Raw genomic sequence first — 144,179 nt, 5'->3', positions numbered from 1 at the left:
TGATTGGCAACACTAAATGGTCACTAGTATATGAATGTTGTCTGTCTATCTGTGTTGGCCCTGCGATGAAGTGGCGACTTGTCCAGGGTGTACTCCGCCTACCGCCTAAATACAACTGAGATAGGCTCACGCACCCCCCGCGACCCCAAAAGTGACAAGCGGTAGGAAATGGATGGATGGATGGACATTTGGTAGAATGGCCCATCCCCCTGAGCCATTGCTACTCCAAATATGGACCAAATATAACCACTGCCCAACAAATCTGACACATTTTTGTACTAAGTATTACAAGCGCTGGGAATATTTCACAGATTTGAATAGCAAAAACGGACGCACTAAAATACTCTTTGAGGGACAGTTTTTTGATGAAAATGCATTCGGACTTGCCCTTCTTTTGATGCAGATTCCTGTCTGAGATTACAAATCATGAATAATGGATAGATCCCGGCCGACACGCAACCTGACGATAAACATATAATGACTTTTCAACTGCGGTGATTTTTAACAAGCTGCAATGCAATCCAGGCCGCCGGTGCCTTCTAATGATATCGCCGCTTACCTCTGCTCACCCCTGCCGCTAGACGGTGAGTAAGCACGTAGCCGCCTGCTGGTTATACTATTAGCGGCGCTGATGAGAGATGTCTGAAAGTCTGTAAAGTCAACCTGTAATTACCGCGGCTGCGTATCCCCGGGCAAGAAATGCAGTCAGATTTATAGATTTATTCCGTCTTCAAATTAGCATCGTGCTTCAGATTCCAACATTTCATCTCTGCCTGAGTGTTTGGGGAGGGCTTGCAAATCACAAATGCACGTCCACTAACCGCGAGCTGTAAGATAATGCTGGGGCGCCCGAGATATGTTTAAAGCTCACATTCGACACACACACACACAAGTATTAGACATCTCAGTTGACTACACAAGTATCTCTTTCTTTTTTGGAAAATGTGAGTGCGTAAAGGCATCAGGATTCATGAATGACTTTTGTTTGCTCGCAGCGCTTAAAAAGTGCTGTCACCACAAAACGCAGCATCCTTGTTTAGAAGTGACTCACACTTTCCACATTTTGGGATGAGTCTGAGAAGTTACGGTTCATTAATTCCCAGTCCAGGACAGTGGAAAGACATAAAGCATTTCGATTGATGGCCCTGTGCTCGAGCGAGTTGGCTACGGCCGTAATTCAATTAGGATATCGTCGGCATGGTGCAGTTTGTAGGTTATAATTAAATGAACCGGAGTTAATTACATTAATGCACTTTCGCTTCTGTGCTTCATCATAACACAGTGTGTATTTGCCATTCATGCGCAAACATTTTAGAGAAAAAAATTTAAACCGCAAAGCACTCAAGTTTGTTGTTAGTTATGTCCCAGGACATCATGGGAATAAGCACCAAGGTTCAAGACCATTGAAGACCAACCCTTTCGTGCTTATAAAATGGCCAAAATGCCAACGTACAGTATGTCACCACTTCCATTTTTATCTTGTTTAATTACAAGATAATTATTGTTAAAATGTCCTTGTGAGAACCAGCATCCTCTGCAATGGATATTTGTTTTTGCTCTATTTTCATTGTGTGTGTCAGATACACATTTTTATGGGTAAAACTATGTAAAGCACACATGTCCACTACAAAGGACACTGGCTCTAAGACTGCCAGGGAAGCTCAGCTTCCCCTAAAATGTAAAAAAAAAAAAATGAGTGGTCGAATATGGACTTTTGTGTTTACATATCACAGCCTACTCATTGACTAAATGTGCGCTAGAATGTGTTCAGCTTTTGTTAAAAATCCCCTGCTTTAAGATGAGTGCCCATTGACTTCAGTGGGAGGAGAATAGAATGGGTTGTTCCAATGCAGCCAAACTAGACAGTCATTGAAAACATGCTTTGTCCCGCCGATCAGACGACGAGCGTCTATGAAAGTGATGTTTGGATAATCTTTCTGAGGCTGAATCCTTTTTTGATTAGTAGCAAAATAAGCGATCTTGAAATATAAACCACAGCCAAAGCATTTTTCAAGTTGTGTTTCGTTGTTCCGAGTTGATACGATTTACAGTCATCTCATTGATGTCTTATATTTATTGTAAAGTATATATTCTTATATACCCCCAATAGTATCTTCTGTTATTGAAGACTATGCTTGTGTTCGTTTAAAGAGTAGCTGAAAAATAATAATAAAATAAAATAAAGAGTAGCTGAATAAAAAGTTTCCCCTAAGCCACTGCTGTGACTAGTATTTACAGGTGTAACGGTACATGTAGTAATCAGATTTTTTTGGTGCAGAATCATACTCAATTTACTTCCGATATGATACCGATGTTAGAGCTTTGTCTATTGGTGGATACCGATATTGACCTCAAACGATAGCAGGAATCATACTTACTTACTCATACATACATATATATATATATATATATATATATATTAGGGGTGTTGGAAAAAATCAATTCGAATACGAATCGAATGCGTTGTGCGATTCAGAATCGATTCTCATTTTTTAAAAAATCGATTTTTTTTTTTATTTATTTATTTATTTACAGCAACACCATAACAATGCAATCCAATTCCAAACCCAAACCTGACCCAGCAACACTCAGAACTGCAATAAACAGAGCAATTGAGGAGACACAAACACGACACAAAACAGACCAAAAGTAGTGAAACAAAAATGAATATTATCAACAACAGTATCAATATTAGTTATAATTTCAGCATAGCAGTGATTAAAAATCCCTCATTGACATTATCATTAGACATTTATAAATAAAATAAAAGAACAATAGTGTCACAGTGGTTTACACTTGCATCGCATCTCATAAGCTTGACAACACACTGTGTCCAATGTTTTCACAAAGATAAAATAAGTCATATTTTTGGTTTGTTTAATAGTTAAAAAAAATACATTATTGCAATCAGTTGATAAAACATTGTCCTTTACATTTATAAAAGCTTTTTTAAAAAAATCAACTACTCTGCTTTCATGTCAGCAGAATGGGGTAGATACTGCTGAAATCCTATGTAATTGTCACGCCTTTTAAGTTTATGTTTTGGTTTTGGTCATGTTATGTTTAGTTTTTTTAACATTTAAGTTCTGTCTTGGCACTTACTGGTTTGTTTTCGTCTCCATGCCAACTCATTAGTTTTCACCTGTCATGTCACGTAACTGTCCTCAGCCTCAAACCTGTTTTCACTTATTATCATAGCTACTTAAGTGACTCTTTTTCTTGTCTTCATTCTGGGATCTTCACACACGCTACCCATGCTGCACCTCCTTTACGCCCTCGTTTATCTGCTTCATGCCTTGCTACGCTGTTCATTTTGTCCAAATAAGTCTTTGTTTATAGTTCAGAGCCAATTGTTTTTGTGCGAAGTCCTTTAGTTTATGTCCATCATTTCATGCCATCGAGTAGGTGTTTTTGTTTCATGTTTGTACTGTGTAGCCAAGTTTTGTATCTCCATTGTGAGCGCTTTTTGTTGTTTGTTTGTTTATTAAATAAATATCATGTACTCACGTCCATGCCTCGCTCGTGCTGATCCTCATCTGCGTCGAGGAAACAATCCACGTCCAAGCCAAGTTGTGACAGTATTGAATGAATACAGAATCGTTTTGAGTCGGAAAAATATCGTGTTTGAATCGAATCGAATCGAAAAAATCGATATATTATCGAATCGTGACCCAAGAATCTATATTGAATCGAATCGTGGGACACCCAAAGATTCACAGCCCTAATATTTATATAAATATATATATATATATCCATCCATCCATCCATTTTCTACCGCTTATTCCCTTTTGGGGTCGCGGGGGGCGCTGGCGCCTATCTCAGCTACAATCGGGCGGAAGGCGGGGTACACCCTGGACAAGTCGCCACCTCATTGCAGGGCCAACACAGATAGACAGACAACATTCACACTCACATTCACACACTAGGGCCAATTTAGTGTTGCCAATCAACCTATCCCCAGGTGCATGTCTTTGGAAGTGGGAGGAAGCCGGAGTACCGGAGGGAACCCACGCATTCACGGGGAGAACATGCAAACTCCACACAGAAAGATCCCGAGCCTGGATTTGAACCCAGGACTGTAGGACCTTCGTATTGTGAGGCAGACGCACTAACCCCGCTGATTCACAGCCCTTATATATATATATATATATATATATATATATATATATATATATATATATGTATATATATATATATATATATATATATATATATATATATATAAATAAATAAATAAATAAATGGGTTGTACTTTTATAGCGCTTTTCTACCTTCAAGGTACTCAAAGCGCTTTGACACTACTTCCACATTTACCCATTCACACACACATTCACACACTGATGGAGGGAGCTGCCATGCAAGGCGCCAACCAGCACCCATCAGGAGCAAGGGTGAAGTGTCTTGCTCAGGACACAACGGACATGACGAGGTTGGTACTAGGTGGGATTTGAACCAGTGACCCTCGGGTTGCGCACGGCCACTCTCCCACTGCGCCACGCCGTCCCTAATACATATATATATATATATATATATGTATTAGGGGCTGCGAATCTTCGGGTGTCCCACGATTCAATTCAATTTCGATTCTTGGGGTCGCGATTCAACGCGATTCTCGATTCAAAAACGATATTTTTCCGATTCAAAACGATTCTGCATTCATTACATAGGATTTCAGCAGGATCTACCCCAGTCTGCTGATATGCAAGCAAAGTAGTAGACTTTTGTAAAAAGCTTTTATATTTGTGAAGGACAATGTTTTATCAACAGGTTGCAATGATGTAAATTTGTTTTAACTATTAAAGGAACCAAAATTATGACTTATTTTATCTTTGTGAAAATATTGGACACAGTGTGTTGTCAAGCTTATGAGATGCGATGCAAGTGTACATAAGCCACTGTGACACTATTGTTCTTTTTGTTTGTTTTTATAAATGTCTAATGATAATGTTAATGAGGGATTTTTAATAACTGTTATGCTGAAATTATAACTAATATTGATACTGTTGTTGATAATATTCATTTTTGTTTCACTACTTTTGGTTTGATCTGTGTAGTGTTTGTGTCTCCTCTCAAATGCTGTGTTTATTGCAGTTCTGAGTGTTGCTGGGTCAGGTTGGGTTTTGGAATTGGATTGCATTCTTATGGTATTGTTGTGTATTGTTTTGTTAAACAAAACAAAACTAGTTTTTTTTTTTAATTGATTTTTTAAAAATGAGTATCGATTCTGAATCACACTGTTACGCCGGTTCGGCATTGTGATGCCGGGTTCGATTCCCTCGAGGATGCGTCAAGTGAACACAGCAAAGGTAAGATATACACTATTTAAATAACAAAAAGAGCTATATAACAAAAATGCTGGAGCTAGTAGAATAAAACAAACAAAGGACGCTAGCATAAAAGCTAGGATATACAAAAATGAGAACTAAACTGGCACATTAAAGAGTAAAACAAAACATACAGCATCAGAGCTGGAATAAACAAATGGCTGAGCGTGAAAAGCTAGCGAGAATATACATACGATGACAGAGTGCAGGCATAACTTGTTGCGTGAAAGCAAATTATGAACCCAGGCTGAACAAACAAAAGAGGACGGTTTATAAAGTGACGGTGATTATCTGTAGCAGGTGTGCGGGGCGTGAGCAGCAGGTGAACTGACGAGTAACCATGGTAATGAACAAAAACAGTAAGTATGAGGGTAGAACGACGGAGTGATAAAAATGCAACAATAAACTAAATATGGGAAGATCGGAGTACGGATCTTAACACACACAACGTGAAAATCGCGATTCAAATTCGAATCGATTTCTTCACACACCCCTAATCTATATATATATATATATATATATATATATATATATATATATATATATATATATATATATATATATATATATATATTAATCCCCGAGGGGAAATAAAAATTTTCTGCACAATCACATTCAAGATCAGACAAACATCAAACATTACAAGGAGACAGAACAGGATCGCTGACGAGAGCGCCAACTTCCGGAGCCTCTTACAGAAAAGGTGAGACACAGGTAAACAAGTGGGGGGAATGGGAGAAAAAAAAATATTGGTCTAAGCCTGGGCCCCTGGAGAGGGGGTCCTGACAGAGGCCAAGGGAAAGAACAACTGATAGCTATAGCACACATCCCTCTTACATTTGTGTAAGAGGGAAACATCAAATAATGCATGTATATCAATCAATCAATGTTTACTTATATAGCCCTAAATCACTAGTGTCTCAAATATAATGTATGTATAGATATGTGTGTGTGCATGTATGTATATGTGTGTATATATATATATATATATATATATATATATATATATATATATACACATATATATATGTGTATATGTATATCATATATATGTATGTATATCTATATATATGTGTGTGTATGTATGTATGTATGTATATATATATATATATATATATATATATATATATATATATATATATATATATATATATATATGTATTTATATAGTTCTGAAGTTGGTGTATTTATATAGATATTAAATATGTGCATAATTAAGCATCTAAATACATTTGATATCAAACAGTACATACTAGAATACAAAAACATTTATCCTAGTCCACTATGGGCAAAATGTAACGCATCAGATTTGACTATGAAAATCTAAGTGGAAGACCGCCCTAAAAGTAGAACAAGGTTCACCATCTCTGTGTGCGCTGCAGTCACGTCAGGGCCTCGCTCTCCATCGGTGCACAGACCTTTTCAAAATGACAAGATGATGAGAAGTATCGTCTTCTCCACAAATTTGTTATGCTTCTTTTTTTTTGTATTCTTCTCATTGTTCTGCGAAAGTGTTGAGTCATTGCATTATAAAATCATGTGAGGAGGCCAATTATCCATCACAGAAGTTGAGACAGCGGAGACTTTTGTTTGCCGTGTTGTCGCTGCCACGCTGTTCGATGCCGTCCATATAAAGGCTCGCTTCTCTGCTAAGAGCTGCTCTCTTTGTTCTGGGCAGCTAATAAACAGATGAGTATAATGGGCTGCTTATGTATAAGATCACTGAGGTCGGCTGCTGTGACCGAGCACACGTCCTGCGTTTGGCCTCACACTTGTCTTATGCATGATGATGACACACAAGTCATGGCTGTTTGTGACATTCGGCATCATGTGACAATAGGAGCGAGGAGATCACGTGACTGTCAGCCTTGCGGGGGCTTGTATCATCAGTGCCTTGTATTGCTGACTCTGCACTTTCACCAACCAAGAAGATGGGATGTTCTCATCCCAAGCCACATAATAACGGGCTTGACAACATCAACCTGTCAATAACCGGACCTGTGCTTACTTTCACAGCAAATAGTTTGCAGAAGCAAACAATACCCTTTAACCCTTAAGTATATTGTGACTCTTTTTACCTTTCCTAGGTGATATGCTTTACATTAGTGTATGCGATATTGTAATTTGTTCCGTAAGTTAGCTGTTACGCGCATGGCAGGACTTAGCAACTACCACATAACCGCGTAGATACAACAGAAAAACCTAGTATTTCAAGGGACCAATCGGAGCTTCTTTCTCAGTCGCCTTATTGTCTTTAATGGGACTGGACGCTGTACACGGCTCTTTGGAGCGGCATAGCTGGGTTGGTAGAGCGGCCGTGCCAGCAACTTGAGGCTTGCAGTTTCGATTCCCGCTTCCGCCATCCTAGTCACTGCCGTTGTGTCCTTGGGCAAGACACTTTACCCACCTGCTCCCAGTGCCACCCACACTGGTTTAAATGTAACTTAGATATTGGGTTTCACTATGTAAATCGCTTTGAGTCACTAGAGAAAAGCGCTATATAAATATAATTCACACTTCACTTTCAGGTATTTATTTGATCTATTTTTGGCCATAATTTTGGTTGTGTTAATCTGAATGCTTAGAGGTTTTTTTTCTTCTGATCTATTTTTCCATCCCATCCATCCATTTTCTACCGCTTTGTCCTTTTCGGGGTAGCAGGGGGGTGCTGGTGCCTATCTCATTTCGGGTGGAAGGCGGCGTACACCCTGGACAAGTCGCCACCTCGTCGCAGGGCCAACACAGATAGACAGACAACACTCACACTCTCATTCACACACTAGGGCCAATTTAGTGTTGCCAATCAATCTATCCCCAGGTGCATGTCTTTTAAGGTGGGAGGAAGCCTGAGTACCCGGTGGGAACCCACGCAGTCACGGGGAGAACATGCAAACTCCACACAGATAGATCCCGAGCCCGGGATTGAATTTAGGACTACTCAGGACCTTCCTATTGTGAGGCACATGCACTAACCCCTGTACCACCGTGCTGCACATCTATTTTTCCGATTCTTTCATGTATCAACATCCTCAAAGAGGTCTAAAGGATTAAATAAATAAACAAATAAATAAAATATAAAATGTTTGTTTGTTTTATTTAGGAATGAAGTTGATTAACAGATTCGAGCCAAAATACTAGAAACAAATATGAATTATTTTTTTATATACACATTTAACTCCATGATAACTTTTTTTGTCCTGGCAATGCTCGACTGCTATGAAATTATGTATGCCCCAGAGGGTTATAGCTAATGTTATAGTGTTTAAAAATGTTTTTAAATACATTTTCAGTTAGTTTTAGAGAACTTTAACAGTATATTGGAATGCATTGTCCAAAATCTAGCCTTTATGCAGGTGTGTGTCCGTAGTATGTCTGGGCGATATATTGATATACTCGATATCAGTGACGTGTTGTCAGGGGAGGCAAGTGAGGCAGTGCCTCACCTTGCCAACAGGTGGCTTAACCATGAGATCATCACAAAGGAAGTAATACATTAAAATAAGTTAGAATATTTATCTTTTGGTCTATGCTTTCTATGTGATTGTGGTGTGGTTCATGTATATTTTGGTAATTTTCATGGTTTAAAATCGCGGAAAATCCGTGTTTCCGAATCAAAATACCAGGGAAGACGACAAGTGAGGCAGACACAGGGGGTGCCTCCACGGCTACACCCAAAGTGTGATGGTTTCCGCAGGGAAAAGGCAGGCCATGAGGCAGCAAGTACCTATGCCTCAAGGTAGGGAGCGATATATTATCAACTTGCAGTTCAATGGCTCTGCAGTAGACACATGTCTCGCCAACGGAAGCCGGCCTTTTTTTCTTCTTTTTAAAAAAAGAAAAAACTGTATTTATAACAAACATGGCATTTTTATCAGCGTAAGCCAGTGTAAAGGGGTGTTTTTTGTCAGATGCAAAAATATTGTTTTATTGCTTGGAATGAAATTGAATTAAATTAATGTGTCCGCCAATATGGAGGATTATATGCTGTATCCAAGATTAAATAGTTTTCCAAACTAGACTTTAAGACAAAATGAATGTGATCATACAAAGTAGGTTTTCATGGAGGATAGCTATTGCTGCTTCAGATACAAATACAGAAAGGTAGATTACACTCACAATACTTGATTTATTGTGTTAAAAGCAAATGGGACCAATAAGTATGTAATAACAACTTTATCAAATACTTTTTGGACCCATTTATCATATCATAATATCATTAGGAAAACGATTTTATGAAAGCGAATAACTCCCTTCTTTTTTCTGTTTCTCTAATGTGCAACCTAAATTAACAATTATTAGAGCTGCACATATGAATTTAAGTAAAAAAAGAAGAACAACAACTCCAAATGTATCTATGCCTCACCTGGTGTTAAGTTTACTGCACGCCACTGCTCGCAATATTGCGGCTTTGTCTCTGTGCGATTTAAAAAATGACTATATCGTGATAAGTTCTCACAAAGTTGCTTCTAGCTGCTGGCATTACACTGCATGCCTTTCCCACTCTTTCTTGTCACTCCTTCTCACGGAGACTTAAACAAGCGCACCTTCTTACATACGTCACGTGTGCAACGTCACACGCCCTCCCCGAGCAGCGAGGTAGCGACATGGCTAACATTAGCTTTGTTTGCTAACGGTGCGTTGCGAGTGGTAATAGGAGAGAGAGAAGGTGCCAATCTGGGAACAAATGAAGGAAGAATTTGTACATATTGATATATTTTAAATTAAACTCGATATTCGATATATCCATACATCCATCCATTTTCTACTGCTTATTCCCTTCGGGGTCCTGGGAGGTGCTGGAGCCTATCTCAGCTGGATTTGGGCGGAAGGCGGCCTACACCCTGGACAAGTCGCTACCTAATTGCAGAGCCAACACAGATAGACAGACAACATTCACACTCACATTCACACACTAGGGACCATTTAGTGTTGCCAATCAACCTATCCCCAGGTGCATGTTTTTGGAAGTGGGAGGAAGCCGGAGTACCCGGACAGAACCCACGCGGTAACGGGGGAGGACATGCAAACTCCACACAGCCTTCGTATCGTGAGGCAGACGCACTAACCCCTCTGTCACCGTGCTGCCCGGATATTCGATATACAAAGTTTGTATATCTCCATATATTTTCCGGTGAAAGTATACATATAAAGATAATAATTTTTGAGCAAAATTCACTGAAATTGAACTGACTGACAACTGTACTATCAACAGTGAGTGGCACTTTTATTAACCCAGTTAGTCAAGATGGGTATTAACAGCACAGAAAATAAACTGTTTAAGTAGCACAGAATTACATAACATGAATAAAATGATCTATCTATGAATTTCCTCACTTCGGGATACAGTTTTTGCAGCATCTCTCATTCGAAATATGCCCGGCTTGGCAACTCAAAAACATTTTGATTTGGGCTTACATGGTAAACAACTCAAATTGGTGTTTCATCCAGATGCATACATTTGTCCAAATATGGACAAGTAGACGCAGGGAGGGTTTCCTGGACGTCGTCTACATCGCTGTAAGAAAAATCCAAGGAAGAGAATACTGCTGCCATCTTCCAGTTGTTTTTTTAATATATAAATAGCCCTCTTCTTTACTTCGAGTCTTGTCGTCATTTGGAATGTCTGTTGTGATTTCCCTTCCTGGTTCCATGACTGGCCCTATCTTGCCTCTGATTGGCCTTATCTCAACCAATCGTAACTCATCATCGTAAACAACCAACCAATCATGGATGGTGTTATACGTGCAAGCACGTCTTGGAAGGAGAAAGGGGAGGGGTTTAGTAGCCCATGGAGGGGGGACGGGGGAGAACAAGGAACACAACAAATGATGATATTATGAAATTTTCTTAATTCATATCCATCCATCCATCTTCTTCCGCTTGTCTGAGGTCGGGTCGCGGGGGTAGCACCCTAAGCAGTGAAACCCAGACTTCCCTCTCCCTAGCCGCTACGTCCAGCTCTTCCCGGGGGATCCCGAGGCGTTCCCAGGGCAGCTGGGAGACATAGTCTACCCAACGTGTCCTGGGTCTTCCCTGTGACCTATAACCGGTCGGACGTGCCCTAAACACCTCCCTAGAAAGGCGTTCGGGTGGCATCCTGACCAGATGCCCGAACCACCTCATCTGGCTCCTCTTAATGTGAAGGAGCAGCGGCTGTACTTTGAGTTCCTCCCGGATGGCAGAGCTTCCCAACCTATCTCTAAGGGAGAGCCCCGCCTCCCGGTGGAGGAAACTAATTTCGGCTGCTTGTACCCGTGATCTTGTCCTTTTAGTCATAACCCAAAGCTCATGACCATAGGTGAGGATGGGAACGTAGATTGACCGGTAAATTGAGAGTTTTGCGTTCCGGCTCAGCTCCTTCTTCACTACAACGGATCGATACAGCGTCCGCATTACTGAAGATGCTGCACGGATCCGCCTGTCGATCTCACGATTCACTCTTCCCTTCCTCGTGAACAAGACTCTCAGGTGCTTGAACTCCTCCACTTGGGGCAGAGTCTCTTCCCCAACCCAGAAATGGCACTCCACCCTCTTCCGGGTGAGAACCATTGACTCTGACTTGGAGGTGCTGATTCTCATCCTAGTCGCTTCACACTCGGTTGCGAACTGATCCAATGAGAGCTGAAGATCCTGGCCAGATGAAACCATCAGGACCACATCATCTGCAAAAAGCAGAGACCTAATCCTGCAGCCACCAAACCAAAACCCCTCAACGCTTTGACTGCGCAGAGAAATTCTGTCCACAAAAGTTATGAACAGAATCGGTGACAAAGGGCAGCGTTGGCGGAGTCAGCCCTCACTGAAAACGTGTTCGACTTACTGCCGAGAATGTGGACCAAATTCTGACACTGATCGTACAGAGAGCAGACCGCCACAATAATACAGTCCGGTACCCCATACTCTCTGAGCACTCCCCACAGGACTTCCCGAGGGACACGGTCGAATGCCTTCTCCAAGTCCACTATACACATGTAGACTGGTTAGGCAAACTCCCATGCACCTTCAAGAACCCTGCCGAGAGTATAGAGCTGGTCCACAGTTCCACGACTAGGACGAAAAGCACACTGTTCCTCCTGAATCTGAGGTTTCACTATCCGGCGTAGCGTCCCCTCCAGTACACCTGAATAGACCTCACCGAGAAGGCTGAGGATTCATATCTTGTTTAAAAATATATCGATATACCTGACAAGCTCGACATATCGCCCAGTCCTCAATGAAACTCACTTTTACTTTAAACATCATCCGATCTGAAATGTGTTGTCAACATAACATTAACATTAAAATATACTGATGTCACTAATGTTGGTTTCACTTCAAGGAAATTTATGTGAAAAACTGTCTGTAATACCGTTGTAATGTCAGTCAGGTGCCGCCCCGCCGTTAACGCAGAACACGCGCCCTGCGTTGAGCTTCGCTATACGGGGAGGAGCGCAAGTCAAATGTAAATTATTGAACGACAAGGCGCTTCATAGGACATGTTATCCCAAACGTATTCCTGGACACGTCATGCTCTGTCAATGATTGGAATACGGTGACCGATTTCTTCCTGCAGCTTGAAAGGACTTGAAATACCCTGTCTGGGTTCACATCCATGTCCACAATGAAATAATATGAACTTTTTTTAAACTATTTTTTTAATGATGTTAAAATGGTTTAATATGCTAAGCTTCTGCATAGTAATTCAAAAAGTGGATTGTTCATTGTGTTGCTCAAGGTAATATTCATACGGTGCCAAGATAACCATTATTTCAGTCAGTCATTTGTCAAATCCTGGTTACGGCCCTGTTCAGGATAGTTTACAAATACGTGAATATGTGCAAGTCCACATCCGGGCACGGGCTAAAGCAAGTTGTCAGCGAAGCACGTAGAAATCAACGCTTGGGTCTCGGCGGGCCTTGTCTGTTTGAACTGCAGCGTAGTTTGGAGCTGTTTACCCTGGAGCAGAGTTTGATTAAAATGAACGATGGAGGAAAAGAGAAATAGCTCAGCCTTCCAGTGGTCAGCCGCAGGAGCCTCCACCAATCATCTGATGATCTGACACCGTCCCATTGCTTTTTTAACACATTTTAATGCAATCATAAAAATGCTATTTCAAATGTGTGTATATTAAACATTTCCCCTTATTACTTAAAGGCTGACTCTGTTTTCCCTTTTACTCCAAAAACAGCTGTCCAGACACCACAAAAAAGTGGAAGATGAAGATACCAGCGCTGCACTCCACACAGAACATGCAAAATCGTAACTCGCCAAACAATCCTCACGGAACGACAACATCCTCTTTGCCGGTGCGGCGCCGTGGATCAGATTCCATCATCTCCGTGATTTTTGGACAGCATTGCAGAAAACCTCTATTTGACTCCTGAGCTGGGTCGAAAAGGAGACGTTTGCGTTCGTGCCTACCTTTTTTTTCAATTAAGGTGTGTTAATTTGGATTGAGCCCTTGTATGAGATACCTTGTCCTGCTTCATGTTTTGCCCATTCAAACAAATTACTGTACAGTCCTGTTTGTGCAGCGCCAGAGAAAAGTACACAAGGCCAGCTCAAATAGGGCTATTACTAAATAAGCCCTTCCCTTTCTAATATGCAACACGTGTGGGCATGTAATGTCTGCACTTGCCACTTATGTCACATCATTTTTAGCTAGCCTTACTTGAACCCACCGTATGAATATTGTCATCCAGCGTGTTGTTTTTGTCAGAGTTACACAATTCTTTAAAAAAAAAATGTGTTATGCAAAACACAAAAATCCACTACATCCTGAAGGCCGCTGGTTTCGCTAGAGCAGTGGTTCTCAAATGGGGGTACGCGTACCCCTGGGGATACCTGAAGGTATGTGAGATTTTTGAAAAATGTTGTAAAAATAGTAACAATTCAAAAATCCTTAAAAAATATAATCATTGAATAATACTTCGACAAAATATGAATGTAAGTTCATAAACAGTGAAAAGAAATGCAACAATGCAATATTCAGTGCTGACAGCTAGATTTTTTGTGGACATGATCCATAAATATTGATGTTAAATATATATCTTTTTGTGAAGAAATGTTTAGAATTAAGTAAAACATTCCAGATTGATCTCTATTACAATCCCCAAAGAGGGCACTTTAAGTTGATTATTATTTATATGTATAGAAATCTTTATGATTAAATCACTTGTTTATTTTTCAAAAAGTTTTTAGTTATTTTTATATCTTTTTTCCCAAAAAGTTCAAGAAAGACCACTACAAATTAGCAATATTTTGCACTGTTATACAATTGAATAAATTAAAAAACTGATGACATAGTTCTGTATTTACTTCTTAATCTCCTTTTTTCAACCAAAAATGCCATGCTCTGATTAGGGGGTACTTGAATAAAAAAATGTTGACGGGGGTACATCAATGAAAAAAGGTTGAAAACCACTGCTGTAGAACTTGTTGAAAAATAAACAAGTGATTCAATTATAAAAAATAAAGATTTCTACACATAGAATTAATCATCAACTTAAAGTGCCCTCTTTGGGGATTGTAATAGAGATCCATCTGGATTCATGAACTTAATTCTAAAAAAAAATTCACAAAAAAAGAAATCTTTAACATCAATATTTATGGAATATGTCCACAAAAAAATCTAGCTGTGAACACTGAATATTGCATTGTTAATTTTTTTTTCAAAGTTTATGAACTTACATTCATATTTTCTCTAAGTATTATTCAATAAATATATTTATAAATTATTTTTTAATTGTTGCTATTTTTCGAATATTTAAAAAAAATCTTACGTACCCCTTGGTATACCTTCAAGTACCCCCAGGGGTACGCGTACCCCCATTTGAGAACCACTGCTGCAGAAGTTACACAGTATGTATTCTAGAATCGCTGGAGTACTACATTTGTACTACACATGTAATTTACTTGTATACCTCTTTTGCCATTGAGATCCTTTAAACTGCCATCTTGCATGTTGTCAAGGAAGACCCCAACTCAAAAAAATAGTTATTGTATGGACATTTAAGAATTACAGCATCAGCAATATAGATTGTTTTTTACTTCTCGCAGTTGCTAACTTATGCAAAACGTTAAAGGGAGTGAGACAAGAGCACACACATATTAGCAACACCCGCATAGCTATATGAGCGACACACTAACACCTGAAAGAAGGGATCCAGGCTGCATTTTAAGATGTGTATTGAAGCCTTTTTTTTAAATACAAAATGGCTGTGGGTAACTTAAAACATGTTAGAATGCAATTTTACATTATAGTATGACATGATATGGAATTTTAATAATATTAGAACGATTGAAATATAGGTTACAAAGACTCCTAGTTTGACTGATATATGAGATAACTAAAATATTCCTTCATTTCCGGTCGTATTAGTTAATCGAAACCATTATTAATCTGCTTGCTTATTTACTGTTAGTATTTGGTTACTTTATGTTGTAACATGATTCTATTTACCCTTATGTTAAAAGGTAATAAGCACTTTATCTGTTGTGTACAGCGGGAAGAAGACGACACAGACAACAGGGAAGTCGTATTTAGCTCTATGTTTTATTTATATATAAATATATAACAATATATATACATAAAAAAATAAGTGTGAAACTAAGCCAAAAGGGTGTGTTTGTGTGCGACTATGAAACTACAGTTTCATGTTGTGCTATGCCATAGTTATGTTAGTTGTTTCATTCTACAGTAAGTCTTATTTGTTCTATGTCCATGGTTCATGCTAAGTGTTAGTGTCTATGTTTCCTGCGTTAAGTTTTTTGTTCTTTAGCCGCTGGTGGGAACGGCACGCTTTCCTTTTGTTTTAGTTCCTGTCTTTTGTGATGTGTAGGATTAATTAATTATTAAATATGTTTCTACCTTCAAGTCCTGTCCGGAAGAGTCCGTTTGCATCCCGGGAGAACAAACCTCGCATTAAGCTGCGAAAACTACTTTATGACACACAAAAATACTCAAGTAAAAGTAAAAAGTATGTTGCATTAAAACTTTTCCGCCAAGTACAATTTATCCAAAAATGTACTTAAGTAAATGTATCGGAGTGCCCTCCTCTGGTAGTTTAGCATGTTTTGGCCTATTTTTAGTTGGAAAATAACACATTTCTCATTATAAAATATATATTTGCAAATGTTCCTGACACATTCCCTGCTGGAATTCAAACCCGGTACAACTGGTAGACCGTGAGAATTTCTGTGGATGTTTCAAACCACACATCCCTTGACCATTGCTTTCTTTAACGTAGACTGAGAGCAAAACTAAATTTAAAAAAAAAATGCTAAACAACACTTACAAAGCACAGTAGCTAACAACAACGATATGCTGACCGAACGAGCACTCGGGATCGATTAGCTCGCTCACATGGGATGTGCTGTCGGGCACAAAATGGCTGCGCTGCAAAGCACACCATCATCATCATCATCATCGGCTCTCACTCGAACGAGTTTGACGATCCTCCTGGTAGGGGTGTATCCCTTTATGGAGGATGCCTGTGTGTGACTTTGTTTAACGTGGGGAGACTGGTGCACAGACAGTCACCACACTATCCTTAAAAGAATCGGGTCAAGATCCAGTGGCATGGAGTCCAAGACGACTGGGGATCCTTTTATGCTGCAGCCTTCTCCCGCCATCGCAGCCGTTGTGGTAGTTCTTAAATCTTCCATTTTCCCCCTGCTCCGCCGTTGATGTCTTCACCGTATCCCTGGCTAGGGGCCAGTCATATACTAGGCCTTTGCCAAGGGGCCATCTAGGGTAACTAGCAGTGACGTGCAGTCAGGGGAGGCAGGTGAGGCGGGGCCTCACGTGCCATAATGGAAAGAAAATAAATTTAAAAATAAAAAATATTAATTAAATTGTTATATGTATCCAGTGATTATACTTTATAAAGTTATCTTCCATTTAATTTCACCAGTTTTAGATCTTTTGTATTAAAAATCGCTGAATTTTCACATTTGCCGTTCAAATACTGAGAAGAGACTTGCGGGAGTCACCAGCCAGTTGAGCCTCCCCATGAATTGCGCAATGACTCGGCTGACTGCTGGCTGCTGTGCAGTGAAACCGTATTGCTATATGAATTATATTATACATTTCCATAGTTTAGTTAACTGAGGTATATAATGTACAGTTTATTTTGTCAACAACTGTATGTGTGTAACGTATTTCTTGTGCTGGGCAATCATAAAATGGCTGCGAAGACCCACTGTGTGAGGTAACCATTCTCCCGCCTCCTGGTGATAGAGGGCGGTAGTGATCCCAGAGATCATTCTTGCGACAACTCGGCTGCAGAAGAAGTGACAACAAGCAGCAAGAGTGAGCAGCGTGTGTTTATTTTTTCCTCTCCCCTGGACTTTTAACACGGATAATTACATATCTAAAATAAAACAGTTTTCTAAACTGGACTTTCAATCGAAGCAGGAGGCAATATTTAAAGGAAGACCAACGCCGGAGTTAAAAGGTTTGCTTCAGACAGTGATCTCCATCAAGACAGAGAGACTTTTGAAACTGAAGAAAGATAAGGAAGACTTCTATAAACAAGTTATCAATGTTTTTGTTCAGAAGGAGCGGCGCGTTGACTTCATTTATAAGTAAAAGTAAGACCACAATAGTGTTTTTTTAATTAAATGTGCTTTTTTTGTGTGCTACAGTTTGTATGTGTAAAGAATGCTGGTATGAGCTTTTAAACATAACCCGTTAACTGCTGCCAATCAAATGGCGAATAAGATTCTCTTTAGGGTTCATATGGTTGTAATTCTGACTGTGATGAAGTCAGCGCCTCACCAGCCATGAACCTCACCGCACGTCACTGGTAACTAGTGAAGGGGTTAACCTCCTAGTGCCCCAAGACCCCACAGAGGAGCCTCCTCTGCCGGATACACTTTGACATCATGCCCAGGACACATTATGTGCTGCTAAGCACATAATTAAATGTTGTACAGAGACAAGGTTCGAACACCAAAGCATATTTTTATTCAGTGTGGTTGGTAAATCAGAGCGTTCGTACAATGAGGGGTTTGTAAATCGAGGATATTCACATTGTACACCGTCTTACATGAAGCAGAAAAGCACCTGCTCAGTGAAAACAATGACATTCAGCGAGCACATGCAAATTAAGTTCTGTACTACATTTCTGCGAGCGCTAGTGATAACAATCTGCTCCATTGGAAGGAAGGTGTGTGTGGTCTTGAAGGGTAGAACTTGTCTGGCAGGGTGGGCCTTCCACCGCAGTACTCGGTGCAGGACCAGAGCTCACAGCACGTCCAAGCTCTTCATCTCAGATTTAGTCGGTAGCGTATGTGACCACCGGAGGAGAAAATCTTATGAATTAAATATTATATTCCGTATCGTATTCCAGCCTTCACAGCTGTCAGGAATTTGTCTCTACACAGTTTGCGCTCCAAACACTCTCAGGACTTCTTTCCTCAAGTCGGTGTTGTGTTTACATACAAGTACAGTGTGATTATACAGTACACGTTACCCCCATGAAAACACTCCATTCCGCTTCAACTCAGGACGACAACGCAAATGCACTCTGGCGTGACTCGCTTGGCTCCACTTACGGCGTAATTGCCCAAATCCCTCCAATCAATGCCTGTCGTTCGGCAAAGCGAAGACAAGAGAGGGAGAGTTTGTCCCTGGAAACATTTTTCTGTCAAACAAAAGCAGAGCCCTTGATTGGCATGTGCCGCGGATCAGACCTGGACATGTTGAGGTCTTTAGTGGCAAATTTGGTCGATGGCGGTGGGCGACCAGGCACAGTACGACAACGGGCCAAGTTTGAGCAAACTTTGATGCTCTTCCTTCTGTTGTTAATTCCTGCTGATATCCGACACTATTTGCCATCATTATCAGTAGGTGTTCTCGCTTCGATTGTTTACTGCCATGGCGTGCCACCCAAGACGTTGCGTTTCTCGCCACGCCAGTCGGCCTTTATGATTTATTTTTCATTCCATCGTTTTCAAGCTCCATCACGATGTCCAAATTATGCTCCCATCGGGACGGACATAATTTGCCGCGGCCGTACCGCGCTTTTTAGCACTTTTGACAGCAAAGCATCCGATGTCTTTCATACTGTTATTCAAAAGGCTTACGTTTCAAGACACGTTTTGATTACCCAGAAAGTAGAGCACGTGCATAGAGGAGATCTTTGCTGGGAGTATTTTTAGCAGGAAGGTAAACGCCACGGCTGACACCATGCATTAAATCTCAGAGTGGAAGTAGTCGCCGAGCGTTGTGCAATGCCCAGGTTGTGTTTGCCTGCTGCCTGCCACCGCATCCGAGTGGCCAATCCCGGCTGGTCCTGTGACCCTGAAGGCATGTTCTTGTTTTAGATGGCAAATATTGACAAAGCAGTGTGTCGAGGTGCATTTATTCACTGCACAGAAGAAAACTAATGACTTGAGGACTTTGCTAATTATTCTTTATTGTCGTAAAACACGGGAAAATGGTATTTAATGATTTTTCATTGATGGACTGACAGACTACCAAAATAAGGTCTGACAGCCATTTTTGTCCCTTTACTCGTGTTTTATTGGCCCTCTGCGTATTCTACAAATAAAGTTTATTCATTATTAATAGGATTTAGTAATGAATATTACAATAGGTTTTATTTTTTTTTGTCACTTATAACACTAAACACAAAGCTAACATGTGGGTGGGTGTTTTGTTCAGGTAGCTTAGCATATATTGACATTGGATTACTTTTTTATCTTTAATGCACAACATATAACAATCTAAGTGCTCCACTCTAACTCCCCAGAGTCCAGCATTAATTCCACTCATAACACTATATGTCATACCTTATAAATGTATGATTTATTAAGTTAGGTCAGGTGATCAAAGACAATTTTCATTCATTTTCTGAAAAGATTAAATCTGTAAAAATGTAATAGTGAATTAAGTAAATACTATTTATATTGTGAGGCTTGTGTGGCATTGTAATGCCGGATTGGTTCTTCCAGGGATGCGTCAAAGCAGAACACAGCGTAAGGTAAGATGTAAATGGATTTATTAAAGTAATAAAAGGCTAGGAACAAAAACACAGGAGCTAAGGAAAGAGGCAAACAAAAGACGCTAGCGTGAAAGCTAGGATATCAACTAGGAAACTAAAACTGGCACGTAGGCACAAAAAAGAATACAAAACAACTAGCCTGAAAGCTATGAATAAAATAAACGTAGCGTGAGAGCTAACGATAGAGAGCATGGATAAACAAGTCATCACTGTTGCACGAGGGGCAAATTAGGATCCGAGAGTGAACAAAGAATTGAGGAAGGCTTACATAGGTAAGGTGATTATTACAACAGGTGTGCGTGGACCGGGAGTACCAGCTGAAACTAATAAGTAACCATGGTGATGGACTGAACGGGAAATAAGCACGTCAAACAACAGAGTGATATCGAAATGAAACAAAACAACAATAATATGAGAAGATCCAAGTATGGATCTTAACAGTATCCCCCCCAAAAAGACAGATTCCAGATGTCCAAAAACAAATAAAGAAAAAACTTGAACCCCCTCCCCACAACAAGAAAAATCCACAGAAGAAGGGAGGGCGGAGGGAGGCCATGGCGGCGGGTCGCCAGGTCGCGTGTCCCTGAATCCACCGAGGACAAGCAATGTGGCAGCGGCGGATGGAACGCCGCTGCCGAAAGAGTTTTGGCGGGCGACCTCGAAAAGGCCACATCAGTGGCCGCCCTGCAGGATGAGGCACCCGACGGGGCGGACGACCCGAGCATGGCCACATCCGTGGCCGACATGGAGGAGGGAGCGTCCGGCGAGGAGGACGACCTCGCAGAGGCCACACCCGTGGCCGACGTGGAGGATGACGCCTCAGCACCAAAGTCATAGCAGGCTTGGAAGGAGCAGACGAGGGTGCGGGGACTGCAGCCAAAGCAGGCCCGAGTGCAGCAGGCAAAGAGGATGATTCTGTAGCTGCAGCCGCAGCAGACGGCGTCTTCGTCACCGTGGAAACAGGTGCTGGTGCTGCAGCCGAATAAGGCGTCATCGGCGGCGTGAGGGCCGCAGGCGTCCTCGGCGGCGTGGAAGTCGCGGTAGTCATTGGCGGCGTGCAAGCCGTAGGAGTCGTTGGCGGCGTGGAAGCCGCAGTAGTCGTCGAAAGCGTGGAAGCCGCAGTCATCATGGGCGGCATGGAAGCCGCAGTCGTCATAAGCGGCGTGGGAGCCGCAGTCGTCAGCGGCGGCGTGGAAGCCGCAGTCATCATGGGCAGTCGTCGTGGGCGGCATGGAAGCCGCAGTTGTCCTCGGCGGCATGGAAGCCGCAGACGTCATGGCCGTAGAAGCAGGCGTAGTCGTCCTCGGCGGTGCTGGTGTGGGCTCCAGCTCCGTTGTCGGCGCTGGTGTAGGCTCCACCTCTGGAGCTGGTACTGGAGTGGGCTCCAGCTCCAGAGCTGGTACTGGAGTGGACTCCAGCTTTGGAGTTGGTGTTGGAGTGCGCTCCAGCTTTGGAACTGGTACTGGCTTGAGAACCAGGTTAAATTCAGTTTCTGGTGCGAGAACCAGACAAGGACTTGGTGCTAGCTTGAGAACCGGACATGAAAAATTTGCTGGTATGTGAACCAGGCGAGAATTGACTTCTGGTGTGAAAACCAGGTTAGGGTCATGTGCTGGTGTGAGAACCAGGCTGGCAGAAGTGCCGAACACCGGTGGTGGAGGACGTGCTGGAGGTAATGACCTTGCGAGTCTGAACACAGGTGGAGGAGGTCTACAAGGCCGTTGAGACTTGGCCGGGGGAAACACAGGTGGAGGAGGTCTACAAGGAGCTAAACGTTTCATCGGTTTGAGAACAGGTAATGGTGGCCTCAAAGGAGGTTGCGGTTTTACAGTTTTAAGAACAGGTAATGTCGGGACCCAGGATGGACCGCTCGCCTGTTTATCGGTTGGGGACATCTCTACGCTGCTGATCCGACTCCGCTTGGGATGGTTTCCTGTGGACGGGACTCTCGCTGCTGTCTTGGATCCGCTTTGAACTGAACTCTCGCGGCTGTGTTGGAGCCACTATGGATTGAACTTTCACAGTATCATGTTAGACCCGCTCGACATCCATTGATTTCGGTCCCCTAGAGGGGGGGGTTGCCGATATATGAGGTCCTCCCCAAGGTTCTCATAGTCATCTTTGTCACTGGCGTCCCACTGGGTGTGAGTTCTCCTTGCCCACATTTGTGATTGATTTAGGGCTATATAAATAAACATTGATTGATTGATTGATATAATTGAAAACTAATGTATAGTATCCAAACAACAGAAGAAGTATTACATTTTAAGAAGTGTAGATAGAACATATTGAAACGAAAGTTAACCAGATATTAACAGTAGATGAACAAGGGGATGATAATCAATTTTTACAGCTTGTCCTTCATAATTTTGACTAAATAATAGAATAGAAAACAACACATTATGTTTGTGTATATGTCAGAGATCAAATTATGAGCCTTTGTTTGCTTACTTACTAATAATAGAAAAGTTGTCTTCTATGTTCACTATTTTATTTAGGCCAAAATTGTTCTTTGATTGCAATAAGAAACATATATTTAATGTACCTTAACATTTTTTTTTAAATAAAGCCAATAATGCAATTTTTTTGTGGTCCCCTTTATTTAGAAAATAATTTAAATACATTTTGGTATCGGTACAACTATAGTATGTATATATATATATATATATATATATATATATATATATATATATATATATATATATATATATATATATATATATATACATATACTGTATATACATAAGAAATATTTTAGTATAAATTCTATGTGAAATTAAGAAAAAAACTCTTCAAAAGCATATTAAAAGACATCAAAAAGCATCAATTTATTTGGTTTTAACTAACATTTATATCATCTAGCAGCTTTATAAAATTTATAAATGATGTTATTAAATACATATGTTTAATAATTTTTTTCTGACCATCCAAAATATTGACACACACATGTAAAAAGGAGGCTTCTTGTTTGTCTGGGCATCTTGATCAATCTTGCAGTCGTGTGTGTAAATATCAGTTTGCACGTTGAATAAAACACAAAATAGGGCCTACAAAACAGTGATGGGTTTTGATAAATCACATTGAACATGCTAAATATTTATATTTGCATCTTCCCCTCTGTTTTGTGGGCGTCTTAATGATCAGCATATATATTTGCAAAAATAATGAAGACAGAGATGCAAAATGAATTGCACGCCTTTTTCTGCTCACTTTTAACAGACACCATCCAGTAGATCAGCTTTGTGCTCTCAGGTTTGCATGTGTTTTAGTACATACAAACCTTTAGTAAATCAAGCCTCAAGTATTGTACTTATTAAACACCAGCTCTTTGATTGTAGTATGCATCTAATGTGTACTTATTACCAAATTTGGAGGTGTTGAAATCGCCATATAAAATCCTTAATGATAATAATTAGCATACATATGGCATATCCAATGTAAATTAGTATAGCAAGTGCATTTTGAAAAGTGTAGCCTTACTTTTGAGCCCTTTCTATCAGGCATGCTTGCGTTCCTTGTGCTTTGCCCCACCAAGTGCCTGAGGCAGTGCCGCATCTACAAACGGACATGACGAAACATACAACAAAGTTATCAAAATATAAATGGGTTATACTTGTATAGTTCTTTTCTACCTTCAAGGTACTCAAAGCGCTTTGTCCACATTCACCCATTCACACATACATTCACACAATGATGGTGGGAGATGCCATACAAGGTGCTAACCACGACCCATCAGGAGCAAGGGTGTAGTTTCTTACTCAAGGACACAACAGACGTGACTAGATGGCGGAAGCCAGGGATCGAACCAGGAACCCTCCAGGTTGCTGGCACGGTCGTTCTATCAACTGAACCACGCAAATCAGAACTAGGTAAAAAAAAAAAGGCATTCGGTCGGAATGTAAAAATATAGAATGTTGTACTCGTTCTCACATGAGTTTGTCAGTCCCCTAAATGTGTGTATCAAATGTGGTTGTTTGGCTAAAAACTCTCAAATCACAGTGGTTGTTTTGCACTGTGGTGTGTGAGAAATTTCAAGCCAGTCCGACTAATGTGGTTTAATGCTCGTCCCAAAAATAATAGCACAGGCATTTGGTGCATTTGCAAACAGCTAAAATGATGTACAAAGCAAACTATAACCTGCTACCCAAGAATGTACCACAATTATTTTCAACAAAAGAGGAGAAATATAACCTTAGAGGAAAATCCAATTTTAACATTTTAACATGTGTATGCTTGTACAACACTTAAAACTTTTAGTATATCAGTGTGTGGAATTAAATTATGGAACGGATTAAGCAAAGAAATCAAACAAAGGACCAATATGATTCAGTTTAGGAGACTGTACAAACTACAAGTGTTCACAAAGTACACAGAACAAGAATTATGATGAACATCTTGAACCCTTCTTCTTAAATGTATGTATTTAATATGTGTTAACTTAATATGGTATATTATTTATTTATCATTTATTTTTTCACTGCTCTGTTACAGAGAACAAGGAAATTGAAAAAAAATGCTGTGGCATAAAAAGGGGTAGGATTAAATAAGCTATGCTTCTTCCTACTCCTTTGCGGACGTGCTGTAATGAAACAACTGGCACTGTGTGATGCATTATATTGTACCGTATGCATGTTGAAAATAAACCGAAACTGAACTGAACTGAACACAGTTGGTGTCCATGTTTTGCTAACGTGGCCACATTTTACTTTTGTGTGCAGCAGTTCAGTCGTGGAAGAGTTTTCTTCTTTACCTACAGTTGAATGTAATTTATTTGCCGTATCTTCCAGACTACGAGTCGCAGTTTTTTTTTCATAGTTTGGCCGGGGGTGCGACTTATACTCAAGAGCGACTTATGTGTGAAATTATTAACACATTACCGTAAAATATCAAATCATATTATTTAGCTATTCACGTAAGAGCCTAGACATATAAGATTTCATCAGATTTAGCGATTAGGAGTGACAGATTGTTTGGTAAACGTATAGCATGTTCTAGTTATTTGAATGACTCTTACCATAATATGTTACGTTCTCAGTTGGTTATTTATGCGTCATATAACGTACACTTATTCAGCCTGTTGTTCACTATACTTTATTTATTTTAAATTGCCTTTCAAATGTCTTTTCTTGGTGTTGGGTTTTATCAAATACATTTCCCTAAAAAATGCGACTTATACTCCAGTGCGACTTATATATGTTTTTTCCCTTCTTTATTATGCATTTTCGGCATGTGCGACATATACTCCGGAGCGATTTATACTCCGAAAAATATGGTATTATTTTTTAATCCGTATGTGCATTTGAGCAAAAATGTGATAATTATAAGTGCAGTCTTCTGCTGTGTCATTAAAAACTTCTTTTAAGCCCCGGGGAAAATGTAAGGTAAATCCTCCCCTCAGCTGCTGAGTCACAGGTTTGCAACCCCAGTCGACCTTCCCACCTTCATACCACGGATTCCAGCCTGCGTCGATGCGCACCTGCGATGGCGGCTCAAACGCCCCTTAGTGATAGTCATACGCGGCCGGTGAGTCAGTGTCACGTTAGCGAGAAACAACAAGAAGGCTTCTCGCTCTCTCGCGGGAAGGAGAGAAAGACAGGTGGCTATGGTTGACGAGCTCTTACGGCCACGACGCACTCGCACACATATTACATTTATTAAACAATAAGACTTCTTGTGCTGCAAACTTCCAAATTGTCCTCCCCGTCCCCCTCCCTTCAGACACACCCCTTTGCAAATAAGCCCAGCTGCTTGCCACCTCTGCTTTCCTCTCTTCACAGTCGCCAAGCTGTCTCCCTCCGTCCACACAGCCCGTCTCACGCCTTCATTCAGTCAGCGGGTCGCTCCTTGCTTGCCGACCTCAGAGCCAGCCTGCTGGAGGGAAAGAGGAGAAAGGAAAAGGGTGGGGGGGATGGAGCCAAGCAAAGGGGCCATGGGTGGTTGAGTCTGAGATTGATCCCCCCCCCCCAGAACCTGGAAGCACAGCTAGACCACGAGCAAGTAAAGAAAAGGAGGAGAGAGGAAGGCCATAACGTCAGTCCACCCCCTTCTCCATCCGCCGTGCCGTGATGACGTCTCAGGGGCACGTGAGCGAGGCTCTCCAGTGACGGCGCATGGAGGGCAGGAAAGAGTTTTTAAAGCTGCTCGCCTGTTGGGTTTGCACGAGGGCTCTGCTCGCCTCCAAAACAACCACAGAACCACAGACGCGCGGCTCGAGGAGGTTGGCGTTTGCGGGCGACCCGGAGCGTAAATGGTTAATCGTCAAAGGCCAGCACCAGTCACAAGGACGGCGCTAAACGAGTAAGTACTCAAACCACACTTACCAAGCAAGCCGGTCCGGCATCATCTGATCTGTCCGCAAAAAGGCGATATTTGAATTTTTCTTTTTTTTCCTCCATAAAAAACAGTTTGGCTTGTTCTTTGTGGTCATCCTCATAGCTGATACATAAACGCATGTCTTGTGGCGGGCTTTTCTCAATTTTTTTTTCCTCCTGATGACATGCTCTTGGTTTAGGACGTGTCAGAGGTCACGGAAACCGCCGAGGAACAAAAGTGCATCTTGCTGCAGCCACAGGCCAGCATGGCGTCAAACAGCCTCTTCAGCACCGTGACACCATGCCAGCAGAACTTCTTCTGGGGTGAGTACCACCCCTCTTACGCTCTCTGGACTTGGGTTAGGGGCTCTGGGCACCGGTTGGACTACATGGTCGGGCGCTGATGTTAAGGGATAGTAAAGGTGATAATACGTTAGTGGACGTCACTAACCTCACGCTTCATTTAGATGATTTATTATTCTTCTTCATGTATATATTTTTTTCTAAATCCTGATGTAGTACAGTCCTCAAAAAACAGCATCCTCTGCAGTAGATGTTTGTTTGTGGTCTTTTTCACATACCAGCAAAAGTCCTTTACAGAGAATGTTAATTCTTGAAAAATGTGACAGTAAATTTATTACAAAACAGGATTTGAAGTCTAAATTTGGATTACCACAGATTTCACTTACCAAAAAATATGAGCACTGTCATATACGTCAAAACATACTTTTTTATTGCATTTTTTGTACAACACTGAAGTCAGTTATTTAGGTATTTTCAAAAGTATTATTATATATTCTGCACCCTTTTTCAACGAACAAATTACTTTCTGTCAACTCAAACTACATTCTATTATTCATTCATTTATTTATTTTCTTCTTTTTTTAAACATGCTTGATTCATATCAATTTAACTCTACTATTACGGGTCCATTGTTATAAAATGATAATTGATAAATCCTCATGTGTGTTTTTGATCTTTTTCATTTGTCAGAGTTACACGTCAGAAATGAGCTGATAGAAAATATAAATGTCCACTGCAGAGGACGCTGGCTCTCAGGAGGTTAATTGGACACAGGAATCAAACATATTTATTAGTAATTGCTGTGATACGGAGAAGGAGTTGGAATAAATATGCTCTGCTTCTTCCTCCTCCTTTTCAGACATGATGTCTAACTGTAATTATTACCATTAATACCAAGAAACATTCATGTAGACTTTTTATGCAGTAAAAAAAAAGTGTTTTTTTTAAAATATGAGAAATGAAAAAAAATGTTTTTATTATTATTTAAATGCATGTATTTGTTCAACCAGGCAGCTGACTGACAGCTTTAAATCCCCTTAATCATCTTTTCCCCGACTTAGCCATTTTTTATTTGGTTGCAAAATGTTGGCGTAAAATGCTGTTCGCTGTTTTTGTTGCTGGTCATGCATGCAGCCTCACACTTTCTTGGCAAAGAGCGGTATGATTTGATGCGTTACTGCGCTTTTTCATCATTCATTTTGAGACCATGGAAATTAAATGATGGGGACCAGGGAGGAAGTTTGGGTTTTTGGAGTTGGAATTTTTGAGGACCTCTATCACCTGTGAAGGAGTTTTGAAGCCTCAGTTGCGATTCCATCTGACTCAAAAATGTTTTAGCCTTGCCGCTTGAATACTCACGTTTACACAAACATTTACATATCCAGGGCCGCTGCGTCCAACCTAAATGTTTAAAAGATGTTTTTCGGAAGTGTCCGCACAGCTGTTGTGGCCTCCACAGAAGCAGTGGCACTCAGAAAGCATGGAAGAGAGAAAGTCTTCCGCCAATCACCACCGCCTATTACCACGTTAACCTCTGACCTCGCGCCTCGCGTTCCGGGGAACGAGCCAAGAAGCGCCCCTGTAGGAAATGAAAAGCAGACAGTGGTGCAGATGCGACGCTGACGCTCAGGTGCCGATCGCCTATCGATTCACACGCCTGATAAACGTCGCCTTTTACGATCATCTAATTTGTATATCTGTCAGCCAGGCCACAAAATGTCCCCTCGGTGGTGCAGGACCACCAGCACGTCGGGTCGTCTTGGTAATTTCAAATAAAAACACGTATTATGTATCAGCGCTGGAGCGGCGTCCTAAACATATTTGAAGAAGTCGCAGAAAAAAAAGAGCGCTCATTTAGCTGATGTTGGACGTGTAAATTGCTATGTATATTTTGAGAGGGCTAAGGATTAATCATCTTTTCCATCAACAGTCAGCTTAAATCCTGCCGCTGGACACAAATGCGAGATCCGAGCCATCGTTGATGTTTTTTCAACTTGTTTCTTCTGGAACTTTTTTTGCACAGCATCAGCAACACAAAAATATTGTTTTGTTTGCCGTGGCGCCACATTACTGCTGTCACACATTCGCGGACACTTTTCATTTGGGTGCCCGCCACAGAGATCACAAGACAGCGAGAGTGACTATTATTACCATTGTGAACGTTTGTCTTGGCGTTTGCCTCAAATATGTTTTTTTTTTCAATAAGTCCCCATTTTGGCTGGTGATGTCAGAAAAGTCCTCAAAATGTGTGGCCTGTTTATTCAACCAATAATCAGTTTAATTACACACAGATAATTATGTCATGGCAGTAATTATACTCTTAAAAAAAATCCCAAATCAACAGTCTTAGAAAAGAAAAGCTGGGTACCGTATTTTTCGGACTATAAGTCGTAGTTTTTTTTCATAGTTTAGCGGGGGGTGTGACATATACTCCGGAGCGACTATGTGGGAAATTATTAACACATTACCGTAAAATATAAAATAATATTATTCATCTCATTTGCGGAAGAGACAAAGAAAACGTCAGCAATCGTCACACACACGTCAACCAATAAGAATTCGGCGGGGGAGGGTCATAGCAGAAGTGCATTGTGGGTCATGGGATGCTAGGGGACCGAAAGCAATGGATGTCGAGCGGATCTAACATGATATTTTGAAATTCCAATCCATAGTGGATCTAACGTAACCGTGAGAATCAAGTCCAAAGTGGATCCAATACAGTAGCGAGAGTCCTGCCCAAAGTGGAGCCAGCAGGGAACCATCCCAAGCGGAGGCGGAACAGCAGCACAGAGATGTCCCCAACTGATACACAGGCCAGCGGTCCATCCTGGGTCCCGACTCTGGACGAGCAGTCCATCCTGGGCCCCAACTCTGGACAGCCAGTACTTCATCCATGGCCACCGGACCGGATCCCCTCCACAAGGGAGAGGGGGACATTGGAAAAAAAGAAAAGAAATGGCAGATCAACTGGTCTAAAAAGGGGGTCTATTTAAAGGCTAGAGCAGGGGTGCCCACACTTTTTCTGCAGGCGAGCTACTTTTCAATTGACCAACTCGAGGGGATCTACCTCATTTATATATATCATTTATATTTATTTATTTATGAAAGAGACATTTTTGTAAACAAGTTAAATGTGTTTAATGATAATACAAGCATGTGTAACACATATAGATGTCTTTCTTTCACGAAGAAAAGAATATAAGTTGGCATATTACCTGATTGTGATGACTTGCATTGATTGGAATCAGACAGTAATGATGATAACGCCCACATTTTCAAATGGAGGAGAAAAAAGTTGTCCTTTCTGTACAATACCACATGAAAGTGGTAATTCTAATTCATCCAGCTTCTATACACTTTACAAGAAAAACATTGGCGGATAATTCCGTAGCTTGCTTGATTGACATTCACGGCACCCGAGGGTCTTGTGAGATGACGCTGGCTGCTGCCAGTTCATCATTATGAAAAAATGACAGAGAGGAAGGCGAGAAACACTTTTTATTTCAACAGACTTTCGCGCCGTCCCTTCCGTCAAAACTCTAAAGGCCGACTGCACATTTCCTATCTTCACAATAAAAGCACTGCTTCATGCTGCCTGCGCTAACAAAATAAGAGTCTCGGAAAGCTGGCGTGCAGAAGTGATGTGCACGCCAGCTTTCTGAGGGATCGCTTGTGCACGCCAGTTTTCCGAGACTCTGTATTTAGTTAGCGCAGGCAGCATGAAGCAGGGCTTTTATTGTGAAGATAGGAAATGTGCAGTCGGCCTTTAGAGTTTTGACGGAAGGTACGGCGCGAGAGTCTGTTGAAATAAAAAGTGTTTCTTGCCTTCCTCTCGGTCATATTTTAATAATAATGATCTTGCAGCAGCCAGCGTCATCTCACAAGACCCTCCGGTACCGTGAATGTCATTTAAGTGACGTCTTGGTGAAGATTGATGATCACTCATTTTTAGGTCTATTTTTTTTAAAAGCCTGGCTCGAGATCGACTGACACACCCCCCGCGGTCGACTGGTAGCTCGCGATCGACGTAATGGGCACCCTTGGGCTAGAGTATACATATGAGTTTTAAGATGAGACTTAAATGCTTCTACTGAGGTAGCATCTCGAACTGTTACCGAGAAGGCATTCCAGAGTATTGGAGCCCGAATGGAAAACTCTCTATAGCCCGCAGACTTTTTTGGGGGCTCTGGGAATCACTAATAAGCCGGAGTCCTTTGAACGCAGATTTCTTGCCTATATGCTATATGTTACTGCCGTAGTTATTAGAATAGATAATTTAATCTTTGGCGGTAACTTATAAAAACTGAGAAGGGCTGAACAAAAATGGCACCGAAAAGGAAATCATGTACTGTAGATTACAAGCTGGACGTAGTAAAATATGCAGCAGAAAACGACAAGAGAAAGCGGTGCATACCTTTGGAGTTGGCAGAGTTGTTTAGAAGCGACATCGAGGAAGAAGATTTCATCGGATTTAGCAATTAGTAGTGACAGATTGTTTGGTAAATGTATAGCATGTTCTATTTGTTATAGTTATTTGAATGACTCTTACCATAATATGCTACGTCAACATACCAGGCACGTTCTCTGTTGGTTATTTATGCGTCATATAACGTACACTTATTCAGCCTATTCATTGTTCACTATTTATATATTTCAAATTGCCTTTCAAATGTCTATTCTTGGTGTTGGATTTTAGCAAATAAATTTCCCCCAAAAATGCAACTTATACTTTAGTGCGACATATATATGTTTTTTTCCTTCTTTATTATGCATTTTCGTCCGGTGCGACGTATACCCTGGAGCGACTTATAATCGGAAAAATACGGTAAATATCTCAAGACTGTAACGGAAAACTTTCCCTGCCGAAAAAACATCTCTATATGTGAGAGAGAGGCAAGATTGTGTTGCACAAGTGTGGCTTTAGATCTAACCACAGGCCTTCTCACTTGGAGACATCCTAAAAGTCAACCAGACAAGCACCCCTTGCACCTCCAGAAGGAGAGATGTGACACCCGCTCATCAACAGGTCATTTGGAAAAGCTTAAAATGCTGATGGGGGTGGGGAGGCCAAAGCAGCTGCTACTGTGCAGTGACGACTCTTCCCTTGAAGCCACACACTCAATGGAGGCTCATTTTAGTCACCGGTGGGTCAGTTAATTTGGGGGTAGAGTTGGGAGATGAAACTCGGTACGGGTGCCGACGTCAACGGTTATAACTAGACCGAAAAAGGAAGTAGCTCCTGTTGCCCATTGTGGTGATCAGAACACTGAACTGAAGTAAACAAAAAAACAGATGTCAGAAATCTGGCATTTCCGTCACTCTCTTATTGGCCGCCAATCACGCAGAGGTGCCTTCACAAACACTGTAATTCTGAACATCATTTTTACAACACTAGCAGGTTGTTATACTAACTTTACATCCATCATTTTTGTACCGCTTGTGCCTTTGGTGTGGTGGGGGGGCTGGAGCCTATCTCAGCTGCACTCCGGCGGACGGCAGGGTACACCCTGGACAAGTCGCCACCTAATCGCAGGGTACACTAACTTTATTTTGCTAAATTCATGTACAACTTTTGCAAGTACCGTATTTTTCGGAGTATAAGTCGCTCCGGAGTGTAAGTCGCACCTGCTGAAAATGCATAATATAGAAGGAAAAAAACATATATAAGTTGCACTGGAGTATAAGTCGCATTCCTTCCATCGATTTTCTACTGCGTATTCCCTTTTGGGGTCGCGGGGGGCTCTGGTGCCTATCTCAGCTACAGTCGGGCGGAAGGCGGGGTACACCCTGGACAAGTCGCCATCTCATCACAGGGCCAACACAGATAGACAGACAACATTCACACTCACATTCACAGACTGGGACCAATTTAGTGTTGCCAATCAACCTATCCCCAGGTGCATGTCTTTGGAAGTGGGAGGAAGCCAGAGTACCCGGAGGGAACCCATGCATTCACGGGGAGAATATGCAAACTCCACACAGAAAGATCCCAAGCCTGGGATTGAACCCACTGGCATTTTTTGGGGAAATGTATTTGATAAAACCCAACACCAAGAATAGACAATTGAAAGGCAATTTAAAATAAATAAAGAATAATGAACAACATGCTGAATAAGTGTACCTTATATGACGCATAAATAACCAACTGAGAAGGTGCCTGGTATGTTAACGTAACATATTATGGTAAGAGTCATTCAAATAACTATAACATATAGAACATGCTATACGTTTGCCAAACAATCTGTCACTCCTAATCCCTGAATCCTGTGAAATGTTATACGTCTAGTCTCTTACTTGAACGAGCTAAATAATAGTATTTGATATTTTACGATAATGTGTTAATAATTTCACACATAAGTCGCTCCTGAGTATAAGTCGCACCCCTGGCCAAACTATGAAAAAAACTACGACTTATAGTCCGAAAAATACGGTATACCTTTTCCGAAATTCTTTATCAATTACAGGGGGGATCCGATATTGATATAGTATCTCAGTGTAATATCAGCAAAAAAACAAGTATCAGGTTTATCGCTTTGCACATAAAGTCTCTTCCAATAAGCACACAACGTTGGTGTTTTCTTGTATTTTAATACATTTTATCTTGTACTTTAGTCATTTAATTTACCAGCGTCCACAATCGTCCGATGTCTAAAAAAAAAATACAAAGATTTGTTTAATTTTGAAATCCCTCTTGTCCAGCCGCTCAGGCAAATCACATTGTTGATGTAGATGCCCATATCTGCAGTGTAGCTGCTGACAGAAGCACATTGTATATGTTATATAATTTTATAGTTCGTTATAACAAATAAATACAATGTATAAATATTCAGTTCATATTTCTTGTATATATATATATATATATATATATATATATATATATATATATATATATATATATATATGTGTGTGTATATACGCACATATCCATCCAACCATCTATTCTATTATTACTATCTCAGCTACAATTGGGCGGAAGGCGTCGTACACCCTGAACAAGTCGCCCTTCATATACACACACATACTCTTACCAAATAGTTGATTAGTGTCCTGATTTTAACATTATTGCAGTCTAAATAATTACAATACAACACAAGTATCAAATAATTATAGTTGCATATTACTGAACAGAAGCACATTAAAAAGTATCCATCAACAAGCATGTCCGCATCATTAAACTTGATGAATCATGAGCTTAATTCAAAAAATTATAATGGCCACTAGGTATCACCAAAAAACATTTACCACTCCACTTAAAACTAAAGACAACAAAGCTCCGTTCTTGGCAGTTAATAACAAATAGGTTAATATGTTTCATACCCGTAATTGTTCTTCATTTGACTCATTTCACTTGACCAAGCATAATATAATAATCTTCACTACAAAATCCTAAAAGTATGTATGATTTGTATATATCACTATCAGCCGATACTCAAGACTCTAATATCGGTGTCGTACTAGAAGTGAAAAAGTTGTATTGGGATACCCCCAATCAATTATCAATTTCTGCCAGAATCGTTCAAAATATATGCACAATATTACTTCCATCCATCCTTCCGTCTACCGCTTATTCCTTTTGGGGTCGCGGGAGGCGCTGGTGCCTATCTCAGCTACAATCGGGCGGAAGGTGGCGTACACCCTGGACAAGTCGCCACCTCATCGCAGGGGCCAACACAGATAGACAGACAACATTCACACTCACATTCACACACTCGGGCCAATTTAGTGTTGCCAATCAACCTATCCCCAGGTGCATGTCTTTGGAAGTGGGAGGAAGCCTGACTGCCTGGAGGGAACCCACGTATTCACGGGGAGGACATGCAAACTCCACACATAAAGATGCCGAGCCCGGGATTGAACCCTGACCACTCAGGACCTTCATATTGTGAGGCAGACGCACTAACCCCTCTTCCACCGTGAAGCCCCGTGTACATAAATGAACACTGAATTTCAAGTATTTCTCCTATGTATATATACTTCCGCCCGATTGTAGCTGAGATAGGCGCCAGCACCCCCCGCGACCCCGAAAGGGAATAAGCGGTAGAAAATGGATATATATATATACATGGTTATATGGTTTGCATATATATATATATATATATATATATATATATATATATATATATATATATATATATATGGTTATATGGTTTTCATATATATATATATATATATATATATATATATGCCAACCCCGTTTCCATATGAGTTGGGAAATTGTGTTAGATGTAAATACAAACGCAATACAATGATTTGCAAATCCTTTTCAACCCGTTTTCAGTTGAATGCACTACAAAGACAAGATATTTGATGTTCAAACTCTTAAACTTTATTTTTTTTTTGCAAATAATAATTAACTTAGAATTTCATAGCTGCAACACTTACCAAAGTAGTTGGGAGAGGACATGTTCACCACTGTCTTAAATCATCTTGTCTTTTAGCAACACTCAATAAAAGTTTGGGAACTGAGGAAACTAATTATTGAAGCTTTGAAAGTGGAATTCTTTCCCATTCTCGTTTTATGTAGCGCTTCAGTCGTTCAACAGTCCGAGGTCTCCGCTGTAGTATGTTATGCTTCATAATGCGCCACACATTTTTGATGGGAGACAAGTCTGGACTGCAGGCGGGCCAGGAAAGTACCCACACTCTTTACTTACGAAGCCATGATAACGTTGCTTGGATGACAGCATATGTTGCTCCAAAACCTGTATGGACCTTTCAGCATTAATGGTGCCTTCACAGATGTGTAAGTTACCCATGCCTTGGGCATTAATACACCCCCATACCATCACAGATGCTTGCTTTTGAGCTTTGCGCCTATAACAATCCGAATGGTTATTTTCCTCTTTGTTCTGGTGGACACCATGTCCTCTGTTTCCAAATATAATTTGAAATGTGGACTCGTCAGACCAAAGAACACTTTTCCACTTTGCATCAGTCCATCTTAGGTGAGCTTGGGCCCAGCCAAGCCGGCGGCGTTTCAGGATATTGTTGATAAATGGGTTTGGCTTTGCATAGTAGAGTTTTAACTTGCACTTACAGATGTAGCGACCAACTGTAGTTACTGACAGTGGTTTTATGAAGTGTTCCTGAGCCCATGTGGTGATATCATTTACACACTGATGTCGGTTTTTCATGCAGTACCGCTTAAAGGAATCACAAGTCCATAATATCATCGCTTACGTGCAGTGATTTCTCCAGATTCTCTGAACTTTTTGATGATTTTATGGACCGTAGATGGTAAAATCCCTAAATTCCTTGCAATAGCTCATTGAGAAATGTTGTTCTAAAACTGTTCGACAATTTGCTTACAAAGTCGTGACCCTCACCCCATCCTTGTTTGTGAATTACTCAGCATTTCATGGAAACTGCTTTTATACCCAATAACGGCACCCACCTGTTCCCAATTAGCCTGCACACCTGTGGGATGTTCCACATGTTTTTGATGAGCATTCCTCAACTTTATCAGTATTTATTGGCACCTTTCCCAACTTCTTTGTCACGTGTTGCTGGCATCAAATTCTAAATTTAATGATTATTTGCAAAAAATAAATGTTTATCAGTTTGAACATCAAATATGTTGTCTTTGTAGCATATTCAACTGAATATGGGTTGAAAAGGATTTGCAAGTCATTGTATTCCGTTTATATTTACATTTAACACAATTTCCCAACTCATATGGAAACGGGGTTTGTATTTATACTGCATATATATTAAATATATACATATATATAGTTAGAATTCACTGAAATTCAAGTATTTCATATATATATATACATATATATATATACATATATATACATATAATATATATATATACATATATATACATATAATATATATATATATATATATATATATATATATATATGAAATACTTGATATATATTTCATACATATATATATATATACCCCCCATCACCCCCACCTCCCGAAATCGGAGGTCTCAAGGTTGGCAAGTATGTAGTACATCACTCGCAACAATATAGTACATTCAGTTTTAGTTTGTACACACTGTTGGATTTAGTTAGTTAAAGATTATTAATGTTTATGAAAGTTAGAGTACCCATTGCGTCAGTGCTGTTACAAGATGTGGTACGAGAAGAGGACCTTATGTATATATTCTGGCATGGCGGGGAGAGACCAAGTTAGACGGAAGTAATTGTCTCAGAAAAAATTGCTCACATAAGGAGTTGTTCTCTTGTATTATAGATTAATTTACTTATTGCATGTAATCTTTTCATGTGTGTATTTTAAGTGTCCATGTCTTCTGTGTAAAGTGTCAATGACTTCGGAGTTAATTTCTGTATATTTTAGGAATAAGATCTGACTTGAACTAAAACACAACTTCTAGAAACGTTTGGCAATTGGTTCATAACTTGCCACTTTAATCTATGTCCCTCTAGGACCACTTTAATTTTAAAAACCCCATTTTATACAAGATGTACAAGTAAGGGGTCGCCGCTCCATTTGTCCAGCAGTTTGGGGGTCCCTGTCCCGTGTCTGTATTTTAAAGATAACCTAAAGAAAGCTTTGTTGACCTGTTTTCACAGCTTCAGACTGTTTTATTGTAAACTTTTGATTTAGCAGGATAGGATTGTACAACAAATAATAATAATAAAAATAATACATACATCCATGATTTGATTAACGTGGACCCCGACTTAAACAAGTTGAAAAACGTATTTAGGTTTTACTATTTAGTGGTCAATTGTACGGAATATGTACTGTACTGTGCAATTTACTAATAAAAGTTTCAATCAATCAATCAATCCCTTTTGGGTGAAAAGCAGGGTACACCCAATGACAGAGCACAAATATATATTTACACCTACGAAAAATGTACAGCTCCTACTCAATTATCCCTCCAATTTTTCTTATGTGTGAGCAAACGCCAAAACTCCTTGAGCATTCAGCGGCGCACATATGAGCGACAGCAGACCTGCACACTGTTATGCGCTTATCTTTTTATTAGATTTTGTGCGTGGCCTAGATTTGCCGTGCTCAGAGGACGCGTGAGCAGTGAGCAATTGCACAGGCGCGTACCTTAGAGGGAACGTTGCTTCTACTTATCCTAATGTTTTTGGGATGTGTGAGACATAGATACTGGGAGACATAGATATTCCAACGGATATTAGAACCAGGATCTCTAGACTTGTGAGATACACCACGCTCCAACATTTTGTGTAGCGGTCATTGCCAAAACAAGAAATATGAGAATTCTGCAAAGTACAGAATGTTTCCTGGTGATTTCAGTCAGCATCAAGCCATCCAAAAGAGACAATGATGATTACTTGTAGTCTCATACTCACACATAAATCAGCAGACAGGCTACAGTGTACTTAATAATGACGCCCAACTTAACCTGCAGTGTGCGCGGCTCCCTCCCATTCCACGCGCTATTATCTCCATGATTCGTAGCTCTCAGCATCGCTTTTTCATGCACAGGATGTTCTTTTCCTGTCTGCACCAGGACCTTAAGGGAGAAGATTAACGTATAACACTCAATTCTATTCTATTCTATTCAAATAGCAAAAAAATAAATAAAATACAAGTCCGATTTTAGCTCAGTTTTTGTTAGTAATTAGTTCCAGAGTGTCTGAGGAAAACCATATCATACGAATGACAACGCATATTTTTCCGTAAAAAATAATGTAAATTGTAAATAAATATAAAAAGAAGCAAAATATGAACAAAAAACATATTTTGTCAAAAATAATTCAAGTTTACTCTACAGAAATGTCTTTATCTCATACGAAATTTTGAACTTTGTTCATTATTTTCTTGTGTTTATCAATTCCATTCCAGAGCTCTTATTTTGTAGTTTCTACTTACTGTGTTGCTTCCATTTTCAGCCACTTCACCTCCGGTGTGATCGCTTGTCTGTTCACCTGTTCCTGGTTAGCAATCAGGAAGGTTTATCTGCCAGCGTGGCTTTACTGACGACGCTGGTTTGTTGTCTGTTTGTGGGCCTTCTGTTCAAGCTTTTGTTCTTGACCACACTGGTGCTACCTGGTTTCTGCATTCAAACAAATGTTTTGCCTGCATGCCACAAGCCACCAAGCACCACAGAGATATTAAAGGCCTACTGAAACCCACTACTACCCACTACGCAGTCTGATAGTTTATATATCAATGATGAAATATTAACATTGCAACACATGCCAATACGGCGTTTTTAGTTTACTAAATTACAATTTTAAATTTCCCGGGAGTTTCATCTTCGAAACGTCGTGCAATGATGACGTGTACGCAAGACGTCACAGGTTTTTAGGAAGTATGAGCGCTGCGCACACACACAGCTAAATGTTGTATGCTTTAACGGCATAATTACACAGTATTTTGGAGATCTGTGTTGCTGAATCTTTTGCAATTTGTTCAATTAATATTGGAGAAGTCACAGTAGAAAGATGGAGTTGGGAAGCTTTAGCCTTTAGCCACACAAACACACGGTGATTCCTTGTTTAAAATTCCTGGAGGTGAAAAAAAAAACAAAAAAACTTAGATTTATATCGCGCTTTTCTAAACACTCAAAGCGCTCACAGAGAAGTGGGACTCAACATTCATTCACACCTGGTGGTGGTAAGCTACATCAGTATCCACAGCTGCCCTGGGGTAGACTGACGGAAGTGTGGCTGCCAGTTTGCGCCTACGGCCCCTCCGACCACCACCTATCATTCATTCATCATTCATTCACCAGTGTGAGCGGCAAACTTTCCTATGGATCAGAGCGCGGTCAAGCGAACATGGATCCCTACCACATGTCAACCAGCAGGTTTCGGTGAGAAAATTGTGGTTAAAAAGTCAGTTCTTACCGGAGAAAAGCTGAGCTTGTGCCGTCCATGAAGCTGCCGTCGACTCTCCTGAGACACTGCGCGTCAAGACACCCGTGGAGACACCTTCCGACTATCAGGTAATATTAAACTCACTAAAACACTAGCAACACAATAGAAGGATAAGGGATTTCCCAGAATTAACCCAGTAAATGTGTCTAAAAACATCGGAATCTGTCCCAATGCAATCGGGTTGTTTTTTTTTTAACTTTTTTTTTTTTTTTTTTTTCTAGTCCGTCGCTGTCAATATCCTCAAACACGAATCTTTCATCCTTGCTCAAATTAATGGAGAAATTGTCGTTTTCTCGGTCCGAATAGCACTTTTTGTTGGAGGCTCCCATTAAAAACAATGTGAAGATGTGAGGAGCCATCAACATGTGACATCATCGTCTGCGACTTCCGGTAAAGGCAGGGCATTTCTCTTAGCACCAAAAGTTGCGAACTTTATCGTGGATGTTCTCTACTAAATCCTTTCAGCAAAAATATGGCAATATCGCGGAATGATCAAGTATGACACATAGAATGAACCTGCTATCCCCGTTTAAATAAGAAAATCTCATTTCAGTAGGCCTTTAATAACATGAGAAATTATAAAAAATGGCAAATAAAAAGACCCCGAAAGGGAATAAGCGGTAGAAAATGGATGGATGGATGGATGGATGGGCAAATAAAATGTATAAATGAACACCACACCGCTTTGACCTTTTTCAGTGTGCAGGGAGGGCAGAGTTTTTTTTTCTTGAATTCAATACTTTTTCTCACCTTCTTTATCAAGGTGCTGGCACTTTATTTGGGGTGAAGCCTATTTTCCAGTCATACACCACATACTTTTAGAAAGAAAACACATTTTTTTGGGCATGCGATTCTGCGGAATAATACCCTGGTTTGTTGGACGTAATGTTTGGCGGGAGGAGAACCGAACTTGTGAGCAAAAAGTGGGGCATACAAAAACAAAAATTGCAGGACTCCAACACAATATTGTTTGATGGGATTTTGCACAAATCACACTTTTTCTTTCCCTCAGAGAAAAGTCCAGAGTGTGAAGTCTCGTCAATGTTTGTTTTCAGCCTGTAATGATGTGCGCACGAGTGCCGACATAAGGCCTTACCTGTTCTACTTCACACACAAGCACACATGCAGCTTTTTCTGCCCGGCCGTGTTGGTTTAATCTCGGAGGAATGCGGTGTCCTGTCCGCACAGCCAAACATGTAAAGGTTCTTAGCGGCGGGTCATGACGGAGCAACATAGGTGGGATGTTAGCCATGTTTGGGGGACTTTTTCACAGGAGGAACACAGTAGATGTGTTGGCCCAAAATATAGAAGTGTTATATTTAATTTGTCGGGAGAAATGTCCATAATAAAGACGTGATTAGTGCACAGCTGATATTGGTCTCAAGGCGTGGCGAAGTTGGGAGAGTGGCCTTGCCAGCAATCTGAGGGTTGCTGGTTCAATCCCCACCTTCTACCATCCTAGTCACGTCCGTTGTGTTCTTGGGCAAGACACTTCACCCTTGCTCCTGATGGGCCCTGGTTAGCACCTTGCATGGCAGCTCCCGCCAACGGTGTGTGGATGTGTGTGTGAATGGGTGATTGTGGAAATACTGTCAAAGCGCTTTGGGCTCCTTAAAAAGGGGTAGAAAAGCGCTATTCAAGTACAACCATTTTTTCATCACTTACAGGTACCTTCAAGTTGCTAATTTCATTGTATGTTGGGAATCTCCAAATGAAGTTTGAATGATGCCATCCAATGCCAGTGTGCAACATGGTAATTTAACAACTTGCTAACCACTAATATCTCAAAATATCTGAGGAGTTTTTATTTGGAATAGTACAGTTTGTTCACGACAACATAATTTCAGTGTCAGGGTCATTATTATGGTGAAAAACGGTGTTGCACAATAACTGTGTTGATTACGCTGTTATTTTTTCTCGTAATGAATTGTCTAATATTTTTTTTGTTTACACCCCCGTTACTGATACATTTGACGTTTTTGAATAACAACAAGTTGACTTCAGAAAGTAAATTTTTGCTAATGTAAGCGGCTTAACTTTGGCAGTGGACAGTTTTAAATTTAGTTTTAGTTATCGTCTTTTGACGAAAATGCATTTTAGTTTCAGTCTAATTGTAGTCATCTAAATGTATTTAGTTTTAGTCTAGTGTTGGTCAAAGAAATGACATCACATTTTAGTCAGCTAAAAATGACAGTAACTTTAGTCAACAATAATATACAGTGTAAAAGATAAGACGTCTTCAAAATGTATTTGAAAGTGCCTTTACTTAGACTACCTGCAAAGCATTTGTTTAAAACAAAAGTATCATGATCTTATGGTCAGGAATGAGAGTCATTTTCAGCTCCATGATCCAATGCCAATAAATATCTTTCAGGCATTTTTTAATATTTTGTTTATTTTATGTCTTTGGCAAAGCAGGTATGTATATGTGTTATGAAATGGAGTTACGATGCACGCCTTCATCATAAGTTGTTTTTAAGCATAGGAATGAGCGCAGGGGGAACCGTAAGGAGCAAAAACACATAGCTTTAACTCACAGTTGTGTAGATATCACGATCAATGACTTGCCTGCTGATGGCATCAGGTGTACACAAACTACTATGTGGAACATTTTTAATCCACACATCTTTTTTTGGTGGTGCGAAATCAAATTTTCTCACGAAAAGCTTCTGATTGGCAGGTAGCTAACCCCCACCCCTCTCTCAAATGTATACCATTAAAAAGCTGTGATTGGACACAGTCAAACTCATCCCACCTATCTACAAGACAAAATTCAAAATGATTGGATTTAGTTACTGTCAACATTTTCGTCTCGTTTTTATTCGTTAGCTAACTTTGTCATGTTTTAGTCATTGGCATTTTGTTATGATTCGTTATCTTATTTTTGGCAGGGGAAAATAAGTTGTTGACGATAACTAAGACATCAATTATTAGTCAACAAAATTAACAGTGTGGAGGAATAATGAACATTCAATAAAGTGACAATCGTCAATAATAATCCTACAATACACCATTTGTGGACAAGGAGAGACACAGCAATTGACTCGCGTTCAATCGTTTTATTAACTATTAGTCAAAGTATTCCACGGAATCTCGTTCCGGTCCGCAGACTACCAATACTGGCTATTGCTGACGTCACGCTTTACTTGGCAACAGGCAAAACCTTTTAAATGCGCACACTCATGCACTCTTCTCTCATGAAACATTTCTCAATTGCATACACCAGATTTATGAAAGTAAAAAAAAAAAAAATCAAACATTTATTACTATTGTTATCATTTATTCTAATTACTTTCCCTTGTACAGTAATTATTTACATCTATTAGTAGTTCACTGACAATTTGGGAAAGTAATGAGTAACTGTAATTGATTACTTTTTAAAGTAATTGTCCTAAGACTAATTAAGGGAGTTGTGAGTATTATTTCTCTCTGAAAAATAGCAAAAATTAAGCATGCAAGTGTAGTTAGTTAGTTTTTCATACCCAACGTTTGTACTCACACAGTTTCTATCAACATCTCTATTCAGTGTTACGGCCAACAAGCATTAGAGTGCAACAAGATGAACGTGTGTATTTATTCATAGTCAGAGTTTCTTTAAAGCACATGTGTGCAGGTGTACTTGTAAATGTGTGTGTGCAATGAAGGTGTCCATGACAGGAAGATCTGTCCGCTTGATTAATGCTCTCACTCAAGCTGGCACCTGGAACCAATCCGTCTCTTTTCTTTTTTTGTTGGGCTGCCCCCGTCCCCTGCACGCCGTATGTGCATGTGCATGCCATGAGGGGTGGGTGGTGTCGAACAGATGCGACCGAGGAACTTGGAGGGAAAGGAAATAAAGGTGCAGAGGGTGGGAGGCGCGGGCGCGTGTGTGTGAACAATAGCTTGGACGTGCAGTGGAGAGTATCGGGTGTTATTAATAACACAGCGGTGCCCGTTGGCTTTTCATTTGCTCAAATTACCTGCCCGGAACACAACTTATCAAATGCACCTGAGAGTCGTGTGTGGCGACACCCACTAAGGCCTTTTATGATCATGATCATGGCCAAGTTCAAAGAAGGTTGATTGGTAGTAAACGTTAGACTCTTAAGTCAATTTTTGTCAGGAAATATGCAGAAACTTTTCATGTCCCATCCATCCATCCATTTCTACCGCTTATTCCCTTTTGGGGTCACGGGGGGCGCTGGCGCCTATCTCAGCTACAATTGGGCGGAAGGCGGGGTACACCCTGGACAAGTCGCCACCTCATCACAGGGCCAACACAGATAGACGGACAACATTCACACTCACATTCACACACTAGGGCCAATTTAGTGTTGCCAATCAACCTATCCCCAGGTGCATGTCTTTGGAGGTGGGAGGAAGCCGGAGTACCCGGAGGGAACCCACGCATTCACGGGGAGAACATGCAAACTCCACACGTCTGGTTTTGTTATTTTACATCACAAGCAATACAAACAAGAGCAATATTATACGTGCTTTCATGTCGGAGTCTGCAAAAGTCAATACATTTGTGTCAGAATTGCGACTGAGAGTTTTGGTCATGTTTGTGTTGTCCTGTGTTTGGATTTTTAATTCCTGTTCAGTGCTTTTATTTCTAGAGTCTACTTTCCTGTGTTTTTTGAATCGCTTTCTGTCCTGGTGCTCTTGTTTTGTCAAAAAATGTTGTTTGGTCTCTGTGTTTTGAAAAAACTTTACTTTCTGTTCCATGTCCTGCCAGAACACCTGATTTTCATTAATTAGTTCCATTTAGTTCCACCTGGGTCATTCATTCTTTGCTGGATCATTCTACTTGTTAGTTGGCTTCTTGTGCACCTCACTGTTGCAAATAAATGTACTTGGGGTCACGCTACAAAACAAACCTTGACAATTTTAAATGATAAAATCGGTCAATTACTCGTTAAATTTAGAGATAAAATGGCTTAGTTGGCAACATTGATTCATCCTGCACTGTCTTCTTATTCTCTGGCAGACCAGGTTGGTTATGATGTGTTTAAAAGCAAGGGCGAGCAGATATTGCCTGATCTAATTACGACGTTCCAAATGTATTTGTGGCAGGCTTTTACTTCTTTGTACACTTGTGCAACATTTAAGGACGCTACTTAAGACAGTGGTTCTCAAATTGGGGTACGCGTACCCCCGGGGGTACTTGAAGGTATGCCAAGAGGTACGTTAGATTTTTTTTAAATATTCTAAAAATAGCAACAATTCAAAAATCCTTTATAAATATATTTATTGAATAATGTTTCAACAAAATATGAATGTAAGTTCATAAACTGTGAAAAGAAATACAACAATGCAATATTCAGTGTTGACAGCTAGATTTTTTGTGGACATGTTCCATAAATATTGATGTTGAAGATTTCTTTTTTTGTGAATAAATGTTTAGAATTAAGTTCATGAACCCAGATGGATCTCTATTACAATCCCCAAAGAGGGCATTTTAAGTTGATGTGTAGAAATCTTTATGTATCATTAAATCACTTGTTTATTTTTCAACAAGTTTTTAGTTATTTTTATATCTTTTTTTCCAAATAGTATAAGAAAGACCACTACAAATTAGAAATATTTTGCACTGTTATACAATTTATTAAATCAGAAACTGATGACGTAGTGCTGTATTTTACTTCTTTATCTCTTTTTTTTTAACCAAAATGCTTTCCTCAGATCAGGGGGTGCTTGAATTTAAAAAAAAAGTTCACAGGGGGTACATCACTGAAAAAAGGTGGAGAACCACTGACTTAAGACAGTCCCAAATTAGTTTTACAGGATTTACGGCGGCCGCAGCTTGACACTGGAGCAGATCGTTTCCGTTCACATTATTTCTTATAGCAAAACTGCTGGGAGAATTCAAACTACTTTGTGTTTGATTTGAGACTTTCCAGCTAAACTGCAGGATGCAAAGAGATCCGTTTTGCGTTCACGAGAACAACTTTGTACCGTGGGCGGGCTCCTTCAAAGCACCTCCCATCTGGTGGCGCGTGGGTAGTGACTGCTTCTCCGCTTTTTGCTTTCTTCTCTCCCTCCCCCTCAGCCTCCCCACCCCACCCACACTCTTAGGAGAAAAGGTGATGACAAACGTAAAGGGACATCAACAATCAGAGTGGCCAGCGCTGTACCACCTGCGGCACACATTCAAACACAACATAGAATGCACTTGAACGTGCGCCAGAGACACAAAAGGAGCTGGTGCAGGTGTGTCTTTGAACTTAGAACACAGCGTGTGGCTCATATCGAACGGTGGGGGTGTTAAGCAGGGATGGGTTGGGGTTGGAGGGTGGTTGGTGGTAAGGTTTAGGTGTCCAAATACCCTCATTTGTGAACATCCATCCAGTACGAAAAGTAGATATGTCACCTGCAAACAACAGAGGTGGGTAGTAACGCGCTACATTTACTCCGTTACATTTACTTGAGTAACTTTTGGGATAAAATGTACTTCTACGAGTAGTTTTTATGCAACATACTTTTACTTTTACTTGAGTATATTTATAGAGAAGAAACGCTACTTTTACTCCGTTCCATCTATCTACATTCAGCTCGCTACTCGCTACTTTTTTTTTTATCGATCTATTAATGTTTATTTTGGTTAATGACAGAGCTTCAAAGTAGAATCCACGCATGCCTGCGTTTCACCAATCACATGCAGTCACTGGTGACGTTGGACCAATCAAACAGAGCCAGGCGGTCACATGACCCGACATGAACAAGTTAAAAAACTTATTCGGTTGTTACCATTTAGTGTTCAATTGTACAGATTATGTACTGTACTGTGCAATCTACTAATATAAGTTTTATTCAATCAATCAAAAGTGTAAAGGAAAAAAGACACTTTTTATTTCAACCGTACTTCCCGTCACAGGCCTAAAGACTGATCGCACAGTTCCTGTCTTCACAATAAAAGCGCCGCTCCATCGCGCCTGCGCTAACAAAATAAGAGTCTCCGAAAGCCACCGCAAACAAGCTAGCAAGCCACGGAGTTTGGTGCCAATGTATTTCTTGTAAAGTGTATAAAAACGAATATGGAAGCTGGACAAATAAGATGCCAAAAATCAACGACTTTCATGTGGTATTAGACAGAAAAGAGAAACTTTTTTTCTCCTCCATTTGAAAACGTGAACGTCTGATTCCAATCATTGCAAGTCATCAGAATCAGGTAATACACCAACTGTTATTCTTGTCTTCATGAAAGATAGGAATCTATATGTTAAACATGCATGTATATTCATTAAAACACCTTCAACATGTCAACAAAAACGGCAAAATAAATAAATATAAATTATATACTGTATATATAAATGTATATATATATATATATATATATATATATATATATATATACATTTATATATATATACATATATTTAATATATATATACACATATATATGTATATATATATATGATATGTGTGTGTATAAATAATTTGTGTGTGTATGTATGATGTGTGTGTGTATGTATATGATGTGTGTGTATGTATATGTATATATGAGGTAGATCACCTCCACTTGGTCATTTATTAAGTAATTGATAAACGTTGAAAAAATTATTGGGGTGTTACCATTTAGTGGTCAATTGTATGGAATATTTACTGTACTGCAATCTACTAATACATGTTTTAATCAATCAATCAAATCAATGAATTCCTACTGAGGCTAGATAGATAGATAGATAGATAGATAGATAGATAGATAGATAGATAGATAGATAGATAGATAGATAGATAGATAGATAGATAGATAGATAGATAGATAGATAGATAGATAGATAGATAGATAGATAGATAGATAGATAGTACTTTAGTGATTCCTTCAGGAGAGTTCCTTCAGGAAAATTAAAATTCCAGCAGCAGTGTACAGAGTTGAGATCAATTTAAAAAAATAAAAAATAAATAAATAAAAAGTAAATAATGGGGGTTTAAAAGGAAACAAAATAGAGAAATATTACAAAAAGAATAAAAACAATGGGAATAACAATATAACAGTAAAATAAGAATATAACAAGACAAAGTAGGCAGTAGTGACCATGTTATGGTGCTGTTAAGTTATTGTGGCTCAATGTGCCATTTTTTTCATTTTATTTTAATGTACTATTATTTAATATATAATATTGTTTTATTTGCTTAAGAGATATTACTGGCTCTGAATTTGCTCATTGCTATTTTTATGTTTTTGTGCATTATTTTTTGCCGTAATCAGGTTACTCATCAGTTACTCAGTACTTGAGTAGTTTTTTCACAACATACTTTTTACTTTTACTCAAGTAAATATTTGGGTGACTACTCCTTACTTTTACTTGAGTAATAAATCTCTAAAGTAACTGTACTCTTACTTGAGTACAATTTCTGGCTACTCTACCCACCTCTGGCAAACAAGCATAGGTATGATCTACTTATCCAGGGGTGTGAAGTGAAGTGAATTATATTTATATAGCACTTTTTCTCTAGTGACTCAAAGTGCTTTACATAGTGAAACCCAATATCTAAGTTACATTTAAACCAGTGTGGGTGGCACTGGGAGCAGGTGGGTAAAGTGTCTTGCCCAAGGACACAACGGCAGTGACTAGGATGGCGGAAGCAGGGATCGAACCTGCAACTCTCAAGTTGCTGACACGGCCGCTCTACCAACCGAGCTATACCGCCCAAAGTGTGGCCTTGGGGCCATTCTTTTCTTAGCCCCAGACCTACAACCGTTCATTTTTGGGACAAGCGGTAGAAAATACATTGAAATTATTTTGTTTATTAATGAGAACTATTGTTCAACTATTATCAAGTTTTCAAATAAAATACTATCAATCAATCAATGTTTACTTATATAGCCCTAAGTCACTAGTGTCTCAAAGGGCTGCACAAACCACAACACAAACCACTACGACATTCTCGGTAGGCCCACATAAGGGCAAGGAAAACTCACAACCAGTGGGACTTCGGTGACAATGATGACTATGAAAACCTTGGAGAGGACTCCCCCCACCCCCCTCCCCCCCTCTAGGGGACCGAAAGCAATGGATGTCGAGCGGGTCTAACATGATACTGTGAAAGTTCAATCCATAGTGGATCCGACACAACACTACAACAATGTAATACTATTATTAGTGTTGTTATTATTATGGTTAAATATGATGTATTTGTTTCACACATGTTTGAAAACGGCAGCAGGATGACACCGTGGTTAGCGCTAATGCCTCACAGTGAGAAGGTCCTGAGTTAGTCTTTCTGTGTGGAGTTTGCATGTTCTTTCCAGGACTGCGAGGGTTCCCTCTGAGGCCCCGTTTACACTAAGCCGGATAAGGTTATCAAGGGTAAATCACACCTAACCTTATCCGCGTCCACACACAACAATGCCACCGTTTAAAACCCCCTACCCCCTCCATCCGCCGGTGTGCAGGTTCTTAAATGTAACTTATCTGAACAATATCCAGTGTTGTGGTATTTCAATTAACTGGAATCCAGTTTGTTGTGGGGCCCTATTGTATTGATTCACACCTGAGCCATTATAAAGTGATCAAATCTTTTTTAGACACGTAAACAATGTGATAAAGAACATTTTACATCATTCAAACTACGGATCTAGATATCTGGTCAGGACACTCCTCACTCTTTTCCTTCACCTTCATTGTCCATTAGTTTTTGGTGACTTCATATACTCTGGACCTCAACGTTGAGTCCACGACATACATGGCAGACAATAACTGATACAGTCTGCTTTGCCAGTCCAAAAGTATTCGCTGTCTTCCTCGACGGCCGGGTAATACAAAGCACAGGCTACCTTTTTTTTTTTATCACATTCACGGAGCTCCTATTCTCGTTGTTTCTCCTTCGACAAATCAACAAAGTTTTTCGCTAAGTAGAATCACAGTTCTCTTGCCGTCTGAGAGATGTTGTATCCAAAATAGCTGCAATAGCTTTCTCTTAAGGTATTCATGTGTGATTTGCAAAAGCATCTGTACATGTAGAGCAGGGGTCGGCAACCCAAAATGTTGAAAAAGCCGTCTTGGACCAAAAATACAAAAACAAATCTGTCTGGAGCCACAAAAAAATAAATCCATATTACATACAGATAGTGTGTCATGAGATATAAATTGAATTAAGAGGACTTAAGGGAAACTACATTAGCTCAAATGTAGCTACAAATGAGGCATAATGATGCAATATGTACATATAGCTAGCCTAAATAGCATGTTATCATTGATTGGCTTGCAGTCATGCAGTGACCAAATATGTTTGATTAGCACACTCCACACAAGTTAATAACATCAACAAAACTCACCTGTGTGCATTCACGCACAGTGTTAGAAGTTTGGTGAACAAAATGAGAAAAAAATTGGCATAAAACACGTCTTAGGAAGTCGGAGAAAGTTGTACATGTAAACAAACTACGGTGAGTTCAAGAACCCCAAAAAATTAGTAGGACAAAACGCCGCTAGCCAAATACTCGAATCAGTGAAGCATGTTTAATATAAACAGTGTGCTTTATAACCATTAGTGAGGTTTGTGTCATTTTTGTCCTCCTGCAGAAACCATATTAAAACAAAAAATATTTTTTTTTTCCCCTCATGTTCTTCCATTTACCGTACATTTTTGTAAAAGTTCCAGAGAGCCACTAAGGCGGCGCTGAAGAGCCGCATGCGGCTCGAAAGCCACGGGTTCTCGACCCCCGATGTAGAGGAAGGGAAACATGGGCATGTCTGGATGACTCGCCTCCATATTTCCAGTGGTTAGCTCCGAGTTACGAAACCGCTTTATTATGAAGCTGGCTGTGGCGCGGTCTTTCTGACGCTGCTTCCTGTGTGGGGCGCTGTCTTTCAGGCGTCACTTCCTCGCCCAACTCACTTTGTGAATGATCAATGAGTCCATATTAAGCTAACTGCCGGAGATTCTAGAAATACACGGCACACTAAGCCGTGTAACAAATTGTCCGAGGAGGAGAACCTTAAACGCTGGTTTAGTGTGGCTGAAACTATTAGTTTAAGGGGAAAACGACTTAGTGAAGACATGGCCTGAGTAGTCCGGCTTCCTCACACCTCCAAAGACATGCACCTGGGGATAGGTTGATTGGCAACACTAACACTGGTGTTATTATTAAAAATAAATATGAAATTATTTGTATTATTATTATACGAAGTCTAATCCTGCAAATTAAAATATGTGCGCGCAAAAAAAAAACAGTTTTCCATGTCAAATTGTCAAGTGCAATGTTAAGCTTCAAAACTTCTCTGTACTTTTTACACAGTAGTTAATGTACGTATCGTAGTATTTTGACGGTTGAACTAGAAGAAAATATATTAGCATCTTCATATTCTAATATTATCTTGTGGTGATGAAACTGAATCTGTTTTAATATTGAGAGTAAAAAGAGAAAGGAAGCACTGATGCAATTATGGCCGCTGCCTCTCGGGGCATCAGTGACCCCGCCACCATCACGATGACCTTGACGTTGTACCGAGAGGCGTCCCGAATATTTTTGTGTCAACCGCACGTCATGAAAATAACACACTAAGCGATGTTTTGACAGCAAATTTACGAGGACACTTAAGCTTTTAATTACTAGTCATACAATTCTAGGGGATTGCGTCATCGCCCCATTGGTGTTAATGCTATATTGATTGACATTTTACACAGTTTGTCATTAACAGATACAAACATGTCACGCCTATTATGAATAGACTTGAGTCATAAATGCGTAGGATATGGACTGTCTGTGGTGCAATGCTAGTAATCCTTTCGTTTCAAAGGGGAACTACACTTTTGGGGGGAATTTTGTCTATCGCTCACAATCCTTGTGAGAGACAAGAACACAAATATATATATATATATATATATATATATATATATATATATATATATATATATATATATATGTCAAGTATATATGTCCACTTTTCTGTGGTTTATCCGTTATACAGTGCTCAATACTGGGGTGGAGCAAAATATACGTCAGGTCAGAAAAAAACACAAGAGGTTATATCATCCCTACAAGCCTGTTTCGCAGGTTTCCTGACCTAACGTATGTATGTATTTATACATACATATATGTGCATTCTAATTTGTAATAATCGGGTATGTAATGCACAACGCAATGCGATAGGGCAGTGTTTCTCAACCTTTTTTCAGTGATGTACCCCCTGTAAACATTGTTTTAATTCAAGTACCCCCTAATCAGAGCAAAGCAATTTTGGTTGAAAAGAAGAGATAAAGAAGTAAAATACAGCACTACGTCATCAGTTTCTGATTCATTAAATTGTGTAACAGTGCAAAATATTGCTCATTTGTAGTGGTCTTTCTTGAACTATTTGGAAAAAAATATATTAAAATAACTAAAAACTTAAACATCCCAAGTGATTCAATTATAAATAAAGATTTCTACACATTGAAGTAAACATAAACTTAAAGTGCCCTCTTTGGGGATCGTAATAGAGATCCATCTGGATTCATGAATTTAATTGTAAACATTTCTTCACAAAAAAAGAAATATTTTACATCAATATTTATGGAACATGTCCACAAAAAAATTTAGCTGTCAACACTGAATATTGCATTGTTGCATTTCTTTTCACAGTTTATGAACTTACATTCATATTTTGTTGAAGTATTATTCAATAAATATATTTATTAAGGATTTTTTAATTGTTTCTATTTTTAGAATATTTAAAAAAAATATCTCACGTACCCCTTGGCATACCTTCAAGTACCCCCATTTGAGAACCACTGCGATAGGACACCAATCTATACAGACTGAAAACATTATCAATCATGTTACAGTATCTGTTAAGTGCTATTAATGTTTTGTTTGTACACGGCTGGCTCCACAGTGTATGTTCTGTATACTAACCAGCCTTAAAAGAAAGAAGTTCCGGTAATACTTAAAATGACCAAAATACGGTAAATATTGTACAAATTGTTCTTTCGTCCAACTCTCCTGCGGAGAAACTTTTCTGCTGGCAGCTTTTGTCACAACCTTGACTTGGATTGTTTCTCCGATGCAAAGGGAAATTGGTTCGAGCCAGACGTGAATCTGAGTACATTTTAATGTTTTACACTAATAAACTACAAAAAGGCTTACAAGAAGGTACAAACTCTTGGCTACTGAAAACAAAACTAGCACAATGGCATGACTATAGACAAAAACCAAACTAAACAACTGTGACATAACTAAACCAAAAACTTACTTGACATGAGCAGGAGGGAACAAACAGCATGGCATGGCATGAAGGCAGTTGAGGAATATGAAAAGTTGCCAGGCTGAACACTTGGCAACTACAGGTTTAAATAATACCAGTGATAATTAAAAGCAGGTGTGGGAACTGAGGGCAGGGGCGTGACATGAGGGCAAGGTGAAAATCAATGAGTTGGCATGGTAACAAAGAAAACAAGGAAGTGCAGGAACAGGAGCCGAGTGTCCAAAAAATAAAACCAAACATGACAAAAACAAAACCTGATCCCATGGGCGTGACACTGATGTGTATTTGGGATCTGCATTAGTCCTAAAAGTTTGCGGCGTAAACAATTAAGCCTCCTCTTTTTCTCCATCTTCTTGTTATGTGACATTCATCTTCGCTGTTGCCATTTCTAGTATAAAGTAGCATAAAGTTCTAACTTATATCTGTCAGTAGAATCGCTATGGAAGCGCAAAAAACTACCGGTGTACTGGCTTTACTTAATTCACCCAAGGAACTTTAGTTTTAGACCGTTCCGGTCGAACGTTTTTTCACAAGACACATTTTCGGCATTGTTGTTGCACTAGTGAGGCACGGATAAGGAGATGCTGTTCCGCTATTGATTTAAATAAAGTCTGAATGTCATTAAAACAGTTAGCTCTATCTTTTGACACTTCTTATACTCCCGTCCTTGCACGCTACACCACTACAACAAAGATGACGGGAGAGAAGACGCTGTTAAAGTGGAGCCACATAAATAAGACTGTCCACAAAACGGCGCGTTTGGAAGCGACTGTCAGAAAGCGACTTGAAGATGGTCTTTAAAACTTAATCCATGCAACATTTTGACCAAAAAAACACCATTACATGTTATGTAGACCACAAGGAAGTTTTTTCCATATAGAAAAAAATCCTGATATGATTTAATGCGCCTTATAATTCAGTGCACCCAATGGTCCGGAAAATAGGGTACTAGTCAATGTCAGCTTTAGGACAGTATCAAAATATCTTACAAACGGGTGTTAAAACTTTGTTTAAAATTCAAGTGTTATTCAGTTTCTTTTTAGTTATTGTGATATGCAAGTAGGTCAAAATTGCCTATATAATCCAATGTATTTAACTCAGATTTAGGTGACAGAGAAAATAGTTTATTATTTTAAAGTAAAGCTGTGTTTAGTTTTGCAATTTAAAAATGAGCTGTGGGTTGCAAATGTCAGTTGAATCAGACTTTCGAAACACCTGACATACAGGGTTTTAAGTAGAAACGTTAACTGCCTGTCATGTTGAAAATAGGGATTAAGGAATTAATACAAATACAAATATAATAGTTAAAAATATAAACAATATATTTGTATACTTACAGTGTCTGTAAAAAACACTGGCACACAAACAGTTTATTTTATTATATTTACAAGATATATTCACACATGTACATTGCAGTGGTACATAGTGTAATTTTCCCATAAGAAATAATGTAAGTCTAATTAATCTGTTCCAGAACCCTAAAGCTATAAACACATTTTCTAAAAAATATATTTTAATTTTACATGCAGAAAACAATGTAAAATACATAGGGATAGAACAGTGTTAAATCTCACTGCATGATATTATCACAGTATTAGGGCCATGGTACAATATTATATATATACAACAAAAACAGAATTAAAATGCTATAGTGTGTAAAATGAAGTGGCAGGAATGTTTAGTATAAACACACTTACTGTAATTGAACACAACTATAATGCTAAACTGTTGTAATCATATTTATTACTACATATGTGTACTTTTTAGTGCAAATAATTGTGCAGGGGCATCTTTAAAGAGACGATGTAAACATCCAATGTAAAACAATAATGGTCAATGTCTTTCAACTTGTATTTTCTGAGAAGCAGTGTCCTCCACAGTGGACATGTGTATATCAGTTTAGAATATGCTGTTTCTCAGAAAGAGCTAACATTTAATAGATAAAACTTTTAATAATGTAAACACCTCACACACTGATGTTTGGTTTTGATGGCTTAAAATATATTTTCTGAGTGATGGTTTATGAGGTGGCGACTTTTCCAGGGTGTACCCTGTCTTCTGCCTCAGTGCAGCTGGGATAGGCTCCAGCCCCATTAACAGAGACAATCGGTGTAAAATGGGTGTTGGATTGACGATTTAGCTTTTCAGTTCACTCGTATTTCCCGCATCAAACATTTTTTTTTTCTTTGGTGATTTCCGTGCAACATGACCGTGGTGCCTTGGAAAACACTCGAGACAAACATGCCGCACTTTGCTTTACACAAGGCTTACTTTAGTGTAGACAGGATTTGTTTGTGTGTTTGTCAGCAAAGTAACTCAGTCATGGATGGATTTTGATTATTTTTTTCCGAAAATGTCGAAAAGATCAATTCCACTCATCTACCATGAACACACTTCATTTCCTGCTTACGACGTTCCACATCCCCATTTTGTCGGGCCCGCGCTGTGCAGAGGATTCTGGGAGATGCAGTTTATATTCAGACCGCCTAACACTAAATTGCCAAAAAAAACTGCACACCAAATTTTTGTTTGGTGTGTAGTTGGGTATCGTTGGAATTCGAGCGATTTCGATTCTGATTCTTTGTTTTGATTCCGATTCCTGACGATTCTCAATTCCGATTCTTCTTGTACCATGCCAGGATCAATGTGTTGGACAGGTAGTCCCTAGAAGGTGGTATGTATTTTGGGTTGAGAGTTTTCACCATATCCCTGCAAACATAAACAAACATGTAATGTTGCTGTTACTGTATCAATTAGCTTAGCTCCAAAGTTATTGCTTAACTAACCTAAATGTTGGAGATTCCACCTCCGAGAAGGGATGCAGTCTTTTGACTATGTTTGCAGTCACCTTTCTGTGGCACTCTTCCGTCTGTGGCACCGACATCTTCCCCATTCCCGCTACGGTGAACAGAGTACGCTGAGGACATCGCGGAGCCTGGCTAGCTGGTTGTAAATTGTCTATGAAAAAGTACGCGGGCTAATTTGTTAGCTACCTCAACGTTGGCACAAAACACATTATTTATTGCAAAAATATTGTTTTACTTACCGGATTCGGACTGCAGTGCAGTCACCGAGGTGCCAGGCTGGGTGTCGGAGCCGGAGCCAGAGGAAGAGGCAGAGGAGAACGGTCTGCGCAGCGCGTCGAAGACGGGACACGCATTTATTTGAAGTCCATGAACTCGGAGGTGCTTCATCATGTTCGACGTGCACCCTCCCAAGTACGAAACAGTCCTGTCGCACGTGTTACATTTCGCCGATATTTCATTTTTTTTAGTAAAATAAAGCCACACTTTCGACTGCCGACGCCCGCTATCCATGCTTGACTGACTCGCTCGGCTACATAGGCTCGGCTATGCTAACACTTCCGGCGGTAGGCGCTTCTTCGTTGGTGTTCAGCGGCTTCTTCTTCCAGTCGGCGGACTTATTCTTTTTTTCCGGTCGGCGGACTGGGTATCGAAACTAAGAATCGAAATTTAAACTTTTGAACAATTCTGGGAGAATCGGAAAGTTAGTCCCGGGTCCAATCGATACTCGATACTCGATACCCAACCCTAGTGACGCATCACGGCATTATTGTGAAAACTTTGAAACCCCATTACTGCGGTAGCTACAAGACCGTTACACCCCAAGAAATACATATAAATGATGGATTAAATTTATGAATAAACATTTATCATTACTTTTACTTTTAGTGAAGAATCTTGTTGGCTAAGACAGCTATGAGTGGAGAGCAAGGAGGGGAAGGGAGAGCTCCATTCATATTTTATCAGAATTCTTTCTTCAAATCAATACCAGCATTATTGCTGTGTGCAAATAAGTACAAATAAATCTGCCATTATATTTTCATCAGTGACAGAGCAGGATATGTTTTTGGTCAAATTTAATACAAGCGCCCTGTCATTTAGTAAGCCAACTTCGACTTGCTCATTTTTACGCAAAACGGGGCCCCCACAAATCATGCACAGCACTTCTCGGGAGAGGCGATGTTCTGTCAATGTCCACAACCCAACAATATTTGCAATCTTCCCAGCAAGCAGTTACTTCCCTGTTATTGCCTATGTCATCAAACTTTGCACCTAGTTTCAAGTAAAAAATCCTTCAGTTTAAGTATGTTTTCTGCTCTCCGAGCAACTTCTCAAAGCGTTCAGGTTCTGCCTCCACCTCGGTCGCTGTGGTTTTCATGTTGCGCTCCACGTTGTGTGCGCCTTGACGCCGCCTCACCAAGCACCTCTAGGTGATCAAAGTGTCCATCTTGTTTGGAAACGACGGGCTGTCACTCACTCACTCGTACAGTCGTCAGAAGTTCATTTTCTTTGTCTCAGGCATTTCAGAGTATGTCTTCAACATTTGCCCCGCTCTGGAACTGGGTCTCGCTCTTTTCTCTTCCTTTGGACCCTGACTAATAACGGGCCTTGTTTTTCTTCTCGTGATGCTGAATGAGCAAAGGTGCATCCCAGAGGAGCGGGAATATTTTATTAGAGTGATATTTTTTTCTTTCACATGTCTTCCTCTGTGTGTTTCTTGTGATGGAATGTTAAGACGCTCGCCTCTGCCTGCGTGCCTGAAAGCAAGCAAGCTCCCGCCGAGCAAAGACGATTGAAAGCTAAATAACGGGACTTTCAAGCGCATTGTTTTCTTCCCGTCTGGGATGAAGGGAGGGGGCCTGGAACCCGATCGCTTCGCTCTCAGGGGAGGTACACTTGGCGCAAACAAAAATCTTTTTTCGTTTGCTGACAAACACTTCTAAAAGCAATTTGGGCTCTTTTTTGCCTATTTGGAATTCAGTGGGGGAAAAAGGGAGAGTGGTTTTGTTGCTATGTTGAGCTTGATGCAACACAGAGCACGATATTAAAACTAGGAGCCATAATATTGAAAAAAAACCCAACTCTTGTCCTGTTTGGATATATCACTGTTAGAATGCTGTCTAGTTCAAGTAAACATTATTTGGTGTGCTTTATTTTGAAATATGTGTATTTGTACTATGGTAAATGGGTTGTACTTGTATAAAGCTTTTCTACCCCTTTTTAAGGAGCCCAAAGCGCTTTGACACTATTTCCACATTCGCCCATTCACACACACATTCACACACTGATGGCGGGAGCTGCCATGCAAAGCGCTCACCAGGACCAATCAGGAGCAAGGGTGAAGTGTCTTGCCCAACAACACAACGGACGTGACTAGGATGGTAGAAGGTGGGGATTGAACCAATAACCCTCAGATTGCTGGCATAGCCACTCTACCAACTTCGCCACGCCGTCCCCCCTTATAAATCAAGACTGTTCAATGTGCAGCCCAGAGATCATTTTATTGGCCATCAAATTGCAATTAGGTCATTATTAATAAATTAGCTTATATTGTAAGATATTTCACTAATTTGCAATTCCAGCTATAACGCGAACTAAGGATATGACTCTAAGGAACGATATTTTCGGCTATTTTAACTGATCGGCAATCGGCGGTTGAGCTGCCGAGCATAGCTGGTGTTTACTCCAGCTTTGTTTTGTTTATATGCTAAAGATGGTACTCACATAAAATATTCCTTCAAAAAGGTTGCACCATCAGGGAGACACAATTACATTTCTTAATTTATTGTTACAAACATGCAAGAGTTGCATTAATTGCAGAGGGTGCATGTCTTGCCAGAACACCATCTTGAATAGTATTGCAAGCTGCAACGAACGTGTCATCCGTACACATTGCAAAATTGCCTCGAAAATACTTATCCTCACCTCAATTGAAGAAAGTGAACCAAGTTTTTTTTAAGTACAAGGGGAAAGGGAATGGCTGAGTATGCTACGCACACACAGCAGCAGCGGCATGACAAAACAAGCTAACTACTAAAACTTCAATGTAAATTAGGGGTGATCGATCCATATGTCGATACTATCGATACCTAGTATACTATTGGTATATAAACTATACTAAAGTGGTGAGATGGATTTTTTTTTCTTGTCCTTATTATTTTAAAAAAAAGTTATGTTGTTGTTGTTTACAAAATTTGTGAGTACGTATCTGGATACAGGGAGGCTTTGAAGGGAAAAACCCAAACAAATTAAATGGAAGCCAAAAGTTGTTTTTGCTTTTGTTCACATACTGTGCATTCAACACTTGATTTCGTTAAAAAAAAAATGTGTGTGACATTTAATACCACACATTTAATACATTATCTGACCTACAACCATAACAGCAAAGTCTAAATCTGATGAATTAAGCTTCATAAAAATGCTATTTTGTTTCTTTATTTACTTGCTACAAAACATTTTCCGCTCTGATCTATTTGAAATGGGATCGGTTTCAAGGCCAAAACAACGGATTGGGATCAGAGGCCAAAAATGGGTAAATCCCATATTGAAGATAGTACTTTATTTATTCATTCCGTCAGGAGAGTTCCTTCAGGAAAATTAAAATTTTCAGCACAATCCCATTCAAGATCAGACAAACATTACAGGGAGACAGAACAGGATGGCTGACGGGTCTGCCGGCTTCCAGCGCCCCTTGCAAAAAAGGTGAGCTACAGGTAAACAAGGTGGGGGGGGGGAATGGGAGAAAAAAATAGAAGATTAAAATAAAATAAAAATATCAGTCCAAGCCTGGGTCCTGGAGAAGGGTTCCAGACTGAGGCCAAGGGAAAAAAACAAGAACCTGCCGCTGCCTCTAGCAATGTTTTGAGCATACTAATTCTACGTTAAATGTGTCCCTCCATTGTGCACTCACGTCCTTACTTCCTTGTCCACATTGACCGAAATGTCGACTTATATTGATGACCTCTAATTGTTTCTCATTGGTCTGGTTTTAAGAAGTACGGTGGAACCCAAAGATATATGAATCTTTTTTTAAGCTAATTTTCTACGGACCGTAGTGCCTAGTGAGTGTATGTAATGAACTATAGGAAAGTTGAAAATATTACTATTTTTACAGCTTGTGGCAATGTTAAACTGTAATCCATCCATCCATTATCTACCGCTTATTCCCTTTCTTAGTTAAATAATTTTTTTGTCAGTGATAAGTGCACTTTTCCTGATGATGTTTCCAGTTCAAAAAGCCATCAAAATATAAAAATGTGCTAAAAAAAAAAAAAAGAAAAAAAAAAAGAGTCATATGAATTGTACATTACACACACAATTACACTCTGGCTCGCACTCGCACTCTGTGTTCACATAAAAAGGAACCTTTAAAAAAAGGGTGCATGCGATCGGGTTCTAACTGCATCTGAGCTCCATTTGAGGCCTGAAAAAAAGCTTTTATAGAGACTGCAGCCAGCGTGGAGGAAGCCCACCCTGAGGGCTTGTCATAAATATTAGCCAATCATCAGGTTCACATGTGACTTAATTGATTACTGATAAAAAAGACGGCGTCTCAACATCACAGTAGCGGTTTTATAATCTGAGTTTAGAGACCTGCTGTCGCCTGAAAGTCTGTTTGCAGAGCAAGAATGGAGACTTTTACTTTGACAGAGCCGACTGGTATTGTTTAAAAGTGAATGGAAGCTCCTGGTGGGCGTCTTTAATTGTCTGTCAGTAAGCTCTGCAACAACAAGGAGGAGCGTTCGCGCTCTTCCGAGGATGCTCTGAGATTTAAGTGTGATCTACGAGGCTATAAAAAAAAAAAAAAAAAAAATCCAAGCTGGGAAGATTTAAGGCAGTCGTATTTCAAGCTCGCAATTTAAGTGTCAGTTCGCGACCGCATCCCGCCGAAGCTCCTGCCATGATACAACACCATGAAATGTTTGAGAGGCAGCCTTTCACAACCCGTGATGCTCCCAGTGGGACCTGGCTGTCTCGCTTCGTCTTGGACTCCGTGGCGTCGACCCTGACGAGGAGCAGAGCGCACGGGAATGTTAGATGAAGGAGTAGACAACGCATAATTACAGCTATCCAGGATCTAACGTACAGCCGTACACTTCAGTTCAGCGTATTGTAACGCAAGCCGACATACTCAACCCGTACCATTCAATTTATTTGGTGGAACGATGGTAGGTATGAAAAACGCTAACCTTTTTGTCTAGAATGGAGTCATCAATCAATTTCTAATTGCTAATTCAATTACTTTTTTGGCAAAGTAACGAGTATCTAGACTTGGTTACAAGTGAGTGTTTTGTAGAGGGTATTGATCATTGTGAGACATTTCAAGTCAAGTCAATCCGACTCATTAGGTCAAACTTTGGGATAGGGCTGGGATATATGGCCTTACAATAATATCTCAATATTTTTAGGCCATGCCACGATTCACGACATATATCTCGATAGTTTGCCTTAGCTTTGAATTAACACTTGATGAATATAATCACACCAGTATGATGATGTACTACATTAAAACATTCTTGTTCATACTACATTAATAGGCAGGAAAGGTAAGGCAGCTTTATTTGTATAGCACTTTTCATACACAAGGCAGACTCAAAGTGCTTCACAGACAACAAAGTGAAATGAAGTAAAATAAAAGCAAAATTAAAATGCTAATATATGCTAATTTCAAACTTTCATGCAGAAAAATAAATCACAACTAAGTCAATTTACCTAAATAGTATGTCTGAAACAGTTATTAAGCAGTGACATTCATGTAACAGAAAGTGCAAGATTGTCAAAGACATTTTAAAACAAGCTATGAATGCACTTTTGTGCATGATGTCACTAAGATGATATATCAAAACAACACTAAATTAAAATGCATTTTTTGTACAGAATGCCACCATAATATTTTTAAATAAGTAAAGTGCATGTTTGTGCATGATGTCACACAAGATATTTCAAAAACTCTAAAATTAAAATTAGCTACATAATAGGGAATCAAATATTGTATGTCCTTCGCTATGTGGTCCGTTACTGCGGACATAATCTCCTTCTGTTGTTGACTATTTTTTTGATATGGTGTTGATCTGGAAATGGAAGACACCAGGCTAAATTGGGTCAGTGCTGGTTGCTTCTGCAGTTTGTTGGTATGGCACCGGCTGGAGATGTTGACATGCGGAGTTTCAAGCACTCCTTATTTTCTAGCGGGTGACTTTTCAAATGATGCTACAAATTAGTAGTGCTGCTACTTTTTGTAGCAACGCTTTTGCCGCATACTTGACATATTACGGTTATATGTTCAACATCTTCACGCTTGAAGCCAAACTACCGCCAGACAATGGACCCCCTGCCGTTTTTCTTGGGAATTAATTCTTCCTCAATTTGTTAGCAGATTCTCACCTTCTCTCTCTCATATTAACACTCGCACCGCTCCACTAGCACCACCTGCCACAGCTAACTTTACCCATGCCGCTAGCTCTCTGCTCGGCAACAGCGTACGATGTTGCATGCACGACAGTATGTGACGTATGCAAGAAGGTGCGCTTGTTTTATGTCTCTGTGAGAAGGAGAGACAAGAAAGAGTGAGAAAAGCTTATAGTGTAATGCCCGCATCTAAAACAACTGTGTGAGAATGTATAGTCAAATACTCACGAAATAGTTATTTTCTACAAACCCCATTTCCAAATGAGTTGGGAAATTGTGTTAGATGTAAATAAAATGGAATACAATGATTTGCAAATAATTTTCAACCCATATTCAGTTGAAGATGCTACAAAGACAACATATTTGATGTTCAAACTGATAAACATTTTTTTTTTGCAAATAATCATTAACTTTAGAATTTGATGCCAGCAACACGTGACAAAACAGTTGGGTAAGGTGGCAATAAATACTGATAAAGTTGAGGGATGCTCATCAAACACTTATATGGAACATCCCACAGGTGTGCAAGCTAATTGGGAACAGTTGGGTATAGAAGCCGTTCCCATGAAATGCTAAGTAATTCACAAAAAAGTATGGGGTGAAGGTCACCACTTTGTAAGCAAACTGTCGAACAGTTTTAGAACAACACATTCAACGAGCTATTGCAAGGAATTTAGGGATTTTACCATCTACGGTCCGTAAAATCATCAAAAATTTCAGAGAATCTGGAGAAATCACTGCACGTAAGCGATGATATTACAGACTTTTGATCCCTCAGGCGGTACTGCCTCAAAAACCGACATCAGTGTGTAAAGGATATCATCGTATGGGCTCAGGAAAACTTCATAAAACCACTGTCAGTAACTACAGTTGTTCGCTACATCTGTAAGTGCAAGTTAAAACTCTACTATGCAAAGCCAAACCCATTTACCCACAATATCCTGAAACGCCGCCGGCGTTAAGATGGACTGATGCAAAGTGGAAAGGTGTTCTGTGGTCTGACGAGTCCACATTTCAAATTATATTTGGAAACAGAGGACGTGGTGTCCTCCAGAACAAAGAGGAAAATAACGATTCGGATTGTTATAGGCGCAAAGTTCAAAAGCCAGCATCTGTGATGGTATGGGGGTGCATTAGTGCCCAAGGCATGGGAAACTTACACATCTGTGAAGGCACCATTCATGCTGAAAGGTCCATACAGGTTTTGGAGCAACATATGTTGTCATCCAAGGAACGTTATCATGGACGCCCCTGCTTATTACAGCAAGACAAGTGTTACAACAGCGTGGTTTCGTAAAAAAAGAGTATGGGTACTTTCGTGGCCCGCCTGCAGTCCAGACCTGTCTGCCATCGAAAATGTGTGGCGCATTATGAAGCGTAAAATACGACAGCGGAGACCCCGGACTGTTGAACGACTGAAGCTCTACATAAAACAAAAATGGGAAAGAATTCCACTTTCAAAGCTTCAACAATTAGTTTCCTCAGTTCCCAAACGTTTATTGAGTGTTTTAAAAGAAAAGGGTATGTAACACAGTGGTGAACATGTCTTTTCCCAACTACTTTGGCACGTGTTTCAGCCATGAAATTCTAAGTTAATTATTTGCACAAAAAAAAATAAAGTTTATGCGTTTGACCATCAAATATCTTGTCTTTGTAGTGCATTCAATTGAATATGGGTTGAAAATGATTTGCAAATCATTGTATTCCGTTTATATTTACATCCAACACAATTTCCCAACTTATGTGGAAACGGGGTTTGTAGAGACAAACCCGGGATATATCAAGTATATTCAATATATCGCTGAGCCCTACTTTGGGGTTTAAAAACCGTTCCACCGTGTGGAAAATTATAGCACAGGCATCACTGATGGTAGAGGTGTTTGTTCAGACAAATTTTCCCCCTTTTGGATGCAACAGTTCAGGAGTAGTAGCATTGCACAGTGGAGTGTCCTTGTTTTTTTACTGTAGCTATTGTCACACATTGCAATAGAAACTCAAACCTGATCAGAACTCATGTCACCTTTTACTGGGGCCCCCATAGTGTCCCTGCCATGACTCAATCAGGGCCTGATTTACTAAGATTTAAATAGGTCATCCTAATTTTCAATAAAATCGGATGACAGCGTGTGCAATTGTAAAATGGCGCAGACCAACTTTTTTGAATGAGGATTTTGCATGTACTGTACGGGGCATCCCCACAGAGACATTCTCATTTACTGCACATTCATGTTGTCATGCTCCTACCTGTGGCATTTTCAAACATGCATGTGCCACATACCAGTTTTTATGTGAATTTTAGACATAGCCTTGCAGTGCATTTAAAATGAAATCACTTTTTTTTTTTTTTACAACTGAAGGTGGGCTCATTGGAGAGAGCCTGTACTAACTTGCTCAAGACACACAAAAAATGCATACTTAAATATATATATTTTTCTAATATACAAAATGTTGTGATAATATATACTGTATTCTATGTGGATAAAAAAACAAACGTCATTAAAAAACACTAAAGGATGCAAAAATGCATTAGATTAATTTGTTTTAATCAGCCCCCTAAATCCTCTAGCAACAACAAAATTATAAAATGATGTTTTTGAATAGACAATATGTGTATTATTTTTTATTTATGACCATCCAAAATGTTGACTCACACACGTATGACGGAGGATTCCCTGTCCATTGTCTGTCTGTGCAGCGGCAGCCGTGTGTGGAACTGACAGTTTGCACGTCCTTCTCACACGTGCTAAATAAAACGCAAAATGGTGCTCGCAAAACAGTGATGAGTGTTGATAAATCACATTTCCTCCTCCCACTATTGTGGACATTTTGATAATCTGCATATATTTTTCAGATTAATGAAGACTAAGACGCAAAATGGATTTCACTCCCTCAGTGCGCTTAGTGTAATTACAGGCTTAGGTTTTGAGGCCATATCATCGACCGTGACAATCCTCCGCCAAATTCATCATTTCTTCCTCCTCTTCCTCCTCTTCCTCCTCCTCCAGCCTTAGCATCTCCTGATGATGAGGTCCAAACAAATCTGGATCTGCTGATCCAGTTTGCAGAGTTCAGCGCTGCGGTGTGGCTCCGAGCTGGTATGCGATCAGGAGATCCAAACCCTCAAAATACGCTGCCAATGCCGCGGCCGCTTACTCTGCCTCCACAGCCATTATTTTTTGTTTTTACTTCCTGTTGATCTGAGTGATTGACTTTACTGCCTTCTGGCGGGACTTAACATTACTGCCAATGAGAGACGATTCCCACTAAATGAAAACAGATTAACAATAGATAGGAAGTATCTCATCAGTTTTTTAAGAAAGTACAACTGGATGTGAGGTGACGTTCCATGTCCCAAGAGCTAGCTTCTGTAGCCGAGGATCGGACCGCCAAGTGCCCTGCCTTCGGCTGCCGCCCAGCTCACAATGCACCCGACCTCTATGGCCCCTCCTATGAGTGGTGAGCCCATTGGAGGGATGACCCACGTTGCCGCTTCGGGCTGTGCCCGGCCGGGCCCCATGGGGACAGGCCCGGCCACCAGGCGCTCGCCATCGTGCCCCAACTCCGGGCCTGGCTCCAGAGCGGGGCCCCGGTGACCCGCGTCCGGGCGAGGGAAATCTGAGTTCATTTTGTTGTAATTCCATAGAAGTCTTTGAGCTGCTCTTTGTCTGATCACTCACCTAGGACCTGTTTGTCTTGGGAGACCCTACCAGGGGGACATGAAAGCCCCCAGACAACATAGCTCCTAGGATCATTGGGACACGCAAACTCCTCTACCACGGTAAGGCAGAATTTCTGTTCATAACTTTTATGGACAGAATTTCTAGGCGCAGCCAAGGCGTTGAGGGGATCCGGTTTGGTGGCCACGGGATTAGGTCTCTGCTTTTTGCAGATGATGTAGTCCTGATGGCTTCATCTGACCGGGATCTTCAGCTCTCACTGGATCGGTTCGCAGCCGAGTGTGAAGCGACCGGAATGAGAATCAGCACCTACAAGTCCGAGTCCATGGTTCTCGCCCGGAAAAGGGTGGAGTGCCATCTCCGGGTTGGGGAGGAGACCCTGCCCCAAGTGGAGGAGTTCAAGTACCTAGGAGTCTTGTTCACGAGTGGGGGAAGAGTGGATCGTGAGATCGACAGGCGGATCGGTGCGGCGTCTTCAGTAATGCGGACGTTGTATCGATCCGTTGTGGTGAAGAAGGAGCTGAGCCGGAAGGCAAAGCTCTCAATTTACCGGTCGATCTACGTTCCCATCCTCACCTATGGTCATGAGCTTTGGGTCATGACCGAAAGGATAAGATCACGGGTACAAGCGACCGAAATGAGTTTCCTCCGCCGGGTGGCGGGGCTCTCCCTTAGAGATAGGGTGAGAAGCTCTGCCATCCGGGAGGAACTCAAAGTAAAGCCGCTGCTCCTTCACATCGAGAGGAGCCAGATGAGGTGGTTCGGGCATCTGGTCAGGATGCCACCCGAACGCCTCCCTAGGGAGGTGTTTAGGGCACGTCCAGCTGGTAGGAGGCCACGGGGAAGACCCAGGACACGTTGGGAAGACTATGTCTCCCGGCTGGCCTGGGAACGCCTCGGGATCCCCCGGGAAGAGCTAGACGAAGTGGCTGGAGATAGGGAAGTCTGGGCTTCCCTGCTTAGGCTGCTGCCCCCGCGACCCGACCTCGGATAAGCGGAAGATGATGGATGGATGGATGGACAACTGGATGTAATATCAACAGATGTTCTAATGCATATAAGTAAGGGGTCTCCAACTCACTTTACCTGGGGGCCACAGGACACAGAGTCTGGTTGAGGCTGGGCCGCAAGAAAATATTTCTTTAAAAAAATGTTGCATACTCCTCAGCATGTTTAGTTGTATAATGACGTTTCAAATAGGTATCCATTGTGCTTTCTCTGTGCAAATAAGACACGTCGAGGTGCCCTTGTGCTCAAAAAAGAAAAATTGCATCTCCAACTTTTCCTGGAATTGTCTTTGCTCATTACTAATCTTTCACTTCACTACAGGCTTTGAAAAAGACATGTTTGGGGTTGTGGAATATATTTGTATTTAGCCGACACACGGTGAATAATGTTATTTCCGCAATGTGTGTGTTGTTCCGCTTTTCCTTCCTACAGTAACACGGCGGTCGGCGGATAATAGCCGGGAAAGTACCTGCGTAGCGAGCGCAAAAAAGGAACGGTTCCCGGAGTGTTATCCAGCGTCATATAGAAAAAAGATGTAGTGTTCAATAAAAAAACAAATAACGGTTTTGAATTGGTCCAGGTTATCGGGGACTGTTCTTACTGACGGACAGGTGTTTCAGTGTGACTGCAGCCAGGCACGTAAGAAAACCCTAGTCTCCATGGCAACATCTCAGTCGCTTTCACTGATTTGCTGCTTTTTTCCACTAACGCAGAGGTAGGCAACCCAGAACGTTGAAAGAGCCTTTTTGGACCCAAATAACACAACACTGTCAAGCAGCATTCATATAAAACTCACGGGCCACACTAACATTAAACTTTCACATTAAGGTGGGTGCAGCAAAATAACGTCTCGCGGGCCGCAATTTGCCCGCGGACCGCGTGTTTGAGACCCCTGATCTAAGTTATTCTGGACTGTTGAGTTTGTCGTAGAAGACGTTTCACCTCTCATCCAAGTATCATCAAGTCATGCTCATAGATTTAAATTGGTCAGATCTAGTCTTAAATGTAAATTTATACTAGACCTGACCAAAAATGTTTTCAGACTAGACTTTAACTGCAGGCTATCACGTCATTTTGAACCAAGTGAACCTCCACTTACATCTTTACCACCTTTCTCCTCTGCTATCCATATTTGCCTCCATCCCCCATTCTCCAAGAAAACATGATAGCTGATAGCTCCCTGGCGAGTTCTGCTCCTGGTCTCTGTAGTGACTGCATCCACCTCGGCTTAGCCTCGCTAATCACCCTCCATCACATAAATCATCCTGGCTCGTGACGGACTGACATCAACATCGACAGAGTAGAAACGTTCCCTAATAAATCTGCTGTTAGTTTTACTTCTCAAGTCCAAAAGTGACCCGGATACAAGAGAACAGCGTGTCTTGCCGATGTACTCATAATATTTGGATACTAACCGGCTAGTTTGCAAAAAGGAAGCGGGCCAGCGAAACACGCAGAGGAAGGGAAATGTGTCAAGCGGAATGTTGGCCCGGCCCAAGTGTCTGTATTGTCTTTAGCACCTACAGAAGATCTCTGTCCAAGAAAAACGCTCCTCACCGGGTTCCCGTTCACAGCCGTGCTCTAGTACCACCCCTTGGTAGGCTGCATTTCCCCCCAAGCGAATCCCTCCATCATGCCCCCGAGAGAAGGGGGCTTGTTTGATTAATGGCTTGATCGGAGCTGATTGAGTGATGGAAGGGAAAAGCAGCCCGCTTCGGAGACTCTGGGCTGTTCCATGGAGATTTTGATGACTGGTGCGGCTAAACTAAAGTGAAGGACTAATAATAGTACAGCTGGTGACACAAAGGCTACTCCTAACACGGCATTGCCAGGAGTGCCTGAAGCCTGTAAAGATACGCAGTTGCTTCTTGGTACGGACAAACTTAGGGAGAAGTTGAAATCTTTTTTGGCATGTTTTTGAAAAGAATTGCAAATATAGTGTATTTGAATCATAATGTTCCACTTGTGGTTGTGTAGCAGTATTGTTCATTATTGTAACCACTCCACTGTCAACAAAAGAAATCTGTTTTGAGTGTAAAAAACAAAAAAACTGGCAGCTCAGTTACCAGAATTTTACTGTGAAAATGAACAGCGTTTTTTATTTTCACATAGAATTGCAGTAAATAAAAAAAACAGTATCACTGCTATTTTTATGCTAAAATTCTGGTGACTCAACTGCCAGATTTTACAGTAAAATATGCTCTTGTTTTTACACTGTAATGCATGAGTAGAATGGGAAGAAACCGAAGTTGTCACTTTAAAAATAAAAAGGAAATTTAGTGGTACCTCAGGTTGTGAGTTTAATTGGTTTCGTAATGCAGCTTGTACCTTAAAAAACGTGTATTGTGAAATAGTGTCACCTATTGAAATGAATTAAAATCAATTTAATGTCTGCTTGGCCTACCAAAACAGCAACATTTTAACAAGTAACATGTCTTTTAACAATAAAACCGTACTTTGAGATAATACATATTGTATAAAAACAATAGAATAGAATGTACTACTAAAAACTACAGTAGTTTTATGAAGCAATGTAATAATAATGTACAGCGTTTACCTTAGAGAGTGGACTTCTACGTTATCTGCTTCCAACACAAACTCGCATTCCGAAGTACAACTTATGTTTGTGGGAGTTTCTTCTACTGTACCATGTTTCTGTTTTGGTACAGTATTTGATTCATTGACCGTATAATCAAGCTAATATGATATCACGCTTGTATTGTTAACTCTGCATTTTCCACTCAGGCACTGCGAAGCCTGAGCAGAGTTTACCAACCTGAACTGTGCCAGTAGTCAACAAACTGAACGCAAACGCTTGCTGGAAATTTGCAATCTCTCAGAAATATTCTCGCTACTTTTTAAGTGTCTTTCTTTCATTCTTCGGACCATGTGTGGCTGTTATGTTGTCGCACAAAAAGGTCTGATTTAGCTTTGTAAATTCAAACCAACCTCGACTGAACCACTTGTTGAAAATGTGCAGTTATGCCTTTGGTCCTCTGTATTGACAACCCACATTGCATGCCTGATTATTTTTTTTTAAATATGTTTGCTTAAAGGCCTACTGAAAGCCACTACTACCGACCACGCAGTCTGATAGTTTATATATCAATGATGAAATATTAACATTGCAACACATGACAATACGGCCGGGTTAGTTTACTAAATTGCAATTTTAAATTTTGCGCCGAAATATCCTGCTGAAACGTCTCGGTATGATGACGCGTGCGCGTGACGTCACGCATTGTAGAGGACATTTTGTTCCAGCACCGTTCCCAGCTATAAGTCGCATAATTCCACAGTATTCTGAACTCTGTATTGCTGAATTTTTTGCAATTTGTTCAATGAAAAATGGAGACATCAAAGAAGAAAGCTGTAGGTGGGAAGCGGTGTATTGCAGCCAGTGTTTCATTGTTTACATTCCCGAGAGATGACAGTCAAGCTTTACTATAGAACAAAGATGTCAAGCGAACACGGTTGGAATGGACCACACACACAAATTACAGTGTATTATGCAGCGATTATTTCGAAAGATCGTGTTTCGAAGAGGGTCCCTTGCGGAGGGCAGAGATGGGCATCGGCACCACCCGTCGACTGGTGCTGAAGAAAGGTGCGGGGCCGACCTTCAGGTTGTACAGGTACGACCATATAATCTCACTAAAACACTAGTAACACAATAAGCAGATAAGGGATTTTCCAGAATTATCGTAGTAAATGTGTCTAATAACATCTGAATCGCTCCCACTGCCCTCTAGTCTTTTTTTTTTCTAGTCCTTCACTCTCGCTTTCCTAATCCATGAATCTTTCATCCTCGCTCAAATTAATGGGGAAATCGTCGCTTTCTCGGTCCGAATTGCTCTCGCTGCTGGTGGCCATGATTGTAAACAATGTTCAGATGTGAGGAGCTCCACAACCCGTGACGTCACGCGCACATCGTCTGCTACTTCCGGTACAGGCAAGGCTTTTTTATCAGCAGCAAAAGTTGCGAACTTTATCGTCGATGTTCTCTTCTAAATCCTTTCAGCAAAGATATGGCAATATCGCGAAATGATCAAGTATGACACATAGAATAGACCTGCTATCCCCGTTTAAATAAGAAAATCTAATTTCAGTAGGCCTTTAACCCACAGGGGAGTGCCTCTTTGGTGCCTAGTTGCTACTAAAAGTCACACAGAGCATCACACAAGCACGGCTTGCACCAAATTGTGCAGTTTCCAAATTATCCAAATCAGACTGTCCAATGTTTTAGCAGTTTTATGGAATTAGTCGCAATTGTATGGCACAGATCACTTGTTCAAAGGTGGAACTGGTGCTGTCCATTGTTATAATCTAGTGCACGCTATCTTCTGTGTTTGAATATTAAAAACGTGCCGAGTTGTTATGATGTCAAACTATCTACGTAGCTGATGCAGATGTCTCCATTCAGGCATTGGAAAGTCAAAGTGTCCGATATCAGCAGAAAAATAAGTATTGGATTATATGGAATTGAATCTAAAATCTTCGATACAAGCAACCCATAAAGCTTGTTTTACTTGTACAAAGTTGGACAACCAGTTAACTTCTAAATGTCCTCCAATAGGCACACAAGATTGTTATTTTTTTATATTGTAGTAGTCATTTATAAAAGGTAAACCTGTAAGGCTATAGGCTACTAAGAGTTAGCAGTTACACAACAGCTAAGCACACAATAGCACACAAGCTTGATGTACATTAAGTGTCCCCAAATGAACAATATAGCGGTCTAAAACAGCAATATTTTCAATATAAACAAGTATAAAATATCATGATTGCATATCACTTACACATACAGAGTCCCCAAGGCAGACGCGTCTTATAAAGTATCCAGTAACAAACCTGTTCAAATCGTTAGACAATTGCCAAAAATCCAATTACCACTCCACTTCAACTTAAAGATAGCATAAGTCACGTTCAGACGATTAAGAATAAATAGGTTAGTGTTTTTTATACCTACCATTTTCTCTGTGTAATTTTACTTAAATAAACCTTTTCTAACTTTCCACACTGCAAAATAATAAAAGTATGCTCGATTCCTGCTGAAATTGTATTTGATTGCTATTGGTATCATGCAATAGTCAAGGCTCCATCAGAAGTTAAGAAGTTGTTTCGCGACACCCCTACTGGAAAGCATAAAAAAGAATTAGCAATCTGAAATTAACTGTTTTGTGGAAACATACCATTTTGTCTTTGGTACTGTTTTAGATCAGCTCGCTTTTGGTATTACTCGCTTAATTTTTTCTCCCAACCCCGCAGGAGTTCCTCTTTGGTGCCTATTTTTGAGTGCAAGTGATCTCAATTAGGGACCTCCATGAAGGCGCGAGGCGGCAGACAGTCAGCGCAATAAGAGCAGAAAAGAAATTGTCTTCATACCCACGCCACCCCCACACCCAGCCCCGACTCCCTCCCACCACAGGCAGCGAGAAGCCGCCCACTCCGCGTCCCATTCCCGCCGTTCCCCGAAGGCTGAGAGTGGAATATCAGGGCCATTATTTCTCGCGAGCTTGTACTCAGCAGAACGTGCCGCCCATGACCATAAACCCTGACGTCACAGGCTCGGTGGCAAGCAGTCATTAGGGGCTTAGCTGACCATGATGAGGTCATCAAATGTAAGGTTACTGACAGTCGTCAACAAGCGGTTCAGCTATTTGGCCTCCTATCACCCTCAATACCTGTCTCGCGCCAAGGCTGGCTATGGCTGCATTTCTGCTCTGCTGATTTTTTTACCCCTCTGATTCCCTGTTCAAAACCTTTGCCGACTGGCAGCGCTGGCATGCGTCTCCCCTGGTGGCCGGCCAAACATGGAAACATCACTTTTTGTAGTTCCAAGGCAGGGCCTCGTCACTTGCCTCCTCCAAAAGGCTGTAATTAAGTGTCTTGAAAAATGCAGCGCTGTGAATCGGAGGCTCAATGCTCCGGTCTTAAGTGGCTGTACTTTTCCTCCTCCGCACTGATGACATTGTGCGCTGGGGAAAAACAGGCCATGGTCTGTTGCTTGCGCTTGTGTTTTTATCATTTTTTCTAGAATAGTGCGAAATGGCGTGCATGGCGCAGACCTTTAAAACCTCAAAGAGTTATTTCCCTTTGAGCAAAAGTACATTTGTTCAGGATATGACGACTAGGGGTGTAACAGTACACAAAAATTTCGGTTCGGTACGTACCTCGGTTCAGAGGTCACAGTTCGGTTCATTTTTGGTACAGTAAGAAAACAACAATGAATACATTTTTTGGTTATTTATTTACCAAATTTGCAAAATCTTCCGCCCAAATATTTTTCTCAGTGGAATATTTGATGTGAAGTAATCGGAACCTTGAATTCATAATAACATTGATTTTGATTCAATATTGTGTTTTGAGCAAAGACAGTTTGACAGAAAAAAAAAAAGAGCTTTGTTTTATTAGACAACGTTGCAACTTTTTCTAAATTACATGTAGCCTTTAAGCTTTTTTATTTCACTTTTGTTTATGTTTTTTTTTATTTTAATAATAATTTTAGAATGTGCCGTGGGTCTTTAAAACATTAGTTGTGGGCCGCAAATGCCTTCCGGGGCACACTTTTGACACCCCTGCTATAGATGATAAAAGATAAAATCTGATAAATCTATGGGTAAAAAGCAGAGCCTGGCGACGCATGCGCGTTTATCATAACTCTCTCGCTCTCTGCCCTTCCATCACAAATGCTGCTGCGTGCACAATTTGATTTCTTTTTAAGCCTTTTTTAACCCTGAACGTACATTGAAAATACACGCAACCTTAACTTAAAATGCCGGACATTTGAAGCATTTAAGAAACTCCACCCGGACAGCCCCGCAAAAGAGGACACATCCGGGGAAAAGAGGAGGTGTCGTCAGTCTATCGTAGCCCGGTCCCTGCTAGCATGCTGTGTGTTGCCTTGGTGTCTATTGTTTACACAAAGTGCAGTTCGCTACTTAATATGTCCGTGTGGAAACTCGTTCGGTATACCTCCGAACCGAACCGAAACCGCCCGTACCGAAACGGTTCAATACAAATACACGTCCCGTTACACTCCTAGTGACGACACATTCCTGAATTTTTTTTTTTACTCATGACATTTTGTTTTCCTTTTTCACAACTTGTGTCATTGTGAAAGGATTTTACGCTTGACATATTGGAATGGGAAGCATTTTTGGGCTCAGGTGGGACTATTGAAAGAATATTTAGGACTATTGACACCTTTTTTTAGATTAAAAGGAGAACTGCATTTTTTTTGGAATGTTGCCTGACAAGAACACACATATCTTTTCCCTTTCTGCTCATTCTAAATACCATAGTACAAAAAACTGATAGAGCTACCAATTCAAGTGATGTGTAAATGGGTTATACTTGTATAGCGCTTTTCTACCATCAAAGTAATCAAAGCGCTTTGACACTATTTCCACATTCACCCATTCACACACTGATGGTGGGAGCTGCCATGCAAGGCGCTAACCACGACCCATCAGGAGCAACGGTGAAGTGTCTTGCTCAAGAACACAACACACGTTGGCTCAATTATTCTACCTTATTTCAATTATTGTGCAGAAAAATGGGGAAATACATATCACAGCAACATAATGCCTTTATTTCTTTAACAAAGAAGAGCAATTCGTATAATTTTTGCAGTGAGATATAGAGACCACACAAATCCACTCTTCATTAGGTCAGGATTATTAAAACTAAAAGACATTGTTGAATTGCATACTCTATTAGTGATGTTAAAAGCTAGAAATAAAGTTCTTCCGAAGGACTTACAAAAGTTATTTGTGTTCACGTCTGAAGATGAGAACCACAGAAGGCCGTATGACTTTAAACATCCAAGAGTGGAACAAATTTGAAACAAATGTGCTTGTCTGTTGCTGGTGTGAAAGCATGGAATTCTCTAAACAAAGACTTAAAAAGTTGTTGGAATATTTTTGAGTTTAAAAAGAGTTACACAAAGAGACAACTGGAATTATATCAAACTGAATTTTTATTTAGATTGGACGTGTCATTGTGAAAATGCTTAAACGAAAATTAAAAAGTATGTTGGAGTTCAGGTGTTGATGGAGGGAACAGTTATAAAGTCATCTAAAATACTTTGTGCTAAAAAGGGGGCAGATAAATATAATCAATCAATGTTTACTTATATAGCCCTAAATCACTAGTGTCTCAAAGGGTTGCACAAACCACTACGACATCCTCGGTAGGCCCACATAAGGGCAAGGAAAACTCACACCCAGTGGGACATCGGTGACAATAATGACCCAGTGGGATGTCGGTGACAATGATGACTATGAGAACCTTGGAGAGGAGGAAAGCAATGGATGTCGATGGAAGAATAGTATTCTTCCATCTGCTCCTTTCTGATCATGGAAATGTGTAAGAAACAAAAAAACGGCCACTCTCCCAACCCCAGGGATGTGATCTATTCCGCCTATGAAGCCCTCTAAAACCACCTGAAAAACTGCAATGTTTTATATACATGCTGTTAGTATATAAGTATATACAGGCACATTCATAATATTATGTCATATTGACAGTACAGTATTTTTCGGAGTAAAAGTCGCTGCGGAGTATTAGCCACACCTGCCGAAAATGCATAATAAAGAAGGAAAAAAACATATATAAGTCGCACTGGAGTGTATAAGTTGCATTTTTGGGAGAAATGTATTTGATAAAATCCAACACCAAGAATAGAGATTTGAAAGGCAATTGAAAATAAATAAAGAATAATGAACAACAGGCTGAATAAGTGTACGTTATATGACGCATAAATAACCAACTGAGAAGGTGCCTGGTATGTTAACGTAACATATTATGGTAAGAGTCATTCAAATAACTATAACATATACAACATGCTATATGTTTACCAAACAATCTGTCACTCCTAATTGCTAAATCCCATGAAATCTTATACGTCTAGTCTCTTATGTGAATGAGCTAAATAATATTATTTGATATTTTACGGTAATGTGTTAATAATTTCACACATAAGTCTCTCCTGAGTATAAGTCGCACCCCCGGCCAAAATATGAAAAAAACTGCGACTTATAGTCCGAAAAATACGGTATTTTCCTTATTTGAATCCTTACCGTAGCTTATTTCCTGGACGCATTGACTTTACAGAGCAATATTGAAAATCTGAAAATCTTATGTAGCCCCCGGGCCTTAATTTGCCCAGGTCTGATAAAGTTGTTGTAGATGCCCATAGATGCACTTTAAAAAAGAGAAGTGTGGGATACTTCTCTTGTTGTCTTATTTGTATTTGACTTTATTAAATGGATTTATATTATCAATTGGTGCAGCCGGGCCAGAGAAGGAGGGGATAGAAAGGGGAAAAAAGGAAGCTAGAGGGGGAAATTGCGGGGACAAGAGGGCGATAAGACAAAGAGACAACAATAACAAAAACAAACACAATTAAAGCTGCAAGCAGCGAAGGACGGGACCGAGTATATATGGAAGTGGCTGAGGAGAGGGAAGTCTGGGTTGTTATTACAGTAGCACTTACAGTAATTTATTTTGTGACAGACTGCCTAACTTAAAACACTTGTATCTAAAATCAACATATCCCATTGAAATCAATTCAATTGGTACTTGCCCCCTCAAAACATGTTGCTTAACATGCAACATGCCTTTTAAAAAGAAAAACGAGCTTTTAGATAATAAATATTGCATATTAGCAATACAATAGAATGTAATACTAAAAACTACAGTAGTTCTATGAAGTAATGTAATAATAATGTACAATGTTTGCCTTCAACGGTATCTGCTGCCAGCTGCTTCCCCGCCAAACTCACCATCAGCAGCTTTTCCATATTTTCATGGATAAAAGTCCGCTGTTTATATATTATTTTAACATCCTTGTCAGGCAGTATCGATTCATTCAAATGCAGAGGATAATTTCACCACACCTAGTGTGTGTGTGACAATCATTGGTACTTTAACTTTTTAACTTTATTCTGCTTCATTATAATGCAGACTAGTAATGATTTGAGTTGCTTTGCCAAGTTGCAGACATACTCTATCTTGTTTTTGATTGTTATTTTTAATTCAATAAATATCATCCATTTAGCACTGTCCTTCACACCCACTTAAATCCTTCCCATTGTTGGAAAACAAAGTTATATCGAGATCTATTTACAAGCCAATGCTAGCGAGTAAGACCAAATGTTTGGGTCGCATCTTGCGGAAATCTCCACACCAACTAGTGGTGTGTACTGTCGGCTCGTAACTTCATTTTTTGCTTGTACACTGCAAAAACTGAAATCTAAGTAAGATTAAATATGTCAAATAAGGGTGATACTTGCTTATTTTCTGTCTGAGAAGATAATTATTCTCACTAAGCAGGTTTTATGTTAGTGTTTTACTTGTTTTAAGGGTTTTGGTCCTAAATGATCTCAGTAAGATATTACAGCTTGTTGCTGAGATTTTATGACCTATTTTGAGTAACACATGCTTCAAAATAGAATATCAACTAATGCAAAGCTGTGTCATCAACACTCACAAGTATAAAACTATTTGTTAAAGTTATAATTTCTTACTTCAAAAATCATGATGTATGCATACCATTATGTCAAGATAATGGCACTAGAATGTACTAAATTTAAGAATATTTTTCAACGTATTGAGCAAAAAGGTCTCATTTTTTTCTACCAAGAAAAATGCACTTATTAGTGAGAATATACTTATTTTAAGGTATTTTTGGATTCATTGAGGTTAGCAAATTTTACTTGTTTTGGAAAGTCTTGACAAACCGAATTTTCTTTTTCTATTGCAGATAGTTTGGCTTATTTCAAATAAAATACCCCTAATTTGTTTTAGTTTTTTTTTTCTTGTTTTTGAACACTTACTTTTTGCAGTGTAATCTAAAGCATAAAAATTGAGACAGCTCAAGACACTGTTATGTTGTGTCACTCTTAAGTTGAGATACCACTGTATTTGATTGTTAGGATAAATTAGCTACGTAATGAATTGTATTCTTGTTATTAATTGCTTTCTTCCATAATATGCAAGTTTAGTAATTGAATAAATAACTGCAATTACCAATGACGCTGGCTTCACTGCAAAAAGTCAGTGTTCAAAAACAAGAAAAACAGTTACAATAATGAGGAGTATTTTGCTTGAACTAAGCAAAATTGTCTGCCAATAGAACAAGAATTGAATTGTCAAGACTTTTCGAAACAAGTAATATTAGCTAACCTCAAGGAATCCCAAAATACCTTAAAATAAGTATATTCTCACTAATAACAAGTGCACTTTTCTTGGTAGGAGACCTTTTTGCTCAATATGTTAAAAACATTTCTAAAATGAACTAAATACTAGTGCCATTATCTTGACAAAATGTTATCCGCTCTGCATTACATTTCTTGAAACCAGCAAATTTATACTAAAAACTAATTTATTGTTCTTAAAGGAAAGGCAACAAGGCAACCGCTTGTTACTCTCGGGGTCTCTTAGCCGCTCAGGCAAATCATATGGTCTAAAAATATATTTTTCCATCGAAAGCATGACATCATCGCGCTACTGCATGCTCTTTCAGTCAATTAGTGCGCATATATACAGCCCGGCTTCCGGGGAAAACATTTTTAATTGTAAATTTGAAGAATTTATCTGAATGTGTATGAACTATTTCTGTTCAAAATTGTTTGAAATGTCACATATGAAATGTTTAAATATTAACTGTCAGTATACTGTACTGTGCCAACTGTTCTACTATATAAGTACATAGTTTCTAATGTTTCATTGAAAATAAAAAAGCAAAGTCAATTTGGCGGTCATCCGTTTTAATTATTAGACAAAATTGTGTCAAAGTCATGTTTTTTTTTTCATGCTTGAAATAAGAAAGTATTACTTTGAAAAAGCAGTTTTATACTTGTGAGTGTTAATGACACAGCTTTGCAACAGTTTATATTCTAGTTTCAAGCATGTTTTACTCAATATAGGTCATCACATCTCAGCAACAAGCGGTCATATCTTACTGAGATCATTTAGGACCAAAACCCTTAAAACAAGTAAAAGACGCTAACATAAAATCTGCTTAGAGAGAAGAATCATCTTATCAGACAGAAAATAAGCATACCCTTATTTGAGATATTTAATTTTACTTCGATTTCAGTTTTGGCAGTGTTGCAATTTACGGAAATCTAGAAAGGACATTCGCATACGGGGCGGGCTACATTAATGTCCACATACACTCGGAGCACTTTCCTTCATTTGTTCTCAAACTTTCAACCAATCAGCAAGCAGCATCTCTCGACTGTCACTGTCTTAATGACGTCCCTACCTCGTATTTACCAACCCAACGTTTACCGTCGTATCCGGCTTCAATATGTGTGTTCGTTATGGTTCCAACCACCACAAAGCCTGGCTCAAAATGGCCCCCAACCTGCATATACTTTTGCTGTTTCGCTTGAGTGAGACAGCTTTGACCGCAGTTGCTTGATGGATAAATATTACATATACACACCAGGATTATGTGAAATACATTAAAGCTACGCCCCGAACTTGTGTTTTTAACATTGTTTTAACACAACAACCAAAAGCTTTTACTGTCACTTGTCAGAGACTTTTATGTTGATATGTTATGATATTCATAAGGAATACGTTTGTATGAACACATAGCGCCTGTATGGCTGTCGTCTTTATTTGTGCAACAGACACTCCTCGTTAGTTGACGGCGCTACAGACGGCGTATGGACATTTTTGTGGTCCCAAGTGCCTCCGGGGCGCCAAGCTGGAATCAAAACAGAACTTTTTATTGCGCAATCAACATTAAATTAGTGTCAGATGATTTTTTTTGGATTTTTTTTTGTAAGAGTGAAATGCAGAATTCCAATTTTCCCATAGATCATAAAATAAATATCCTTGCTCGATGAGGAGCAGTTGCGGTTCTGCACTGCTACCGTGCAGCGACTCGATCCGGTGCAAGTGAGCGAGGAGATGAATAACACTTGAGACGAGAGAGGTCGTACAGCTGTGAGCCAGCAGCAGCAGCACTGGGTGAACGCTGCTACAATCGCTGAAAAGTGCAGCCTCAGAAACAGCGTGAGAATGAGCTGGAGTTCTAAAGAAAGAAATGATTACAGTTCTGGGTCAACTTGTTAGTGTATCAAAGGCATGCAAATATTCATCTGTTCCGGATAACAATGACACATTTTTTGAAGAGCAATTTTAGTTTTACATGCAGGAAATATACAGTTGTGGTCAAAAGTTGACATACACTTGTAAAGAAATTAACTGTCTTGAGTTTCCAATAATTTCTACAACTCTTATTATTTTGTGATACAGTGATTGAAGCACATACTTGTTGGTGTCAAAAAGCATTCATGAAGTTTGATTGTTTTATGAATTTATTATGGCTCTACTATGTCAAAAGTACATATATAGCAATGTTAACAATTGGTTACATGTCCCTTGGCAAGTTTCACTGCAATAAGGCGGTTTTAGTAGCCATCCACAAGCTCCTGGTTGAATTGTTGACCACTCCTCTTGACAAAATTGGTGCAGTTCAGCTAAATGTGTTGGTTTTCTAACATGGACTTGTTTGTTCAGCAATGTCCACAAGTTTAAGTCAGGACTTTGGATAGGCCATTGTACAACCTTAACTTTAGCCATTTCTTTACCACTTTTGATGTGTGTTTGGGGTCTTTGTCCTGTTAGGACACCAGGGCAGGAGTGATTCGGATGTTATTAGACACATTTACTAGGATATTTCTGGAAAATCCCTTATCTGTTTATTGTGTTACTAGTGTTTTAGTGAGATTATAAAGTCATACCTGAAAGTCGGAGAGGTGTGGTGAGTGCCAGTGTCTCTGAGTGAAGCCATGGAGGAGCCAAGAAAGTAGCAGCTGCCTCTTAGACAGCTGCAGGAAGAACGACACAAGTTCCGCTCATGTTTACGGTAAGAGCCAACTTATTACCACAATTTTCTCACCGACACCTGCCGGTTGACATGTGGTAGAGAAACATGTTCGCTTGACCGCTCTGTTCCATATTAAAGCTTCACAACAAACAAAGATACACCGGCTGTGTTTGTGTTGCTACAGCCGGCCAAAATACACCGCTTTCCTCCAAATGCATTGTTCTTTGTAGTATCCATTATTAATTGAACAAATTGCAAAAGATTCAGCAACACAGATGTCCAGAATACTGTGTAATTATGCGATTAAATCAGATTACTTTTAGCCGTGAGTGGTGCTGGGATAAAATGTCCACTACAACCAATAACGTTACAAGCACGCGTCAACATAAGCGTCATCATTCCGCGACGTTTTCAACAGGACACTTAGCGGGAAATTTAAAATTGCAATTTAGTAAACTAAACCGGCCGTATTGGCATGTGTTGCAATGTTAAGATTCCATCATTGATATATAAACTATCAGACTGCGTGGTCGGTAGTAGTGGGTTTCAGTGGGCCTTTAAGCCTGTCTGTTTCTGTTGTTCATTCTGGCAACATCACCTCATTCACACCCTTGATCACCTGCTATGCACCTTGTAATCCATGCCAATGATCCATGTCCCGTTCTCATTTTGTGCCAAGTAAGTTTTCTCCTTATTCATGCCACAGTGCAAGTGTTTTGTTTCGTGTTTATAGTTAATTGCCTTCGTGCTAGTCTTTTGTTTAATAGCCAAGTTTTTGTACCGCCATTGTGTGCGCCTTTTGTTTGTTCCTGTTTGTAGTTATAGTGTAAAATAAAAAGATCTCTTTATCTTCACGCCATCTCCGGTCCAAATTCACTTGCATCTTGGGAAAACAACCACCTCATAGTCCAAGTCTTGACAACATGAAGTGTTGAATGAAGAATAAATTCGAGTAGGTACGCTATGGAAAGCTAGAACTTTGAACTGCACTCTGGTTGAAAAAAAAAAAAAAAGAAGCACCTCTTAAGTAAATGCAAGGACACCTCCAGTAAACAAACTTTTCCAAAAGATGGCGCCATAACAAAAACAATAAAACAAATTCTCAACATATTTGCTTGTTTGTAAAAAAAAAAAATGTTAATGGCTTTTGGCGAAAAAAAAATCCATAAATTAGCCGCACCATTTTATAAGCTGCATGGTTCAAAGTGTAAGAAAAAAGTAGCGGCTTATAGTGCGGAATTTACGGTATATTTGCTGCAAACCATTCAAAAGTAGTGACTTATTTTATTCCAGCAGATGGCTGCATTATGGAACTGCAGCACACTGTTACTGCAGTGCAAATACAACCGACGCATCGTTTATCCATCAATACTTGGTACGTTGTTACGAGTTCTTTCTTGGATTTAATAGTGCTTCTCACCTTCTTTACCAAAGCGCTTGCTTTCGCAAATTCCTTAAGCTCAATGGTGGATTATTATGAAGTTGTGCAAAGAGTCACCAATGTTGGGGATTCTTTATTTTTGGCTCTCGTCTGTTATGTGTAATGTTTGGCTGCACGATGACCGAGAATGTGGACGAACATTTTAAGACTAAACATAGGAAAAATGGGAGGTTAGAGAATCAATGTACCAGTGTACTAATCGATATTGGGTATACCCGATTGCCTGAACCATTTAAATTAAGCAGAAACCTCTAATAATTTAATGAATAAATTAAGTGTCTTTGTGTTTTGTTTTTGACGCACTTCAGCGTCTGTTATGGATTTCTTTGTTGGTCCGTGCAGATGTACAGCTTTTAGAAGTAACATGTGTCCACTTGAAGCAGCAGATGTGAAGTTTCACACAGCGCAGGAGGGAGTGCAGGTGTGATGGACACATATTGGATGCACATAATCAAAGTCAGATGATCCAAACTATGTTTGTTGAGCGGACATTATCAGCGTTCATTGCTGCGCTGTCCGTGTTTCCACAGCGCTTCCTTCATCAAGTGCAAAAACACAAGACTGAATGTAAGGATTCTTTTTTATGTATCTTAAATGAGCAGTTCCATAAAACCTTGGCTTCCCAAACAACTGATCGTCATGCATTTACATTACGTGTTCTTAAGAACTGCTTCGAACTCACAAACGCTGCCGAGAGACTTACTTTTAGTACAACGTCAAACGACATTTTTGTACCATATTTTTCGGACTATAAGGCGCACTTAAAATCCTTTTATTTTTTTCAAAAATCGACATTGCACATTATAACCCGGTGCGCTGAATGTACGGATTAATTCTGGTTGTCTTTACTGACCTCGAAAGCAATTTTATTTGGAACATGGTGTATTGATTAGTGTGATCAGTAAATGGCAGCAACACATAATAGATATATGTGGACTGCAAGTTGACACCTGTTCAATAAATGCAAGCCCAAAACTTTGATGTTTCATTGAAAATATAGAACATTACACACAGCACTGAAAAATATGTCAAAAGGTTTTAGTACAACTTTGGTAAGCTACAAGGCATGACAGCTACCATAATCAGACCTACTGTGCTTCAACATCTGGGTATGGTGTGTGTATAAGGACCCCAAAATGGCACTTATTACAATACCTATTATCTGTTGTTGACTTTTGATGCTCAAATCAAAACGATAATGCTAACGATATCTATTGAAAATATGTGTGGGAGCAATAAATAGCCACCGGCTTGATAGTTTCAGTACAACTTTTTTTTACCTATCGTTACTTGCTGATGTGTATTTGGGATCTGCATAAGTCCCAAAAATGTGTGCGCCTTTGCCATTTTAGTCCGAGCTGTAGTCAAAGAGCTCCTTCTTTTTCCCTTTCCGTTGTTGCCATTTCTAATACAAAGTAACCTATATTTCTAACATATTTCTGTCAGTAGACTCGCCATGGTAACACTAAAAGTTACCGGAACAAAAAATATGACGGGAAGAAGACACTGTCGAGGTGGAACCCCGTAAATAAAGCTGCCCACAAAACGGCGCATCCTGAAGAGACGGTCAGAAAATGACTTGAAGATGGTCTGTAAAACTATGCAACCTTTTGACCGAAGATCCACTATTTCATGTTATGTAGACCACAAGGAAGTGTTTTAAAGCCCCACTTAAGAATTTTCAGTGTAAGTTGATTTTGGCGGCGCCAGTGGACAGATGTGGTAGTGTTTTGCCAGAACAAAACCACATGTCCCATTATGACTGGCCCATATAGCGTCATACTGACATGATGTCCGCCGTAATATTGGCTCAAATAGTACGTCTCTAATGGCTATCCCAGCAGGCACAATATATCAAAACAACGTTGACAACATGTTAAATTAGGTCCTGATGTTGAGCAACTCAAACCTATTGTTGGAACAACATGCGTTTTGACAATGTTTAATCAATGTTGGGTTCTGACATTGATTTGACCATTGAATTTTGGTAATTTCCCAACCAATATTTTACAACACAAATACAATGTTGAAACAACATGCTCTTTGATGACATCTATTCAATGTAAGGTTGTGACGTTGAATTGACCATTGAAATTTGGTAATTTCCCAACAACGTGGATCCAATGTTGGGCATCAAATTTGTATCAATCTACAAATCCAACACACAATTGTGGTCAAAAGTTTTCATAAAATTGTATAGAACACAATGTCATGGTTGTATTGCGTTTCAAGTCATTTCTACAAATCTTATTTTTTTGTGATAGAGTGATTGGAGCACATACTTATTGGTGACAAAATACATTCATGAAGTTTGGTTGTTTTATGAATTGATTTTGGCTCTATTGAAAATGTGACCAAATCTGCTGGGTCAAAATTAAACATATACATGTCCCTTGACAAGTTTCACTGCAATAAGGCACTTTTGGTAGCAATCCACAAGCTTCTGGCAATCTTCTGGTTGAATTTTTGACCACTCCTCTTGACAAAATTGGTGCAGTTCATCTAAATTTGTTGGTTATCTGAAATGGACTTGTTTCTTCAGCATTGTCCACACATTTAAGTCAGGACTTTGGGAAGGCCATTCTAAAACCTTAATTCTAGCCTGGTTTAGCCATTCCTTTACCACTTTTGACATGTGTTTGGGGTAATTGTCCTGTTGGACCACCCAACTGTGCCCAAAACCCAACCTCCCGGGCTGATGATTTTATGTTATCCTGAAGAATTTGGAGATAATCCTCCTTTTTCATTGTCCCATTTACTCTCTGTAAACCACCAGTTCCATTGGCAGCAAAACAGGCCCAGAGCATAATACTACCACCATCTGACCACAGAACTTTCCTCCAGAAGGTCTTATCTTTGTCCATGTGATGTCAAATGAAACAAAAATTAACAGATGATTGCATAGACTGCTGTCTTTTCAACGAATGGGAAAGGGGGGAGTGATATCAAGTCAGCACATTTGTATTTTTTTGTGTGGCAGGGTTCCTGCCACCCTCCTCAATGTTACTAAGTGTCAGCAAAAGCGATACAGACCCCTTCAGGCCATGACAGAGGTGTCATTCAACTCGTAAGTCAATGTATCGTCCCAAAAGTTCTGGAAATATTTTGTGAAGGTTGAAAAGTTACTTTTTACTGCTTTAAATGTAGAAAAAAAAAATCCTAATATGACCCCTTAAATGCACCTTATAACCTGTAGCGCCTTTTGTATGAAAATAGACCTGAATAGACCCGCTCATCGGCACTAAGCCTTATAATCCAGTGCGCCCTATGGTCCGAATAATAAGGTACTTTGAAAATTGATGTTACACTAAAGCAGTGATGTTTTAATGGAGTACGTATGCAACAACGGAACGTTGTAACATGACCGTAGTAACGCGGAACGTCGTAACACGTAACGGATTAACTCAGAACGTCGTAAGGCAGAAGTTTGTAATACGAAATGCTGTAAAACGAAACGTTGTAACACGAAGCATCGTAATACAAAACACCGTAACATGGAACATCCTAACACAGAATGTTGTAAGACGAGATGTTATAGTACGGAACGTTGTAACACAGAAAGTGATAACAAGGAACGTCGCAACACAGAACATCGTAACACGAAACGGTATAATTCAGAACGTCGTAAGACAGAAGTTTGTAATACCAAATGCCGTAAAACGATACGTAACACAAAGCATCATAATACAAAACACCGTAACGGGGCGGTATAGCTCGGTTGGTAGAGTGTCCGTGCCAGCAACTTGAGGGTTGCAGGTTCGATTCCCGCTTCCGCCATCCTAGTCACTGCCGTTGTGTCCTTGGGCAAGACACTTTACCCACCTGCTCCCAGTGCCACCCACACTGGTTTGAATGTAACTTAGATGTTGGGTTTCACTATGTAAAGCGCTTTGAGTCACTAGAGAAAAGCGCTATATAAATATAATTCAGTTCAGTTCAGTTCAGTAACATGGAGCTTCCTAACACAGAATGTTGTAACACAAGATGTAGTACGGTACGTTGTAACACAGAAAGTCGTAGCACGGAACGTCTTAACTAGGAACTTCATAACACAGAAAGTGGCAACACCGAACGTTGTAACTCGGAACTTCGTAACACAGAACGTCGTAACACAAAACGTCGTAACACAGAATGTCTTAACACGGTCGTCATTGTTATTCATCAGCTGTTGTTTATCAAATTACAACCTAAAACCTGTGCAATGAAAGTCCAAATGTTCGATAGATTTAATTCAGCATTGTGTTGACGCTGACCAGGTAAATAGTTGCAATTGTTCTCATGATTGTTTTAATTTGATTTAATTTAATAACTGTTCAAAAAATTGGCTGTGAACTTCAAACGGCCAATGGCCAGACTTTAAACACACTTGTCCTAAAGTGACCAATAAAATAAAATACTGCTTTATCTCTATTCCAGATTTATTTCTGACAACTAAGTTGATGTTTTACAAGGCCGACCACGTGGAGCAGATCTTTGTTGCATGGGCACGCGGAGGGGGAGTGTCACCCAATCAGGTCCACATGACAAGGTGCCAGATGCGCATCAGTGCTTTTATATATTGTTCATAGATCTCCCGCTAGCAGATGTGTACGTGTACACACATAAACTATACATGTCCACCATGAGGAGTGGACTCTCCTGCAAGTTAAAGATTGTTTAAATCTATTCCACCTACGTGGGCCGGGCCGTAACCAGTCTGAGAAGTCGTCACTGAGAAAATCAAAGCGCTTTGTCGGCAATAAAAGCTGCCTGAGCGCGATGGAAAAGTCAAGCAGCAGTGGCATCGCACACGCCGCTGCTGTGTGATGTGGCAGGCGGCGAGACTCGCTGGAGACTGATGGGTAATAAGGGGGGAGGCAGAGCGGGAGGGAGGGCGGTCATGAATGAGAGAATGAATAAGAGGTCAATGATGCCCTCTACAGTACATAAAGAGCAGGTATAAGTACTACTAAAATACATACCTGCATCATACAGCCATTGTGTCATGTAGTCATAAACACAACTTTCTGTTGCACTGATATTTTTTACTTTTTTGAATATGTTTTTTTATTTTTATTTAATTATTCATATTTTTTAAGGAAGGACACAGCTCCGTATTAGCATTATTTTTCCAGTATATGAGAATATATCCCATACTATAGGATATAAATGCATTGCATTGAATAAGGCAATGAAAGATTGTCCAATAAAAATACTGTTGCATAGTAAATTAAATAATTTTAAATCTATTATTACTCATACTGGTTAAGGCCCTACCAGCATATGTATGGCTTTTAGGTGTTTTTGGGTGTTGCCTTTTGTAGTGAAGGTAATGACACACAGTGGATTGAAAAGTACTCATTTTAGTATCACCTGCTATCTATTTTAGTATTTTAATTAGGATCTATTAGTAGTATTTTAGGGTTTGCCTTTTTTGTTTGCTCATAGTTACGTATTTTGTTAAAGGTAGCCTTGATCTCATATAGCAAAAATAGAGCAAATAAAGTATGCATATTTAAGTCAATACTCCTTGTACAGTACTAAGTATTATCAGTTAAATAATGACTTTTCATCATGTATGCCTATTTATTTTCATATGTTTTTGTAATTATAACAACAAAAAAAGAGTACAATTTAAAAAAAAACATGTCTAAGAGCTCCGTGAGGTGTTTTACTTACCTGCAGGTTAAACAATAATGTGTCATAGGTATATTTATTTGTGTAAACTTGGGTGAAGATTTTCATGACACATGTTTAAAATAGTGCAATTAGAGTAAACACGTTTTTCTATATTAGCTGCCTCTCTTAGTTTATAATGTATATTTTCTGCTGGATCTACTCTTTATTTTATGCTGCCGTTTTTTTTTTTTTTTTTTTTGCTGCTGCTGTTACACTTACTGTAATATTGTACATGGTAAACCGGATTTGTTATATATTGTATATATTATATAAAAAAATATCAGTATAATATATTAATATGTAAGTATTACATATATGTTATAGTTTATATTGCTACTCTGGTACATGTTTAGTCTACTTTATACCTGCATTATCCTTTCCATCCTTTGTAACTGAGCTACTATGAGGAAACAATTTCCCTTGTGAATCAATAACGTTTGTCTAAGTCTATGTCTATGTATATGTATCACATGTTAAAATACAAGTAAGGTATTATAAGTTAAAAGATGTTGTTATGTTGGGGTTTTTGTTGTTGTTTGCATATTTCATGCCATGCAGTGCTTCTCAATTACTTGCTGTTACGCCCCCACTAGGAAGACGAAAACAGTTCAACCCCCCACGACTATAAATAGTATATGTTTTCTATACAATTGCTATAAGTACTACTCTGCATCATTGTATCATTATTAACATTAAAGAAAACAAAGAGAAAATAAATAATACATATAGATCAACTTGCAACAAACAACTGTGTTAACATTGTTTTAGTCTTTAACAAAAAAAAAAGATTTTAGGCATAAATTTCCCTGAAATAAAAAACAAAAAAAAAATGGCTTCCTTTTATAAACTATAAACATTTTTGACTGACTTTGATACAAAAAAATACAAATGAAAATACTAAAATAATAATACATTCAAATTGTTCGGCAACACTAACTCCAGAGCGCAATATATAAACCACTTTTACCAAATAAACAACAATGAGGGCGTTTTTTAATCATAATGAGTGAGGCATCATGTCTACAATGAGCACGTTTTGTAGTGTACACCTTTTCGAAGCAGGGGCTTGAAACATGATACAAATAAAGCATGTTTCTCACTCCCCACTACTGATGTATTGTAGCAAAGGTGTTGCTAAAATTAAGCTTTTAAACATTTCCACAAACAAAAATGTGTTAACTTCAAGTGAGGTTTTTTTTTGGACTGCAGCACATTGTGGAAATAAATACAAACGTTCAAACAAAAAATAGCACACAAGTGCACAATGTACTCTCTCTCGCTCTCTCTCTCTCTCTCTCTCTCTCTCCCTCTCTCTCAGTCTATTCAATCCATCCATCCATCCATCCATTTTCTACCGCTTATTCCCTTTTGGGGTCGCGGGGGGCGCTGGCGCCTATCTCAGCTACAGTCGGGCGGAAGGCGGGGTACATTCAATTCAATTTCAATTTAAAGGGCCTAATTGACATGGGAAACATACGTTTACATTGCCAAAGCCAGCATTAAAACACAGTCGAAACAATTAGAATTTATCCAACTTAAACACCAATTGAAATTAGAAATATGTACAATTAAAATATTGGTCTATTATAATAAAGAAGTGCAATACCTTTCAATATACATGCATATATGTGCACATGAAAGTAAAGATGAGTTGTAAATAGCAGCAGTTTTTCCAATGTATTTAAAGGTATATGCTCTGTTTGTAGGTAGGTCTAAGTACAGATGCTCTCTCTCTCTCTCTCTCTCTCTCTCTCTCTCTCTCTCTCTCTCTATTATATCCATCCATACATTATGTGTAAATATATATATATATATATATATATATATATATATCCATCCATCCATTTTCTACCGCTTATTCCCTTTTGGGGTCGCGGGGGGCGCTGGCGCCTATCTCAGCTACAATCGGGCGGAAGGCGGGGTACACCCTGGACAAATCGCCACCTCATCGCAGGGCCAACACAGATAGACAGACAACATTCACACTCACATTCACACACTAGGGCCAATTTAGTGTTGCCAATCAACCTATCCCCAGGTGCATGTCTTTGGAAGTGGGAGGAAGCCGGAGTACCCGGAGGGAACCCACGCATTCATGGGGAGAACATACAAACTCCACACAGAAAGATCCCGAGCCTGGATTTGAACCCAGGACTGCAGGACCTTCGTATTGTGAGGCAGACGCACTAACCCCTCTTCCACCGTGAAGCCCATATATATATATATATATATATATATATATATATATATATATATATATATATATATATATATATATATATATATATATATATATATATATATATAAATATATATATATATATATATATATATATATATATATATGTATATATATATGTATATATATATATATATATATATATATATATATATATATAGTGTGTGTGTGTGTGTGTGTGTGTGTGTGCGTGCGTGCATGTGCGTGTGTGTGTGTGTGCCTCTTGCAAAATCAAACAGATATACTGCATTAAAAAATATAATTGTACGGCAAGAAAACATTTTGTTGTTTTTAATACTAATTAATATTCATGTTTCTCATTAGTATAATTATATGATCGTTTTGATAGTGCACTATTGTATTAAATGATCTCTCTCACACACATGGTAAGTTTTCTGCCGCTGCTGTGGAGTGACTCACACACTCCATATGGGGAGGATCTCTCTCTCTCTTTCTCTCCCACACACACACACACACACACGCGCACACACGTAGAAACAGAAACAGATCACTATTGTGACGGTCCGTGAACGCAGCATGACTCTATAGTGTGTTGGAGCAATGTTCAGGCGGTCGTGCGTGTGGAATAAGTCACGGAGGATTATGTGTGTACGTACATTATTCAGTTATTTATTGTCTTAGGTATTTATTTATTGGAGTGAAGTTTGTGTGTGTGTGAGGGGGGGGAGGGGGGGGGTGTCACACCTGGAAATACTGTGACTTCCTAAAACTTACAAAAAAGTAATTTTCCTCGGGTGGATGTTATTTATAGCTGCACATGTGTGTGCGTGGGGGGTGGGCTGGGGGGTGCAAAAATACGTGGGGGTGACTTTTAAACAGGCACACTTGCACTTCCCTCCGCCTCTTTCTTACACTCCCCACGCGGGCTATTTCTCATCCTGCCCGGAGAAGCCGCAGAGTTTCATCGAACTCCAAGCTTGTGTTTCTGCTTCGACTTTTGTCATCTTTTGCTTTTTTTTTTTTAATTTTTTTTTTTACATTTAGTAGTTGTGGTGGTAATAATCCACTCCGTTGTGATGCGCATTCCCGTAGATCCCAGCGCCAGCCGGAGGTTCAGCCCGCCGTCCAACAGCCTCCAGTCGGTGCCGGGCAAGATGACCGACGTGAGCTCGCCGGGAGCCGGCCAGCCCGACGCGGCGGCAACGGTGCCCCGACTGCGGGCTCATGAGAACCGCAGCATGGCCGAGATCATCGCGGACCACCCAGCCGAGCTGGTGCGCACCGACAGTCCCAACTTTCTGTGCTCGGTGCTGCCGTCACACTGGCGATGCAACAAGACGCTGCCGGTCGCCTTCAAAGTAAGTAATATCATATTTATTTCAAATATACATTATTTTTTTCTTTTTATGTGTTTTACTCTTTACTTCCTGTTAGTATTTTTTGTTTTTCATTTTAGCAACGCTAACTTCATTTTGGCATTAAAAATAGGAATGATTAGTACCTGATATCATGGGCTCCTAAAAAGTTAATTTGCACTTGTATTGTTGTTTTCCAAGAAAACTGTAATTATAACACTAATGGGGCATTAAAGTTGTAGAAACCTGTATAAAGTTGCATCCCAAAATGTCCTATGTCAGCAAGGCATTGTTTTCATTACTGTAAACTTGTCAAATTTAACTCACTTAGATATAGAGCATCAATTAGCTAGTAATACACACACACATATGTATGAATGCATATATATATATATATATATATATATATATATATATATATATATATATGTGTATATATATATATATATATATATATATACATATATATATATATATGTATATATATATATATATATGTATTGTATACAGTATGTGTGTATATTATATACTGTATGTATACATATATATATATATATACACGCAATTTAATATATTTTTTGCTCAAGAAGTGTGTAATTATACTCAGATGCTTCACACTGTTGCTTGGCTACAAAACAAGAATTTATATTTTGTATAATTCATCGCAGCTTTTTTGTCTGTCCTGTTATCTTCATCCAAGGACCTTACTCAGAATCTGAGGGAGGATTTGTTTTAGTTGTTGTTGAGCACAGATTACCATCATGCGGTCATATGACGTATCAGTGTAGGTGAAGCATTTGATGTGCGGTTATGACATCACATTTTTTTGGGCTGACCTATATGTTAGCTTCTCAGTTAGCAAGATTATGCAAAAGTTGGATATGAGGCAAGGATGTTGGGGATAAGACACATTTATATATTTTGATTTAAATTCATACATTTTTGCACTGGTGTAACATTGCAAGAGATAATAGTTGATGTTGTTTTTTGTGTCAGTGAGCAATGCCTGAATATTATAAATACAAATTGCAGGCCTATGGTATGCTAATGAAAATTAGGGGGTTTCACTTTAGTTTCCTTGGGTATTGTCACACTGAGTTTTACATCCACTTGCTACTTTTTATCCTATAAGAAAAAAACCTGCAAATTATTTAAAAAATGAACTTCTAATTGTTGACACAGAGTTAAAGGGGTAGAATTAAATATGATCTGCTTCCTACTCAATTTTGGACATTATGTAAACAATAACAAATGAAAATCCCATTAATCGGTTGCATACATCCATAAATATGAACACAAAACACATTTTCAAAACAATAAACATAGTTTTACTATATGTGAAACCATGTGAAATACATTTAAAGGAAAACTTAAATCGATAAATTAACATTTAACATTATTTTTACCTTTACTCAGACTCTCTTTGGGAGAAAAATGACCAGGGGAGGGGAAAGGTACCTTCGTACTTTGCCATGAGTTAAATCTTGAATTCAAGTCAGTGTCTCATTTTCTTTATCAAAGTGCAGGTCCTCGCAATTTTCTTTGATCACGTGGTGGCTAATTTTGCAGTCCCACTTAATTATGAATGAAAAAAAGAGCACTGCCATTAAGGCATCATTTTTGCAAAGTTTGGCCGCACGAAAGCCGGGGCAAACTTCGACAAAAAACGAGCCGTACGACAGAAACCGGTTACCATAATTTTCTTGGTTTGACCATGTTTTTATGGAGTCACCTTCTAACTCTCCTACCAGGTGGTCGCCCTAGGAGACATACCTGACGGCACGGTGGTCACAGTGATGGCGGGAAATGACGAGAACTACTCAGCTGAGCTGCGCAACGCCTCGGGCGTGATGAAGAACCAGGTGGCGCGCTTCAATGACCTGCGCTTCGTGGGCCGGAGCGGCAGAGGTGAGGCTCACACTTTGTGTAGTCACGTATGTTGGTAGCACCCGTCAGCGGCCATTATTGGTCATGTTCGCTTATGTGTCAACCACATAATCATCTCCTCCCCTCACTCCGCCGCATGTCTCTTCCCTCGTACGATCCATGTTTAGGGCACATTTGACTGGCCCTCACAGACCAACTTCTTGGATACAGTATGCCTGATTTATTTTCAAAAAGGCCAGGGGTGTCCAAACTTTTTCCAGTGAGGGCCGTATTATATTGATATTTTTCACTTTAAAATCATAACAAAATATATAAATATAAAGGATCTCAGTCATTAAAATGTTAAAAATTAGTCAAATTATTATTATTTTTTTTTTATTTAACGCTTTCAGTAAATCTGTATATCAACTTCGGGTTGATATAACGTTAAAAAAAAAAAGGTTTTATGCCTTTTCTGTCAAAGACGACTTTGTTTTTTATAGTAAAACTGAAAAATGCAGTGTTTTCCCCACCGCCTAAAACATTCAGAAAGCAATGTTTGATGTGATTTGTGATGTGATTGGAGCCCTAAAAAGATCAATAATGCAGGACACCATTGATTTTAATTCATTATTATTTTTGATTAATCACTGTGAAAAGATAAATAAAATCCCATTAAATATATTTGGGATCCAAAAGGTCCCCACTCATAAAGTGATACTTTTGTATCATATATTTTTTACGTTGGTACTTTCAACAAACCCACTACTACCCACCACGCAGTCTGATAGTTTATATATCAATGATGAAATATTAACATTTTTAGTTTACTAAATTGCAAATTTAAATTTCCAGGTAGTTTCGTCTTGAAAACGTCGTGTAATGATGACGTATGCGCAAGACGTCACGGGTTTTTAGGAAGTATGAGCGCTACACACACACACAGCTAAATGTTGTCTGCTTTAACGGCATAATTACACAGTATTTTGGAGATCTGTGTTGCTGAATCTTTTGCAATTTGTTCAATTAATATTGGAGAAGTCACAGCAGAAAGATGGAGTTGGGAATCTTTAGCCTTTAGCCACACAAACACATGGTGATTCCTTGTTTAAAATTCCTGTAGGGGAAAATTTACTATGGATCAGACGCGGTCAAGCGAACAGGAAACACGACGGAATGTCAACCAGCAGGTTTCAGTGAGAAAATTGTGGTTAAAAAGTAAATTCTTACCGGAGAAAAGCTGAGGTTGTGCCGTCCATAGCTGCCGTCGACTCCCCTGAGACACTGCGCCTCAAGACGCCCGTGGACACACCCCTCCGACTATCAGGTACTATTTAACTCACTAAAACACTAGCAACACAATAGAAAGATAAGGGATTTCCCAGAATTATCCTACTAAATGTGTCTAAAAACATTGGAATCCGTCCCAATGCAATCGCGTTTTATTTTTTTGTAACTTTTTTTTTTTTTTTTTCTAGGCCGTCGCTATCAATATCCTCAAACACGAATCTTCCATCCTCGCTCAAATTAATGGGGAAATTGTCGTTTTCTCGGTCCGAATAGCACTTTGTGTTGGAGGCTCCCATTATAAACAATATGAATATGTGAGGAGCCCCCACACGTGTGACGTCATCGTCTGCGACTTCCGGTAGAAGCAGGGCTTTTGTCTTAGCACCGAAAGTTGCGAACTTTATCGTGGATGTTCTCTACTAAATCCTTTCAGCAAAAATATGGCAATATCGCGAAATGATCAAGTATGACACATAGAATGGACCTGCTATCCCCGTTTAAATAAGAAAATCTCATTTCAGTAGGCCTTTAAATTATGAGATCAACTTCAAATATATCTGTCCATTTTGCGTTTGAACTATTATTGTGTTTGTTTTATGCTCTTATGTCAAAGAAAACATTGTTTTTATATGGCAACCACACAATATATGCAATATTTTCCACATGAAACATTTTAAAGTGAAATATTTTTTTAAGTAATTAGATCCTTGAATAGGTCAATAATTGATTATAACATTGAATTTTGTTTTTTACATTTTTGTTTTTTGGGCAATGGCAAAACAAGCAAAATAAAGAACGACAAAAGAAAAACAAACAGCCTGCATGGCAGCTTTGTGTCAACATTGCAACTTTTCCTCATTAGATTTCACCTCATTCTACTTTTTTTAATGTTTATCTTTAATTTTTGCAATAGCATTTTCAAAATGTGAGGCAGGCCGCTAAACAATTACCTGCGGGACGCATTTTGAACACCCCTGATGGAGGCCAAAAGGTTCCAAATACAAAATTAAACACAGTCTTACATAACAACTATTGCAAAATATTTACTTTGGAAGCCGTAACACACAGCTAATTTAAATATTTTTAATGAAATATTTTCTCTTCTGTTGCATTGCTTTTAGCTATTATCCAATTAATTTTTAATTAATTGATGAAATGTAATGGACACTTCATGTAATGATTTTTTTGACCAAAAGGATTACAATACAGTGTAAACGAGATAACAAAAAAAAACATGCTCTCACTCGGACCGCATGCATCAATGGATTTCACATTTTTAGTTTATTCAGGTGAAATACAAATGGCAGTATTTCTTTATTCATGAAAACTAAACCAAAAATGACGTTAGAATGATTTAGCACACAGTAGTGTTGTCCCGATACCAATATTTTAGAACCGGTACCAATATTATTTTGATACTTTTCGGTACGTTTCAATACTTTTGTAAATAAAGGGGACAACAAACATTTTTATTATTGGCTTTATTTACAAAAAAATCCTATGGTACATTAAACGTATGTTTCTTATTGCAAGTTTGTCCATAAATAAAATAGTTAACATACAAGACAACTTGTCTTTAATTAGTAAGTAAACAAACAAAAGCTCCTAATTTAGCTGCTGACATTTGCAGTAACTTATTATGTCATTTTCCTTTCTATTATTTTGTCAAAATTATTGAGGACAAGTGGTAGAAAATTATTTATAAATCTACTTGTTCATTTACTGTTAATATCTACTTACTTTCTCTTTTAACATGTTCTATCTACACTTCTGTTAAAATGTAATAATCATTTATTCTTCCATTGTCTGATACTTTACATTAGTTTTGGATGATACTACAAATTTGGGAATCAATCCGATAGCAAGTCATTACAGGATCAAACATTGGTCTTATTCAAAGTCCTCATGTGTCCAGTGACATATTTTCTGACTTTATAAATGTAATATACTGTAATTAAAAAAAAAAAAAAAAGATGTTGTGATGTCAACAAATATCGACGTAATCATAGTAGTATCGACTAGATACGCTCCTGTACTTGGTATCATTACAGTGGAGGTCAGGTGTAGATCCACCAATGGCGTTTGTTTACATTTTGACGCCAGTGAGCTATGGTGTGTAGTGAAGCATGTTTTGCTATTCCTCGTCCTGCAGGGATGGTACTTGTAAGAAACTAACTTTATTTGTCGCAATGGAGGTGAGGATTAGTGATTTAGAAGTAGCTAAAACACTGCCGACTGCGAATGGACATTTGCTGCTAGCTAGCTTGCCATGTCTCAAAGCACCTCTTCCAGTGTTAGAACTTCAGCTTTATCGTTGGTTTTTAAGCCAAAATGCTTCCGTTCTCCCTTTTCTGTCTACACATTGTCTGCTTGTAAGTACTCTGGGATTGTGCGCTACCAAACATGCTCATCTGCTCGTAAACCAACATTGAAACGACGTGACGACATTCGGGGGGGGGGTACTTTTCAGAGGCGTTATAGTACCGAATATGATTCATTTGTATCGCGGTACTATACTAATACCAGTACACTGTACAACCCTAGCACACAATATGCATTATAGTGACATATGTGTACATGTATTTAAAGAAATACATTAGAAATACAAACTAATTACAAAAAATATTTTTTAATTAATCAAAATGAATGGATGGATGAAACAAATTCATAATGTTTATCATGGTTCTTCTTCTTTGTATTTTGTAAATACTTTAAGTTTGAAGAGTTTCTTTAAGGGGATCATATTAGTACATTTTTTTATTTATTTTCTTAATCGATTCCTTAATTTATTCTACATACAGATATACTGAATGTTTTAAGTGTTGTACGTGCATACAAATGTTTTGAATTATTTTTTTTTCTAAAATGTTGTTTCTCCTCTCTTATTGAGAATAATTGTTGTATATTTTTGGGTAGCAGATTGTAGTTTGCTTGGTGCATGATTTTAGTTGTTTGCAAATTCATTATGTTGTGGAATTTCAGTATTTTCGATTCAATGAATAAAGGTTTTGAATGTTGTCTATACCCAACATTATGTATTATTCTAACTTATCTTTTTTTGTAACACGATTAGCGAATGAAGAATACATTTGTAGCTATTTCCCTATATTTCTGAACAATAACTCAGATACTAACACTAGCGAGCAATATGTAAAACTGTATTTCAAATATTTTTGTGTGGAAATGTATTAAGAAATAATTTATTTCTAAAAATGTATTAAGCATAATTCATTAGTGCGAATGTTTTTGAAATATTTGTATATAGGCAAATCAATTTAGAAAAAAATGATTTGTTGATTAGTGTATTAAAAAATAAATGTATATGTGAAAATGCATTTCAAATATTCTTGATTTGTAAATGTATTAAAGAAAATAATTTAACATGACCATATATTAAAACTATTTGTATGTGCAAATGTATTAAACAAGGGATATGTGAAAATATAATACAAATAAATGTATATGTGCAAATATGTTAAAAAAATTACATATAAATTTTTGCAAATTGACTTTTACCCAAATGGATGCATTTGTGCAAATTCACTTTACTAAATACAATTATATGGAAAAGAACAATTCTTTTTTACATTCAAATGTGCTGTAGTAATACAATGTGGTTGCAAATGAATTAATAGTGTTTTTTTGCAAAGGTTTTACAAATGTATTTTGATGTAAGTCGCAATAGGGAGGTTAACAGACATGCTCACTTACACATCACAATTTCTCATCAAAGCATATTTGACACTGTAATCTGTATAGTAAGTTTTAATGGCTAACCTGACTCTGTGGTTGAAGTCATAACCTAATTGACATCACTATGCCCTTAAAAATGCATTCACTAATCATCCTGCACTTTGTTAAATACTTAAAAATAGAAACCTGTGTCTTTGCTGAATGAAGGTGGTGTGGCCTGAGGGAGAAGTACTTGTTTTTATATTGAAAACACAACATGTTAAACTATTAATCTATACTGTACAAATATATCAGTAGGAGAACACATTCATTATGGTATGTGTACACAAAAGGTTTTCTCCGTCTCCCACCCCTCTGCAAAGTTCCCCATGTATCAGCCAAGACAGCATAACAGCTTTGCTGAAAGGAATAATTTAATGATGATCTGACGCGACCTCAGTCCTTGCAGGCGAACAAACATGCCGCAGCTTTGTCACGTTCACATGCCTGTTCAAAATACCCATCTTGTTGTTTTTAAATGGTGCGCTCTGCAAGAAGAGAGTAGGACCTGTAGTTTTGTCTCATCTATCCCTCGTGGTAGAGGGGGGAACAAGAGGGATAAGGAGGAGAGTTAGTGTTTGGCCCGTTGCTGCGGAGACGCATCGTCGTGACACAGAATCTAGCGACAGGAAGTGACATGGGAGCTCCCGGAGAGATCAGACTACGGGTGTCTGAAATGAATACCTGGCTAGAAAGGAGGGATGGTGATGATGAAACAGCACAGAGGCATGATTGATAGCATGACTAGCTTAGCATAAGTGGATAGCATCATTAGGACGAGTCTGAGAACTTCACATTGTCAAATGGATTCGCATTTACAAACCCCAAAACCAGTGAAGTTGGCACGTTGTGTAAATAGTAAATAAAAACAAAATACAAATATTTGCAAATCCTTTTCAACCTATATTCATTTGAACGGACTGCAAAGACAAGATACTTAATGTCCAAACTGAAAACTTTATTATCTTTTGCAAATACTAGCTAATTTAGAATTTGATGCTTGCAACATGTTTCAAAAAAGCTGGCACAAGTGGCATAAAAGACTGAGAAAGAGGAATGCTCATCAAACACTTATTTGGAACATCCCACAGGTGAAAAGGCTAATTGGGAACAGGTTGGTGCCATTTTTGGTATAAAGGCAGCTTCCATGAAATGCTCAGTCATTCACAAACAGGGATGGGGCGAGGGTCACCACTTTGTGAACAACTGTGTGAGTAAATAAAAACAGTTTAAGAACATTTCTCAACGAGTTATTGCAAGGAATTTAGGGATTTCACCATCTAACGTCTGTAATATCATCAGAAGGTTCAGAGAATCTGGAGAAATCACTGCACGTAAGCGATGATATTACGGACCTTCTATCCTTCAGGCCGTACTGCATCAAAAAGGGACATCAGTGTGTAAAGGATATCACCACGTGGGCTCAGGAACACTTCAGAAAACCACTGTCAGTAACAAAAGTTTGTCGCTATATCTGTAAGTGCAAGTTAAAACTCTACTATGCAAAGCGAAATCCATTCATCAACAACACCCAGAAACGCTGCCAGCTTCGCTGGGCCCGAGCTTATCTAAGATGGACTGATGCAAAGTGGAAAAATGTTCTCTGGTCTGACAAGTCCACATTTCAAAATGTTTTGGGAACTGTGGACGTCGTGTCCTACGGACCAAAGAGGAAAAGAACCATCCACACTGTTATAGGTGCAAAATTCAAAAGCCAGCTTCCGTGATGGTATGGGGGGTTATTAGTGCCTAAGGCATGGGTATGATGGCCCCATTAATGCTGAAAGGTACATACAGGTTTTGGAGCAACATATGTTGCCATTCAAGCAACATTATCATGGACGCCCCTGCTTATTTCAGCAAGGCAATGCCAAGCCACGTGTTACAACAACGTGGCTTCATAGTATAAGAGTGTGGGTACAAGACTGGCTTGCCTGGAGTCCAGACCTGTCTCCCACAACGGAAACCCCAGATTTTTGAACAACTTAAGATGTAGACCAAGCAACAATGGGAAATAATTGCACCTGAAAAGCTTCAAAAATTGGTCTCTTAATTTCCCAAACATTTACTTAGTGTTATTAAAAGGAAAGGCCATAGAACGCAGTGGTAAAAATGCCCCTGTGACAACTTTTTTGCAATGTGTTGCCGCCATTAAATTCTAAGTTGGTAGGTGGCGACTTGTCCAGGGTGTACCCCGCCTTCCGCCCGATTGTAGCTGAGATAGGCGCCAGCGCCCCCCGCGACCCCCCCAAAAAAAAGGGAATAAGCGGTAGAAAATGGATGGATGGATAGTTTGAAAAGTTTTTGCAAATCATTATATTCTGTTTTTATTTACGAATTGCACAACGTGCCAATTTCACTGGTTTTGAGTTTTGTAATATTCTGTTCAGGCATCAAACTGTCACTCTCCAAATTCTTAATTATATGAACATGTTTGTTTTTTTAGGTAGCATTTCCACATTTTTAACCTGTTGTACAAATGTACAATATGTCATTAAGCAGCCATGCCCTATAAGTGCTATTTCCTGTTATGTGGTTATCAGCACAAAGCCTGAAAGGCTGTTAATAGCACCACCTGCAAGAGAAGAATGTAATTTAGTTGTTGGTCAACTGGTATGTTATTATTAATTACTGTTTTTATCAACAGCAGCAGAAATATCTCCTGGTTGTTTGTTTTTGCTTTTCCACAAATGTCTTTCTTCGGCTTGCTGATTGGCTTAAAGTTCCTCACCCTGAGATGTTTTAGGACGACATCACGCTTCAGTTTTAGATTTTAGCGTCCTCCTCAGGGCCGCCGCGCAGAACACCTGTTGCATCTGTCCTCATGTTTACAGTCAGCGTGGAGGACGCCCACGTGCCGACGGACAGCTGCTGCGATGAGTCGATGCATCTACCCCCCCTCCCCATTTCCTGTTTCGCTGCTGGTTGCCACGGTGACATGACGCATACCTTTTTACTGTTCATGCTGCTGCTGACCTGGCGCTCTGATTCACGGCATTCAGGGGGCATGCCCATGGGAGCTCACACACACATGCACACACTCACACTCTCATCTCCCAGCAGCGCTTGCCGGGGATTATGGCGAGAGGAAGTGACTATTAAAATGCCTGTCGCCCACTCACGCTGCAGAGAGTCTACATAACGCCACACTGTCTCCTGCAGTCCAGGCTCCACTTAGAGCGTGCCAGCCAACCTAAATAGGCCCTCTCACACAAGCCTGCGTTGTCCGTCGATAATACACCGCAAGCCGCCCCCGCCCGGTTTGCAGTGGCTATTGTGGCACCGCAAGCACACTTGTGACTGGGGGACGCTTTTTGGGCCGTGAATGTGTCGCGTTGTCTTTGCGAACGCCGTGTCAATTGATGTGGTTTTGATGTCTCCGCAGGCAAGAGCTTCACGCTGACAATCACAGTATTCACCAACCCGCCGCAAGTGGCCACTTACCACAGAGCCATTAAGGTCACCGTGGACGGACCGCGGGAGCCCCGGCGTGAGTACCGCAATACATTTGGAATTTGTCATGCACGCATCAAAACATAACACCTCATACAAAGGTCGCTATTATTTTCAACAATTTGAAATAAGCGTCAGTGTTTGGGCCACATTATTTTAGGTATCTGCAGCTTTAATGCTAATGAGCTGTGTCTCTTGTGTGTTTTTGTGTTTCCCCAATACCAATATTTTGGTACTGGAACCGGTATCGATACTTTTCGGTACTTTTCTAAATAAAGGGGACCACAAAAAATTGCATTATTAGTTTTATTTTAACACAAAAAAATCTTACGGTACATTAACATGTGTTTCTTATTGCAAGTCTGTCCTTAAATAAAATAGTGAACATACAAGACAACTTGTCTTTTAGTAGTAGGTAAACAAACAAAGGCTCCTGATTTAGCTGCTGACATATCCAGTACATTTTGTGTCATTTATCTTTCTATTATTTTGTAAAAAAATATTAAGGACAAGTCGTAGAAAATGCATTATTAATCTACTTGTTCATTTACTGTTAATTTCTGCTTACTTTCTCTTTTAACATGTTCTATCTACACCTCTGTTAAAATGTAATAATCATTTATTCTTCTGTTGTCTGAAACTTTACATTAGCTTTGAATGATACCACAAATTTGAGTATCAAAGACCAGTACTTTTTAGAGACGGTATAGTACAGATTATGAATAATTAGTATCACGGTACTATACTATACTAATACCGGTATACCATACAACCCTAGTGTTAAAGTTAAAGTACCACTGAATGTCACACACACACTAGATGTGGTGAAATTACCCTCAGCATTTGACCCATCCCCATGTTCACCCCCTGGGAGGTGAGGGGAGCAGTGAGCAGCAGTGGTGGCCACGCTCGGGAAATATTTTGGTGATTTACCCCCCAAGTCCAACCCTTGATGTGCCAAGCAGGGAGGTAGTGGGTCCCATTTTCATAGTCTTTGGTATGACTCGGCCGGGGTTTGAACTCACGACCTACCAATCTTAGGGCGGACATGTGTATGCTTCCACTGTGTAAAAAAAAATGAAGAAGGCTTCACCACAAGCCTTGAAATGTAGCCCGGACCTCGGCAATTTTTTTATCAGACAACTACAGATGTGGGAGGTGTAGTCTTGACCACGTAGTTTTCTTCAGCTAAAAGGCTAACCAAGCATGAAGCTGCAGTTCAAATGTGTGTCTAATGTTGGGATGGAGCTGACTTACTGAAGCTATATGCTAGCGTTGCTAACGTTTACGTCCTCCCGTCTTAGTCCTTAATTCTGTTTTATTTAATCTATGGCATCTATCACAAGTGTAGAGTTACAGTGTCTATCCCCCTGAGAACCAGCGTCCTCTGCAGTGGACATTTTTTCCCAAATTCTGACAAAAGGAATACATAAAAAACAAACGCAATGTCCAAAATACTGTAATATATGCCTTATATCACTAAAGACAATGTCACATTGGCTTGTGATTGGATGACACAAACATTAGCAACACTACCATAGTTAGGTGAGCTACAATGCAAACATTACACTCACATTTTAACATCGTGCTCGGTTAGCATTACAGCTGAAGAAAAACAACATACCATGTCTGTAGCTCACTGATGGATAGTTGGCAGAGCTGCAGGCTGCGTTGTAAAATGTGTAGTGAGTAGGCTCATCTACCTAGTGTCGGGTCAGAGGCAGGTGCACATCCCTGAGGAAAAAGGAAGGAGGCTTTGCCTTCATGACGAGCCGCAACTTCAAAAGCAAGCCTTTAAGCGTTTCTTTTCGTAATAGTGAAAAAGCAGTGACAGGCCTTGCGTTTCCCACCTAGGCCTTCTGTGATGTCCGACTTCAATGATCACCTCTCAAAATACCATCATTTTATGTCCCAACATGACCATTGCTGGAGAAATACTATACAAAAACACATGTACGCACTACATAACGGGTTATTATCTGCCGCATTTAAAAATAAATTAACCAGCATCAGCAATTAAAACATACCTTATGCGGTACTGTCAAAATTAAAATTGCAAAAAACATATTAAACGTGAAAAGATAAAGAAATAAAATATCTGAACTCACAATTTGTAGAACACATTCGAGCTTCCGGGGTTGGCTGACATGGTCTAACAAGATGTAGTTTGTCTTTAAATATCCTTCTTGAAAATGGCCTTGTGACGCTTGGGTGGCATCGTGGTGATGTTTGCGTTCTCTCGTGGGTGCAGCGGAGATGGAACACAGCGTGAGGTAGGAATGATAATTTATTGGTACACTAAAGAACACTATAAAACAAACTAAGAACAAAGGCACTAGACAAAACAAACAGAAAGCGCTAGCATGTAAGCTAGGGACATAAAGAGGGCAGGAATAGCATGGAAGCTAACAAGTATCAAAAGTAGGTTACCACAATGCGGGAAGAGCGACGTCATCTGTTGCACAGAAGCAAATAAGAGTCCGAGACCGAATGGCAAACAAAGGAAGTCTTAAATAAGGAGATAATCACAAATCAGGTGCGCGACGACAAACAAGAGACAGGTGACACTAATGAGTTACCATGACAACAGAAACAAAACAGGAAGTGCCACCGGGAACTAAGGACGTCAAATAACAAACAGGCTGTGATAACAAAACAGAAAACCGAAACCAAACCACAACATGTCATGTTTCAAGACGTGGATCATGACAGGCCTTGCAAATATATATCTTGTCTTGTCTAATTATAAAGATGCAGACGAGGCGTATTGGCTGAGTTCTTAAAGTTTACTCCACAAGGTGCTAATCAAAAACATCGCGCTGCCGGCATGGCTAAACGTGGCTACTGCGCATTCTCTTCACTACTGTGGCATGATGGATAATGGAGTTCTTATGTTACCTAGCTTATAACATCCCTATATATTTCCCTTAGGCCATTTAAAAGGTCTTACTGACAACAACTCGTTATTTGATTGGCTATCACAATTGTCTGTCAGCTGTATGTGCCCGTTCACTTACAGTGCACGTACGCCTGCATTGTTGATTCTGAAGGCCTCCGGCAGATTTGGTACAGGATGGCAACATAAGCTGGCTGAATTCTGATTGAATAAAAACTCTATAACCTAAAAACAACAACGCTGGACTTAGCATAATATGATATGAAAGGAATATGAATACTCTCAGATATTTAGGGAAAGTAAATAAAAAAAATACTTTTATCTTTAATTAAGATAATGATTTCGGGTTATGTTTGGCCAGCAGAGAAGGCCTTGCTGGTTCTGACAGCACACCACTGTGAAAAAGTAACGGAGATGATAGATTTTTCTCACATTTGGTAGTCATAAACCGGAACCCATATTACTGCGAAAAGTCCCCATTGTATAAAAGGGACTCTTTGACAAATTATCATCCACTAACAATTTTACTGTAATTGACCTTCTGTTACAATTACTCGCCAGTCATGCCATCCATTTGGAAAGTGCCGCACCTCACACAAACAAACAAAAATATATTTTCTACAATAACTAAATTCTGGTGCTTTAAATTAACTTGACCTCTCATGAACCAGAGACCCAAATTGAGCCAGAATATTCCTGAGAGTGCTAGCATCAGCTCGTTTTAATGGGCCATAAAAAACTTTACTATACTTTAGCCGTCAGTGCCAACTGGTCTGGCAAGCAGCTGTTTGCCTCCTCCTTGTTTAACTAAAATTCTATTTAAAAAAAAAAAAAGTGAACAATATGGCGTCACAAACAAGCGCCCTCACATGTGGCAGCAGGACAGAGCGGAGCCGCGAGACACTGGGATTAGAAGCAGCATCATTCCCCTCTGCTTGGAAAAGCTGCGGGCGGTGCCAAGAAAACACTCGCACACACTCGCTAGACGCTGGGTTTGATCAAAAGCATTTCCTGTGCATCTGCCGTCGCACATCACATGACTTTTTTTTTTTCAAGTAAGTTGCTTGTTTGGTGGCAACAAACAGATGAGACTCAGACAACGTCTCTATTCATGTCCAGCCCGCTATCAGGTGAGCAGGTTCTGGCCCGCTTTTAACAGCATCTGTTGTTCTCGTCTTTTTTTTAAACGAGGAACAAAACATGTTCTTTTTTTCCCACTTTCATCGTTTTATTTCTCATACGAGAGCGACTTGGTGTCTCCATGCAGGCTACGCCATCACATCTCACACCGCTGTGTGGTCAGGATGACATCGCTGGCATAATTTTACTCAGCCAGGACATTTCTTTAAGCTCCGCCCTCATAAGCCCCTTCCCAATTTTGAGTGCATAAACCTGTCTGAGTGCCATAAGAGTGACCAAATCCCTTTCAGTTAGTACATATTATTCATAAACATTTGTTGTGAAAAGCACCAAAATAAATGATCTCGAGTGTACCACTTTTAGTACCTTTGCGCTATACTAGTGTTGTTGTGATACCAATATTTTGGTAAAGGTACCGTTACCAAAATTATTTCGATATTTTTCGGTACTTTTCGGTACTCTTCTAAACAAAGGGGACCTCAAAAAAAAGGCATTTTTGGCTTTATTTTAACAAAAATTATTTCGGTACATTAGGGGTGTAACGGTACGTGTATTTGTATTGAACCGTTTTGGTATGGGGGTTTCGGTTCGGTTCGGTTCGGAGGTGTACCGAACGACACGGATATATTAAGTAGCGCACCGCACGTTGTGTAAACAATGCACACCGAGGCACCATGAATTGATTTACGTGGACCCTGACTTAAACAAGTTGAAAAACTTATTCGGGTGTTACCATTTAGTGGTCAATTGTACGGAATATGTACTGTACTGTGCAATCTACTAATAAAAGTTTCAATCAATCAAATAAACAACAACACACGGCATGCTTGCAACGACGGGTAGATTGACTGATCATACGTCCTCTTTTCACGGGATATGTCCTCTTTACGGAGCTGTCCGGGTGGAGTTTCTTAAATGCCTCGAATGTCCGGCATTTTAAGTTCGGGTTGCGTGTATTTTCAATGTACATTCAAGGTTAAGAAGGGGTTAAAAACAAAAACAAAAGTGGGGCACAGCATTATTCCTAAGGGAGGGATGGAGACAGAGAGCGAGAGAGTTATAAATGCGCATGCGTCGCCAGGCTCTGCTTTTTACCCATAGATTTATCAGATTTTATTTTTTATTATCTAGAGCAGGGGTGTCAAAAGTGTGCCCCGGAGGCCATTTACGGCCCACAGCTAATGTTTTAAAGGCCCACGGCACATTCTAAAAATACTATTAAAATAAACAAAAACATAAACAAAAGTGAAATAAACAAGTTTAAAGGCTAAATGTAATTTAGAAAAAGTTGCAACATTGACTAATAAAACAAAGCTGTTTTTTTTTTCTTTCAAACTGTCATTGCTCAAAACATAATATTGAATCAAAATCAATGTTATTATGAATTATTGACCTATCCAAGTTTCCGATTACTTCACATCAAATATTCCACTAAGAAAAATATTTTTGGTGGGATATTTAGCAAATTTGTTCAATAAATAATAAAAAAATGTATATTTCGATGTTTTCTTACTGTACCGAAAATGAACCGAACCTTGACCTCTGAACCGAGGTACGTACCGAACCGAAATTTTTGTGTACTGTTACATCCCTACAGTACATTAAATATATGTTTCTTTTTGTAAGTTTGTCCTTAAATAAAATAATGAACATATTAGACAACTTGTCTTTTAGTAGTAAGAAAGCAAACAAAGGTTCCTAATTTAGTCTGCTGACATATGCAGTAACATATTGTGTCATTTTCCATTTTATTATTATTAAGGCCAAGTGGTAAGAAATTCATTATTAATCCACTTGCTCATTTACTGTTATTATTTGCTTACTTTCCCTATTAACATGTTCTGTCTACACTTCTGTTAAAATAAAATAATCCCTTATTCTTCTGTTGTTTGGATACTTTACATTAGCTTTGGATGATACCACAAATTTGGGTATCAATCAAATACCAAGTCATTACAGGATCATACATTGGTCATATTCAAAGTCCTCATTTGTCCAGGGACATATTTCCTGAGTTTATCAACATAATATGAAATTAAAAAAAACGAAAGAAGATATTGTGATGCCAAAAAATATGATGTAATCATAGTAGTATCGACTCGATACGCTATTGTACTTGGTATCATTTCAGTGGATGTTAGGTGCAGGTCCACCAATGCTGTTTGTTTACATTTTGACACCAGTCAGCTACGGTGTGTAGTGAAGCATGTTTAGATATTCTTCGTGCTGCAGGGATGATACTTGTAAGAAACATACTTTATTTTTCGCCATGAAGGGGAGGATTGGTAATTTAGAAGTAGCTATAGACGGATGGACATTAGCCACAAGTTAGCTAGCCATGTCTTAAAGCACCTCTTCCTGAGGGCGTTTCAGTGTTATAACTTCACCTTTATTGTCGGTTTTCAAGCCAAAATGAGTCCGTTCTCCCTTTTCAGACACACTGTGTCTGCTTGTAAGTACTCTGTGATCGTGCACTGCCGAACATGCTCGTCTGCTCGTAAACCAGCAATGACACGACGTGATGACGACAGGGGTGCGGGGAGGGGGTGGGACCGGTACTTTACAGAGGCAGTATCGTACCGAATATGATTCATTAGTATCGCGGTACTATACTAATACCGGTATACCGTACAACTCTACACTATACCCAAAGCACTTTACAGTATACGTCACATTCACCCTTACACACACTGATGGCTAAAGCCCCAATGCACGGCACTACCCACAACCAATCAGGAGCAAGGTGGGTTAAATGTCTTGCCCAACCACACAACGACTGGAACCCTAACAATTTAGGTATCAACAGCAGTGGCAGGGTAACTAAAAAGGTGGAGCTAGACTCAGGGCAGTGTGTTGATTAGTGGACAGAGTATAGTCACGTCACGCCGCCCAGCCTAGCTGTACTGATGACTATGGATTACTTCTCAAGCAACCCTTTTTTTATTGCGTATTTTCTTCTCGTGTTCTTGGCTTCGGGTGATGGATGTCTCACTCTGCCGGGATGTTTGATGAGCCTTATGGCAGCCATATGAGGACGTCTCCTTAAAAGGGAACTCCACTTTTTTGGATTTGTTGCCTATTGTTCACAATACTAATGAGAGACAAGAAGACAAAAGTTTTGTATTTTTTTCCATTCTAATTTGTAAAAATCGTCTCATTTAGGCAGTTGGCACTGCAGCTAATGGGAGCAATTCATTCGGCCGCTAAATCACTTTAAAAAAGCATTAAAAAAACGCCAATAATACTTCATTTACGTCCAGTAACCTGTATAATAACCAAGGTGCAGACACCTTGTTATTGTAAGAGCAAACACTGAGGAACTCTTTTTTTAAACGTAATAACACATCGAGACGGCATACTAAGGCATCTGTCGTAAGCTGGTTATGGACAAATGTTTGCTTCAATAGCTTAATGTTGTTTGTAATGCACAAAACAATGCGATAGGACACCAATCTGTAGTGACTAAAAAACATGAACATATTACAGTATCTGTAAAGTATTAGCCCACATTTCATGTTTTGTTTGTACACAGCTAGCTCGACAGTGTATGTAGCTGTAACAAGCATGATGTGCTGCATTTATCATTATCAATATTCAAATGACTCACTCGATGGACAGTTGTCTCTTTGGTCCAGATGGCTGGGGAAGTTTTTTCTTGTTGTCTTTGGGTAAGCATGCCATTTATGTCTGCATATTTTGGCTCCAAGTTCCACATTTGTAAAGTCAAATCAGGCTAACCTCGCTCTCTCGGCTTCCATCTGCTCTCACGTTCCACCCTTTCTTCGTGCTCGCTTCTAGAGGCAGCAGTTCATCCTCTGTATCCATCCATCCATCCATCCATTTTCTTCCGCTTATTCCCTTCGAAGTTGCGGGCGGCACTGCAGCCTATCATCACAGGGCCAACACAGATAGACAGACAACATTCACGCTCACATTCACAAGCTAGGGCCAATTTAGTGTTGCCAATCAACCCATCCCCAGGTGCAAGTCTTTGGAAATGGGAGGAAGCCGGAGTACCCGGAGAGAACCCACGCAGTCACTCTGTATATTCAGGTTAAAAATAATAAGGTTGTGAATCCTCATTTGTCCAAAAATAATCTTCTTCGTACTCTGTCACCAAGTCTGCCATAATTAAAACACACTTGTGTTTGTTTTCGGAAGTAGGAACACACATTTCTTGCCGCAAGTCAGAGGTGCGCTGTTATGGAAACGGAAATAAATGCTCTAAGGTAAGAAGTTCCGGTGGCATTGAATGACCAAACTACAGTGAATAATTGTACATATTGCATATTACTGTGAACGTATCTGTTACTATGTAATATATAGAGTTGATGGAGGGTTTTGAAGTTGTTTTAGAGGGCTTTGAAGGCTGCAACTATGACTCCCATTAGTCGCATCTTGCAAACATTTTTTTATCGTCTTTAAAATTCTAAAAAAAAAAAAAAGACATGCGTGTTCTTGTCTCTCCTAATGATTGTCAACAATAGGCACAATTGCAAAACAAGTGAGGTTCCCCTTTTTAGTAAATTGACCACCCATGGATCCACAAATGAATTCATAGCCGGTGCCAAACTTACTTCACGCAATTATTTTCAGTCAGCTTGACAAAGGTTTGTGTTGTGTGCGTGTGGAAGGGGGATCAAGTTAATCACGTACGTCTGACCACTAAGTAATTAGCAAGAGGCTAACTCGGTTTTTGTGGCTCACATTGCATCGCTCTTGGTTATCATGTGGTTTGTCACTGTTTGCTAGTGCGTGTGGGTCCTTTTGCGTGTATATGTGTGTGCGCTCTCTTGACACATGCTGCATGAGTGTCTGATTGTGCTAACGGTGTCGTTAGTCCTGCACTGATTGGGAGTGCGGCTAATAGCCCTCATTAACCGCCATTTGCAGCTAATAGGCAGGGAGTGTCCTTCGCAGGTGCTGCTGTGACGCTCACACACATTCCCTACCCCACTCTCGACTTCCTCTTTGCAAATGCCAAGATATTTTATTTCATTGATGGTACCGTACATCGAAAAAATGTTGCGGTGTCACACAGGCTTTAGTTTTGTGGCGCAAGCGTGTCTGTTGTGTGTCAGTGGTAGGGGTTAGGGGTTTTGGTCGTGTTTTGGTCAGAGTGTTAACAAGTCTGGTGAAGACGTTCTGGGTCTTTGCGGGCCTGCAGACCATATTAGTGGTTCAAAAAGACGCCCTCGTGCCAAAACCCATATGTACACACAGACACACACACACAGTGAGGCACATAGAGCTACTTTTACACAATGACTAAAGTTGCCGTTCTTAACTGTGTAGATTCATGGTGATATATCTGAAGCCTGTTATAATGTCTTGTAAAACAAAACAATACAGTATTGTGCAACATTTAATGGTGAAAGAAAAGATCATCAGTGTTTCGCAATCTTCATGACTAAGCATCAAAGAGAGGAAATTCCATTTTATAAGCAATGGTGTTGCAATTGTGGATTGTCAAGGACGAAATACGAAACACTTTTGGCTTGATGTCACGCATGCGATAGATAAATGTCATGGCAATACAAACAGTAGATGATCTAAGAATGGGCTTTGTGGGACACCATGAGATTAACATTATAACACATCAGTAAATTGCAGTCTGCAAATATCAGTTGAAAATAATGTAATCGACTGTGAGGTCAGGATTGTTGTCTGCGTTGATCGTACCTATAAAGTAGCGACTATTGCCACTATCGTTTCTTTCTGGATGTTGCAATCAAAAGTCCACACACATCTTTACAGCCTTATAACAAAAGTAAAACAAAATGGCAAAAGAAAAAGAAAAACTTGACAATGGGAGCCTGACAAATAAAATAAAAATAAAACAAACTTCAATAGCAATGACAGGAGGGAGGAGGCTGAAGACTGAAAACAAAAAGAACCTTCAGGCTTTTCCAGAGACAGTCAGTCAGTTGAACGTCTGAATCCCTTGAAGACGTGCCAAGTGTGTGCGACGCCAAACACAAAATCGTTCAGCGGCTGAGGGCGGAGCGAAGAGCAAAGAGTGAGAACAGCGCAGAGCAATAAAGAGTGTCTAGGGTTGCTTCTCTCTCAATTCATCTCCAATGTGTTTTTAGCGTGAAGTAATAGCATCACCATTGGGAATTGTCGGGTGTGTGTGTGTATGTGTGTGTGTGTGTATGTGTGTGTGTGTGTGTGTGTGTGTGTGTGTGTGTGTGTGTGTGTGTGTGTGTGTGTGTGTGAGTGTGTGTGTGTGTGTGTGTGTGTGTGTGTGTGTGTGTGTGTGTGTGTGTGTGCGTGTGTGCGCCTCGATCCCTTCCATGGCGTGCTTCCTGCAAGCTGGAGTGCAAAGGACCACACAGACGCCTGGCAGCACTCCATCAGTCAGCATGGCTCCTTTTTGCCTCTTTACTCGCTTTTTTCCCCCCGTCTTCCTCTTTTTTTTTTTTTTTCCATTTCTGGTTTTATCATCTCCCCTCATTTCTTCCTAACCCCCCCCCCCCCCCCACCCCCCACCCCCCCCCCCCCCCCCCTCCGTCCCCTACCCACCTCCCTTGATACCAGACCCCCGTGGTGGACGGGCGCCTGGCCGTCACCCGTTACACACTTTTTTCCTCTGGAGCTATAACGCGCCACCGCTCTCCGATCTGTCTTCTCAAATAATTAATTGTGTCTTTAAGAAAAAAAAAAAAAAACGGCCACTGTGAGGCGCCAAATAAAAAGATTTAGTATGGACGCGGTGTATCCATTCATAATCTTCATTGGCAGCTTTTCCAAAAGATGACTGACACGCTCATGGAGGCTTTAAAGGGGCACTATTAGGCAAAAACAACTTTCTCAACCTGATGTGTATTTGGGATCTGCATAAGTCCTGAAAATGTGAAATCAAACCGTGGAGGAATTGCAGAGATATTTATAAAACAATATTGCCTGCCTTTCTCCTTCCTCGAAACGGTCTGTTTGGAATTTTTTAGACCTGAGACGTCCGCGGATATCTCTGTATATGGTAAAGGCTTACCCAAAGGTCTTTGTGTTAGTCTGCCATTTTATTTTTCCTTCGAGCATTTGTCAAAATGCCCATGGCACAACACGAATAAAACTCAACTTGAACCAGCACAAGTCGCTACACAAACTTTGAACCAAATTTAAAGTAAGAAAGTGCCATGTGTTTAACTTTTATAATTACTATAATTATAATCTGAAGAAATCGCTCTCTGTGTGTGCCAAGTCCTGCTTCATAAACCTGCGCCAGTACGAAGATGGATTTTCCAATAAACTAATTTTAATGGTGGACTCGGTGACTACTATTTATGGCAACAGTAATTAATAACAGTAGGTTAGAAATGTGTGGATGATACGTTAGCAATCTTAGCTCAAGTGGTTGTGTAGCTAGCTTAGCCTTCTACAGTAAAACAAAAGTGTCACCGTCCTCCAGGAAAATAAAACATTATTTTCCTAAGAACAACTTTTAATTAAATCATTGCCAACTGTGTTTGGCAATGAACTAGTAAGTTACATAATCCGCTATTACTCTTGCAATGTAGCCTGTAACTAAGTTTATAGTCGTGAGCCTCCATTTTTTACAACTCGAAGTAGCTGTGAAGCAGAGTTATTTTAATGATATAGAAGATAGAAGGTTTTTATTGTCAATATACACATGTATACATCCAGGGTTTAGCATTGGTAGAAGTTTAACCTTAGTCAGCCTATAGTTCTAACCTGTATGTCAACCGGGCTTGCTTCCACACTTTCGTCTGCTCACATCTTCACTTCCTTCCTTGGTGCCGACAACAAACCAGGGTGAGACGCTGATCTCACTATATCATCTGGGATTTTGTGTTTTGGTGAAAGTCACTCAAAAGAGATGGCTGGTGGCGGTCATCAGTGTCCAAAATGCACAATAAAAGCAAAAAAGCTAAAAAACTACAACACATTTTTGCCGGGCGCTGGCAAATCGCTTTCTCAGTGTGAGGGGGCGTGGTGACGAGAAATTCAACTGCATCTAACAACTTTCTCAAAATTAATCGTTTTAAAAGGGTGCAAAAAAAGTAAATCAACATTTATGCACATTTTTTACCAAAAAAATACCATTAGAAAAATATTTTTAAAAAATCATGATATGACCTCTTTAAGGACTGTAATGGTGATTCACACTACAGCATTTTGAATGCGCGAGTTGTCACCCTCAGATGCTGCAGGACTTGGACAGGCAGGATAGCAGGTAAGAACTAGTTTAATATAAAAATGACAAAAGAACACTTGACAAAAAGCAAAGAAAAGGCGTGCCTACGCACGGGAAGCTAAATGCTAATGGTTAGCAACCATCGAGTTCAAAGTGTCCAAATAGAGAAACGACGTGCAGAGCGCACGCGAAGCTAAAACGTGACTTAGCCAGGTAAATACAAAGTAGAATACCAAACGTGACTGTTGCGAGTAGCAAACAAAACATCCAGGCAGAACTAAGGTAGCAGGCCGGTATAAATACTAAAAGAATAATCGAAAACAGGTGTGCGTCAGAAAGTCAGTGCAGGTGGAACAAATTAAGTTGCCATGGTAAAAAAATACAAACAAGGAAGTGCTAAAACAAAGTCAAAAGTCCACATAACACACGATTCGGACAGCAGATCATGACAAGATCATAGCTGTACTCGGGTCACATGGAAATAAGCCTCCTAGTGACTGTGAGCAGCATAGGGGTGAGGGCACTATTCAGTGAAAATGATATCTCCATATTTAGTGAGGATTTTTTAATTTAGGAGGTGATGAGAAACTGGACTGGACGTTCAGCCTGTGCCATGGAGTCATTTGGCACATTGTTGGGTCGCCTTTTTGGATGTGCAAAGTAATAGCAGACCTGGCCCTAACTATTCGCACCTCCTAGACTTTGATGGAGTCTGAATCAGTCAAAGAATGCTGCACTAATAATCACGATGAAAAAACAAGATCTATTCCTTTCAGTTGCTCCAGTAAGTTTCTAAAAGTTGTAGCACTCTAATAAATACAGTGGTGCTTCGGGATACAAGTGTGCCCTCTTACAAGACTTTTGGGATATGAGGTTATTGTTATGCTTTAGGTTTGGAGAGAAAAAAATGTGTTACAAGCTTCCCCATCGCTATTTGGTGTAGCGAATATCACAGTGAACCACAGTCTTCCTGGCTCATATCGGACTGGACAATTAATGGAATTTGAATTTTGGTTTAGATTTCAATGTGCGGGCTTCACGGTGGCAGAGGGGTTAGTGCGTCTGCCTCACAATACGAAGTTCCTGCAGTCCTGGGTTCAAATCCAGGCTCGGGATCTTTCTGTGTGGAGTTTGCATGTTCTCCCCGTGAATGCGTGGGTTCCCTCCGGGTACTCCGGCTTCCTCCCACTTCCAAAGACATGCACCTGGGGATAGGTTGATTGGCAACACTAAATTGGCCCTAGTGTGTGAATGTGAGTGTGAATGTTGTCTGTCTATCTGTGTTGGCCCTGCGATGAGGTGGCGACTTGTCCAGGGTGTACCCCGCCTTCCGCCCGATTGTAGCTGAGATAGGCGCCAGCGCCCCCCGCGACCCCAAAAGGGAATAAGCGGTAGAAAATGGATGGATGGATGGATTTCAATGTGCATGCAAATTCTGGATCTTGTTATGGTGAAACAGATGAGGAGCAAATGAGCGATACAAGAGCATGTCTATTAGAAGTTTGGATGTCACCATGGTTGTTACTTTTTTTTTTGACACATCACTCATATCACTAATCAATCAACACTAAACCAAAAAAAAAAAGTAAGAAATATGGTTTCCGTGTTAACGTGACTGTGGCCTATAAAACGGATTCTGCTGGTAAATGCAGAATATCAGGAAATTTGACATAAATGTGAGTGAATTGTTGTCATTGTGAGGAGAAGATTGTCACGCCCATGAGATCATGTTTCGTTTTTGTCATGTATGGTTTTGTTTTTTGGACAATTCGTTCCTATGTTTGCACTTCCTTGTTGGTATTATCACCATAGGTACTCATTGATTTTGACCTTGCCCGCATGCCACACCTCTTCCCTCAGCTCTCACACCTGTTGTTCATTATCATAGCTATTATTTAAGCCACAGTTACCAGGTAGTCGGGCTGGCAACTTTTCGTATCCCTCAACTCCTTTCATGCCATGCCTTGCCTAGTTTCCCTCCCGCTCATGCCACGTAAGTTTTTGAGTTTTATCATGTCACAGTTGTTGAGTTTTGTTTATTTGTTTCTATAGTCATGCCATAGTGCTAGTTTTTGTTGTCTAATAAAGTTTGTTTGCCGCCCTCGTGCACGCCTTTTGTTTTGCTTTCTTTGTTTGCCTTTTGGTTAGTATATAAATAAAAATGTACTCACATTCACATCTAGCTCGTGCCAATTTCCCTTTGCGTTGGGAAAACAAACTATCCCAAAGTCCAAGTCTTGACAAAGATACATTTTTGGGGGGAAATAATGTGTCTGGTAGCGCTCATTTATCGGTGAAACACTCCCTCCGTCCCTTGCTGAACTAAACAGTGTTGAGGTGGCCACTTGAAACAGCACCTATATTACAAAGCTAAAGCTCGCAAGAACAATCCATACACCCAAGGCACATCTCATCTGCTTGTGCTGTTGTGAACGACATCATTGATACTATATAAATGTAAATGTAAGAACAACACTCGCAACTTGAGAGGCGCTCTCTTTTTTTTTTAACAGACTCAATGAGTCTCTTCTTTACTCGTCAAGATAAGAACAACAGCAGAGCACACTTTCCCCCTTTATAGTGACAGCGCGGTGCGCCACATCCGGTTTGACTGTGCTAACAAAATAAAGGTTTCAAAAGAAGTACCTTGTACAAGCAAAATGTACTTAAAGCACGTATTGAAACATTTACACAATTATTATGCTTTGACCTAAAGTACTCGTCAAAATTATCCAAAATTGTATTACACCGATAATTTTTGGACATTTAATTAACAAATATTTTATCAAATTTATTTTTACACAAAAACCACACACTTTATGGTAGTAAAATAAGTGTAAAAACTAAAATAAAAACTGAATTAAAAACAATGAAATGGAAAACTTATTTTTGTTTATATTTTCTTTATTGCTATTGTTATTTAAATTTGCTATTGCTAAATAATATGTGTTTACTTGTTGTGGTTTATTTGATACTAATTTATATCCAGTTTTTTTAAGACTATATTCAAAGTTGAGTTTTGGTGGTACAAAAAATACTTATAACGAATAATCTTGTAATTAATTGTGATTAAAAAATAAATATAAATAATTGTGTTTTTTTTTCTTTGCCATCATCATCCGGCCCTAGAGTAGCATTAGCTTATTACAAAAGATCAACATAACTTTGTTTTTCCAAACATAGGAAGGAGAAGGCAAGTGTGAAGGACAGTGATGAGAAGAATAAGTGGATATTAATTGAATTAAAGCAGGAAACCATCAAAACCATGAGCCAGCATGTAGCTAGCTAACTTGGTAAAGTGGTTGTAGCATAGCACTGCTGGTAAGCAGACTGAGTCGGTAATCACCAGCTAAGGACGTTCGAATAATATCCAAACAGCGGACATGTATCCAAGAAAATATGGCGAAGCTGTTGTGTTGGCTGAGAAGCCCACTCTCTAAGGTAAATGATAATAGTTATATTACGTCGCAAATCTACAGTAGTTGGCAGTAGTATATTTTATTATATTGGTTTCCGAAGGGAATAAGCGGTAGGAAATGGATGGATGGATGGATGGAGGGTTTCATACAATATTAAAGTTAAAGTACCACTGATAGTCTCACACACACACACTAGGTGTGGTGAAATTACCCTCTGCATTTGACCCATCCCCTTGTTCCACCCCCTGGGAGTTGAAGGGAGCAGTGAGCAGCAGCGGTGGCCACGCTCGGGAGTCATTATGGTGATTTATCCCCCAATTCCAACCCTTGTTGCTGAGTGCCAAGCAAAGAGGCAATGAGTGCAATTTTTATAGTCTTTTGTATGACCCGGCCAGGTTTAGAACTTACGACATACCAAACTCAGGGTGGACACTCTAACCACAAGGCCACTGAGCAGGCTTAATGATCTAAAACGGTGTTGTTGTTTCTTTAAAGAACGATACATGTTAACATTGTACTAATTTAGATTTATTTTACTTAATTTGAATGGAATATGCTTTTTCCCAATACCTAATAATCACGATCAATAAGAACTGTGTGATTTTTTATGTTGTTTTCTCCTACGTCAACAAGTTTCGAAAGGAGAACTTGCTTTTTTACGCCTGTGTCTGTCTCACGGTTATCCCATTTTATTGTGCCTGTCGTCACGCTCAAAAAAGGAGGATTTCACACCTATAAATAACGACAAAAGCCACGGCAAGTGGCTGCGTTAGCCTCGCTTTGCATAAATCACAGTGGGCAAAACTCTTGTAAAATATCCCAAGATGAGTGTAGTTCCTTGACTTTAGACAAAGCCAGTCTTGTGGTTTCAAATCTCAAGGCTGAACTAAACTAAGCTAAACTCAGACTCTGGCGGCCTGCTTTGGCGGAGCTCACATTCGCCTCAAAGCGTCTCCCAGAATGTAAAACTAACCTCGCTGTCAATGTAAATCTGCACACAAATCGTTCCCTTGTCCATGAAACGGGGGGGAATTCTGGATGTCCCTGCGGCAGTAACAAACAAGCGTACAAAGATTATTGTGCATCTGAAGGAGCCAATAATTACACAGGACTTTATTCTGTTTGCCTACTTTTTCTTCTTTCATCAGATTAGTCGTCGCCACACTTGTGTCTCTTGGATGGCTGCAATAATAGTCAACTTGGATCAGTGCACTGCAGTGTGATCACAGATGCGATCTGTCGCCATGTTATCCCCACTAATCTTGTGTGTGTATGTGTGTGTGTGTGTGTGTGTGTGTGTGTGTGTGTGTGTGTGTGTGTGTGTGTGTGTGTGTGTGTGTGTGTGTGTGTGTGTGTGTGCGTGCGTGCGTGCGTGCGTGTGTGTGTGTGTGGCCATTGTGGAGTGCCGCACATCTGCAGCGAATCTGTCCGTGCTTCCGGGTGCCGGCCGGGGGCAAGGAAGCGGCGGGCGCTATCGCAAATCTGCGCCGCGTTTCACGGGGGATGACGGGACTCTCAGGGACTTTCCCTCTGAGGGGATGAAACCATTCGCCTTTCCCGATTCTTTCGGTACAGGAATGAGCCTGAATTCAGATGAAACCGCTAAGATCTTTTGAGCTTGGCAAATTTTTTCTAAAAGGTCTAATTATGCCGTGGACAAAAAGCTCGCTTCCTGTAAGGCCATGACAACAATGTAATTGTGGCTAGGTCTTTCAGAGCTTAAATTGGACCTAAATCGAGCTTGAAGGAAGTGGAAGTTGACCTGCTCTACAAACAATGTAATTAAACGACACAAATGTTTGCTCCCAGTAGTGTTGTCCCGATACCAATATTTTGGTACCGGTACCAAAATTATTTCAGAGGCAAAAAGTACCGTATATGATTCATTAGTATTGCGGTACTATACTAATACCGGTATACTGTATAACCCTAGCTCCCAGTGATTGGAATAGTTAAGAAAGAGCTACAATGACACTCGAGACAAACATGTATAAAAAGTACATGTTCCAGCATATGTTTACATTTACATAACTTGACTCCGTAACAGATCATTTCAGTTTTAATTGATCGCCAAGGGGGGAAATTGCTTAAATGAAATTTCCCCCAACTTCAAACTATGCAGCTGATGATTAGGTCATTCTCCCAAATCAGGGCAATGTGCTTGTTAGAACTCTATCAAACTTAGAATGAAGTTTTTGTTTTATGAATCTGATAATATACACATTAAACTACCTAAAATGTAAACTGGCCTGTCAGTATTGGCTTCCTATGGCTGAAGATGACTCATTTCAGTGACAGAAAGTGACAGGAGTGAGTTTTAGCTTAGAATGAGCAAATACATGAAATATAGCTACATGACATTTATTACAATAGCATCTTGACACTAAGCGCATTACAGTGACTCAACAAATCATTCTATTTTTAAAATAAATAACATCAAAAATGAGAAGATAACAGGACTGAGTGGGACCCATGGACATCACTAATTAATGTGTGAATTTAACCATTTTTTGTTATTATTTTTTTAGCTGAGATAAGGAGTGACACAAATATGAAAGAAATATAAAACTATTCATGAAGGATTTGAAATAATATATGTCACTGTAAAGTCTATGTTTAAGAAGAAGAGACAGACAACAAATGCAATTATTCCAGTGTTTAAGGTAATTTCAATTAGTTTTTCAGTTGTATTTATATAATATGAAATCCTATAAATGTGCAGGACAGTCTGCTTCATTAAAAAAGATATATAAGTTATAGTTAATTTTATTGTATATTTACAGATTTAATTTCCTTTAGACGCAAATGGCACCGATTTAGTGGAATGACCCGAATGATGTGGAGTAAAGCTGCTGAGCATGTATTGACATTAACTTCACCTTGTTGCACAGCAACGCTATTTCTTGTTGAAGTTCTAAAGAGTTGCCTCGTAAAATAATAATTTCTGGCAGCCACACGCTGTAAAATTACAGTAAAGGCAAAAAGAGAGCTCTTCATTCAAAGGCAAAGTCTAAGCATTTCACAGAAGAACGACTGACTCTCTGCGTCAGAGTCCTAGGAGGCCCCGGAGAAATATTTAGGGACATGTGACGGGACTCCTTGGGACCACAACAGGAGTGGACTGGGACAACAATTATGCGTTGGCTGTTGAGTTCAGACTGGCTCACCACAATCCCGTTTTGCGTGAAGAAGTACATGTTAAATGTCAGTTATTGAACCACAGCATGCTTAGTATGAAATTTTACCACAAACATATTCCCAGCCCCTTCCGGCACGTCACCGATAAGATACAGTGGGGCAAAAAAGTATTTAGTCAGCCACCGATTGTGCAAGTTATCCCACTTAAAATGATGAGAGAGGTCTGTAATTTTCATCATAGGTACACTTCAACTGTGAGAGATAGAATGTGAAAAAACAATCCAGGAATTCACATTGTAGGAATAGGGGGGGGGGGGGAAGAAAAAAATAGAAGATTAAGATAAAATAAAAAAAATCGGTCTTAGCCTAGGCCCTGGAGTGGGGGTGCAGACTGAGGCCAAGGGGAAAAAAAAAACAAAAAAAAAACACAACAACTCATAGCCATAGTACACATCCCTCTTCCATGTGTGTAAGAGGGAAACATCAAAGAACACAGAGGACATTAAAGACATTAAAGCAGCAGATACAACCAGACACTTCTACATACAGCTATGAATAAAAAGTAAAAGAAACATATACACTGTGGTGGCCTCTGCGGTGTTCCACGCCATCGTCTGCTGGGGTGGAGGGAGCATGGCCAGAGACAGAAGCAGACCCAACAAGGCAACCCAGACAGCCGACTCCACTCTCGGCCAGTGTCCAGTCCGCATGGATGAGCGAGGATACGTCCAAGGTGACTGAGGTGTCCGACACCTGCTCACCCAGTCAAGACACAGCGAAGCCTCTCCGTCCCAGTAGCTCAGTGCTAGCTCCACAGTCCTGTCCCCTCATCTGCATCTCCTCCAGTACATCCAAACAGACTCTGGTGTAGTAGAGACCCTGCAGCTGGTCTCCATGGCCAAAAGGCTCCCGGGAGGCAGATCCAGAAGTCCACAAAAAAAAGTACCACAGAGGTCACGAAAGTGCCACCCCTTGTCACACAGTCCCAAAGGGTCCCTGACCAAAATGCAAAAAAATATAATAACACATGAAAACAAGAGGGAAACACAAAAGGATGACACAAGAGCACAGAGCTCCTGCCTACAGCAGCCACTACAGCAGCGCCATCTTGGGAAAAAAAGTGTACCTATAATGAAAATTAGAGACCTCTGTCATCATTTTAAGTGGGAGAATTTGCACAATCGGTGGCTGACTACATACTTTTTTGCCCCACTTTATATTGACAAATGTATCTGACCATTTCCACAGTCTCTTTGGCACACAGTAGTAGTGCTGGTCTTGTAAGCAGTCTTACTGGATTTCAATCCCAGTCTGAGATGTGTCAGGAATCAATGTTTTAGTTCTTGAATTTGGTATGTTGTGTTACGTTTGCTGCATGGCGTTGTTTGCGAGACCCCAGGCTGCAAAGACAGATAGGCAATGTGCAGGTAAAAATCCCTTTTGTTAGGGTTAAAGAACAAGAAAATGCGAGGCAAGGCTATGCAGCACGTAGCAGAACAAAGCGCACATGAAATAATCGTAGTAGAAAACACAAAACAACCATCCAAAAACCATAAGTAATGGAACTATTTCTTTCCTGTCAATCAATTTTAGGAAAAAAAATTGCATCAAATTTAATTCCAGTGTGATTAAAATAGTGTAAAAATTATTTCACATTAATAAAAAAAAAAGTGTGACAAATTATGGCGCTCCATAAAAGCTGTCAATACAAGTTGACAAGCCCCGCACTCACGCTGTGCACTATGCAGAACATAGGAAATATCTGGTGAAATGTACTATTATTATATTTCCACCAGTGACGGAGCAGGAATGGGCTGGGAATATGTTTGCGATAAAATTTGATAGCACTCTGTCATTCATTAATTGACACCTTACATGCGCTTATTGACAAAAAGCCGATCGCAGGGCCCTTTTGGCACGGCACATGGTCTGCATACAGAGAGAGGCGGACTTGAGTTTGTGGAATATACGTAACGGGTGTGGTCTACTCACGGGATTTGATCGCTCGTTAAAGCTTTCTTTATTGTTTCAAAAGGTGTGAACTTGACATTTTGCCATCTTAGCGGAGGTACACAAAGTTTTTGGCACAACCAGGAACGAGTTCTCCGGGTCAGGACCAGGCCCCTTGGCTGCGACAGGGCAAAAACTGGTTCTAGATGAGGCAAAGGACCCAACAAATCACCATAACACATTTATTTTTTTTCAATATGGGTAAGGGGATTTTTTTCCCAGCAGCGACAGCGAGAAGGTTGGTTCAGATTCTAAAGTAGCAGCTTGATTGTTTCTGGGCCAGCTGGAGGTCTGCCAAGCATGGCGGGAGTTTTCACTCTGTTTGATATTTACTCCACTACATGGCTGAGTAGACACCGAAACGATGTCATTGGTTTCAAAGACCGCTTTTATTGAGCTGGCGTCCACGTTAAACACTGTGAATTAAGACCCAGACAGACAAAATGGCTCATTATAATCATCTATTTGTCTTTCGCGTAAGTCCCGCCTCCCCGAGAGAGCGAGAACAGAATACTGCGAGTGTAAAGAATGCAGGAAGAGAGCAGCAGTAATATTTTTGGCATGGTGCTGAAGACTCCTGTAGGGATAATGGCGGCGTGGCGTGAGAAACTGTGTTTACCTGACGAAGGAGAAGCCTCAGGTGAAAACTAGAAAAGTAGGTCACGCAACTTCCTCTCCGCGTTTTATCTTCTCTGCTCCGGTCCTAACATCACTTTCTTAAAACTATACTGCAACTTACTATTTATTTCAAGGAGTTTCACCAAACCATGGAAATAAACACTGACAGTTCCAGAGTCAAACTGGCAGTGCAGGTACCAAAATCCTAAGTATTTGTAATATTAAAATAGAAAATATTAAAAACCAAAACAGTCATCTTTGGCCACATCGCGCTCGTAAGTTTGCGACTTCACTATATCACAGATTTTTGTTGTTGGTTTTGTACACATAATTCATTTATTTATTCAACTTATTCTTCTTCTTCAGATTATGGCGCACTCTACCTTCCAAATTTTGTCACCCCATTCAAACCTTTCCAACTTCAAACTGTTCAGCATTATCCCCGAATTGCGGGCTTTCCCTTGACAAATTCCAAAAATTCCCAGATTTCCCATAATTCCAGGTTTTCTGGGACTTTTTGCCCATTAAAAATTAATTGGGTTTCACGATTTCCACATGTTTCAACCTATTCAAACCATTCCACCTTCAACACATTCCACCATTCTGGAAACCCAAACTATCATTTTTCCAAGTTAAAAAAAATTCCCGGATTTTCCAGAATTCCTTCTTTTCCAAAGCCCTATTTCCTCCCTTTTTTCTGGCGACTACTCCTTCCACATTGTTCATTGCATTTCAACCGTTCCATCGTCAAAACATTCCTTTTAATCAGGACAAAAAACAAAGTTGTTTTTCAAGAATTCCATAATACCATTTCTCAATTCAACATGTTACTATTTCAACATTTCTTGACCAATTTGAAAAATTCCAACACCAAACATTCCATTCAAGTTGTTAATAATTTTCAAAAAAAATCCTGCTTTCCCCCAAAATTCCCAAATTTTGGGGAAATTCCCATTCAAATAATGAGACATTTTTCAAAGTTCCACAACTCCAACATTTGTCATCTGATTCAAACTGTTCCAACTTCAAAATATTCAGCCAGTTTGGGAATTGTGTGCTCTACTTTAACAATTAAAAAAAAAATTCTAGGCTTTCAGTGTCAACTTCAGCATTGGAGCATTCACACGCAACTCCTTCAGGAATTGCCTCATCTAGTTAAGCATGTTCTACATATTTTTGGCCTAAATTAAACATTTTCCAATCTGTTACCTGGCACACAAATATGTACTACATTTTTAGAACTGTAAGGCGCACTTTAAATTATTATTTGATTCCAATAAGAAACATATGTTTAATGTACCAAACGAAATGTATTTGCGGTCGACCTTTATTTTGAAAACTACCGAAATACATTTTAATACCGGGACCAAAATATTGGGTTCTGGACAACCTGATTTCGAACTTAATCCGTCAGAATACTTGCTATGTAAGCGCTAAAAACTACTAGTACAACAAAGATAAAGGGGAGAAGACGCAGTCGAAGTGGAGGCACGTAAGTAAGACCGCCCACCAAACAGCACATCCTGAAGAAACAGTCAGAAAGCAGCTTAAAGATGCTCTGTAAAACATAATCTATGCTTCATACCGACCAAATAACCGCAATTACATGTCATGTACACCACAAGAAAGTGTTTTAAATTAAGAAAAAAATCATAATATCACCCCTTTAATGCACTTTATAATCTGTTGTAATTATGTATGAAAATAGACCTGTTCTTCGACCGAAGCATAAATGAGGATTTTTTTTTTAACCAAATTAGACACCAAAGAAAGTGATAAGAAATATGTGGATTTGTGGGGCTGCGAATCCATGGCAAATAGGCGGTGATTCACTGGAGGTAAAAGGCAGATTTTCCATGATTGTCAGTGGATTCAAGTGTGAAAAGAAGTTAATCGCAGTTGAACATGAAAATGATGCGTCTATGTGAATTTTGAGAAAAAAGTGTAGTTTTTCCTTTGATTCTTGCTGAGTTGCAAACCTGTGGATTTAACTGTCCACGATGGCGTTTCGAACTACACATTTTTTTGCAGACAAGCTTATTGAACGCTGCAAAATGACTCTCCCCGCCCAATGAAAAACTCCTTCCTTGTGTCCTCAGGGCATCGCCAGAAGCTGGAGGACGCGCCCAAGTCGGGCCTCTTCTCAGACCGCCTCAGTGAGCTGGAGAGGATGAGGGTGAGGGTGACGGTGCCCGCTCAGGCCGCTCGTCCCGCACTCGCCACGGCGGCCAACACGTTCAACCCGCAGGGACAGACGCAGCTTACCGGTGAGCCCAACATGCACGCCCTCAGCTCTCGGTCACCATGGCGGCATACAACCTCTTAAAAGTCTTTAGCAGTAGATTTGAGATTAAGAATTGAGGTTGTGACCTCACCTTCACCAAAAAGTACTGTCCAACACTTGTTGCTGCTTGTTTGCTGTGTTGACAAACTGGATGTCTGCCAGCTGTGCTGCTGCATGGACATCAAGCTCTCATAAGGAAACCGCACGATATTCTCCTACAAGATAAACAATAGTTGTATTTAACCGAGGATGTAACAAAACATGTCCAAATCGCATTCCATGTAAACTTCTTTATCTTTCTCTGCTTCCTGCCTCTCCTTCTGTCCCTCCTCCACATTCAGACCCGCGTCAGTCCCAGTCCTCTCCTCCCTGGTCTTACGAACAGACGTATCCATCCTACCTGAGTCCCATGGCGTCCCCCTCAGTCCACTCCACCACCCCCCTCTCTTCTAGCCGAGGCACCGGCCTGCCCGCCATCAGCGACGTGCCTCGACGTTTAACAGGTAGAGACGCTCCTTTTGTGTAGTCACTCATTTTATCGCTGTATTAATCACTATTAACTGATTATTGCTTCAAATTAGTCAATAATAACTAATTTTATTTCCGTATTAATCACTAACAACTAATCTTAGCTACATATTAGTCTTTACTAACTAATTTTAGCTACACTAATACAGTGAAAACTTGATTTACGAACTTTATTATTGGTTCGTCAACATGGTTTGCAAACTGAGAAGTTTGTCTACTAAAGCAGAGTTCCCCATAGGAATAAATGTAAACATAAATAATTGGTTCTAGCCTCGACAAAAGTCATTATTTTAGTGAAAGAAAACTGTCTACTTCAAATATATATATATATATATATATATATATATATATATATATATATATATATGTACTTATATATTTATATACTTATATGTATATATATGTGTGTATATATTTATATATATATATGTATTTATACATATATATGTATATATACATACATATATACACATATATATATATATATATATATATATATATATATATATATATATATATATATATATATATATATATATATATCGGGCTTCACAGTGGCAGAGGGGTTAGTGCGTCCGCCTCACAATACGAGGGTCCTGAGTAGTCCTGGGTTCAATCCCGGGCTCGGGATCTTTCTGTGTGGAGTTTGCATGTCCTCCCCGTGAATGCGTGGGTTCTCCAAAAACATGCACCTGGGGATAGGTTGATTGGCAACACTAAATTGCCCCTATTGTGTGAATGTGAGTGTGAATGTTGTCTGTCTATCTGTGTCGGCCCTGCGATGAGGTGGCGACTTGTCCAGGTTGTACCCCGCATTCCGCCTGATTGTAACTAAGATAGGCACCAGCGGCCCCCGCGACCCCGAAGGGGAATAAGCGGTAGAAAATGGGTGGATGGAACTCATTTAATCTACATATAAATCACCACTTACTCATTAAATGTTCACATTACTCACCAACAAGTTATTATTAAAAATACTAATCACTAACTCATGTGAAGTACATAGTAATCACCAACAACTCATTTAATCTTCACATTGGTACTAATAATATTTTAATCCACAAACTTTTACCTCCACAATAGTCACATATATCCAATTTAATATCCACATTAATCACAATAACTAATTTAATCTACAGTATTCATCAGTAATGCAATTGATACCCAAATATTGTAATAAAAAATCACGGTAAGGTTTGTATTATTGTAGGTCCTATCATCATACTATCCATCCATCCATTTACTACCGCCTATTCCCTTTTGGGGTCGCGGGGGGCGGTGGCGCCTATCTCAGCTACAATCGGGCGGAAGGCGGATTACACCCTGGACAAGATAGACAGACAACATTCACACTCACATTCACACACTAGGGCAAATTTAGTGTTGCCATACTAATCAACTAATTTAATCTCCATATTCATTACTGTTAATTCATGTCAACTTTTCATTTCATAACTAAATATTAATTCGATAGTAGCTATTACTAACTTGTTCTCATAATTAAATCTCCTAATAATTTAATACATTAACTCCCCTGAAGTCACTAACAAGAGCTTTGACATCAGATGACCTCCTGTCACCTGCAACAGTTTGTCTACAAAAAGTGTAGGAATCTTCAAGGAAAGGCAAATAAGTCTCTCGTGGGAGCGTCTTGGATGTCGGGATTTGTTTACTTTTGTTTCTGGCTACGAGCCTTTGATCCCAGAGGGATTGTGGGTAATAACAGGCTTGTTGGGAAGGTGGGGGCGGGGGTTGATAACAGGCGTGTGTGGCCTGACAAATAAAGTGATTTATGGGCAATATGCCTTGCTCACAAGGCATTGCGGGTAATTGCATTAGCCTGCCTCTTTGCTGTAGCAGATGCATCTTGCTTTCAATTTTTCCCTGACACAAAAACACCCCTAACCCCATCACCCGTCCCCACCCCTTCCGTGTAAAATCCCAACAAGTTCTATCTGCCTACACCTGTATCACTTTTCTCTTCTAGAAGCTCTTTAAACGTCTGTAGCTTTAATTGCGTTTACATCAAGGGCATTGTGCGCACACTTGAATAATGCCCAAGTCAGTGGTTCTCAAACTTTTTCACCAAGGACCACCTCAAAAAAAGACGTGGCTCTCCAAGTACCACCGTAATGACCGACATTAAAATACAATAACACAGTAGGCCTATGTATTCCTTAAAAACAAGACAGAGGTTTTATTTCACAGTACACAATGTTTGAACAGTAACAATGTGTTTGAATATTGGAACATAAAATATTGTACTTTAATTAAGTAATTCTTTGGCGTCTCACTAGATCAGGCCTGGGCAATTATTTTGACTCGGGGGCCACATTTAGAGAAAAAAATGTGTCTGGGGACAGGTATATCTATTTTTATGAACACTAATACAAAACCTCACGAAACTCTCTGATTGAATTCTAGAAATGTTATGACAGACATCTTAAAAAACATAATGGAATTTTAAATTTTTCTATGAAGGATAAAACACTGAATATTGACAACATGAACGTCACACCCCCTTTCGATCGACACATTTTACAATCAAGTAAAACGCAACAAAAATTTAACAAACATCTAAATATGAACGCGAAGGGTACAAAATAAACCCACCTATAATCTGATATATCTGATACATCACTAATGCTTTAGAACTTAGTTGTGAAAATCTCCTTCCGCGTCTGTGGAAACGCTCCCCACCCGCACTGCTTGGTGCCTCGTCTGAGCTGCTGTGACTTACATAGCCATAGTAACTAATTAGATGACCATAGTAACTAATTAGATTACCATAGTAACCGATATATCATCCATAAGCGCAAATTCCAACCATTGAAATATTTTGTATAGTTGAAGACTTTATATATATAGTCTTAATTTGCCCAGGTATGTACTAGATGGAGCCCGCGTGCCACGAGCTGTACACACACCACAGTGTAAAAATCCGCTTCCTAAGTGATGTAACCGAGACTCATGCGGATCATGTTGACACCTCGGTAACACTATCTTACCATACAAGCGGACAGAAACTGATACAATGCTTAGGTGCTAAGTGCCCCGCCCCTCAACACACACACACGCACACACACACAGACGTGCAGTCCACCTCATGTGTGGCAAGATGTCAACCACTCAATTCTGATTTCGGAAGTATTTTGTCAAAAAACGTCCATCTGCTATAAAATGGCTTCTGGCGCGTAATCACAGAACCCCTTGGCACCAGGACCAGAACCGAGATGTTAAAATGCGCTCTGAGATCATGGCGGAGACGATCACCTATTATTTCTCTGAGAATAAGAGTTGAGGAAGTTGAGAAAAAGGCTTTAATTGGCAGCATATGCTGGCTTGCACATAAACACTGAAACCCCCGCCCCACTCTGTCCCCTCTCCGCTCGCCCGTCCTCCACCAGCAGACGCGGTGACACGGAAGACGCCTTGTGATTTACGATAAGAGCGGCGTAACTGCGTTTCGCCACTAAGGGGAGACAAAAAGGGGAGTTGGACCTCCCATCATCCATAAACTCTGCACCCAGCGTCAGACTCAACCGCAGCCAGTTAGCGGTTTTTAGCGGGCTGTGGGGGCGGCAAAGTGAGGGTGAGACACACACACACACACACACACACACACACACATATGCTGGAGCCGACGGGAGGCGAGCGAAGAAGCCACATCAGAGCTGAGGCCCGCCTCATTATGAATCTCATGGAAACTGTTCGGGCACAAAGTGTTTCCACATGTGCAGCTCCTGATTCATAGACTCACACACACACACACACACGCAAACGAACTTTAAAATACATGCACAATGTGTGCAGTTTTGTCAGCGAGAGTGAAGCTAATGAATAAAACAATAAAAAGTTGATCACACAAAACTATTTCATACTATTCTTCCCATATCGGAAAAAAGAATCCTGTAAGCGGAAACAATCTGTTCCAGGGTCAAACTCCTGCCTTAATTAACTGTACGGACAATGTCTTAGGTAGTAACATTTGACTAATTCTAGCTGTGTCCCAATCCAATATTGATTTCGGATATCAGTCAGATTTCAGCAAAAAAACATCCATCCATCCATCCATCTTCTTCCGCTTAGCCGACGTTGGGTCGCGGGGGCAGCAGCCTAAGCAGGGAAGCCCAGATTACCCTCTCCCCAGCCACTTCGTCTAGCTCTTCCCGGGGGATCCCGAGGCGTTCCCAGGCCAGCCGGGAGACATAGTCTTCCCAACGTGTCCTGGGTCTTCCCCATGGCCTCCTACCGGTTGGACGTGCCCTAAACACCTCCCTAGGGAGACGTTCGGGTGGCATCCTGACCAGATGCCCGAGCCACCTCATCTGGCTCCTCTCGATGTGGAGGAGCAGTGGCTTTAATATGAGCTCCTCTCGGATGGCAGAGCTTCTCACCCTATCTCTAAGGGAAAGCCCCGCCACATGGCGGAGGAAACTCATTTCAGCCGCTTGTACCCGTGATCTTATCCTTTCGGTCATGATCCAAAGCTCATGGCCATAGGTGAGGATGGGAACGTAGATCGACCGGTAAATTGAGAGCTTTGCCTTCCGGCTCAGCTCCTTCTTCACCACAACAGATCGGTACAATGTTTGCATTACTGAAGACGGCGCACCGATCCGTCTGTCGATCTCACGATCCACTCTTAACCCACTCGTGAACAAGACTCGTAGGTACTTGAACTCCAAAAAAACACATATTGGATAATTGCGTCTAAAATCAGCGATACAAGCAGTCATGCAGCGTGTTTACTTGTGCAAAGCTGGACAGCCAGTAAACATTTAAATGTCCTCCAATAAGCACACAAGGTTTGTCTTTTCATATATTTTAGTCAAGACATTTACAAAAGGTAAACATGCTTGGCTGTAGGCTACTAGGACTTAGCAGCTACACAACAGCTAAGCACAACATAGCACACGAGCTGGACGTATGTAATATAAATGTTAATGGTAAATGGGTTATACTTTTCTACCTTCAAGGTACTCAAAGACACTATTTCCACATCCACCAACTCACACACACACATTCACACACTGATGGCGGGAGCTGCCATGCAAGGCACTAACCACGGCCCACCAAGAGCAAGGGTGAAGTGTCTTGCTCAAGCACACAACGGACGTGACGAGGTTGGTAGGAGGTGGAGATTGAACCAGTAACCCTCAGGTTGCTAGCACGGCCACTCTCCCAACCGCGCCACGCCGTCCCATAATAAGTATCCTTAATTGGACAATATTGCAGTCTAAAACAGCACATTTTGTCAATATGAACAAGTATCAAATATGTATAGTTACACATTAATTAAAGTCTACTAGGCAGAAGTGTATTCAAAAGTATCCAGTAACAAAGGTGTCAGCATCATTCAATCTACTACATCATGATCTTAAATTAATTAATTATTGTGGCCATTAGGTGTCACCAAAAAACAATTACTGCTCCACTTCAACTTAAAGATAGCATAAGACCATTCCAGATGGTTGATAAGTAGGTTCAAGGCCACCCTGCCTTAAATTCAGAGCACGCGTTGAGCGTAGGGCTGGACTGGGATCTGAGAAGCACATGTAAAAAATGTCACTTAATGGATGACGGGGCGCTTAATGGGAAATTTTACAGCAAACCTTTATTTCCACTCGCTTCCTGCTCTGTCACTGATAGAACTATAATGTGACCTTTCCCCAAGGTCACCTGTTCAGTGGTCTTGTGGTTAGAGTGTCCATGAGATCATACCAAAGACTATAAAAATGGGGCCCATTACCTCCCTGCTTGGCACTCAGCATCAAGAGTTGGAATTGGGGGTTAAATCACCAAAATGATTCCCGGGCGTGGCCACCGCTGCTGCTCACTGCTCCCCTCACTTCCCAAGGGGTGAACAAGGGGATAGGTCAAATGCAGAGGATAATTTCTCCACACCTAATATGTGTGTGACTATCACTGGTACTTTAACTTTAATTTTAAGTCCCAATGGATCTCGTGGCACACATTAATATCGGCCATCTTGAAAGACGGAATGTACTGGTTATCGAATCCCACTTTAATTATGCAAACATTGTTATTTGTTCATGAAGTTGTTTCAATGATGTTCAAATTTTTATTTTGTACAAAACTTGTAACATTGAACAATTTATTTTCCATGATTTTGTTTTAGTACAAAATATACATAAAATTGAAGTTTGATTTAAAATATATATATATATATATATATATATATATATATATATATATATATATATATATATATATATATATATGTTATATACATATATATGTACAGTTATGCCTTGAGCCCCAATTTAACTAAATAGGTTAGTTATTTTTATACTTTGTATACCGTATTTACTTGAATAGCCGCCAGGGCGCTAATTATTTTAAAACTCCTGCGCTTATTCATAGCATGCGGTAAAAGTGAGCAGGCGCCAATCATTTTAAAACCTCTTCTCATCCCTGCGCTTACCAATGGCATGCAATAAAAAAATTGAGTGTGATAAACAAAAATTATTAATAAAAAAATGTATTGCGTCCGCGTCCCGGTGGTTGGGAACCACTGCTCTACAGCATGTCATTGTTCCCACTTTTGACCATGCTGTCTGCGTGCTGGGCGGACACATGCATTTCGCTTCTTCTTATAAGAGATTGCCATGCATACTTGGTCAACAGCCATACCTTTTACACTGATGGTTGTGATATAAACAACTTTAAAACTCTTAATAATATGCGCCACACTGTGTGAACCCACACCAAGCACATTTCTGGAGAGCATTGGCTCTGTAGCACGTTATAAACGCAGCATAGGGATTACCCATAATGCCGTGCATCCGTGACTCTTGGCTGTATTATACACTCGCCCCCAACCCTGCCCACCTCAACCAACGCACGGAGAAGAGGGGGGGCTTTGGTGCAAGTGAGTGTATGGTGTAGCCAGGAGTCGTGGATGCATTGCTTTCTGGGTAAGTGTTATGTTGCGTTTATAATCTGTTACAGAGCCAATGTTCTCCAGAAATGTGTTTGGTGTGCGTTCACAGAGTGTGGCGCATATTATTAAGAGTGTTAAAGTTGTTTATATCACAACCATTAGTGTGATCTGTATGGCTGTGGAACAAGACCCCTGGTTTACACACATTAAAACCAAAACAAAACTCCTCTGCCATTTAGAAAATGATGGCAGGGGAAGCGTCACTCGTGACATCACAAATTTGACCCGGCGGTAAAAGTAAGCATATGCTTATTGTTTTGGGGAGCCAGTTTTACCCGGCAGTAATTCAAAGCAGGCGTATATTACATGCCCGGCGGCTATTCAAGGAAATACGGTAATTTCAATGTCCTGTATATTTTAGAGTTAAAGTACCAATGGTTGTCACAAACACACACTAGGTGGGGTGAAATTATTCTCTGCATCTGAACCATCGCCCTTGATCACCCCTTGGGAGGTGAGGGGAGCAGTGAGCAGTTTTATGCATGTATTATATTGTATATGTATGTATGTAATATAATGTATACATAATGTATAATTAATTGTATACTATGTTCTCTGTTTGACTCATTTCACTCAATCAAACCTTTTCTGATATTCCACACTGCTAAGTAATAAAAGTATTTATGTTGATATCTGTATCAGATCAATACCTGTATCGGCTAACTTTCAAAGCTACAAAATCAGTAATGCAACACCTGTAATTGAATTAGCACTCAATCTTTTTGAAAAGTGATATTTGCGTGATAATTATCTTTATTTTTTTTACAATTTTAAAATGTTCAAAGTGCAAAAAGAAGCAAAGTAGTAAGTAGTACGGTGACGTTTATTGCTTTGAACTTGAGCCCTTGTCTTCTCTTTTGACCTACTTCTTGGGGAAGGCGTGGCGCGGTTGGCAGAGTGGCCGTGCAGCAACCTGAGGCTTCCTGGTTCAATCCCCACCTTCTGCCAACCTCGTCACGATCCATGTGTCCTTGAGCAAGACACTGCACCCTTGCTCCTGATGGGTCGTGATTAGGGCCTTGCATGGCAGCTCCCGCCATCAGTGTGTGAATGGGTGAATGTGGAAATAGTGTCAAAGCGCTTTGAGTAGCTTGAAGGTAGAAAAGCGCAATACAAGAATAACCCATTTACCCATTCTTCTTGTCTTACAAAAGCCAAAAAAAACGCGTGCAGAGCTACTGGACAATGTGTGTTGATGTTGGTAAGCTAACAGTTTATCTTGTTGTTGTCCTCCAGGGTCCTCAGACCTGAGTCCCTTCCCGGGTCAGTTTGAACGGCAGTTCCCGGGCCTGTCGTCGCTGACGGAGAGTCGCTTCAGCAGCCCCCGCATGCACTACCCGGCCACCTTCACCTACACGCCGCCCGTCACCTCGGCCATGTCGCTGGGCGGCGCCCACTACCACACGTACCTCCCGCCGCCCTACCCGGGCTCCACCCAGAGCCAGAGCGGACCCTTCCAGACCAGCAGCACCCCCTACCTGTACTACGGCGCCTCGTCCGGCTCCTACCAGATCTCCATGGTGCCCGGAGGGGACCGCTCGCCGTCCCGCATGGTGCCGCCGTGCACCAGCGCCTCCACGGGCACCACGCTGGTCAACCCCAACCTGCCCGGCCAGACCGAGGGCGGGGTGGACGGCGACGGGAGCCACAGCAACTCCCCCACTGTCCTCAACCCGGGCGGCCGCATGGATGAGGCCGTGTGGCGGCCATACTGACGACAGCACGTGACTGAAAGGACTTCTTTTTTTTTTTTCCCAACAAACAAACTCCTGACTTGTGCGAACTCGTCTTCCTGGAATGTCGGGAAGGAAAAAAGGCTCGCAGCAAACGAGCGACCAGCAGCTAACTCAATAAGGGAAGCCTTTTATTTTGTACCCAAAGCTTTTTTTGCATGTTTTCATATGGGACAGACGCACTGAGAGGACAGTTATTTAAAGAGTACATTGCTTCCTGTTAACTTATGAAGCCATAACTTATCGATTTTCAAAACTTGAGTCTTTGCAACGAACTTAAAAAAGTGACCTAATTTAAGACTTTTGTTCTTCCCAAAGATGAGCGAGTCCAAGCTTGGATATTTATTGAGCGCCACATCGTCCTTCAGTTACTACGATCCTCACACGCACACCTTGGACGCTACGTCCTGCATACAATCAGTGAAGTCGCAATAAAAGAACTCAGGACCAAAATACCCCAACACACACACACACACACACTTGTTTATTGATTTCCAAAAAAAGACAACTTTGTGAAAGTTTGTCAGAGTGTTTGACGCTCGCCTCGTCTTCCTTCCTTTTTGTCCTAGATAATTGACAAAGCACTTATTTTTCATCTCCTTTGGAACGTCTCAAGACCTCAACCTGTTGCCTGATTGGCTCATAACTGTGTCGTCCTCCGTAATCATGTTTGATGTACCAAATGTTCTTAAATTTAGTAGCATTTTGTATCAGCGATTTCTTTTTTCAGATGAATTTCCAAAAAAAGGTTGTTTGATATTCCAAAGAGTCTGAATTTTGTAAGATTCTCTATAAAAGGGGTGCAATTGGTGAAAGAAAAATCAAAAAATTAGGTTTCCTTTGTAGCATTATTATAATTAAAGTACCAAAGACTGTCACACACACACTAGGTGTGGCGAAATTATTCTCTGCTTTTGACCCATCACCCTTGATCACCCCCTGGGAGGTGAGGGGAGCAGTGGGAAGCAGCAGTGGCCGCGCCCAGGAATTATTTTTGATGATTTAACCCCCAATTCCAACCTTTTGTACTGAGTGCCAAGCAGGGAGGTAATGAGTCCCATTTTTATTAGCAATCTTTGTGAAATTCTCTATAGAATTCAAGTATCATTTTTGAGTGTGACCTCACTGCCAGCTTCTCCATTTGTTGTTCCACAAAATATTGTTTGAATCATTGTTGGAGGATTTTCTACCAAAATAAATGCTGTCTAATTTAGGGGGGGAAAATATTTTTGCTGGGTCAAAAAATTTAATTAAATCAAATTGACTTTGCTTATAGCACATTCTTCAAATACTTTTGTCTAATTTGGTTCAAAAATGGTTTAACTGGCAGCTTTTCAAGGTACATCACCTTGTTCCAAAAAGTCAGAAAAAAGCCAAAACAATATTTTCATATGAAATTATGTAAATTTAATGAATTTGTTCGACACACTCCCAAAAAAACACATTGTATGAAAAAATACAGTTTTATATGCAGAAAACAATGTGAAATACATTTAAATAATCAATGAAATATATAAAAATAAACATTTAACACAATGTTGACCTTTATTGAAGATGGAATGAACCCAGGGGAGGGATACACAAAGATTTTCTACTAAAAATGATTTCTTAATAGTGTGGTTCACCTTCTTTACCAAAGTGCTGGCACTCACAACTTTTTGGGACCCCATATTGGACAATTTTGCATTTGTACTCCATTAAGGATAAGCACAGACACTCAATTACACTCAGCACTCCATTGTGCAAAGTGATAAACAGACGACAGTAGTTTGTTTAGACGACAGTCGTTTGTTGGCTGTACAAGAACTGAGACGGTATACAAAAAGTGAAGTTTGACTGTACTTGAAAAGGTGGCCATCTTTGTGCAATGTTTTTCACTAGGACTATATTTAATTTCATACATTTGCGTTACAAATGTTTTTGTGATTTCCAACTAAACTCAGAGAAAAATGTTTTTGTTTTTTTAACTGGGACCTCAACTGGACAATATTTTGCACTAGCAGCGCTACAATCTTAAAAAAAATACCAGGTGGAAAACTTTTTATACATTTTTTTTAAGGAGCTGTGTGACATTTAAAAGAAGCAAAGTATGTAATTAAGCACTTATGTACACACACACACACACAAATTATTGTATTTGTTATCTTTTTGAGACCTCCGGAAATGCCTACATCTTTAGAACCACTCTTTCTAGATATATAAAGATCATTAATAATATATACGTACTATGCAAATATAAAAAAGCTTGTTGTGAAAAAATAGTTGGAATTTCACAAGAAAAACTTTGAATTTTAGCAGTATTATAAAAAGTCCTCATTTTACTCGACGGAAGTCAAAATTTTACAAGAAAAACTGAACATTTGTGCAATATTATGATAAAAGTTGGATTTTTACCCAATAACAGTAGCAATTTTACAAGAACTGCTTAAAATTTTGGCAATTTTTATGAAAAGAGTCATAATTTTACTCGACAAAAGTCACAATTTTATAAGAAAACTTAAAAATGTTGACAATATGATAATAATAATAATCAGAATTTTACTTGGGGAAATTATGACAATAGTCATAATTTTACTCAAAAAAATTCACTATTTTTCAACAACAACAAAAAAATTGGCAATATTGTGATAAAAGTCATAGTTTTATATGACAAATGTCACCATTTTGCATTAAAAAGTAATAACTTTACTTAAAAAAGTAATCATTTTACGAGAAAATTTTGCAATATTACAGAAACAGAAACAATATGAGAAATTGTTCCCAATTTAATAAGAAATAAGTCGACACATTGTGAGAAAGACTGCTTTTAGTTAATTTATTTTAGTAATTGGTTTTCTATCTTCATTATTTAATTGAAGTTATTACAGTATGTCTCTATATACAAATTTACTAAAAACATTCTTATACATTTTGGCCGAAGGCGGCGTATTTCAAACTCTTACAAACACTGGTTATTTCATATTCTGGCCAGTGGAGGAGCACTGCAAATGTTTACACACACTTGTTATTTCATATGTTGACCAGAAGGGGAGCGATTTTAAAACTGACACAGAGTCAATTTAAAAAATCCCTCCTTTTTGGGACCACCCTAATTTTGATAGATTTCACCACCAGGGGTGCAAATGAGACATTCCGTATTGGGACCATGATTTTGGTCCTTACTTGTTGACTGAAGTGCTTTTCCTTGTTGATGTCTCAAAAAGGGTAGAAATACAAGAACACTCACACACATAGAGGACAGCACATGCTAATACTGTCGACATTGTTTGGTTTCCATCCAATATTAAGTAGAAGCATATTCAAGTTATTCTCTTGGAGGAATAAAATGACATTCCATTCCCTCCGCTTCATCAAAGTATTTGTCTTGTAACTCCAGAAAGCAATTAAAAAAACTTTTGGATATATTTTATAAATACAAAATATAACATGCCTTTTCACAGATAACGACCAACATGTGTCGGAATCTCCAAATGTTTTCCAAAAGTTTTTTTGTTGGTGTTCTTTTGTTTGTGGTGTCGTGGATCAAAATGTTTTATGTCTTGGAATTATGTTATCCAGCTCTTCTTTCATCAATGGTGACCCCGCCCACTGCCCAAATAAGGTCATTGGTTTTAGTCCTTTCCTCCTCTTAAAGGGACAGCGACAAGCGTGCGTGAAATTGGCTATGTGATGATTGTACAGTTTGTTTACTTCAGGAATAAACCCGGACTTTTCTTACCTTCCTAGCGTCTCCTTGGAGTTTCTCCAAAGGTTACCGTGGCTCCTCCTCCGCGTGTTTTTTTTTTTTCTCGCGGAGGGAACAGCGAGCGATGTCACCTGTGGCCTGCCGCTCTGTCTGCGCCCGCATTGTCTTTGGACCGGGTCGGTGGCGACAGGCCGGGGGCGGGTGGGGGAGGGTGCTCCGCCGTCTCAACTGTCTTTCCGAAAGCAAAGAGACACGGACACGCAGGGAAGCTGTTTTACATTATTCCCAGACATAATAGAGCCCATAGGAGGGGGGGGGGGGGGGGGGGGGGGGGGGTTTAACATTCTTGGGATTTCCCTGCATTTAAATTACGTGGGGAAAAAAGGGGGGAAAAGCTCCTGCTGATATTACTTTTTTTCAAAGTCCCAAAGTTATGTAATAAGTCACGCAATAAAGATATTTGCATCGTTTGACTTGGCTCGGGGATGAATAGTTGTTATTGTTTTAGTAGCAAAAATACATCAATAATACAAAGTCTATGCGCCTGTTTCAGGGTCGAACTGTGGCCTTACAAAACATTTAGTCCCAAAATATCTTTAATCTCACCTTAAAAACGTATTCTGCTTTGCTTGGTCTCCTAATTTATGCAGCGAAAATGTTTGACATTACATTTATCCAACAATTTTCTACCGCTTATTCCCTTTGGTGTCGCGGGGGGGCGCCTGTTCCTATCTCAGCTACAACCGGGCGGAAGGCAATGTACACCCTGGACAAGTCGCCACCTTATCGCAGGACTTTACATTTATAATCGCTGTAGTCCATCAATCAATCAATCAAAGTTTATTTATATAGCCCTAAATCCCAAGGTTCTCAAAGGGCTGCACAAGCCACAGCGACATCCTAGGCTCAGATCCCATATCAGGGCAAGGAAAAACTCAACCCAATGGGATACCATGAGAAACCTTGTAGGGGACTGAAAATGTGGGGGGAACCCCCACGCCCCTGGGCGACCGGTGCAATGGATGTCGAGTGGATCTAGTTAATAGTGTGAGAGTCCAGTCCATAGTGGGGCCAGCAGGGGATCATCTTGAGTGAAGACGTCATCAACTGATGCACAGATGAGGGATCCACCTCGGGTCCCGACTTTGAACAGCAAGCGCATCATCATCTGTGGTTACCTAATCCGTGCCCCCCCTCTCCACGAAGGAGAAGAAAAGAGACGGCAGATCAACTGGTCCAAAAGGGGTGTCCATTTAAAGGCTAGAGCAGTGGTTCTCTAATGGGGGTACGCATACCCGTGGGGGTACTTGAAGGTATGCCAAGGTGTACGTGAGATTTTTTTAAAATATTCTAAAAATAGCAACAATTAAAAAATTATTTATAAATATATTTATTGAGTAATACTTCAGCAAAATATGAATGTAAGTTCATAAACTGTGAAAAGAAATACAACAAAGCAATATTCAGTGTTGACAGATAGATTTTTTGTGGACATGTTCCATAAACATTGATGTTAAAGATGTATTTTTTTGTGAAGAAATATTTAGAATTAAGTTTGTGAATCCAGATGGATCTGTATTACAATCCCCAAAGAGGGCACTTTAAGTTGATGCTTACTTCTATGTGTAGAAATCTTTATTTATAATTGAATCATTTGTTTATTTTTTAACAACTTTTTTGTTATTTTTATATCTTTTTTTCCAAACAGGTCAAGAAAGACCACTACAAATGAGCAACATTTTGCACTGTTATACAATTTAATAAATCAGAAACTGATGACATAGTGCTATATTTTACTTCTGTATCTCTTTTTTTCAACCAAAAATGCTTTGCTCTGATTAGGGGGTACTTGAATTAAAAAAATGTTCACAGGGGCTACATCACTGAAAAAAGGTTGACAACCACTGGGCTAGAGTATAGTCCAGGGGTGTCAAACGTACGGACCGAGGGGCCGGATGTGGCCCGCGATCAGGTTTTATCCGGCACGCGGGATGAGTTTGTTAAGTATAAAAATTAGCCTGAAAGTTTTGAATGAAAGAAACCGCTGTTCTAAATGTGTCCACTAGATGTCACAATAGCAATTATTTGTATCTTTGTAGATGATGAATAGATATATAGTACTTTATTGATTCCTTTATGCTACATATGTATAAAATAAACCACATGATGTTAGTGCAACAGTCGAGGAAAATGATCGAACTACATAAATTCCATACTGTAATTTGATTTTGGTGTAATTTTTTTAAAATCTTGATAGATTGAAAACAACATTGAGTTGACTGATGAACATTATCACATAATTTATTTAGAAAGTATAAATAACGACCAATAGAGATAGAATAGTATTAATAGCAACATGTACGTGTAAAAAAAAATCCAACAACATTATGACTTGTACAATTTCAGAAAGTGCTTGTTCTATTTTTAAACCAAGAAAACAATCTGAACTTGTCTTTATTTTTAAGTTATCGTGCCGTGATTTTGCCAGTCCTGCCGACTTGGGAGTACATTTTCTCCATGTGGCCCCCCATCTAAAATTAGTTTGACACCACTGGTATAATCTATTTAAACACATGTGGCCGAAAATCCTCCCAAAATAGAGACAAATGGGATTAACTGAGCAGCCAAACTATTTTCTATATCTCAATATGTCTTGTGTCCTGTTCTATGGTTATTGTCACACCTCTGCAGGTTTCATCACACCATTTTGCAGAGGTGTGGACTCGAGTCACATGACTTGGACTCGAGTCAGACTCGAGTCATGAATTTGATGACTTTAGACTCGACTTGACAAAATGTAAAAAGACTTGCAACTCGACTTAGACTTTAACATCAATGACTTGTGACTTGACTTGGACTTGAGCCTTTTGACTGGATATGATTTGCTACTTTCCCCAAAACCCAACGATTAAAAAGTTATTCAGGAGCGCTCCGTATCTTCCATTGTGTACGGAAGTGTATCAGCGTGTGTGCGATGACAGCCTGTGCGCTACCTGTCAGTACAACAGCCAATCAAATTACATCCACGTTGTTTTCGTCACACAGCATTCACCCAATCAAATTGCAGGAAAACCAACGGAGAAGAGCTTTCAAACAACAGAAGAATAAGTGAAGAAAATTATGCCATAAAGTGTTTCGTTCGGGTATTAAAACTACGACTTGGTCAACAAAACAGGAATTGCCGTATGCAAAACATCCGGTTGGAAGATTACAGACGGAGACGCATCAATTTACAACTTCGTTCGACATTTGAAGTTGCACAAAGAAGGGTACGTTTTGAATGTAAGCTAACGTTTATTGGCTGAGTAACGTGACTTTTATTTGCTGTGTAGTTAAATCAGTGAGGCTGTAAACTCACTGTTAACGTTATAACCATAGACATCTTATAAGGGTACGCAGCATCGAGCACTACTGCCTATTGCCGCAAACGAGATGCGGGGCCGCCATCTTGGAGTGGTGATCTGCTCCACTCAGTGCAATTCATTTGGTAGGAGCAATGAACTGTCAGCGCATTTAATTCATATTACCTCACTGAATACCACTTATATTCACGCGCTTTTTTGTCATTCGTGTAACTATGATAAAGGACACATGTCTTGGCGTGTTCATAATTTGCTTAACAGAAATAGAATATTCTTATATGCTCTAATTGACCAGACGTCTGAGATCAAAACTGGGAATATAATCCCAGAGAAGGGGAAAAAACAGTCAGCTATTTTGAAGTTGAAGAAACAATATGATTAGGTTGTATATACATGCATATATCCTACATAAACAATGTATGAATACATTAGATATCTATATATTTTACGGACCTACAGACCAGAGGTTCTCAAATGGGGGTACTTGAAGGTATCCCAAGGGGTACATGATATTTTTTTAAATATTCTAAAAATAGCAACAATTCAAAATCCTTTATAAATATATTTATTGAAAAATACTCCAACAATATAGGAATGTAAATTCATACACTGTGAAAAGAAATGCAATAATGCAATATTCAGTGTTGACAGCTAGATTTTTTGCGGACATGTTCCATTAATATTGATGCTAAAGATTTCTTTTTTGTGAAGAAATGTTTAGAATGAAGTTGATGAATCCAGATGGATCTCTATTACAATCCCCAAAGAGGGTACTTTAAGTTGATGATTACTTCTATGTGTAGAAATCTTTATTTATAATTGAATCACTTGTTTATTTTTCAACAAGTTTTTAGTTATATTTACATCTTTTTTTTTTCAAATAGTTCAAGAAAGGCCACTACAATTGTGCAATATTTTGCACTGTTATACAGTTTAATAAATCAGAAACTGATGACATAGTGCTGTATTTTACTTCTTTATCTCTTTTTTCAACCAAAAATGCTTTGGGGCGGCATAGCTCGGTTGGTAGAGTGGCCGTGCCAGCAACTTGAGGGTTGCAGGTTCGATTCCCGCTTCTGCCATCCTAGTCACTGCCGTTGTGTCCTTGAGCAAGACACTTTACCCACCTGCTCCCAGTGCCACCCACACTGGTTTAAAAATGTAACTTAGATATTGGGTTTCACTATGTAAAAGCGCTTTGAGTCACTAGAGAAAAGCGCTATATAAATATAATTCACTTCACTTCACTTTGCTCTGATTAGGGGGTACTTGAATTAAAAACATGTTCACAGGGGGTACATCACTGAAAAAAGTTGAGAACCACTGATATAGACTTTATCTCTGTTGCTGCAACAGCAGAGAGTTTATTCTGTCTGGACACTTTGTATTGATATTTTCTATTACATTCTTCCTTTAAATGATCATGTTTACAGTGATTGAACATATATAAACACCTGAAAGTCTTTATTTCAGCTAAAACCACCAATCTGTTTCACTGGATTCAGAATAAAACAAAATTCTGTCTTACTCAACAAAGTTAGTATTTGAATATTGTTACTTGAAGACTTATCTGTGGTTACAATAAAATGAGAATGCATCATAATCAATGGCGGCTGGTGAATTCTGATTTAGGTGGGCCTGAAAGTTTGTAAACCAAATACTTGTCGGGGGTCATCCTCCCCCAGAAGATTTCTTTGTGATTTTTACATACAAATATTGTAGTTCATTGCTCCTGCTTAACTCTGTGGTAATATTATTTTCTCCAAAATACAACCAATAGTATGTTAATGTTAAATCTTACTTGTGAAAAGTAATCCTCCAATTCCTATTTTTAACAGTCCGCTCAATTGAGCAGGAAAACGCTGAATACCAGCCCAGCATCTTTGATTTATACCTGTCAACTGTCAGTTTAGGCTGCTTGCCGGCTCCTCATCACCACTTCAAGATGGCGGCCAAATTGCTTGCGTCACAGCAGCCAATTCTGCGTCTACTTATAAGATGTCTATGGTTATAACGTCCTTGCAAACACGGCAATCTGTTGCGTCCACTGCAGTTTGCTACCTTATTCATACTTTTTGTCAAGTGATATTTTTTTAAGCAGGTTGCATGAGGTACCTACACATAACGTTAGGTTAGTGAATGTATCACACACAGTAACGTAACGTTAGACGGCAGTCAGCAGCACCGCATATTTTAGCCACCTACAAAAAGACAAACATAGTCAAAAAAAGGTCAGTTAAAATGTATACTATATTAAGAATATGTATACATATTCCATAGAGCCCTGACATCTAACAAGTACAGCACTATTCATTGTTATGTTCATGTATTTGTTGTTTTTCATGTGTACGCACACATAAACACATACAGTATGAGATGAAATCAATGAGATAAGGTGACAACATGATATAAACTGCTGTGGGACTAGTTACAATGCAATATTCCATGGAAATACAATGTTAACACTTTTGTACAAGTAAGTACGGTTGTACTTGTTTTTTCAAATGTGTTTATACTGTAAAGGAATGAGGTAAATGTTTAGAATAACTGGTTAA

The 144,179-nt window shown here is 39.8% G+C and overlaps 1 protein-coding gene across 3 annotated transcripts; it reads left to right on the top strand.

Annotated features, from left to right (window-relative positions):
• Positions 1–26,079: 26,079 nt before the first annotated feature.
• Positions 26,080–138,299, top strand: runx2b (RUNX family transcription factor 2b). Of its 3 annotated transcripts, none has more exons than XM_061900981.1 (8): positions 26,080–26,611; positions 26,826–26,949; positions 91,083–91,348; positions 93,097–93,253; positions 101,619–101,723; positions 125,165–125,332; positions 125,691–125,852; positions 134,081–138,299. In XM_061900981.1, exons 2-8 carry the CDS (start codon positions 26,892–26,894, stop codon positions 134,557–134,559), a joined length of 1,395 nt encoding a protein of 464 aa, XP_061756965.1. In that variant the 5' UTR covers positions 26,080–26,611; positions 26,826–26,891; the 3' UTR covers positions 134,560–138,299. The 3 variants fall into 3 exon arrangements, with proteins under 3 accessions (XP_061756965.1, XP_061756967.1, XP_061756966.1); XM_061900983.1 differs by lacking the exon at positions 26,080–26,611 and adding an exon at positions 85,113–85,199 and having other exon boundaries at positions 26,622–26,949; XM_061900982.1 differs by lacking the exons at positions 26,080–26,611; positions 26,826–26,949 and adding an exon at positions 90,500–90,638.
• The last annotated feature ends 5,880 nt before the right edge of the window (positions 138,300–144,179 follow it).

The sequence above is a fragment of the Nerophis ophidion genome, linkage group LG05 (genome assembly GCF_033978795.1).
Source record: "Nerophis ophidion isolate RoL-2023_Sa linkage group LG05, RoL_Noph_v1.0, whole genome shotgun sequence".
NCBI lineage: Eukaryota > Metazoa > Chordata > Actinopteri > Syngnathiformes > Syngnathidae > Nerophis > Nerophis ophidion.
Note: the sequence above shows the minus strand (reverse complement) of the source record. Positions and strands in the feature narration are given on the sequence as shown.

Bases quoted from the DNA above. Each gene is read 5' to 3' on its own strand.
- runx2b (XM_061900981.1), top strand. From the start codon at position 26,892: ATGGCGTCAAACAGCCTCTTCAGCACCGTGACACCATGCCAGCAGAAC. The intron at 26,950-91,082 runs GTGAGTACCACC...GCATTCCCGTAG, and splicing joins CCAGCAGAACTTCTTCTGGG to ATCCCAGCGCCAGCCGGAGG. The intron at 125,853-134,080 runs GTAGAGACGCTC...GTTGTCCTCCAG, and splicing joins CGTGCCTCGACGTTTAACAG to GGTCCTCAGACCTGAGTCCC.